Here is a 144,179-nt window from a genome sequence, read left to right as displayed (position 1 = left end):
ATTACAACCCATCATAATTGCAACAGATATGAGGACAGACGGCAATAAATACTTTGTAAATCCCCTGCAAACCATAAAGGATGATTCAGTATTCGACTTTTACCCTTCAGTAAAAACTGGGAAACAAACTGGAACTACTCAAGGCAATTAAAGTGTATTAACCAACATGGGCAGGATATTTCCAATAAAAGTTATTCGTTCATTTTTACGTGCCTATAGCCCATCCTAGTATTTGAGTAGATATTCTGGAGCTCAAAGAAGCATATACATTAAGCCGAGCATCACTGCACGATGATTACATGCAGTCACTACTTCACTGCATCCGCATTGCTTATAAATGCATAAAAGTGAACATAAACATGAATACTAAACCAGATTTTAGATAAATATGTCTGAGTTCTTTACCAACATATATTAAACAGTAAACAAAAGATTTTCTTTGAAAATTACCTAATCACGACATAGGTGGCCAACACCAGAAACGCTGTTGAGAACGAAGGATCTTCCCAGGAAGCAAGGTATTGAAGAAAATTAAATGATAGAATGAGCGGAAAAAGCAGGTCCTGTACAAAAAAAAATGTTCAATGGGAAAGCCTCTTTGTTGAGACTTGAATTAAGATGGAGATATACATTGCTTCACTACTCAAAAATTAATTAAATCACAGACTGACTATAAACCCTGTCCAACAAGAAAACAGAAACACAAGTACATGGACCGCCTAAAGAAACATGTTGATTGGAGAGGCTAATAACCAAATCAAATAAGATATGCTTTGATGAAATAATTACCTTCATGATTGCTACATTTGTACCAAGCCCCTCCACTTTCACTTGGTTGACTGTTGCTTGTGCAGCTTCAGCCCTTCCTATGTCCTCTTTTGATTGCTTCACTGCCATTTCTAGAGGATTAATCTCACCAACGCAAACATCACCAGCTTGGTGCATTTCTTCTATATCCATGCCAACATCATTTTTTGAAACAATTCCATGTCTGCAAAGTGTCAAATGGTATAGCGGGTGTCTCAGTTGCCTATTAGCAGGTTGAGGGGTACTATCATCCAACAATGACAAACGACTTGAAAGAGTTTCCAATATCATGTATCCTCCCGGAAGATTTTCAGCCAGGTTAAAAGAAAGTAAGGTCTTGTAGTTGGATGGGAAGTTCTGAAAAGCGTCTTTCACTGCATGATATCGAAGAATGCCTAGGGCTGCTCTTGCAAGTGTTTCCGACTGCTGAATCTTATTAAGATTATACATCCTGATGAACTTATGAGCATTCAGGATCTCTAAATTAATATCCAACCAATAGTCCCGCCGTGAACTGCCTCTGAGTTCAGCAAATTCAATATAAACAGGCTCTGTGCTGTCAAAGATTGAAAAACATGGACATAAAATGTTTACACAATTTGTTTTTTATTAAAAAAGAAGAATAGAATGAAAATAGAAAAGCATACATTGATGTAGACTTGTACATCACAGCCTTATCATACAGACGGGCACCCATCGGTCCTGTTAGATCAGGCTTTATAACCTGCTTCATGTCCGCAGCTAGTTCAAATTTCACAGCTTTATCATTTGTTCCGGCCTTCATAGACTTAATGTACATAGCATTACTGGTCAACATCACGCGAACTGCCAAAGAGAAGCAAAATAGTAATGGAGTCAGTATCCAGGTATAAATTGCAGAAACTAGCAACCAGATTCGGGAAATGAGAAACTGGCAGATTTATCAAATCTAACAACTGGCTTTAGATTTTAAGGAAGACAGTTCCAACCAGCCCATGCAGAGGTTCCAATATGCTCAAAAATTGGTTGAGTAGGAATGGTGCCATCTATTTCTATAATGATCTCGCCGTCAGGAAGCTGAAGGTTGGATTCTGGGGAAGATGTATTCGCAATAGCAGCAACTTTGATCACCCTGCAGTAAACGTCCATGAACTATGATTATAGAACTATACAAGATAACATCGACTAACATTGTTTGCTCTTGGTTTATTCTCCATTTAGGGCTTCGACTTGGGAAAAGCTAAAGTCTAAACTATGAGGATTATTATTAATTTTAGTTGGGAAGTAGAGATTGATCAGATTTATTCTATACATACGTGTCATCTCATAAAAACAGAACTTTTTAGACAACTATAGTCCAAATTTAGACTGACTGCAATGGATGGCACCAATTATCTCAAACAGCAGTGTGCAAGCTGCAAGAACACCTACACTGTTAGGTGTAACCAATAAGTCAATGAGCCATATATGTTAAGGGAGTGTTAACATGACTGAAAAATTAAATATATGCTTCTGGTCAACTGGTCAAGTCACTATATCTTGAACCCGCATAGCTAGTCATCTAAAAATTAAAAAACCAATCCAATCTTTTCGTTGGTTAAATGGATCAAGCGTGCAAAAATACATTAGCACTTATGATTGCATGTCTTCGAAAAGATAAAGAGCAATGTTCAACAGCAATATTTCCTTGAATGGACAAGATTTAATACTACCAGTGAAGTTAAATAAACCAATCCAAGTAAATAATATATACATTTATTTTTTTTATGACAACCAGAAGCCATTACTTATTGGTCTATTTGTGACCCTATTTCTTGGTTCTCAAGTGCACTTGCGGAAAGACTATATAGTTTGGTATTGATTAAATCTTCTCAGTAGCACATGCATAGTTAAGGTAACTAGCTAGTGGAATGATTCCATAATGTACTGTAAGTGGAAGTTGGCCATAAAAATAAAAAAAGAAGAAAGGATTAACATAATTATTACACATCCTTACTTTTCCAGGCTGCGTAGGTACTTGTCATACATAGGAAAATGAAGTTTGTTGCCTGAAGACGATGTCAGTACATCAAAGAGATTGTAAACGGTGATTACATCTGCAATAACTGTACAGGCAGGAGCAACTCGTGCAAAAGCCTCTAGCCCTACAGTTTTATTGTCATCAACCTGAGAGAGAACGAAGACAATGATAAAAAGGAAGGTCCTTGAAACTACAACAACCGTAGTACATATCTACATTTCCTATTGAACTCAAAATTCTCCGTTACCCCGACTCTTCATTTAGTCTTGAGTACCTGTCTTAGACCAGACCCTCAAGACTTGGACATGAGTTTGGACACTTGGACATGAGTATGGACACTTTGACACTTATTTTAGTCGAAATACATGTTAAATTTGACTTGGTTCAACCATTGAAATATTTGTAAAAATATACAAGTGCACCCACAAAGATAAAAAATATATATTAGATCCAAAATTTGCTCAGATAATTGCATTTTTTCTTATCCACCCCCTGGACACATATGAAGATAATAATATAACATTGCTCAATTCACATTCTCTTATACTCTTGTTTGAACTGAAAAATGAATTTCTAATGATGATGCAGGTATCGATGAATAACTAACATAAACTAGCCTAACACAAGATGCACTTGCCATGTATCATAATTCAAGACAACTTATTACACTCAGAAGTTAGATAATAAGATGAGGGGTGTGGTTTCTCTTACAGTGTTCTGTTCATTCTCAGTAGTTGGCCTTTCCCATGCAAGCATCATATCAAATGTGAAGCGACGAAATTTTATATCAGCCAAATAATCTGGACGCGAAGTCATCGTGTTCAGTGCTTGATATGAACAAAATTCTAATAAACTTCTAGCATAAACCAATGAATCCTTAGTGATATTAAGGTGCTCAGTGTCAAAAGAATGCTGCAACTCTTCAGTTGGTTTATCAAGTGTCCTGCAAATCAGCAGATTCCAAATGTGTACACTCAGTAAAACTTAGAAACTGTTGCTCTGACTTATAGTTTATTTCTAGTTGTAGCTATTATTTGGGTTCTCCTGCAGCATAAGAAGAGAGAGTAAAGTATGCATCTGCAAATAAATCATGTAATTCTTTTGCTTAAGTTTACAACTTACGAGTTTACTTGTGCTATAATTTGTGCTCACTGCTAGTTAAGTCAACAACATCTTCTATTGAATTATAATTCAATAAGGTGCAAATTTAAACTCACGGAATAACAGGAATTTAAAGAATGACAGGAGAGAGAGAGAGAGAGAGAGAGGCTATTATACATTTATAAGCTTTCAATTGGCACCTTATTTTTGCGTCACCTTTAAATTTTGATTTAAATCTATTGGTATCGGACCCTCAAATAACCTCAACGGCTAACTGATGCAATAGACCCTTTTAATGACCCAAAAATAATTTTTCAGTAATGCTAGGACCTTATTCTTAAAGCCTATTCTCAAAGGCACATCCCCCACCCCCTTCCCCATAAACATTTCCCTTATTTTGTCTCTGTAAAGTAAAAGTGTCACAAAAATGACAATATTTAACTACTGTATATGTATCCTTTTACTTATAAAGGCCATTTTACCTATAAAGGGGAGTGTTATCCAAGCATGAAATTGGATTAGATTCTGATTGGCCTTCTTAATTAAAAACTGATTACTCTGGTCAATTTTGTAGGAAAGGGTCATTGGGACCCCTTTAAATAACTTTGTTTTTTAAAAGATTGAAACCGGAACTTGCAAGTTCCAGGATCATAAGGCGTCAGCATGACCATTTAAAAGGTATGTTAGGAAAAACAATTATGTATATGAACTTATGTGAGAAATAAGAGTGCTAGGTAGGAGTTTTTCGCCAAAGTACTGATTTAGAAGAAAAAGTCTCTCCTTCACCAAATAGTATTTTGTAATTGCCTCAGCATACCATATCCGTTAGTTGGTACAGTTTGCCACACATTTTACTTAACAACTTTGGTAATATAACATCATCAAGTTTATAGTCATTATTAAAATGTTATTGCTGCAATCCATCAAGGATCCATAAGCATGTCAATTTCTACCTTGTGAACGCCAAACTCTTTTCTAAGTTAAAACTAGCGTGAACTATATATGTAATTTGAACCGACTCTAAAGAGTCAATTTAGGCTAAATTCGTGCACTGCCCAGTAGTAACAACTTTTTCATTTTGAGAAAGGCTTTCCCAGAGTTTTAAATAAGGTCAGTGTTTATTCTGATGCTTTAGAACCACTTCTAAGCCAATGCTTTTATTTATGTAGGGACAACCTTTTCAAAATATTTAGTCCAGGCCACTTTTGAGCTAACGACTCAGTTTATGTGTGTTATACGATCAATTTAAGGATATTGCATTATATCTACCACATGTCCACATCTATCCTTGGATTCTAAGTACTGATTCTATGTTTATAGGAAATTATTGAAGACTCAAGAGTAAGGTGTATATAAGAAGGCATGCTGAAGTAAGGCACAAATAAGAAGAAGGCATGCTGAAGTAAGGCAAATATAGGAGAGCCCAGGACCTGAGCAGACCAGGGATGGCGGTTTGGATTCAGGGCCTGAGTTTCTCCTTCAGAAGTCCTAAGTGCAGATTTCAGCATGAAGTCAAGTCCTGAGTGAGGCGCAGAGCCTGAAGAGAAATTCCAACCAAATTGCCCAATGCAGGTTTAACTACTTATCCAAAACATATAGTTCAGGTCTTCAGAATTCACTTTAACTAAACTTAACGGTCAGGTTTCCTAGTAACATCACAAGTTCAGGGTCCATCCATGCATTATCACCCAAATATATATTACAATATATGATTTCGCACAGCCACTGAGAAATAGTCTTATCTCTGATAAGTACTGGATCCAAGGGTCTAGGGATCACTCTAGTCCATGCTCATTAATAGATAAGGGTTCGGCTAGTGTGTGCCCATAGGCACATGCTAAGCGCTAAATTTGATGTATTTAGCTTATTTTGATTGGTGGAGCTTTTGTATATGCAGAAAGGTCCACCATTATTAATAAGTAGTAGCCAATCAAAATGAGTTAAATACATGAAATTTGGTGCTTAGCATGTGCCCATGGGCACACCATAGAAAAACCGAATAAATAATAGTACCAATTATAAATAGTTGTGCTATTAAAAATAGAAAGTGAACATCAAAGGATGATATTTATGGTAGTTAGCTTAATCCTTCGAAGTAATGACATGACTGTAATTTAACCGCCAACCTAACTACCTTATAAGTACTCACTCCATTCCTTTGTAGTAACTAATTGCGGTGAGCCGATGATTCTAAGTCTTTTTAAACATATGGGTTGCAATGACTGAACGAGCAAATTAACGACCATGCATGAGACTAATATATGAAAATTTTAAGCTGACGTATACAAAAAAGTAAACTGCACAATACAATATAAGCTGACAAGAAAGTAGATACATAGAGAGAGAGGGAGGAAAGAGAGACAGAGAGACAGAGAGAGAGAGGGGGGGAGAGAGAGAGAAAGGGAGAGAGAGACAGAGAGAGGGGGAGAGAGAGAGAGAGGGAGAGAGAGAGAGAGAGAGAGAGAGAGAGAGAGAGAGACCTGGAGCAGGAAGAGATAACAGAATTGGCAACACGGGAGAGAAATGGGAAGGGCAAGGGCAATGAGGCATCTTGAGAATCAACATCATCTTCTGATTTCTTGAAAAATGATTGGAAGAAACCAAATTTCTTGCTACTGGGGGCAGATAATGCAGGTGCATTTGTACCCATACTAATACCTTACAAATCCGATCTAGATTGAATCAGATGGCACTCAGAAAGTGGTGCTTAGGTTCTTGAGATGAGAAGGGATTGTCAAGATGATCGTTTTATCACAAAAAGGAGCTAACTTTGGAAATATAATACTCGTACTAGTATAACTGTAACAAGAATGTATGTTTGCCGCGCGAGGCGGGCCAGAATTTTTTTTTTAATTAAATGAGACGAATTTCGTTGTTTTTAATCATTGATTTTTATAATAATATTCTAATTAGTCATGTGGATTTAGGGAGAAAATGCCAGAAATAACTGTTTTTCAGGGGTCATGTGTCCAAAATAACCATATACAGAAAATGTGTTCATTTTACCCACTCAAACACGCATCTTACATATGCGTATGTATTTTATTTTTTTAAATGTAAAGAAGACGCACATAGCAAATGCGTATTCACTCTGCTCAGTTGCCTCCAAGCTGTGTTATACTCCCTCCGTCCCCCTGAGTTGTATACATTGGGGGACGGGGACGCGGCACGGACTTTAATGCTCCTGTAAATGTAGTTGTGTAATTTATTTTTAAAATTTTCTTTTTCTGAATTAAAGTTTGGATGTTATATTTTTATTCAGAAAAAGAAAATCTCAAAAATAAGTTACGGAACTATATTTTATAAGAGCATTGAAATGCGTGTCGAGCAGTTGAAAAGAAACGTATACAATTAAATGGGACAGAGGGAGTAATATTTTAAGCAAAGACATGTACCAGTTGACCACGTGAGATGGCATGCAAATATTGCAGAATGATAGGTGGCCCACATAAATGATGGCCCACATAAATGGTGGCATACGCATGTAGAAAATGCGTGGATGTGATTATTCAACACCAGATACGCATATCACGAATGCGTATTCTTTGTTTCTTTTTGTTTTCTATACACGCATGTGGTGAATGCGTGTTTGAGTGGTCATTTAGGGCACTGTTCCCGCACATGGTCATTTTGGACAATATTCTGTGTAAAGTGGTTATAAAAGGCACTCACCCGGATTTAGGAGGCTTCTTCGAAAAATTCTGTTTAAAATAACTGTTTTGTTAGAAATATATAAGTAAAAAGGTAATTCAGTATAAGAGGTTGTTTGGCAACGGTTTAAAAGCCGGCTTCTGAGTTTATAAATTAAAACAATTATTTCGTATTGTTTGTGTAAATGTCAAGAAATACTAAGCCGACTTCTGAATTTATAAGTTAAAAACAATTATTCCGCAGTTCAAAAAAAAAAACAATTATTTCGTATTGTTTGTGTAAATGTCAAGAAATACTTATAAAAAGGTAGGAATGCTAGCATTTATTTATCAAAAGTTAATCACTTATAAGTCTTAACTTACTTATAACTTCTACTCCATTTATTTATTTTAAGCAAGAAATACTTATTTTAAAATTACACAAACGGTTTCTAAATTAGATGAGTGTTATTTATGTTTTGTGTGTGATATCGATAGAAAGACTTTGTTTTGCTCGATTCGATTTGGTCCATTCACTAGTTTAAACATATGTATCACTTTAGTAACAAATTTTTGATTTGATTCCTTCACGGTTTCAAGTTCAAAAATATGTATCACCCTACCCAACCATGAACCATCCAATCTTATTAGTTATTCTTTGTCTCGATGAATAGCATATATTTGGAACAAAAGGCTCGATTTGTATTATAATTTTTTTTTATAAAATTCAGTTCGATAAAATATTTTATTATTCTTTTCTTTATAAAATTTTATTTTAAAAATTGAACATAAGCTATAATATTGTACTTTATAAAAAATTTAAAATACATGCCAAATAACAAAGAAATTGTATAAAAATAGTGAAACGTTGACATTAAATTTTAAAGGGTCTTTCCGGTGTGTGCCCATGAGCACACATTTAACACTAAATGTGATGAGTTTGGTGGATTTTAATTGTTGGACCTGGTGTAAATGAGGGGGTCATCCTTATTTATAATTAAATGATTAATAAAAATGCACCAAACTCATAGGATTTAGTGCTTATTGTGTAGCACATGAGTACACCATAGAAAAACCGTAAAGATAATTACTCCGTCTGTTTTCAAATACTTTGACGTTTGATTTTTGTGCACACATTTTTAAGTGCGTAGATAGAGTTAATATTTTTTAAATTTTCTTTTTGTGAATTAAAGTGTAAATTTAATATTTTTATTTAAAAAGCGAAAATTTTGAGTATGCGATCAAAACTCTTAGAATTGTATGCCAAAAAATAAGCGTCAAGTATTTGAAAATAGAAGGAGTACAAAATAAGTGCAGAACAGCCGTTCTCATTATTCACAAAAACAAACTGTTTCTCACTTGAATCGCTGCCTATAAAACGATATAAAATTCAAATTCCTCCGCAATGAATAAATAAAAATTCTCATCACAAAAATTTAAAATATATTATTACTAGCGGACCCCATAGGGGCCCTACTTTGTCTGTCTACCATGAGTCCATGACAGCATACTCTATGCACACACACATTAATCTAGTACGATATATCCCTTATAATAATTAGAAACTGGGAGTTACAAGGTTGTGTTAATGTATCTGGAACACAGCCAGGTAATAATAAGCAAAAGCAAGAAAAAATGGGAGTGTAAAGAATGTAACACCCGAAACTGACCAAATAAAGTGAAAAAAGACAAGAAAAAAGCCTAAGCTGGAAGTGCAAATGACACCCTTCTCGTGAATAGCGCCACCTGGTTACTACAACCCTTTCTACTCTTTTTTTTCAGTATTTATGTTCTGCCCCTTAGGCCTTTTTGCCTTGAGAAAACACATTTTTATAAGTATTGCTAGATTTTTGGTGAATAAACAAGGTTTCAGAATGTTGGGTTTTGCTTCTGTTCTGGTTCAGGAGAGTGGCATTGGGCCCCCCACTGGTTCTCTGGCCAAGATGGTGACTGACCCTTTATGGTAAATTCTTGATTTTCTTGATTTGATTTGCTTACCTTTTTTGTTTATTTGTTTGTTGTCTTTTTGGTGATTGGTATGCTTTGTTTTGGTTAGAGAATTATGTTGAATCTTGCTTTCATGTTTGGCCTCAGTTATTGCTGCATGTTTGTGTATCAGTATATGAGTATGTATGGACTTTTGTATATGCTTTTGTTCATAAAATGTTGGTTTTGAGATTGTAGCAACTAGAAAGTCATTTGGGAATTTGAGATGGATTTGGAGATCTTAATTGTAATGACTTTGATTGGCTTATGTTTGGATGAGGGTACTGATGAATTTTTTACAATGATAATTTGATGGATTCAGATACAAATCAGAGATGTTATTGGTTGATAGTTTGTTCTGATTATGGAGAAGTTTTCGTTTAGTGATTAAGCATGAATTATGTGTATTTGTTATGAAGCTCATGAGTTTTTTAGCAAAGGGTGGGTTAGAAGGCTAGTAGTACTAATAAAAGTACATGATTAAAGAACCTGCTGCAAGGAGCCTGTTCAAGCGTTTTTGCTTACAGGAACGGCCGTTGGCTGGTTATCTTTCCGGAGACTCTACTTTTAGGTTTGCTACTTGATAAGACAGGAGAAGAAAGTTTGAAGGAAATAATATGGATAACAAGTAATGCTGGAATTAACCAATGGAAGAAGTTCACCTGATTCGCGCTAAGAATCTGACATTTATCGCAAGGGATAAGGGTCCACACATCCGGTATTGGCCAATTTTTAACAAAATTTATGACCAAATTGGAAGCCAACACGTGTTGCTTATAGTAGATGCTAACTGAAGGCTACTGATTCACGCAGCTTTCAGAAGATTTGATTTTGTCGGTTCTCGTTTTTTAGTAAACTAGCCACACAAATCGATAAGAAAAGTGTGACGCTGTAATAATTAGGTTAGAACTCGTTAAAGCTAACATTATGACTTATGTAATACAGTAACACGCAGGGGGGTGGGGTGGATTTTGCGTGTGTTGGCGCATATGAGATACATAAATTATACGTTAAAGATACAAACATAACAGTTTAGACATATCTGTATATGGTATCCGTTACTTTCTTCTAGTATGTAATTTTGTATTAGCTAGTTTCTTTATACTGAAATAAAAGCGGACCTGGTATTATGTCTTAATCTCCGCTATAACTGGTTTGGTTCGCCTTGTCTAATTTCCTTGTTCATCCCGTTTTCTAAAACCTTTGCTAGAGCTTTAATTCAAACCTGTTAGTGATAATCTACTGACCATCCATCTTTAGTTAATTAGGTCTTCTGGAAATTGCAGCTTAAATCTATACTCTATATGGCTTATGCTTGTTCGGAGTCAAATATTGATTTTATGAAATCAGCTTAAGGTCTTTGAGATATAAGCTTGTTGATCTGTGGATTGCTTTCTCCATCGATATTAATCTCTCAGAATGTTCAGGCTTCCTCTTTCAAGCTTATAAATGGGCACAGCTAGTGCTATATGCTATTGAGGAAATTGATGTGAATGAGGGTTTTTCTTCAATTTACTTGATTCAGTACATTATGTGGAAACCTGAAAAGTATCTGAATTCATATTTTAATTGCTGTTTGTGTTACTTAAATAATAAAAGGCAACATCTAATAAAAAAAAATTATGCATACTACTTCCACCTGACGCTCTCTTCTAATATTTCAGGTTCAGTAACCATGCGAAGCTGGGGACTTCGCACTGCTCGAAGCTTGTGAACTACTAGTCATCTTATGTCTCCTGCAGTTTTACTGAAACACGTAACTCTGCTAAGACAATAAGGGAATGAAGCCATCGGTCCGCAGATCCTGTGTCTGGTCATTACTATCAGAAGAAATTTACTTGTTCTGTCCTTAAAAGTTATTTTGTTGTCGGTGTAGCTCAGTGGTTTTCGTTGTGATAATAACATTGTATTTTGTCTGTTCTTTATAAACCAGTCCTCTTCTAGTATTTGAATTTTCGTACATGTTCTTTATAAGATTAATTTGTTTCCTGAAGACAGGACAGAGTTCTGTTTTAATTACCCCTTCTTTACCATCTGTTATATTTTCTCTGATTATATGTTTTGCAACAATTGTTATAATGCCATATGCTGGATATCATACTCACTGATGGTTTCTACGTACCTGATGAAGATGCTGAAAAGCTTGAAATTTCAGTATATGGGACGTAAGACTTGAGTCTTCAGATTTGGAACAATCTAGTGAGTGTTCATCTTTCTGTTTTCCTGTTACTGAATTGATAAAACATGGAGAACATTGGGATTTTCTGCTGCAGAGACAAGTACGGGGAGCATTTGCTAAACAATAGCAGATTGAAACCGCTTTTAGTTCATTTTGTTTCAGCACAGTTCTAGCAGCTACCCAGGAAGGCAGCTCTTAGTTCCAGGCTTCAAGCAAAGGTCAAAATGCACTCCACGCTTAGGATAATAGGAACTCTGTGCTATGTCAGATTAGGAGAGGTCTCCTTGAAGGTCTGCAAAAGGTTTGCAATGGGGTTTAGGCGGCAACGTTGGTAGAAATGAAGAGACCGGGAAAAAATAGTACAGTGTGTAGCATAAATAAGAGGGACAGAGGTATTTTTCCAAAATTTCATCTCAACGAGTTGATCACAATTGCTGATGGTCATAAAGAATGGCTGAAGTAAACATCGCCAGTGTCTAAAGTATGAGCTGCAAATCTTGAACCCAACTCAAGCTCCATAATCATAATCACCAAAAAAAATAATCAAAACAACTTTGTTAAAGTATAAGATCCATAAAGTGGCCTCCTCTAATACCTTAAGGTTTTAGAGGGAATGGTTCTCTACATGGTATCAGAGCTCGGTTTGGCAGGAGGTCTCGAGTTCGAGCCCCAGCCACCCCCAATATTCTCACAATTTAAGATGGACACGAAGGCAAGTTATGCCCCAAAGATGGGCGCCCGTGATCCACTCTTCAACCCAAATAATGGGATTTCGAGTGAGGGGGAGTGTTAAAGTATAAGATCCATAAAGTGGCCTCCTCTAATACCTTAAGGTTTTAGAGGGAATGTGTAATTCAAGTCGAGCGGCTCGCGAGCTTGCCCGGTTCGAACCCATTGAACTGGGCTCGGCTCGGCTCGTTATACGAGCCGAATTCGGGCAAAGGTTCCGACTCGTTTAATTAAACGAGTCAAAGCAAGGATATGGGCTCGTGTGAGTAGGAAACAAAAAATATCTATTCTAGTTCTATCATCGGCTATGGGGCTCGACTCGACTTTTGAAATTAAACAAGCCGAGTTCAGGTAGAGATTTAAGCTTGATTAAATGTAAAATTATACGAGCCGGCTCACTCAACACGTTAAAACCACCCGTTTTGGCTCACTCAACAAGTTAAAACCAGCTCGACTCGACTCGTGAAATTAAACGAGTCGAGTTCGGATAGAGGTTTAAACTCGATTAGTTAAACGAGCAGACTCGGCTCGGCTCGATTAAACTTGGCTTGAAATAAGCTCACCTCGAAACTCGACTTGCTCTACTCAAATTACAGCCGACCCTGCTAGTTCATCCCTCGTAAAACAAAACTATCATCACAAATTCACAATTAACTCATGACAAAAGCAATACACTTTGTCCTCAAACCTAGACCAAAACCTCATTTCACTATAAAACTTCAAATTGTGAAAATACACATTATAGATACCGTCGGTAAAGCTTTCAAATGTCAAAATTCACGTTATAGATACTGTCAGTTAAGCTTTCAACTTCTTTGGCTTCAGGGTGCTCAAATCTCAAATCCAGATTATCATATTCTTTGGCTAATAATTCTCCTTCAGCTTGTAAATATACCGAGTAGCATCAACAATCTTTATTTCCGGTATCTTCCCATCATCTGACACCACTTGGCAAGTTTCGGTGATGCTTGTCCTAGTGCGCTGCTGCAAGAAACTCTGGTCATCCAACACAAATCATCCAGGACGTCCGACACCACTCAGGTCAGTTCCGACTATGTTTGTCAATTGTCATAGTGCACCACCACAGAATACTGTTGATGAGGTTTGGGGAGAACTGGTCTTAGGGGTAGTGAGAAGTTGGTGCACTGTGGAGTAAGGTGAATGTGAATGAAATGAAGTCTTTGGAGAATTTGTTTTTCTATCATGATTCATGATACACCCAATTGATGAAGTAAGGAAAATTATATACTTTGCAGATAAAAAATGTTGTTCATTTATAAGTTACTTTCCAGTAAAACAAGCATAGCCTTGGAATGACTTCAGTATCATTACTTAAAACTGAAACTTTTACAAGGGCTTCCATGGATCATGGCCCCTCGACTAAATGAATAGATGTAAACTTAAGTTCGCATAACATTAAAGTAAAATCTAAACTTTCCTAAAGCTTAGGAACTGGTTTCTGTTTCTGTTTCTTTTCAACTGACCAAACAGGAGGTATTACTTTGTATTGTTGGGTAGGTTTTTCTTCTTTCACTTCTTCTTCATCCTCTAAAATGTCCTTTGAAAATGCACCAGGGTTAGCTTTTATACAACTCTGCAATGCCACAAATGGATGAACACAATCTGAACCCTGCAAAACAAGACAACCGATGTCCCGTCTTATTTATTTCAGCGATATATATATGTCATAACCTAAACAACCAATCAATGTATGACACTAACTTGGAAGATTAAAGCCACTGAATGTATTCGTAACTATCGGAGCAATCTGACCAACATTAACAAAGTTCATCATAGTTAAAAAAAAACTACAAATGGAAGCAGATGCATATCTCATATAGAAATTTTTGAAAGCATATTTTCACACAGAGTATAAGATCTGAGACTCACAAGGTCTAGGAATTATATCGATTTGTTTATTTTTTTTGCCAAAGTAGACGTCGTTAAGAAAATTCCAACTACTAGTGCACAAAAGAGAAAAAGCTTACAACTTTAAAAAATACAAAAATCTTTAAATGCATAACCGGTCAGCAAAAATTAGATTAAACATTTAAAAATGCAACAATGTTAGAAATATTATCTTATCTTGGGATGCTGTATATACTTTAAAAGGCAGACCTAACAAGACTTGGAAGTCTAAAATCTAGAAAAACAAATCTTCACGTGAAGATGGTTCTACATGTCTTGCTTCTTTAAATTATAATCAGTAGATTATAGTTACCTTTTCTTCAGCAGTACTTTTAAGAAAACAGAGGAAAGCTCCTGAAAACTGGCTACCACAAGGGCCCTTCCGCAAGTCAGCTAAACAAGGGCAGTCCAAAGCTTTCTGGGCCTTTTCATCAAGAGACTAAAATGCAGATCATCAATTTAATAGGAGATTAGATATGGATACATGATATTCTTTACTATAAAATTCTAGCAAGTTGGAATCTTGTCAGGACAAACCGCATTCTCATCTTCATTGCCAAATGCTGCCGCTTCTGCAAATGCGAAAGGCACGCAAATAATTAGATGGGTCCATATATCCAGAGACAGATCCAAGATGGTGGCAAGCTAGCAGCAGTCAACTCAAAAATTTACATATAAAAAAAAGCCCTAAAGAAATACTCAGATCTTCACTAAAAGTTTTGTCCCATAAGGATGCTACAAAGTTTCATAGTTCAACTGAAGGGCTACTGTTCTGACATTTGAAATAGTATAAAATATGACAAGGAAAAGTAGTATCTAATTGTTGGCTGATAGCCTGATACATATAAAGAGAAAATTTTGTGACCAGCCACCAGGTGTTGGGAAAAATACATTGCAGACGCTCAGTACAGTTACATAAAGTCAATCGACATTGGAGCTGTGGCTGGCCTAGCTTACCCTATTAACTAAGATTGCGACAGAGAAGCTAACCACAAGCTAGAAATCTTGCTCAAACTTCAAAATTCTCCCCTGAAATTTCCTGGTTAATCTAAGCATTTTGAGACAGGTCACAACGTTAAAAGATGCCGTGCTGAACAGGTTTCACCACGAAAATGACCATTTTTACCACTTAAAATGAGTTCTTCAAGGATGCATAGTATCAAAAAACAGAAAACAACAACCTGCACATTCTGCTACTATTTCCCAATTTGTTCTAATAAACAATCCTAAAATGCGGGCCTCTCCCAATATGTTATATTTCCAACAAACATCCCCAAAATGTAGTAAAAACAGCCATCACCCAAGAATTTCACAAGCAAAACTCTTTATTCACCATAAATTCATAAAAAAATTCTCTCTCTCTATCTGCAAAAAAAAGAAATTGACTATAAAAACTAGTCAAGACTGTAATTTCTTGACCATTAACTCACAACTATGTGCTAGCAGACTACTACAAATCATAAATTAAACAATTTTTTTTATTTCCATCACAAATTACTAATAACATTAAAAATGAATGAATTTCAAGAATGAGAAATGCAAACATAAATATACCAGCCATCAAAGATTCCATGGAAGCAGGTGATGATGATTCCTGGGTGGGTTTAGCTGCTGATGATGATTCCTCCATATTTGCATCACTACTGTCACTCTGCACTTGTCCCATTTTTATATATGTATGTTCTTAGTTGTCAATGTTTTTGAGGTTTCTTGATGTTTTGCAAGTGTAAATTTGGCTCAATTTTGGGGTTTTAGGTTAAAACGGGTCGGGTTGAAGCTCACCCAATTTTCTTTTTCCTCTTATACATTTGACTATTTGAGATGGATTATGGCAAGTTAACTCATATTATTGGGCAAAATAAATATCTATAGCAGTGTATTTTCTTCTTCACATTAAAGGCTATGTGAATGAATAAATTCCGCATGAACAATAATTAAATACTAGCATTTAACCCGTGCTTGGTATATAGTTCGTAATTTATTATTTATAATTTAAATTTTAACATCATTTTATTAGTATTTTAATATTAATAGATTGAATTTAATTGAATTATATTATTCGGCTGACTATATTTTCTCCCGATTACTTGAAAATGGACAAACCTTAACAAATATATATTTAGGCATAGGATCAAATAAAAACTTTCTTAAGTTGCAAACTGACAAACTTTTTTTTATTCTCCATCGTGTTAATCCTTAGTTACAGAAAATATTCATGTTGAAAATTCTTTAAAAAACATCACAATTTTTAAAAATAACGCATAAATAAATCGCGTATTCAACACATTTGTAACTGGGCTTCAACATCGGATGTTGAACACTAATTATCATTATGTTGAATATATCTATAAAGATATTTAAACTATATCTCTGGGGTTTGGGTGGGGTATTAACTGAGTTCTTACATTCAAAAATTAGTTTATGTACTTCTCCAACACAATTTTAATCGATGTTCAACAAAATATGTTAAAAAAATGTTGAACTCAAATTATATATCTGTTGAACGCAGAAAATTTGTAAGTTTGTACCAGAACCCACCCCTATATATATATATATATAATACATTTAATCCGAATTTAGTACATGTAGATTTAAAAATTAAAAAAATTAGAAAATTCAAATCTTTTCCAAACATAGACGATCTTGTAATACATTTGAAAGATTCAGTAATCTAATTAATCGAATTTCAAATAATTCTGTAATCTTCATTTTTTTGACAACTAAAACTTTTAAGATTAGAATTAGAAAGGGTTATGTAATGTGTGGTGTTTATATTGATATAGAACATGTTAAAATTAAAAAGAGTTATATAAAACTTCTTGTTAAAAAAAGATATTCAAAATTATTATTTACAACATCATTATAATTTTTTAATGAAATATTATATGATAAAGTATTGTTAGGAGTGTTTTTAGTATTTGAATCTGTTTAACAATGTAAGACTAATAAACTCCACATTTGTAGACTTGTAGTACCAAAAGGAGAGTACCAAACCAAAAAATATAACTAAAATCTAGGACTACAAATTATACCCATGTTGGCTTATTATAGTATAGTATAGATGATAATTAAATGCATAAACACAATCATTTTTGTAAATTATTATCATGCATGACTTTTTTAGTTCAGTATTATTTATAAAATTTAGTATTAACCTTTTTCTTGATATATTAGATATGAATTACGCAAAGAATGGTTAATGTTTGCTTATATATTTTTCTCAAATTTAACGTAATTTGAACCCGACAAAAAATACTGATAAATTAAAAATCAAAATACTATATCCAAACTCGACCCGCACTCCGCACCTATAATCTACACCTGATCAGAAAAAATTATAATTCATTAATATATATTATTAAATAATATTATTTTTATCTTGTGAATTAATTTATATTATATCAATATTGAATATTTATTAAATTTAAATAATGAATATTTAACAGTATACTCCTATTTATACGAAACTATAGTGAATTAGTTTAGGAGACTCGATCTCATGGTTTAAAGAGGTTTTGAGTGTTCTAGCGTTATGCTGGTCAGATGAATTCACGATAAAGAAGTTTTTGGCGTCATGTTTTAAAGAAAGGTTCAGATCATTGATGGACAGATAAATTCGTGATAAAGAGGCTTTTGAGTGTTACGACAGTATGCTTCTTTCGCTGATAAATGAATTTGCGATAAAGGTGAGTCTCATGTATTAGCGATCAGGGCCAAGTTACTATTTACATATATCTCATACAATATTTTGTCCTGCACTAAGTCTAGGGACCGCACGCAAAACAATCTCCCTGCTCTTTAGAGCAGGGCATGACCTACGTATATCTTATATACCGGGTCTGTTTGTTTTGATTTGGTTTATAATGAATTAGTTTGAATGAGTCTAAATTTTTTATAATAAGAATTGTTAGTAAAATAGTGAAAATATAGAATGAAATATTCCTTTCACAATATATGGAATAAATTTCTAATTCAGATACAGAAGGGAATGATGAGGAGAATAAAATTTACAGAGCCGTGTCTGAGGGTGTTCTAAGTGTTCAATGGAACAGGGCCCAAAATTTTGAGAGGCCCATTTTTTAGTGCCTTATACACATAATATATAGTCTTGAGAAAAAAGTAATTATAATTTCATTTCAAAAAAGAAAAGTGCAGGTAGAATAAAGTTTAAAAAATAATACACGCTAACTAATTATCAATTATAATTATAAGTAAACTTAAAACATGTTATATTGATCTTAAAGATTAAAATTAATCATAATAATTTAATATAGACTACTAGTACTAGACTAGTCTTACTTATTTCATTAAAATATAATACAACCGTGAACACTAGGGTTTTTTTTTGATAAATGAGTTAATTCAATAATAAAAAGCCATACGGCATCTACATAAACAGTCGAGTCGAACAAACAAAATATAGAAACAATCACTGATTAATCCATTCTTCTTGAAGATAAAATCACGTGATTTGTTGAAGATGATATATACACATGCTTCGTTTTGTAGACAACTTCTACATTTTATCATTTTGTTAGTAATTCAATTCTTAGGTGATTAATTTATTTTATTTTATAACTACATGCAATGTTTACATATTAAATGAAAAATATTAACTTATAAAATTACATTGATTGAATTATATATTTATATAAAATTTAAATAGATTTACATATAAATTAGGTTTATGTCATTGTTTTTTGTTTATAATAATTACATCTTATTAATTATGTACTTGTAATTTATCTCTTGATTTTCGATATATTTAAATTATATTATAAAAGAAGATATTTAGTTAATTTTTGTATTTTATTTTATTTATTATTTAATTTTATTTTAATTATAAGGCAACCGTCTCAAATTTTGTACAGGGCACATAAAATCTCAGGCACTGCTCTGAAAATTTATAAATACTTAATTAATTTGTCCAGAACATTCACCATACACATTCCATTTTATTTTCTCGTTATTTCAATTCATTCACGTGAATCCACACTATGTGAAAAAAAATAAGGGAAAATAGATTTTTTTGCCACTCAACTTATAGTGTTTTTAGAAACTTACCACCCAACTAATTTTTTTATTCTTTTAGTCACTAATGTTAGGTTTGGTTTTGTTTTTAACCACCAGCTTAGGTTTGGATTTGATTACTAGCATTATGATAATTTTTTGTAGCATCATTTATACATAGTGATAGTATCTAATATTTTGATGATGTGTCGTATGTTTATATCCTTATATATAGTAATAGTAATATAAAATGAGCCGATGAAAAATTAAAATCAGAAAAAATAGTAATTAGATTCTAAAAATTTAATAAATCATGAATATGAAATCAATGACTTCAAACAATTCACCCTCTCTCATAAAATAAAGTGTAATTGAGTGATATGACACATCATGTTTCGCTATTAAACTTTCAATGGACTAGCTCAGTCTAAGATCTCTCTTAAATTTATCTTCAAAAATTTTAATAACTTTATCTTATTACAATTTTGGAGATAAATAAATAGAGAGGAAAACTTAATTTTCGATGATTGTCCTCTATATATAATGCATCATTTTATATTATTATTACTCCCTCCGTCCCTCTCATTAGTTTACAAATTTTCTCTAGTGCTTAGCATGTATTTAAGATTCTTATAAAACATAGTTGCATAACTTTTTTTTGTGTGTAAAAATTCAAGCGCTGAATTTTCATTCGGAAGAAAAAAATAAAGTCATATATGTGTAACACCCCAGTCCCACATCGAGGAGTGTGTGGACTTTAGTTCAGTTTATAAGCATAAGTACTACTACCAATTGCACCAACAAATCATGATCTTTTGGGGGTCTGTGGTGGGCTTGTGGATTACCCAAGTTGTTGCAGTTGGGCCAGTTAATTTCGGCTTATTTTCGGATTCGGAATTCGGGACTTGACCCGATTTTCGGAAAAGACTCGGGATTTGACCCGGGTTGTTTCATATGGTATTCAGAGCAGGCTCTCGAAAGCTTGATTCGTCAAGTTGCCGGAGGTGGGGACACGAAGGCTGGTGGTATTATCCCGCAATGGACAGAGATCCGGAGGCGGGGACACGAAGCCATCTGGTATTATCCCACAATGGCTAGAGAGGTTCGATCTGGGCCTATGGGCTATCTGTTTCGGCCTGACGAGGACGTCAGGAATTTAAGTGGGGGAGTTTGTAACACCCCAGTCCCACATCGAGGAGTGTGTGGACTTTAGTTCAGTTTATAAGCATAAGTACTACTACCAATTGCACCAACAAATCATGATCTTTTGGGGGCCTGTGGTGGGCTTGTGGATTACCCAAGTTGTTGCAGTTGGGCCAGTTTATTTCGGCTTATTTTCGGATTCGGAATTCGGGACTTGACCCGATTTTCGGAAAAGACTCGGGATTTGACCCGGGTTGTTTCAATATGAAACTACATCTTTTAAAGGTCTATAATGCGTGTAAAATTCTTATCATCCAAGATAAGCGACCTTGAAGACATAAAAAGTACTACATATAAAAATACAAACATATATCAAATCATCAAAATATTACCGACTACCACTATATTTTAATAATGATACACATAAAATGTAATGCTAATAATCAAATCTGAACCTAACTTCAGTGACAAAAAAAAGAGCTAAATCTAACACTAGTGAGTAAAATAAAAAAATTATAATTCAGTGGTTAGTTTCTAAAAACGCAATAAGTTTAGTGACAAAAAAATTATCATAATGCTGGTAATCAAATCCAAACCTAAGTTGGTGGCTAAAAATAAAACCAAACTTAACATTAGTGACTAAAAGAATAAAAAAATTAGTTGGGTGGTAAGTTTCTAAAAACACTATAAGTTGAGTGGCAAAAAAATCTATTTTCCCAAAAAATAATTGAATCCACACTAAACGTCCCTCATACATTTTTTAATAAGCTCGTTGGTTTACTAATAAAACGGGCAGATTCAAAACCGTGGACTAGGAGGAGCCCGTTTGCTCGTTTTCGTCAAAACAAAGAAACCACCAGACCAAATCACCTGAAAGCCGAAACACAGGCTGGAAACTACACAACTTTCACGTTTAATTTCGCAATTGTCTCACTTTTCTGCTACATTTTTTTCCCACGTTTCATAGATGTAAAAACACAATAATTAAATACTTAAAAGCTTTTTGCCCGAAGCTGGTGTTGTACTAATATCTTGCAAAAAAAATTATAAAAATAAAAAAAAATATTAATTTTAGATGTAAAAATGTTTGTGAAACATCTAGAACATAAAAAATTATACTCTAGAAATAAAAGTAAACTAAAGTGTTGGCCCAGTCTGTCGGAAACGAAGATTCTTTAGAAATAAAAATGTACGAGAAAAGTACTCCATAAAATTACGCCGCCACCAGTAAACGTGGTATTAGGACATGGAATTGACTAGACTAGACAAAACACTAGTCACTTCCCGTTTTCAGACAAACCACCAAGCGCTAATCAAGAAATTAGAACAAAGCCCAGCTGCCCCCTGTTTTCTTATCTTCCAGATTTTTATATAGTAATAGACTACAACCACCCCATCAATTATTATTAACAGGGAGAGATAGGGAGAGATTGAAAGAGAGAAAGAGAGAGATTGAGAGAGAGAGAGAGAGATTGAGTGGGGCTTGCTGCATCTTCAAGAAAAAAAGAGGGTCGGTGTTGTTTAGCTCTTGTTTGGTATGTTTCTTATTTCTTCTGCTGTTTCTGAGCTTGCTTCATCATGTGTTTATGTGTTTGGATGCACTTGGTTATTAAATTTGTCAAGGTTTTCGCAAGAACCCTTGTTTTGGAACTTTTTTGGACTAAGATCTGCTTTTTTAATTCGTGTTTTTGGACTTGTAATAGGTTGATTCCAAGATCTCTAGCTCATCTTCTTAATCTTTGTTTCATGGTATAAAATATAGCCTCATGTAATAATTTTCAGCTCTTGAAAAGTTTTTGTTGTTTCTTATTGATTTTTTTACTGGGTGTTTGTTGTTTCTTATTGAATTTTTTTGGGTAAAAATAGAAATGATTGAGTTTTTAATCATACCCTTTTGTAGAGTGTAAGATATATGAAGAAGTTATTATAGAGGTTGTTTCGGTAAAAATGGTAAAAATCCCAAGGGAGTTTGGTTCATGGTTAATGAGTCTGGTTAACGGGAATCGGAACCTCAATCCCCTGTTTGGATTGATTATTTGGTTGTATGAGAATCCCAATTCTTTTATGTGGTCAAACCATACTCTCCGCACCACCTGGTTTTCCATACCATTCCCAATTCCCATTCCCAACCTTAATCCAAACGCCCCTGAGTTTTTCCCCAAGTCCCAACCAATATAAGGATTTATAAGGGTTTTGATGGCTATATTAACTATTATGCATACTGTTGACACAAACATACTCGATTTTTCTTGCTTGCCTGCAGGTGTTGCTGTAAATTGTAATAAGTATTCTGCTGTTTTCGTTTGTATTAGCTAAGATAGTAAGATGTCGAACATTGATATCGAGGGAATTCTGAAGGAGCTTCCAAATGATGGCCGTGTTCCAAAGACCAAAATTGTCTGTACTCTTGGCCCGGCTTCTCGTTCTGTACTAATGATTGAGAAGCTTTTGAAGGCGGGAATGAATGTTGCTAGATTTAATTTCTCTCATGGGACTCATGAGTACCATCAGGAAACATTGGACAATCTCCGGATTGGAATGCAGAATACTCAGATCATGTGTGCCGTGATGCTCGATACAAAGGTCAAGTATTTTGTACTCTTCAATTTGTTATGTTTAAAGGGGATAAGTTACTCGCTTGGTTGTTTAAGCTTTTGAGCTCAATTTGTTGTATTATATCTAGCATATATATCAGTCTTTTAACATGATGAGTATGCTCTGTCTACTTATTGGCTACTTTTGGGCTTTTTGATACATTTTCAAGTATCTCTTAATCTCTATGAAGTCGATTGCAATTTATGCATGATATCAGTTAGGTCTTTGGTTGATCAATGGTGAATATATTATAAGAGATACATCAAGTAAACTTTATCAATATAGTATATTGCTACCATATGGGACATGGGAGTATAAGTTGCAGAGAACTACTGAAGTATTGATGATTCTGGGTTGTTATATAGTTAGCCATTCCTCTCAGATTATCTGCTAATTTACAATTATGAGATCAATGAATTGCACTTCTCTCTAATAACTACGTAGGATGGGGTAATATAGCACTGTCATAATTGTACTTCAATCAGCAATATAGCCTATATGTTATGTTGAATTCATAATTTTCTATTATTATGGGCGAGGGAGGTATAGTTACTGTAACAATGATAGGCACTGTCATTAGAACAGGGCCCGTCCTGCGATAAGCACAAGTTTGCATTGAATTTACTGTAAATTAGGAGTTATATTTGGTTAGCCTCTTAAGAATACTCTTTTTTGTATGTCGTGATTACGATTTCAGACTTCTTTTCGTTTGGTGTATTCAAAAGTATGAATCGCATCCGGAACCTCATACATAGCAAGTCAGCATCATGTGGATATATATGTGAGAGATCTGGCTGAGAACCTATTATTTCTTGAAGACCAACTGTAAATGATTTTCATGGATGCTTGCCATTTGCAACACAAATTATCTGTCAAGAAAACTTTAAGATCAAGTCTGCACCATGAAGTTCTTATTCTGCGCGCAATAAATCTTAATCTAAACTTCTTTCTGCAGGGACCTGAGATTCGTACTGGTTTTCTAAAAGATGGAAAGCCTATCCAGCTGAAGGAAGGTCGTGAAATCACTATAAGCACAGATTACGACATAAAGGGTGATGAAGAGACTATTTCCATGAGCTACAAAAAATTACCTGTGGATATCAAGCCTGGAAATACGATACTATGTGCAGATGGTACCATTACTCTCACTGTCTTGTCATGTGACCCAGCTGGTGGAACTGTCAGATGCCGTTGTGAAAACACTGCTATGCTAGGTGAGAGGAAGAATGTGAATCTTCCTGGTGTTGTTGTGGATCTCCCAACACTGACAGAAAAGGACAAGGAAGACATTTTGCTTTGGGGTGTTCCAAACAAGATTGATATGATTGCACTCTCATTTGTTCGCAAGGGTTCAGACCTTGTTAATGTCCGTAAAGTCCTTGGGCACCATGCAAAAACTATTCAGTTGATGTCAAAGGTATGCAGGTCAATTTCAATATAAAATAACATGTGGTGTATAGAGTGTGCCAACAAAATTTGTCATTCTGATTGTGCTGAATTCTTCCTGGGGCGTCATTGACGTGTTGTTCTATATATTCACTGGTTTTCTTGAATTTTTATACTTGTCATAATGACATCTTATAATTGAAATTTGTAGGTTGAGAATCAGGAGGGAGTTATCAACTTCGATGAAATCTTGCGTGAGACAGACTCATTTATGGTTGCTCGTGGTGATCTTGGAATGGAAATCCCAGTTGAGAAGATATTCTTGGCACAGAAAATGATGATTTACAAGTGTAATCTTGCTGGCAAGCCTGTGGTAACTGCGACTCAGATGCTTGAATCTATGATCAAGTCTCCACGTCCCACACGTGCCGAGGCCACTGATGTTGCTAATGCTGTCTTGGACGGGACTGACTGTGTCATGCTCAGTGGGGAGAGTGCAGCTGGGGCATATCCTGAAATTGCTGTGAGAACTATGGCTCGAATTTGTATTGAGGCAGAGTCCTCGCTTGATTATGGATCTGTATTCAAGGAAATGATAAAGGCAACACCTTTACCAATGAGCCCACTGGAGAGTCTTGCATCTTCTGCTGTCCGAGCAGCCAACAAGGCGAGAGCAAAACTCATTGTTGTCCTGACTCGCGGTGGAACTACCGCAAAGCTAGTTGCCAAATACAGGCCAGCAGTCCCAATTCTCTCAGTTGTCGTCCCAGTTCTGACAACAGACTCCTTTGATTGGACCTGCAGTGATGAAAGCCCAGCAAGGCACAGCCTGATATACAGAGGCCTGATCCCAATTCTCGCAGAAGGATCTGCAAAGGCTACAGATGCAGAATCAACTGAGGTGATCCTTCAAGCTGCTCTGAAATCAGCAACAAAGAAAGGATTGTGTGTGCCTGGCGATGCTGCTGTGGTGCTTCATCGAATCGGATCTGCTTCCGTCATCAAGATATGCGTAGTGCCGTAATTAAGCGCTTAAGGCGAGTAAACCCTGTTGGTTCTGCGATTTTGTTTATGATTTTTTTTATGTCTTGACAATCTTTATCTAGTCTCAGTAATCAGTATGTTATGTGCAACTATGTCCAACACTAATACACTTGTTTGTGTAGCTAGAAAATCTTGTGGATGTTTCTCGATCATGGCTCTAATTTTGTCTCCCTATCTAGAAAGAATTGTTGAGCTACTCAATTTTGTGTTCTGCTTATCTACAGAATTGCAATGGGTGCCAGTTAATTTGTTTGTGGTTTCCAACCCAGTTCATAGCAACTGTGGCTTGAGTTCAGTGTTTCAATAGTTTCATAGAACTCAAGGAGATCGAATAAAAATGATTATGGGGTTTATCTTATTTCTAGGAAATAAGTAACACATTAATAGAAATATATGTATTTCCGAAATAAATATTTATTTTTGTAAATACAAAATATTAATCATCTTGTAAATATTTAATTCAGAATAATAATATATAAATACAAATTTTTTTTTTCAAAAAAAGTTCGAATAAACAAACAAGGTGTGTCAAAAAAAAAAGATTTAATTACCAAAAAAACTATATAACTATCGTGTTTTTTTCAATTTAACCATAATAGTATATTTGTTGCAGAATAATGCAAGTAACTTTATTTTAAAAACCCAATCTCACTAGTTCATAACCATGATTAAGTTAAAATTAAGATGGATGCCACATATATTATCAAGTTATTAATTAAATTATTTGATACATGGGTTTTATTAATACTTTTACTATCTCATTAAGGGTCAAAATTCTAATTCACAATCTACACAAACGCAGAGTGTACTAAAACTTTTGTTCGAAGGCAACGATGTTAGTGTGATTTTTTGAAACCACCGTCTATCAGGTATTGTATATCGATTATTTTTCATGCGAATATATTAATTTATATCGAATTGATAATTTTATTTAAAAAAATAGATTTTTTTGCCACCAAACTTATTTTGTATTTAGAAACTTAGGACTAAACTATGATTTTTTTGTCACTGATGTTAAGTTCGGATTTTTTTTGTCACTAATGTTAGATTCGAATTTGATTATTAACATTTTATTATTCTTTTTAGCATTATTAAAATATTATGGTAGTTTGCAATATTTTGGTGATCTAAAAACAAGAGTTTGACACGCATTTTAATACTTCTAAGAAATTTAGTTTCATAAATTATTTTATTATTTTTTCTAAATTAAAATTTATTATTTGAATTTTTATACACACAAAGAAAATGTAAATATAGCTGCCTTTTTATGTATGTATAATAAATTATGTAAAATTTTAAAATTAAATTAGAAAAATTAATGTCTTGTGCTGCATGTGACATTCATCATGTCAGCTATGAATTAATCATGTCAGCTATGAATTAATCATGGTTAGAGATTCATTAAAATTGGGTTATGTCAAATTGATTTTGTATTACTTAGTTGCATTATTCTGCAACAAAAACAATTATATGATTAAAATGAAAAAATCACATAAGTTTAATAATTCTTTTGGTAATTAAGTAAAAAAAAAAAAAAGGTGTGTTGATGTCATTTTTGGATCATTCATGTGCGCGGTGTTGGGATATCATTATATATTTATGAGAGCGAGTCCAATGCCAGATGCTATATATTTATTGCTATCGCTATAATATAGTATTAAAAAGTGTTTTTTGGTTCTAAAATAAAACTTACACTCCAATGCTAAGTTCTATGACTAGTTTCAAATTTAACCAACTCATTATTTTTAACTAACTTTCATAAATTTTATTAAATACCTCAACAAATTTCTAGTTATTGATGATGTGGCAACATGGATGGATCCATCCTTAGTTTTAAATATAGAACCAAGGATGCATTTATGCATGGATGCATTCAAATATAACATTTCTTTGTAGTTGAGTTTTTTTTTTATTTTTGATGCTATAATATAGTAATAGAACCAAATATAGCATTGCATTGGAGCTGCTTTGAGCGGTAATAATCAGGATTTCAAATTTGAAAGTGCATTCAAAGAAACGAGGTTTGAAAATTAGTGGAATCGAAAACAAGGGTTGGACAAGGATGAGTCACATCGACTACAATGCGGCATATGGACCCAATGCTACTTGTATATGGTGGTGTAGAATGTAGATGGACCATGATCTACTTTATATCTTCTCAGATCTGTCCACACACAACGTGAAGAAGCCGTGCATGACTGACTAGTTATTTTTAAGTCCAGTTCTGAGGTTACAAGTTAAAAACATTTATTCCCATCATTTATTCTCAAATCATTTGTGTAATGAGTCCAGAAGTACTCTAAAAATATTAGCTTTTGTTTTATAATTTTTACGATTTTGGCAAGCACTTTAATCACTTATAAGTCTTAATTTATTTCTAATTTCTTCTTCATTTTTTTGCTTTAATCAACAACCACTTATTTTAAAATCACTCAAACGGCCGCTTAATATTTCCTCACTTTCCTAAAATTGTACTCTTGCCGTCCAACAGGCATTGACTGTCTGCACGCATTTTACTGTTATAAAATATAATCTTAATATGTAATTTTCGTTTTTTAAATTAATATAAGAGTGACTTATAATTTTTGGTCAAAAATTAAAATGTGACAACTAAAAAGGGACAAAGTAAGTAGTTTATAACATTCTTTTAATTATTTTTTAATAAAAACTCAAGCATCTCATTTTTATTCAGGATAAAATATTAAAACAATATTACGGAACCATACCTTACAAAAACCTTAAAATGCGTGCCAAAATGTAGCGTAATGAATCTACTAGGAGCGATGGAGTATATATTAGAGACGGAATACACACTTTTGTAATAAAAAGTAAATACCTTCTTTTTTGAAATTGTATTCAGTAAAAAATCAAATAAATTATAAAACTATACTTTATAGAAACATTAAAATACGTGCATTATAAAAATGAGGAGAACGAAGAGAGTAATTATTTATCAATAAATATATATTATACAATAATAAATATGTATAATTTGGTTATATTTTTTTGTTTGGTCATGTTTTCGGGTCATTGCTAGGTTACCCCAACTTAAAAAATAAAAAAGAATTAATATTAAAAAAAATCTCTCTACAAACACTTGAGGTCTGTTACTCTTTTTACCATTAAACATTTTCAAGATGAGAAATACTTGTGATGTATAGTAAGACAAAAACTCCATCATTATCTTCGGAATATAATTTATAATTAATTAAAAAATAAAAAAAAACTACCATCAATAACATATATTAATATTAAAAAAATATTATAAATAAAATATTTAATATATTATTTCTACTATCCATTACAATATATAAATAAATATTGTAACAATTAAAACTCTAAAAGAAAATATATCAATTTGTCAATAATATTTTATCGAATTTCAATACCTTACCATTTAATTTCCTATATAAGAAAAGAATATAATAACATTAAATATAAAATTTAAATTTTATTTTAAAAAATAAATATAAATAATTATATAAATAATGAGAAACATACCGAGAGGTCTCTTCTTAATTACTTAACTGTGACGTAATTATAACATATTCTACTCGAAAACAAACACAAATCGATCATATAGCTTTTCTTACTCTAATATGTATTCAATATAAACATGAACCATCATATAATCCTTTATACTCCAAGACAAATGCTATAATTGAGGATATGTGAAATATCAAAACATGATTCAAAATTATAACAAAACACATCGTATTAATATCAAAAAAATATTTACGTATTGATAATAAAAATATTTATTATCTATACTACCGATTTATGTTATAAAAAATTATTATAAAAACTAAATTTTAAGAGAAAACATAATCAATCTATTAATATAATTTAATCAAATTATAATTTATTATAGTAATACATTAATAAAATAATATTAAAATTTAAATTTTAAATAAGTTCTAAATTATACTCAAACGTGGATTAAGGCTGTATCATATAACATATTACATTGTTAATATTGATAACATTTGCATATACTATCGAAGTGTATTATTGAACTTTTTTTGTTTTCCAAAAAGAATGTGCTAATTACTTCATTATATTTCATACCGTGCAAAACATAACAGTTATAGTATAATTCAAAGTTTATTAAATAAAATATAAAATCCGTAAATTACTTGTTAAACATTTTATTTCATATTTTAAATACAAATCATTAACAGCCAAAATTTAATTGTAAATATATATATTTTGGGAGCTAAGGATGATCTTTTTGTTGAACATTTTATTTCATATCTTAAATACAAATTAAGTAAAATATATATTCCGGAGTTACACGACTAACACTGATCTTTTTGTTCAAGAATTTACTTCATATTTTAAATACAAATCATGGTATATCCTTACTGAATAATTTAGTTCACTCTGCTATCTTACATTACACATAGATGAATACTTTTATAATTAAAAATGAATATGTAGCCGCAAACTATGAAGCTTTATAACTAGAATTCATACAAAACTCATCATCTACTTCAACAAAGAATTCACTTCTACTAAACATCCCAAAATAATGATTCAACAAATTAAACAAATTAACATTTTGCATAAGTCACCTCACTGGACCATTAGTTCTCATATACAAAGAGAATTCCAAAGCGAACTCAAAAAAGAGGCGGTGAGTAATATTTTATATTAAATCTGCCTAGTAAAGGGTGAATAAAATTGGATAATGAGTGCAAAAAGCAGTAGAATCTTCAACACTCTATCTTAAACCAACTTCACCACTGTTTTTCCTATCTTTCAACACTGTCTCTAATAGACCTGGCAATTCGTGCAGATCGTGTACATTTATACAAAACTCTCTAGGAAGCAAGTTTGCAAGAAAAAGAGTGAAGTTACAAATTTACAATGGTTACTAGAAGTAACATGTTGTGTATCTTGGTTTTGATGGTTATAGTGGGTTTGGAGAGTGTTTCTGCATCAGTTTATAATGAGAACATGGAGAGTTTAGTGAAAGCTCGACGTTCTTTGCTTAACAATGGCCTTGGCAATGTTGAAATTTGATAAAAATAATAATAAGGATATAGAGACAATAGCTTTATATGAATAAACGGAGAAGATATATAAAGATTACATTGTATTCTCTTCTTCTAATGAACTAAACAAGATACATGCAGTTTAATTAGAACTACAGGCACAAGGTGGTAACACAAAAATAGCAACTAACCTAGCAACTAACGTACTGGACTCTTAAAATACTTCAACTACCCATGACTCTCCTATAATATCTCTCATGCTAATACACCCACTTATACTACTACTAATACACACGTAACAACTTATACAAACTAAACCACCTGCTAACAATAATTTATTTTAACACAAGTTTAGATTAAACAAATATTCCAACAATCTCTCCCTTAATCTAAACTTAGCTTGTATGCCCATCTGGCAAATTCTTCGGTGCCCATCTGGCATGATCTTTGTTGAGCCCATATGACTTTCTGTATTGGCCCGTGTGGCCTTTCAATCTGAGCCCCTATGGCTATTAAAATGAGCCCGTATGGCTATCCTTCACAAGCCTGTATGGCTTTTAAACTGAGCCCGTATGACTATCCTTCACAAGCCCGTATGGCTTTTAAACTGAGCCCATATGGCTATTCTTCTGAGTTCGTATGACTATTCTTCACAAGCCCGTATGGCTTTCAACTTAACTCGTCTGGCCTTTTGTTTGGCTGGCTGGTCTGGCCTTTTGTTTTGCCCGTATGGCATCCTGTTCATCATCCTGTTACCACCTACATGCATGCACACAGTCCACACAAAGTCGACAGTTTCGACCATCCAAACCCCCTCCTGTTTCCCGACCTTCACACACTGCATATTGACACTCCCTGCACTTCTTTTAATACAGCCCAAAAATAAACAAGTAAATATCGCTATTTCTGCCTCCAAGATTCTGCCACATTCCAGTGCTACAACGTGTGTGTTAAATATGGTGAATGGGCCTCTGCACCTCTAAACCCCTGTAAATGACAAACGATACTTCTTGTCTGCTCCTCTGTTGATGCTTTTCTTGGTACTTCTTCCTGGCCTTCAGCTTCATCCCAGCATGGAGCTTCTTCTCGAAATGAATCGTTATCCCTCCAAGGAACCGTAGGGTAGGCTGTTAAGCCTTGATACTCTCCCAGGTTTGGCAGGAGGTCTCGAGTTCGAGCCCCTGCCACCCCCAATATTCTCACAATTTAAAATGGACACGACTCCAAAGATGGGCGCCCATGATCCACTCTTCAAACCCAAATAATGGGATTTCGAGTGAGGGGGAGTGTTGAAATATAAGTATGATCCATAAAGGGGCCTCCTCTAACACCTTAAGGTGTTAGATGGAATGGTTCTCTACATGGTGAAGGCCAGGAAGAAGTACCAAGAAAAGCATCAACAGAGGAGCAGACAAGAAGAATCGTTATCCCTCCAAGGAACCGTAGGAAGGCTGTTAAGCCTTGATTGTAACAACCGTAAAATTTCAAGTACGTAAACAAATTAATTATTTAATTTTATGCGGTTAAAGCTATCATTTAAATAATTGTGAAATTATTATTTAATAAAAATATTGGTACGTAAAACATTTCAGGCTAGTACGAGGTTTGTTTATATCGGCTAGCAAATTAAATCCATTTTCGTACCATTAGGATCTAAATGTTGGCCACGTAAATAAATTGGTAGATGTATAATTTTGTTATGGCCCGGGAATATTATAAATTTTACGGGTTTAGCTAAAATAAATATTTCGTTATAACTATTAAATTTTGAAATATTTAGAGAAATACTAGAATAATTATTTAATTAATTATTTAGTATAATCCCGAATGATATTTTTTATTAAAATATTTAAATAGGAAGTTGTTAAATGACCCGGGGCTAAAATATTTCCAGTTGCGAAACATTTAATATACGGGCAAATAAAAAGAATATATAAATAAAAAAAAAAAAAATTTTAACAAAACTAGCTAACCGACTAATGGGGTGGTTTGTGGCACATTGGTTTATCAAAACCAGGTACTTAAAAACCAAAGAGTAGTGCCCAAGTAATTGTTAACCAAGGTAAATTAAATCTTAACCATGATTTATGATTAGTATAAATACCAAACACGTTGTTTAGTTTTAGTTTGGCAAATTCAGGAGGTACCAAAGCAAGTAAAACTCAAGACAGTAAAGAAGAATCAGAATCCATCATCAAGGTATATTCTCTTTCTATCTTTGATTAATGGTAATATTGAATATTTATAGCCCATCTTTTATTCAATAAAAGCTATTTAAATAGGAGCCATGAAAATAATGAATACACGAGTTTTATGTCTTCTATTTAAGAATTTTGAGTTTGGTTAAATAACTTAACTGTTTTGGTTGTGCTGATTGATTAAGCAGAATAGGTTGTTAAAGGAGGAGGTGTGAGGCAATGGAAAGGAAGAAGGGAGAGGGGTGGTATATATTAAAATTTTGTGAGAGAGAATAATGATAATAATAATAATTTTGAGTTAAGAATATAAAATGAATTTATTAAAAATAATTGTGAGGTAATAAATTGGGGATGCGGAGATGATTTTTATATTTAATTTATCGATTTATTTAATGGGTTGGTGAATAAGTGTTGGTAAAGGAATACGTAGAATTAATTAGAGAGTGTAGGATTTTGATGTTAAATAGACAGATAGATGTTTATTTAGTAAATATGAATAAGTGATGATGAACCACAAATTTCTTGGATTAGTAGAAATGGAATGTGGGGAACGAAATATAAGTGGAATAATTGTTTAAAAATTAAATAGAGATAGCATTAATAAATAATCAAATATGGACTATATAAACGATTTATTTAGTAGTTGATAAAAGAAAGTTAGGCTCTGGACTTAAATAAGTGTATCTACTACATGTACACATACAATATGTTAGTTTACAGTGTAAAAGAAAATGAGATAGATATCCTATCAAATTCTTAATATTATTTGTCGGATTCATAATATAGATTATTTTGGCATTTTTGTTTTCTTTGATGAGATATTAAAGTATTATTTTACGTGAATTAGAAATTGAATATTCGGAAGGATGAAACCGATTATACGTGATAATTACAAGAATATTATCAAGCTAAGGACGACAGGCAAGTTCACTATCCCTGTCTTGATGTGAAGTTTTTCGTGCCTATTTCATATTTTGTGAAAAGTGTTGATTGTGAAAATATTACATTTCGTATCATTGTGAATCGAGAAAATATCTCTGCTTCATTTTGAAGGCTTTAAAGATATTGCTCACATATTATTTTATATAATTCGAGCTCTCCCATTGTTCGGGAATGAGTTGATCCTATAACGATAATATTTTGAATCTTCGAAGCTTGATGTGAATACTTGGCAGCGATGATCTCAATTTACTCTTTTTGGAGATCATCTTATCTTTTGGAATCTAATTATTTTAATTATCTTTCACTTCTACCTTCGGGTAATCTTTGTAATGACGAAAGGGTGCATTGTTCGCACTTTTTTGATAAAAATTAGCAGTGATGATTGAGAAGTGTTTGTTTGGGAAAATTTCCTTGTATTCGGAGGAATCGGTTCAAGCTGGTCAACACGAATTTATTAAATTCGTGGTAGAGTTGAAATTTACTATCTGGTAAGGCAGATAGTGGGGTTCCAGTGTTAAACCCTGATGCTAGCAAAGAGAGTGTTGGTGTGTCTTCAGTGGTTACGATCAGACCACTAGGACTACACAGGAGAACGGTATTCACGAAATGGTGTTGATCGAGCCATGTAGTGTTACCGAGAGGTGGAAGACCAGCAGTTCCTTTACTTGACATTGTTTTGTCGTTTGATGATAACTGTTTTGTTGCTTTGATTTGATATGCTTTCGATGGCTTATTTGCATATCTTGTTATTTGTTATTCTGTGATATGTTGACTTGCTGAGCAATTTGATTGCTCATTCTTGTATCTACTTTATATTCTTTTGAGCAGTGAGATTGGCACAACCCAAGAGATTTGCCCGGAAACGGGTTTTGGCATAGGCAAGGAAAAGGCTCATCACACAAGCTGAGGCTGCTAGACTACGTTGTTTGGTAGTACAACTATAGTTATTATAATGGTCTGTAATCGGACTTGCAAATATGTAATCAAGATAGACCTGATAGTAATGTTGTAAGACGATCGACCCTGGACTTGTGGGGCAAGAGTTGGATTGTGTAATCTTAAATATGTAATGAAAGTTTTGTTTTGGGCCAGATGTATAGTGATGGACCAAATCTGCGGAATGCGGATCTGGGGGCGTCACAGAGTTGGTATCAGAGCTATAGTTATATCCTTAGGATTTGAGAAACCCTAGGAATATAACGAGCGAGAATGATATGAAGTTTAAGATAGGTGCCCTAGTTGAACATATCTTCTTATGTTATATTGCATACGTGTTAAGTAAACTTTTAGCAAAGGGTAGTAGACCCTATATATATAAATATTTATAGTTATGAGCAATCGTAGATGTGACTATTAGTAATGATGTTTTTGTATAGATGTCAGGTTACGAGGCTGATTTTAATCCACCGATGGATATTGAGATGATAGATAGCGAGTATGAGAATACTTCTATACAGATATTAGAGTCATCATCACCTGAGATCATTAACCTGGTATCTAAGGAGATCAAGGATAGAGAATCTTTTGAGTTTACTAAGAGCAATGGGATGAAAATCTTTCCATCCTTACGTGAGTTGACTTGTGTTCCTACTTTGACCACTTCCTTTTCGACTTCCATCGGTACTGTTTCCCCACCTGTTTATGAGAGTTGAGACCCTTCCATTTTGGACTTGTTTCGGCATTTCGAGCCTACACCTCTTTCTTATAGACCTATTATCACACATACTTTTGATAGTTATCATTTTGGGACCGTTGTGTCATCTTTGATTGGAAATGCTTCTATAACACCTTTGAGGGGTCACCCCCATGTTTACACCATATCTGAACCTCGAGTTCGAATTACACTTTTTTTTTTTACTACCATGTCAAAGACTTGTGTACCATTTACTTTCATATCCACCATTTCAGTTTCTGCACCTCAGACCACTCTTTGTCAAATTAGTGGATCTTTCGACGCACCAGTTTCTGTACCATCAGGTGGCGACTATGTGCCACTTTCTTTGTTCCATCAATACCAGTTGTTGAGAGAGTCTACTTATGACTCTAGAGTTGGGATTCCAGGATCTCACGACCCTATGTTTGTTCTGCGGGTTCAGGATTTTTGACCCGAGTATTTAGCATGGGGATTATGTATAAAATTTCTATTTCTATATTTGAGGGACTTCATGCTAATATCTGTGGAATACCCTCCATCAGCTCAGGATATGTAAATGTTAAACTTTTTACAACACTGATAAATAGAACCTTTTCAGAGTTCCACCGTAGGATCTCAGGGATATCTGGTTGATATATTTGTTGTTTTAAGTATAATTTGACTTTTGGGAAAGAACACATGTAGTCCGTGTGTATCTCAATTATGGTATATTATAGAGGATATGTAGATACTTTTGTATAGTATCGGGATGGAGAATTGTTCACTTCCTTTTATTGAGAAACAGATGCTACAGTTTCGATCAGTAGATCATTTTGGTAGTAGAGATTTATATAAAGTGATCTTTTGTATAGTGGTGTCCAGATTAAATTTGATATAGTAGGGTGATGACCAGATCAGATATACTTCTATATCATGACTTGTGCTCTAAAAAGCTTCAGATATTATGACCACTTTGGGAAGAATGATCAATCTTGTTGTCATATTGGTGTCTCTTTCTTTGTCTATACTTTCCCTATGCTTCTTGCACTTGTCAACTACTTTTAACCTGTTTCACTCCTGTCAACCTATCTTGCATCTGCTACCTCAATGATCCAATGTGAAATTTTTATGAGTATATTTACTCAACCTTTTAAAGTTTTTTTTTTTCTTTTTTCGAGGTTTTCAAAAAAAAAAAAAAAAAAAAAAGAGAAACGTTCAAGTTTCTAAAGTTTTAGAGTTTTCAAAAGAAAAGGTACAACCTTTAAAGTTTCTAAAAGTTTTCAAAAATATGCAACTTTGGTACAACTTGTATTTTCAACCAAAATGTGGAACCTGTTTTCAAAAATTATATACTATGAATTTTTCAAAATTGCACATTGTTGTACCTTTAAATAAATCTTGTAATTTTGTATAATGATGAAACCTATTTTGTTCACTTTTATATATTTGAATTCGAACCTGAATGACAACTCTTTTTATGAATCAATACTAGATGCTTCACCTGGATTTCAACCCAGACCCAATCCTGTTCAATTACTTGTTGATTTTCTTCAACAACATACCTAAAATTTTCAAAACAATCCCGAAAGAAATTCTTCGAGTCAAAACCTACCTTTTCATTCAAATCTTTCAAATTTTTGCCACCACAAGAGTTTAAAAGGGGATGTTGATCCTGTTGAAGCCAAGATATGGCTAAGATTTTGAAATAGTTGGTATAGAAGATGATAAGAAAATTAATTTTGATGTTTATGAAGAGTCTAATTATTGGTGGGAAGTTAAGCAAGTCCTAGAAGATTCTAGCGTGATGTCATGGACCAGGTTTACAAAGTTATTCCTAGAAAAGTATTTACCTAAACACCTAGAGAATCAAATGGAGCTCAAATTGCTAAAGCTCAAGCAAGAGAATATGTCAATAGCTGAGTACGAAGCTAAGTTTATCGAACTTTCGAAATTTATTCCGCATCAAGTATATACCGACGAAAAAAAAAAAAAAAAAAACTGAAAAACTAGACGTTTTTCAGCCGGGCTTAAACCCCTGGATTTAGAATAGAGTTGTTGTTCTCGAGATTTCTAGTTATGCGACATTAGTGCACAAAGCTTGTATTAGTGAGTTGTTTAACCAAAAAAGTAAGTTAGTCGAAGGCGGAAACCCACGCAAAATAATCAAAATGATGGAAAGAAACCTTGGACTTATGTTGTGAAGAAACCTTTTGTAAGAGATGTCGCGAGTGAAGGATATAGGTAAAGTAGAAGCAAATCAAAGATGTAGAATTTCGCAAACCGCAAATGTGTTATAAGGAAGACTCTCGTTGCTTGAGTACGGATCTGTGGAATACGCTATTTATGAATAATATTACATTTCACACTGTTTCTGCTCAAGTTGACATCATTTCTCATTTTGAAAACTGAGAAGTTTATGATGTATCTTGAGTCCTTTCTTTGTTCGGAAGCGACTACTCCTAATAATCAATATTTCTTTGATGTTACAAAATCTTTTGTGATTCATGATTTAATAGTCGAGAATTGGAATAAATATACACCACAATGATGATCTTAATATAATAATTCTAAGAGATCGTCTTATATTTGATCCTATTTCTTATTTTATCCACTGAAAATCCTTGAATTGTGATTAAAGGATGCATTGCTCGCATTCCTTGGAAGAAGTGTGTTGAGAAATAATTATGGTAGATCAAGGTTGCCCAAATTGTGAAATAACGATTCAAAAGCAAATCTTTGAAATAAATATTCCTTGATATTTCTTCAATCTGATTGGGATGAACAACCCTAATTATAGGGGACACAAGGTATACCTATCTGTGTGATAGGAGTTGGATGGGACGCCATCACTTGTGTGTGTGTTGTAATTACAAGAAGGTTAACAACCTTTAGTAGTGTCTTAATTTGGACACGCAACACTTAGTTCATTTGATCGTATTGGGCTCCCAATCATCCTTTTATTTCAAATGAGAGCTACTTTGAAAACTCAGTGATCAGTGATACCATTGTGAAAGACTTCTATATGTCCAAGAGAGTTTTAAAAAAATTCCGATTTCCTTTAAATTCTTCTCGAAATGCTCAGATATCAAATTGTTTGATTTTGTTCTTTTCAAAAACGCAATTTTTCCTAAGTTGTTTTGTAAAGGTGTTGTATGGAGGTGTCAAATCCAGACCCCCGGATTTGAGGGTTGTTACATCGATTATTGAGATTTAACAAGATGACCCTTGCCTAGGGTTGATGATTGTTTTAGTTGTTGAGGAAAGCATCTTATTTTTTTAAGATAGACACGAGATCTGGATATCATCAGTTACAGAATCGGGTCTGAGAATGTACCTAAGACGGTCTTTAGGCCCCGACATGAACATTGTGAGTTCTTAAGAGATGCCTTTCGGATTGACTAATGCACCTATAACAATTATGGATCTTATGAATAGAGTATTGAAGAAATATTTGGATAAGTTCGTTATTGTTTTATTGATGATATATAATATATTCTCAGACGAAAGAAAAACATGTTGAGCATCTTAGAGTAACTTAGAAAATTTTGAGGAAAGAAAAGTTATCTGCAAAATTTTCAAAATGAGAATTTTGATAAAGCAAGTATAGTTTTTAAGGGCATATAGTTTTTAAGAAAGGAATATTGGTATACCCGCGAAGATTGAGGCATTATCAAATTGGAAAAGACTAAGAACCCCAACCAAAGTGAGAAGTTTTCTTGATTTAGCAGGATATTATAAAATATTTTTGAAAGATTTCTTTAAGATTGAGACTTCTTTGACTAAGTTGACTAGAAACGAAGAGAATTTTGAGTGGATACCTGAGTACGAGGAAAGTTTTCAAGAATTAAAGAAGCGGCTTACAATGGCCCTTGTATTAACCTTACATAATGAGACATGATATTTTGTGGGTTTATAGCGATGCATCTCATCAAGGACTTAGATGTGTTCTTATACATACATGGAGAGATGATAGCATATGCTTCTAGGGAACTTAAGGCTCACGAGCTGAGATACCCCACATGACCTAGAGTTAGCTGCTATAATGTTTTCTTTAAAGATTTGGCGACATTCCTTGTATGGTGAGAAGTGTGAGATATTTACGGATCGTAAGAGCTTAAAAATACGGTTTGCTCTGAAAGAATTGAATATGAGACAAAGGAGATGGTTATAATTGATAAAAGACTATGATTGTACAATTAACTATCACCCAGGGAAGGCTAAGGTAGTTGATGACGCGTCAAGTAGAAAGGAGAGAATTAATGTGATGTCTTGATTCAAGAAATTGATTAAGAATATGGAAAATCTAGGATTGAAGATTAAGGATTCAGAGCATAAGGATGGAAGGATTTTTGAGATATAAGTGTAGCCAGAGATACTTGAAAATAATAAAACAAATTCAAGAGTTGATAATTAAAGAAAGACATTTTGAATTTACTAACGATGAGAATTTAAGTGAAATATGAGAAAGGAATTATGAGATTTGCTAAAAGAATTTGGATTCCTAACCTGTTTGATCTTAAAAGAGATATTTTTTAGTAAAGCTCATGAATCGAGATATTCAATACACCAGGAAAGTACTAAGACGTACCAAGAATTTAAGAGAAACTATTAGTCCCCTAACATGAAAAGAGAAATAGCTGAGGGGGTGAGTAAATGTCTGACTTGTCAAAAAGTGAAAGCAGAGCACCAAAGACCTAACGGATTATTGCGGCCATTAGAGATTCCAGAATGGAAATGGGAACACATCACCATGGATTTTATAGTTAGATTGCCAAAGACTCGAGCTAATCATGATGCTATTTGGGTAATTGTAGATAGGTTGACGAAATTAGCATATTTTCTTCCTATTAGTGAAAAGTACACCATGAAGAGATTAGTAAAGCTATATATGAATGAGGTCGTGACCAGACATGGAGTGTCAGTGTCAATTGTTTCAAGCAGAGATGCAAGATTTTCTTCAAGATTCTGGCAAGCTTTTCAAGAGTGTTTTGGGACTAAGCTTAATTTGAGAACTGCATATCACCCACAAACAGCTGGGCAAAGTAAAAGAACAATACAAACTATAGAGGATATGTTAAGAGCTTGTTCATTAGATTTTAAAGGAAGTTGGGATGATCACTTGCCTTTGGTGGAGTTTGCATACAATAACAGCTACCATGCTAATATTGGAATGGCGCCTTATGGACATTATATGGTAGAAAATGTAGATCGCCTCTTGTTTGGGAGGAAGTGGGAGAGAAAAAGTTATTAGGACCGGAACTTGTTCAGCAAACTACACAATTGATCGAGAAGATACACAAAAGGTTAGTTGAAGCTCAAGACAGGCAAAAGAAATATGCAGACTTAGGAAGAAAAGAAATGACATTTGAAGTTGGGGAAAAATACTTTTGAAAGTATCACCTTGGAAAGGAATAATCAGGTTTGGAAAGAAAAGAAAATTGAATCCAAGATAAATCGAAACCTTCGAGATTCTAAGAAAAGTTGGAGTCGTGTCTTATCAATTAGCTTTACCTCCAGATCTACAACATATTCATGATGTATTTCATGTATCTCTTTTGAAAGCTTACAAGACTGATATTCAGCATGTTCTAAATTAGGAGCCGATTAACCTTCAGTCTGATTTAACATATGAAAAAAAAAAAGCCTTTGGAAATTGTGGAGTCAAAGTTTCAGGAATTAAGAAATAAGAAAGTGAAAATGTTTAAAGTAATTTGGGGAAATCAAACTGTAGAAGAAGCCACGTGGGAACTGGAAGAAGTAATGAAAGAGAAGTATCCAGAGTTGTTTCAGCATCAAATCTGATTCCGAGGTCGGAATCCTTTAAACGAGGGAAGAATGTAACAACCGTAAAATTTCAAGTACGTAAACAAATTAATTATTTAATTTTATGCGGTTAAAGCTATCATTTAAATAATTGTGAAATTATTATTTAATAAAAATATTGGTACGTAAAACATTTCAGGCTAGTACGAGGTTTGTTTATATCGGCTAGCAAATTAAATCCATTTTCGTACCATTAGGATCTAAATGTTGGCCACGTAAATAAATTGGTAGATGTATAATTTTGTTATGGCCCGGGAATATTATAAATTTTACGGGTTTAGCTAAAATAAATATTTCGTTATAACTATTAAATTTTGAAATATTTAGAGAAATACTAGAATAATTATTTAATTAATTATTTAGTATAATCCCGAATGATATTTTTTATTAAAATATTTAAATAGGAAGTTGTTAAATGACCCGGGGCTAAAATATTTCCAGTTGCGAAACATTTAATATACGGGCAAATAAAAAGAATATATAAATAAAAAAAAAAAATATTTTAACAAAACTAGCTAACCGACTAATGGGGTGGTTTGTGGCACATTGGTTTATCAAAACCAGGTACTTAAAAACCAAAGAGTAGTGCCCAAGTAATTGTTAACCAAGGTAAATTAAATCTTAACCATGATTTATGATTAGTATAAATACCAAACACGTTGTTTAGTTTTAGTTTGGCAAATTCAGGAGGTACCAAAGCAAGTAAAACTCAAGACAGTAAAGAAGAATCAGAATCCATCATCAAGGTATATTCTCTTTCTATCTTTGATTAATGGTAATATTGAATATTTATAGCCCATCTTTTATTCAATAAAAGCTATTTAAATAGGAGCCATGAAAATAATGAATACACGAGTTTTATGTCTTCTATTTAAGAATTTTGAGTTTGGTTAAATAACTTAACTGTTTTGGTTGTGCTGATTGATTAAGCAGAATAGGTTGTTAAAGGAGGAGGTGTGAGGCAATGGAAAGGAAGAAGGGAGAGGGGTGGTATATATTAAAATTTTGTGAGAGAGAATAATGATAATAATAATAATTTTGAGTTAAGAATATAAAATGAATTTATTAAAAATAATTGTGAGGTAATAAATTGGGGATGCGGAGATGATTTTTATATTTAATTTATCGATTTATTTAATGGGTTGGTGAATAAGTGTTGGTAAAGGAATACGTAGAATTAATTAGAGAGTGTAGGATTTTGATGTTAAATAGACAGATAGATGTTTATTTAGTAAATATGAATAAGTGATGATGAACCACAAATTTCTTGGATTAGTAGAAATGGAATGTGGGGAACGAAATATAAGTGGAATAATTGTTTAAAAATTAAATAGAGATAGCATTAATAAATAATCAAATATGGACTATATAAACGATTTATTTAGTAGTTGATAAAAGAAAGTTAGGCTCTGGACTTAAATAAGTGTATCTACTACATGTACACATACAATATGTTAGTTTACAGTGTAAAAGAAAATGAGATAGATATCCTATCAAATTCTTAATATTATTTGTCGGATTCATAATATAGATTATTTTGGCATTTTTGTTTTCTTTGATGAGATATTAAAGTATTATTTTACGTGAATTAGAAATTGAATATTCGGAAGGATGAAACCGATTATACGTGATAATTACAAGAATATTATCAAGCTAAGGACGACAGGCAAGTTCACTATCCCTGTCTTGATGTGAAGTTTTTCGTGCCTATTTCATATTTTGTGAAAAGTGTTGATTGTGAAAATATTACATTTCGTATCATTGTGAATCGAGAAAATATCTCTGCTTCATTTTGAAGGCTTTAAAGATATTGCTCACATATTATTTTATATAATTCGAGCTCTCCCATTGTTCGGGAATGAGTTGATCCTATAACGATAATATTTTGAATCTTCGAAGCTTGATGTGAATACTTGGCAGCGATGATCTCAATTTACTCTTTTTGGAGATCATCTTATCTTTTGGAATCTAATTATTTTAATTATCTTTCACTTCTACCTTCGGGTAATCTTTGTAATGACGAAAGGGTGCATTGTTCGCACTTTTTTGATAAAAATTAGCAGTGATGATTGAGAAGTGTTTGTTTGGGAAAATTTCCTTGTATTCGGAGGAATCGGTTCAAGCTGGTCAACACGAATTTATTAAATTCGTGGTAGAGTTGAAATTTACTATCTGGTAAGGCAGATAGTGGGGTTCCAGTGTTAAACCCTGATGCTAGCAAAGAGAGTGTTGGTGTGTCTTCAGTGGTTACGATCAGACCACTAGGACTACACAGGAGAACGGTATTCACGAAATGGTGTTGATCGAGCCATGTAGTGTTACCGAGAGGTGGAAGACCAGCAGTTCCTTTACTTGACATTGTTTTGTCGTTTGATGATAACTGTTTTGTTGCTTTGATTTGATATGCTTTCGATGGCTTATTTGCATATCTTGTTATTTGTTATTCTGTGATATGTTGACTTGCTGAGCAATTTGATTGCTCATTCTTGTATCTACTTTATATTCTTTTGAGCAGTGAGATTGGCACAACCCAAGAGATTTGCCCGGAAACGGGTTTTGGCATAGGCAAGGAAAAGGCTCATCACACAAGCTGAGGCTGCTAGACTACGTTGTTTGGTAGTACAACTATAGTTATTATAATGGTCTGTAATCGGACTTGCAAATATGTAATCAAGATAGACCTGATAGTAATGTTGTAAGACGATCGACCCTGGACTTGTGGGGCAAGAGTTGGATTGTGTAATCTTAAATATGTAATGAAAGTTTTGTTTTGGGCCAGATGTATAGTGATGGACCAAATCTGCGGAATGCGGATCTGGGGGCGTCACATTGATACTCCCCCAAGCTCTGGTACCATGTTGAAATTTGATAAAAATAATAATAAGGATATAGAGATTGTAGTTTTATATGAATAAACGGAGAAGATACATAAAGACTACATTGTATTCTCTTCTTCTAATAATGAACTAAACAAGATACATGCAATTTAAATAGAACTACAGGCACAAGGTGGTAACACAAAAATAGCAACTAACGTAGTGGACTCCTAAAATACTTCAACTACCCATGACTCTCCTATCATATCTCTCCTGCTAATACATACAAACTAAACCACCTGCTAACAATAATTTATTTTAACACAAGTTTAGATTAAACAAATATTCCAACAGGCAATACTCCTCCCATGGGGTACTAGCATTGCTCTGTCTTTACACACACTAACAAGCTTAGTTAAGTAGTTATCTTGATCCTGGAGTTTTGACTTATAAGTCAGAATAAGCTTAGTGAAATGGTTATGTTGATCTTGGATTGAGAGTGTGTACTCTGTGCATAGTCGATTTCGTGGTCTAATTCTTTGTTATTGATTGTAGGTGGAATAGTTGGATTTACTTCTACTGCGATGTCATGGAGAAAATCATTAGGGAATCTGGTAGCTTGTTATATAGGAGTCTTAAAATGCATGCAGTGAAAAAGAAACGCCTCCAATTGACTGAGACAGATGGAGTATGTTCTCAGTTGTGTGACTTGTGTGTGGGGACACAACGTGAAGAAGCCGTGCAGGACTGACTACTTATTTGCTCTTCACAGGAACATTCAGCAGAACCATTTTTATTTTTTTTACCTCCATGGGATTTTTCTTTCTGGTGTGAACTTTCGCCAAAACTAAATTATGAGACTGTTTAAATTATAAGTGATAAATGAATTTAATTTATAAGATATCCAATATGTTTTGATGATTTTACTTATAAATTAATCGAGTGTTTAGCAATTCAAATTTACAAATTAAGAAAAATAAAATATTCATGATAAAATATAAATCACAAAAAAGTTCAAAATTACTAGCATTTCTCACTTCTAGTTTTTGATTCAAAAAACTCAAGAAAAACATTTATGCTGCTTTTATTAAATAATACGGATAAACTATTTCTGAATTATAAGTCCAAAGGTGCTTAAAAAAACACGGTTAAACAAGTCTTATATTCAAATCTAATTTCCGGAATAAATGAGATGAAAGGAAAAACTATTGTAAAGGATTAGAAAATAAATTAGATATTTATATTGACCGGTAGTATAATCACTTATATATTGTTCATTTGCTTTTCAAATATAAGTTGACAACACCTGAAAATAGATAATTTTTTTAAAAAATTAATAAAGAAAAATAAGATTAAATTTAAACAAAAGATATTATATAACATATTAAAGTGTTAATGCTAATTTATTGATTATATTACATAAATTGAATGCAAACGAAACAATTAATTGTATAATTCAAAATTTATAAAATAGAATATAAAATCTGAAAATTGCACTCCTACACAAAAGTATTATGATTGATCTTAGAGCATTCTCATTGGGTTCCCCGTACGACTCATATCCTTATATTTTAAGAAAATTCTTAATTTTTTAGCAAAATTGTTGCTCCATTCAAGACCCTAAAATAGAGTTTAGTTCTACGGACAAAAACTAAAACCCCATGTTTGGGGACTCATTATAAATCCCCATTCTTTTATCTTTCATTTTTTAATTTCATTGTTAAGTGTAATTGATGAGATAATAAATGAGAGAAAGAGAAAGAAATAATAAAAAAAAATTATAGGGATGGGGTAAGGAGATAAGGTAGGATAGGAAATGAGATGTAGAAGACATTTAAATTCATGAAAATAACTTTGAGGAATTACAAAATTTAGTTAGAATGTAATTACTAAGAATGTAGAGATAGAATGGGGCATTCAATGTGAATTCTCTTATTGTCCGATATTTTGTATGAACTAATGCTATAATATAACGTGCGGAGATATTTTAAAGACAAATCATTAAACACAACTATAACTTTACCAAATAATTTAGATTTTTTTTAAACGACAAACTACATTCATTAAATCTGAGAAATTCTTACGATACTCACTGAAATAGTAGACCAAGCTGCTGACAAAAGGAGTTGCACTTTATACAACCTTGAAAGAGAATATGAGAGCTTAAAAACAACATAAACAAACTAAACAACTAAACCATAAAAAATTGGGGGATATAGCTGCAGGGTATTATTTTCTAGCTTATATATAACGAGAGAGAACTATGTTGGGTTTGTGAAGTCAGATTCAGAATAGGATTTGGTTAGAAATATTTGGACTCTAATTAGAGTTTGATATTTCAAAGTTAGACTCCTATTTTGGTTAGGTCAGTTTTTTTTCTTACAAATACTCTCATGTAATTTTAAAATCACAACACAACAAAATTGAGAGATCAATAAAATTAGCGTTTTTGCTTTCGTTGTTGTATACTCAACAAACGAGAGAGACGATGTCGTACTTGCTACCACACCTGCACAAAGGATGGGCTGTAGATCAAGCTATTCTCGCCGAAGAAGAACGCCTCGTTGTCATCCGCTTCGGTCACGATTGGGATGAGACTTGTATGCAGATGGATGAAGTACTAGCTTCTGTTGCTGAGAAGATAAACAATTTTGCTGTGATTTATCTCGTGGATATTACTGAGGTGCCTGACTTCAACACTATGTATGAACTGTACGATCCTTCTACCGTTATGTTCTTTTTCAGAAACAAACATATCATGATTGATCTTGGCACTGGGAACAACAATAAGATTAATTGGGCAATGAAGGACAAGCAGGAGTTCATTGACATTATCGAAACAGTGTATCGTGGAGCAAGGAAGGGTCGTGGATTGGTCATTGCACCCAGAGATTACTCCACCAGGTATCGCTATTAACCGAAGTTGCTTTGCCTTGTTATTAAACACTTGCGTTTAACCTGTGCGAAGCATAGACAGTTATATAATTCGTAATTCATTTTTTGTAATTAAAATTTTAACATCATTTTATTAGTATTTTAATGTTAATGAATTAACTTTTAATTAAATTGTATTAACCAATAGATTATATTTTCTCACGGAAATTCAGTTTTTATAATTTATTATCTATTTAAAAAATTGTTATTAATACGGGATAATTTATTATTCAATTAATTTTAAATCAGATTTTTCATATTTCGTATTCTTCATATGTATGAAAAAAAGATATTTGTCGTCTAACAGATTAGACTTGGAAAAAATTATGTAATTATTCGTGTTTGTATTGAAATAGAACATGTTAAAATTCGAGAGAGTTATATGAAGATTTTTGTTTAAAAAAGATATTCAAAATTATATATTTATTTCGCATGTTTTTTGTTGCGCAATTTCCTATAAAGTTTTTATCTTTTTGTTTTTAACAAAATAATAATAATATAAGAATGACTAAAAAAATATGACCAAACTAAATGTGTTAAGAAATAAAAAACAACTAAACGATAAACTACAGAACCCTTTAGTTCACTCTAATATCTTACATTACATATACATGAATACGCTTACATTATGAAGCTTTTTATAATTAGAATTCATACCAAACTCATCTTCTACTTCAACAATGAATTCACTTTTGCTACTGACATACCAAAATAATGACTTATTTTTATCAATCATTCAGTATTTCAAAATTTTGCACAAGTCACATCACTGGACCATCACTCTCTCGTTCCATTCAATTGTATATGTTAATTTTTACACGTTTTTAAGACTTTTTTAAAGTATAACTCAATAATATATTTTTAATTAATTTTTTTCTGAATAAAAATTTAATGTTTAAATATTTATTTAGAAAAAATAAATTAAAAAACGTTATAAAACTATAATTCATAGAAATATCAAAATGCGTACAAACAATAATATACAATTTACCGGGACGGAAGGAGTAGTTGTCATTGTATAGAAGAGAATTCGAAAACGAATTCACAAAAGAGGCGGTGAAATATAATATTTTATATCAAGTCTGCCTAGTAAAGGGTGAAGAAAATTGGATAATGAGTGAAAAAAGCTAAGTAGAATCTTCAACATTCTATCCTAAACCAACTTCACCACTGTTTTTCCCATCTTTCAACACTGTCTTTATATGTACTTATTACATTTTGTACAGAACTCTCTAGGAAGCAAGTTTGCAAGAAAATTAGTGAAGTTACAATGGTTACTAGAAGCAACTTGTTGTGTATCTTGGTTTTGATAGTTATAGTTGGTTTGGAGAGTGTTTCTGCATTAGTTTATAACCAGTGAATAAAGTCGCGCTTCGCGGCGTCGTTATGATTTTTTTTATAAATTTTAATACGAATTAATATTATAATGTGTAAAAATTATTTTGAGTTATGTTCCTGTTAAACATATCATTAGTAAAGAAAATATTATAATTAATATAAAAATTTGTTTAAGTGGCCTTCTTGTCATACACAATACTAATAAAAAAAATTGTTTGAACCGCCCTCCCATCAAAGATAATATCAATCAATAATTATTATAATTATGATAAAATTAAATATAATAATATAGATAAAAATTAGTTTGAGCCGCTCCCTCATCAAACATAATAATAATAACAAAAATTTATAATATACATATTAATCTGAGTCGCCCTACCGTCAAACACAATACTAATAAAAAATTATTATAATTATGATAAAGTTAAAGATTATAACTTGATAAAATTTATTTGAAGTCGTGGTCCCGTTTTAATAAAAAAAAAAACATTATAACTTAGATAAAAAAAATTGTTTTAACCGCTATTTCCCGTTAAACATAATATTAATAGAAAATTTATTATTATTTAGATAAAATTTAATTTGGGCCGCCCTCCCCTCAAACACAATACTATTCAAAAATCTTTTTTTATAAATTTTGATAAAATTAATATTATAATTGCAAAAAAGTTATTTTAAGTCATGTTCCCGTTGAACATGCCATTAATAAAAAATATTATAATTAATATAAAAATTTGTTTAAGTGTCCCTTTTGTCAAACACAATACTAATAAAGTAAATTGTTTAACCCGCCCTCCCATCAAAGACAATATTAATCAATAATTATTATAATTATGATAAAATTAAATATAGTAATATAGATAAAAATTAGTTTGATCCGCTCTCTTATCAAACACAATACTAATAACAAAACATTATAACATAGATATTAGTCTGAGTCGCCCTACCGTCAAACACAATACTATTAAAAATAATTTTTATCCAATTATTATAATTGGATAAAAATTATTTTAAGCTATGGTCCCATTTTAATAAAAAAAATATACTTTAACTTAGATAAAAAATTATTTTAGCCGCTTCACCGTCAAACATAATACTAATAGAAAATTTATTATTATTTAGATAAAAATTAATTTGGGCCGCCCTCCCCTCAAACACGATACCAATCAAAAATCGTTTATATTATAATAAAATTATAATTATAATCGGATAAATATATCCAATTTCATGGATTTTAGCTATTATATTTTTCTTTAAGATTCCTATTTCTTAATTGTTTAGAATTATCTTTTTTTTAAGATGACTATTTCTTAACTAATTAGAATTTCACAGATTTTAGCTATTATATTTTTGTTAAAATTTCTATTTCTTAACTACTTAGAATTATATCACTTTTACGATTACTATTTTTTAGCTACTTTACCTATTTTCTCTCAAAAAATTAGAAAAATTAAACGGAGAGTTTCTAGAAAAAACTAAAATACATGCAAATGAACCACAAAGCCACTATTCGAGTTTGCTCCGCGATATCATCTGGGCAGCCTAGGAGCTCTCAAGCAGTAGGATAGTAAATATATCGATTCAAAAATACCGGGATAAAAGAATTATATTACCTTTAAATTCCAATAAGAAAAAAGAATTCTATTATCTTTAGAATCTTTTAAACTAATTTTTTCAATTCTAGAATATATTACCTTTCGAATCCAATAAGAAAAAGAATTATATTAGCATTAGAATCCCTAAACCTGTTTTTTTAAGTATAATTATATTTTTTTCATCTGAAATTTAAGAAAAATTAGTATACTGAATCGAACAATTTTTGAGACGCCCGCATCCTCCTTTATATATATTGATGATTGATGAGAACATGGAGAGTTTAGTGAAAGCTCGGGTTCTTTGCTTAATAATGGCCTTGGCAATACTCCTCCCATGGGGTACTAGCACTACTCTATCTTTACACACACTAACACATATATGAATTGGAAGTCCATTACTTGACAGTAACCCCTCTGTGCTCCGTTAGCCTTAGTTTCACTGAAGCTTAACAAAAATAAAAGAGCATTTCATATATATGCAGCTGTAGAGGGAAGCATCAGGAGGGAAGAGCAAGCACCGGTAGTCTAGCTGTTCTTATGATTTATTTTGTGTTTGCAAAATTGTTATACTGTAGCATAGTTCAATGTATGTTGGATACGCGAACATGTATTCGTGATTTAATTTCCACTTTTATCATATTATATTTTTCCTGAAAAATAATTGATTATGGACAAATTTTATAATTTCATTTTAATAAATTATTTCAATATATATAAACCGCATAAACCGCACCGTCTTTTCAGTTTATGTGGTTTTAATTCTTCGTGGTGTGGTTGCGGTTTAAGAAACTGGCAAAACCGCATATGCAGTTTGGTTTACAATTTTAGCCAAAAACCGCACCGAGCAAAGATGAGTCACATCAACAACAATGCGGCAGATGGACCAAATCTTACTTGTATATGGTGGTGTAGATGGACCATACTTTACTTTATATCTTCTCAGTTGTGTCCACACACAACGTGAAGAAGCCGTGCAGGACTGACCACCTATTTGCTTTTCACGGGAACATTCAGCAGAACCAATTTTTTTTACCTCCATGGGGTTTTTCTCTCTGGCGTGAACTTTTGCCAAAAATAAATCATGAGACCGTTTAAATTATAAGTGATAAATGAATTTGATTTATAAGATATTAAATGTATTTGGATAATTTTATTTATAAATTAATTGAGTGTTTAAATTTATAAATTAAGAAAAATAAATAAATAATAAATACAAGAAACTTTATTATTTATATAAAATTGATTACAAATTAAAAAATTAAAAACTTCATAATAAAATATAAATCACTAAAAAATCTCAAAAACTAGCATTTCTGACCTTTAACTTTTGATTTAAAAAACTCTAAAAAAATATTTTATGCTTCTTTTACCAAATAGTACGGATTTCTGAATTATAAATCTATTATAAATCTAGACGTGCTTAAAAAAGCACGGTCAAACAAGCATGTATTTAAATCTAATTTCCGGAATAAATGAGATGAAAGGAAACACATATTGTAAAGGATTAGAAAATAAATTAGATGTTGATATTGAGCGGTAGTATAATCACTCTTATTTCTTGTTTAGGTTACTGAAATTACTACGTAGGCCTGTAAATGAGTTGATACGCTCGATAACCGCTCGGTGTTCGGTTCGAAAAAAGCTCGGTTCGACCTCGGTTCGATTTATAAACGAGTCGATCCTGAGCACAATTTTAAGGTTCGTTTTATAAACAAGCTGAACTTGAGCACAGTAGAGTTCGACTCGATAGTTCGCGAACAAGTTCGAATTATAAGTTCGTGAACATGGTTCGTGAACTTGGCTCGTGAACCTGTCTCGTGAACATGGCTCGTGGATGTGGGAGTTTTATTAATGAATGATTTATTATGAATTTATGATTCTTTAGAGCATAAATTAAAATATTGTTATAATTTAATTTTTTTTATTAAATTAAATAACAAACAAGCTCGTAAATAAATTTATGAGCGTAAGCTAGCTCGTTAGCAAAGTTTATTAAACAAGCTCGTGAACAAAATTAATGAGCGGTTGGTAAGCAAAAATTTGTGAGACGCATTCGTAACCGTAAGTTAATGAGCGGTTCGTGAGCAAAAGCTCGTGAGACATGTTCGTGAGTGGTTCGCGAGCCGTTCGCGAACAGAGTTATTCCTTAATGAGTCGATACTCAAACAGTATTTTTGGCTCGATCCAAGCTCGAGCTCGAGTTCGAGTTCGCTAATTTTTTAACAAACGATACACGAGCACTCTAGAATTCGGCTCGGCTCGGCTCATTTACACCCCTATTACTAAGGATTTTGACTTGTGAGTGGCAATAAGCTTAGTTAAGTAGTTATCTTGATCCCTTTGTATAATCGGGGATGCAATACTGTACTTATTTTAATATTTTTATAAAATATAATAGTGTAATTTATATTAATATTTGAGTTTTTATTTAAGAATAAAATGTAAAGATAAATGATGAAATTGTATTTTATATAAATATTAAAGTACTTGCTGACTAGTTAAAAAAATTGTAAAATGAGAAGGACAAAGACACTAATTACTTATCGGTAAACTTATGCAATACAATAATAAACATGTATAATTTGGTTATAATTTTTGTTTGGTGGTGTGATTTTCAAATATAATTATTTAAAAATAAAAAATACGTTTTGTCAAAAAAAATAAAAAATAAAAAATACGTCTTGCAATCTCTGCAACCTTGTTTGCAACCCCATTTGCAACAGTTGCAAATGAAAATTTTCATTTGCAACTTACGCAACTTCATTTGCAACAGTTGCAAACTGATGTTGCAAATGAGGTTGTAGAAGTTGCAAATCGTATTTTTGTAAATAATTTGCGAACATATTGTATTTTTGAAAAAAAAAATCAACCTGACATTATTTTTGTAAATAATTTGTAAAAAGTTGATATATTTATGAATATTCTTACTTCATATAGTATTTTAATTTTAAGAAACTATTATATATTTTACTTTAAGAACATTTTGTAAAAATTAATCGAATTTCAGAAATGAAGATCGAATTTCAGAAATGTATATAATTGTGTAATTTATATTAATATTTGAGTTTTTATTTAAGAAAAAAAATGTAAAGATAAATGATGAAATTGTATTTTATATAAATATTAAAGTTCTTGCTGACTAGTTAAAAAAATTGTAAAATGAGAAGGACAAAGACACTAATTATTTATCGGTAAACTTATGCAATACAATAATAAACATGTATAATTTGGTTATAATTTTTGTTTGGTGGTGTGATTTTCAAATATAATTATTTAAAAATAAAAAATACGTTTTGTCAAAAAAAAATAAAAAATAAAAAATACGTCTTGCAGTCTCTGCAACCTTGTTTGCAACCCCATTTGCAACAGTTGCAAATGAAAATTTCATTTGCAACTTACGCAACTTTATTTGCAACAGTTGCAAACTGATGTTGCAAATGAGGTTGCAGAAGTTGCAAATCGTATTTTTGTAAATAATTTGCGAACATATTGTATTTTTGAAAAAAAAATCAACCTGACATTAATTTTGTAAATAATTTGTAAAAAGTTGATATATTTATGAATATTCCTACTTCATATAGTATTTTAATTTTAAGAAACTATTATATATTTTACTTTAATCGAATTTCAGAAATGAAGATCATAGTCAGTGTTTTTTTTTTGTCAGGAAGACCATAGTCGGCGTTAATTAAATAATAACTTTACTAACACAGACATAGATGAGTAAACACAACTATAAACTACATAATTTAGTTCACTCTCTATCTTACTTCACATGTAGATGAGAATACACTTATAATTAAAAATTTATAAATATGCTTTATTATTACAACTAGTGGAAAAAGCCGCGCTTCGCGGCGGCGTTATAATTTTAATACGAATTAATATTATAATAGTATAAAAATTATTTTGAATCATCTTCTCATTAAATATATCACTAATAAAAAAACATTATAGTTGGTATAAAAATTTGTTTAAGTGGTCATCCTATCAAACACAATACTAATAATAAAATTAGTCCGAACCGCACTCCCGTCAAAGACAATATTAATCCATAATTATAATTTTTATAATAAAATTAAATATTATAATATAGATCAAAATTAGTTTGAGCCGCTCTTTTGTCAAACACAATACTAATAACAAAAACATCATAATTTAGATATTAGTTTGAGTCGCCTTATTGTCAAACACAATACTAATAAAAAATATTTTAATTATGATAAAATTAAAGATTATATATGGATAATAATTATTTTAAACCGTGGTCCCGTTTTAACAAAAAATTATATTATGACATAGATAAAATTATTTTAGCCACTTTCCCGTCAAACATAATATTAATAGAAAGTTTATTATTATTTAGATGAAAATTAATTTGGGCCGCCTCCCGTGCCCGCCAAACACAATATTAATCAAGAATCATTTACATTATCATAAAATCAATACGTGATTCCTATTTTTAAATTATATTTGTTCTATAATTGTCATTTTGAATAAATAGATTCCTACTCTTTTATGAATTTTAAATAAGTAAAAGAACTGTGCAATCTTTGCAATCCTTTTATCTATACAATACTTGAACCTGGTTTTTAGATTATAAATTTATTTTCTATATTCTTAATTTTATTTTCTACTCTAAATTTAAGAAAATTATTATTTTTATATATAATTTGAAAAGAATTAATAAAATAAGACTATAATTTTATAACTTTCAAAAATAAAAATTATGTTTTTTATTGTATTTTTTCAATGATTTTTATATTAAATAAATAAAATCATACTCTTCTTACGATTCTTGAATAAGAAAGAGAATTGTATTAGCTTTGCAACCCTTGAACCTCATTTTTAGATTTTAATTTTATTTTCTATTCAAAATTTAAGAAAATTATTTGTTAGATATATGATTTGAAAATTTTTAATAAAATAAGACTATAAGTTTTATAACTTTTGAAAATAAGAATTGTATTTTTTAACCTGATTTTTAGGTTATAATTTTATTTTCAATTTGAAATTTAATTAAAAAAATTATAAGACTAAATTCAATAATTCTAGACACACTGAGTTAATAAATTTTATGATTCGAACATATCGAGTTATCTGATTTATTATTTGTGTCTACTATTTAGACTCTTAAAGCACAGTTATAATTACGGACCTAATATTAGATTATTCTTCTATATATCTTATCGAAAATAAAATTTATAATATAAAAGTCAACTACATATTCTATATGTCTTACCGAAAATAAGAATTGTACATATTATCTTACAAATCTTATATATAAATTGTATTTTATTTATTATTGTTCGTTTGAATTAATATAATCATATTCCTATTAGAATTACTAAATAAGAAAAGAATTGTAATATCTTTAGAATTCAATAAGAAATATTAAATAAGAAAAGAATTGTATCATCTTTAGAATTCAATACGAAATACTAAATAAGAAAAGAATTGTATCATTTTTAGAATTCAATAAGAAAAGAATTGTATTACCTTTAGAATTCTTGAACATGATTTTTTTGAATTATAATTATAGTGTCTATCCGAAATTTAAGAAAAATTAGAAGACTGAATCGAGCAATTCTAGAGACGCCCGCATCCTCCTTTATACCGCGCTTCGCGGCGGCGTTATAAATTTTTTATAAATTTAGACAAAAAATTATTTTAACCGTTTTCCCGTCAAACATAATAATAATAATAATAAAATTATTATTATTTAAATAAAAATTAATTTGGGCCGCCCTCCCCTCAAGCATAATACTAATCAAGAATCATTTACATTATGATAAAATTATAATTATAATTGGATAAAATTATGTCTCTTTTCTTTTAAGATTTCTACTTCTTAACTACTTAGAATTTCATAGATTTTAGTTATTATATTTTTTTTAAGATTCTAATTTCTTAACAGTTTAGAATTATCAGTATATAAATATATACAGAATTGTATGATCTTTAGAATCCGATAAGAAAAGAATTGTATCACTTTTAGAATTCTTACCTGATTTTTTGAATTATAACTATATTTTCTCTCCGAAATTCAAGAAAAATCAGAAGACTGAATCAAGCAATTCTAGAGACGCCCGCATCCTCCTTTATATATATATATTGATGATTCATACAAAACTCATCTTCTACTTCAACAAAGAATTCACTTCTACTACTAACATCCCAAAACAATGACTTGGTTTATCCAATCATTCAATATTTTAAAATTTTGCACAAAGTCACATCACTGGACCATTAGTTTGTTGTATACAAAGAGAATTCGAAAACGAACTCAAAAAAGAGGCGGTCAAAAATAATATTTTATATTAAGTCTGCCTAGTAAAGGGTGAAGAAAATTGGATAATGAATGAAAAAGCTAAGTAGAACACACACCACTTCACTTCACTGTTTTTCCTATCTTTCAACCTGTCTCTATATGTACTTGGTACATTTGTGCAGAACTCTCTAGGAGCAAGTTTGCAAGAATAACAGTGAAGTTACAATGGTTACTAGAAGCAACTTGTTGTGTATCTTGGTTTTGATGGTTATAGTTGGTTTGGAGAGTGTTTCTGCATCAGTTTATAATGAGAACATGGAGAGTTTAGTGAAAGCTCGACGTTCTTTGCTTAACAATGGCCTTGGCAATACTCCTCCCATGGGGTACTAGCACTGCTCTATCTTTACACACACTAACACACACAGTTGTAAGCATGTCATAATGTGAACTCATAAAGTTATGTTTTTAGAAGGTTTGTGCAATGTGAGTTGAAGTTTAATTGGATCTTGTCTGATAAGATTTGTTTAGGTTACTGAAATTACTACGGATTTTGACTTATGAGTGGGAATAAGCTTAGTTAAGTAGTTATCTTGATTCTGGAGTTTTGACTTATAAGTTAGAATAAGCTTAGTTAAACAGTTATGTTGGTCTTGGAGTAAGAGTGTGTACTATGGTCATAGTCGATTCGTGGTTTAATTCTTTGTTATTGGTTGTAGGTGGAATAGTTGGAATTACTTCTACTGCGATGTCACGGAGAAAGTCATTAGGGAATCTGGTAATTTGTTATCCCCCTCATTGCCTAATCTTATTTTGGTGTTTGATTACAATTGTTTTGTTGTTCAATTTGTACCTCTTTTATGTCAGCTGATGCTCTGGTCACGACGGGTCTGGATAAGCTTGGCTATAAATATGTTAATATAGGTACATAAATTTTGTTACTGTCTATTTCATATTTGTGTAATAGCTATATGAATAATTGAATATAATGATAACTAGCTAACATGTTATTGATGATTGATATTCGTTTCCTAGATGATTGCTGGGCAGAACAAACTCGTGACAAAAAGGTTATTACTTTGAATTTTATTAATTTCAATTCAGAATTAGCTCCGTATAAGTTATGGTTGGGGATTATCTCCATGACACACACGGTTTTTAATTTCAGGGTTATCTAGTGGCTAACAGGACCACGTTTCCTTCTGGAATTCGAGCTCTTGCAGACTATGTTCACAGCAAGGGTCTTAAGTTAGGAATCTACTCAGATGCAGGGTAATGTTTTTTGTTCTTGTTCTGTCTTATTCTTCGTTATTAATAAATTTTCCTGTTGGTTACAAATGTGGTGATTGAATGTTATACACCTCTATTTGTAGAGAATACACTTGTAGTCATAGAATGCCTGGTTCACTTGGCAATGAGGAAAAAGATGCCAAAACCTTCGCTGAATGGGTACGTTCCCCCCTTTTACAAATGATAAGACTTTACTATCTATTCCGCCATAGTTATAGTACCATGTTGCTGACTAACTGTGAGTGGATTTTTTTTTTATACAGCATATTGATTATTTGAAGTATGATAACTGTTACAACACCGGGCTTAAACCAATGGAACGGTAATGAAGTAGTGTAGACTCTGGGAATGAGAATCATGAACTCATTAATACTTTAGATATCTACTTTATGTTGTAATCCATAAAGATTTTACTCTTATGATTGCAGGTACCCGATAATGACCAGAGCTCTAATGAAAGCAGGACGTCCCATCTTCTTCTCCTTATGTGAATGGTGAATATGCTCTATTGCATTTTACTCGGGCATTATATGTATTAACACTTCAATTAACATATCTTTTGTTCCTCGTCCTTGTAGGGGAGACATGCATCCAGCTTTATGGGGTAGCAGGGTCGGAAACAGTTGGAGAACGACTGATGACATTACACGCAACTGGGATAGGTATAATAGTTTATTACTCAGTTCAATTTGCATACTGAAGGTCTTGTTTGAATTTCTTATGTCATCATGGTTTTGCTTTCCAAAAGTATGGTGTCCAGAGCAGACCAGAATGAAGTTTATGCAGAATATGCGAGGCCTGGTGGTTGGAATGGTTGGTTTTATTAATTTTTGTGTAATCGCATGCCACAAGTTATGCAGAAACTATATATGAGATTGGTAGCAGCTGAACGGTCTTTCATTTTTTTCCTTATAATTAAAACAGATCCGGATATGCTTGAGATTGGAAATGGAGGGATGACATATGATGAAAACGTTGTCCATTTTAGCATATGGGCTATTTCCAAAGTATGTCCGACCCTCTCCTTTTTTTTATGACTTAATGTTTGCAAAATTGTATCGGGAGTGACTAACTCTGTCGATTCATTTGTATGTTGTTGCAGGCTCCTCTTCTCATTGGCTGTGATGTGAGAAACATGACGAAGGAGACGTTTGAAATAATCAGCAATAAGGAGGTTATAGCTGTTAACCAAGGTGATTATGATATCTTTGTGTGGTCTCTTTCATTACAGTTATAATTTCTTGGGATTTAGTTTTGACAAAGTTTCTGCTTCATGGAACAGATCGACTAGGTATTCAAGCTAAAAAAGTTCGGATGGAAGGTAGTGCTGAGGTAATTCTAGTTTTATACCATTATTTGCATATCGTTCAAACATTGGCACAGTGGATAACAATTTTTTCCTATGTCTTTTCGGCATCACAAGGTTTGGGCAGGGCCGCTTTCAGGTTACAGAGTAGCGATAGTCCTTGTCAACCGTAGCATCCTTCCTGCGAACATCACTGCTCACTGGGATGACATTGGTCTTCCACCAAACACTGAAGTAATAGCGAGAGATCTTTGGAAGGTATACACATTTCTTCCTCTTTTTACATAAAGGAACAAAAGGTAAGTGCCTAATCTTGCTGTCTGACGATGCAGCATCGGACATTGAAGAAGCGGCTGGTCGGATCCTTGACAGAAGTAGTGTATCCTCATGCATGCAGAATGTATGTCTTGAAGCCTGTTTTTTGAGAGACTGTGCACTTACTCTGGCTCATCCCGAGAAGTATCAGAACAAATACTCGTTTGTAAGGTGTATAAGCCTAAATTGTCCAAAAAAAAAAAAAGTGCAAGAGTTGTGCTGAGTACTATAATGATATCAGGATGCAAGGGTTTTCAGCCCATGGTAATGTGGCATATGTTGTTACCAAAGTGTTGATGAACTGCAGGTGACTTGTAGTTTGTTAAGTTAAATAAATGGGATTTCAGTTGTGTTTCTCGAGTAGAACAGGCCCAGCACAGAGGGAGTCCAAGAAGGGCTACAGTGCTTGCCGGCCTATGCATCTTTCACGGGCCCAAATTTAACCACATTGCAAATTAATTTCCGGGCCATTCATTTATTAACACTTCACAAAAATAGTGAAATTTATAATATAAAAACTATCCTCAATGTTTTTTAAATCCATCTTTCTCAATCTATTGGCAGTATCTCAAGGTGTAAGCAATGATTTATCCTCCAAATGAGATTGGGGTTCCATTCTACGTCACAAATTCAAAACCTGGTTAACTAGGTTCTGTAATCATGTCTCATAGATCTTTAATAATATTTTGGACAATAAAATATAAAAAAATTAATTTAATTAATATAATTAATTCAATTAAAATGATCAAATGATTATAATATGTCAATAAATATTTTTTTTTCCGTATATTTGATTTTATAATAAGTACTCCAAACATCTGGGCAAAAGTAAAACAAAAGTAAAACAGGTAAACAATGAGTTGGTTTTCCTGTTTGGTTCATTAATTTAAAGCTCTAAGTTCTGACTGCACAAACTCCGGTCAAGTTGACATTTTTTTATAAAAGAAAGAGGGTTTCCATTTTCCAATGACCAGTCTAATCTGCAATAAATAAAACGGTTTGTCTTGTGTGCCCATACGCACATGCTAAGCACAGAAATTTATAGTTTTAGAGGGTTTTGATTGGTGTGGTTGTTGTAAATGCAGGGGGACCATCATTATTGAAGATTGTAAACCAATCAAAACCCTCCAAATACATAGATTTTGGTGCTTAGCATGTGCCCATGGGCACACCATAGAAAAACCGTAAATAAAAACATATAGTGGTGGTGGCGGCCCATTGGTCAACCCATAATATAAAACGCAAGGCTAGATTCCAACTAGAAAAAAACATATATTCCATATCTACTGTGGTTGATAAGCCATTTAACAATATACAGTAATTAGTTTATTTCAAAAAATAATACAATTGATACATTTAATATTCTCATTTATTTAAATATTTAACATACAATTATAAATATACTTGTCCTTTCTCGTGCAGAAGTATTACTAAGAAAGTAACGGTAGGTAGTAGGCTACTAGTTTTGACAAACTAATGAACTAGAAATAATGGCAGGCTGGATTGCAAATGTATAAATATAAATTTAATTTTTCTGGACCGTTTGATTGTGTTTAAAATAAGTTCTTGTTTCTTAAAATAAAAATGTGAAGTAGTAACTATTGTGTTTAAAATAAGTTCTTGTTTTTTAAAATAAAAAAGTGAAGTAGAAGTTACTAGTTAGAATTAAATTAATGATACGTTTGGATAAATTTAAAAAAAGCGCTTCTTGCTTAAAGTAAATAGATGGGTTATAAGTTAGAAGTACACTAAAACTTATAAGTGATTAAGTGTTTGGAAAAAAAGCAGAAGTGCTGAAATAAATACTAGCATTCCCAATTTTTTATAAATGCTTCTGTCTTTTTACACAAACGGATAAAAAAAATAGAAGCCGACTGTCGAGCAAAAATAATTTGAAACATGCGAAGAAAAACACCTATTTTTAAAAAGCAAAAGGAGTAAAAGTCCAAAGTACATGAAAAGGGAGCAAATAATTGGCATCAAACAAGTTATGCAAAAACATATAAATACAGCAAAAGTTGGCGCACAATATGGAGCAGAGAGTAGAGGTTAAAGTGGAAGTGGATGGAAATTGAAGATTTGCAATAAAAAATGACATCAATTGCTTATTGCTATTCCCAATGTTTCTAGTCAATCCAGGGGTTCATGCATATACGTCCTCAATTCATCATTGTGTATTACTACCTCCATCCCAAATTAGATAAGCTAGTTGAATTCGGGCACGTACCTTTAGGTACATTGACGGTCTAGTTTCGAAATTTGTTTTTTCGAATTTTCTTTTGTAAATAAAAATTTCATATTTTAATTTTCATTTGTAAAAATAAAATTTTAAAAATGAGTCATGTAGCTATGCGGTCAATGAACTTTAAATTGTGTGCTCAAAATCAACGAGATCATCTAATTTGGGACGGAGGGATTATTTTATCGGCATAGCATCCTCGTAGCATACCCCCAACTTCATTTTTCCAATCTTAATTTCTATGAATAAAATAATAAAATTTATATATAAAAAATAAATATTATTATTTTGATGATAAAGTTAAAACCCCGATTTGGATCTATATCTTATTTTCAGACCCGAAAGAGTTTGGATCTGGATCTGGATCTCAGGTATCCCGAACCAAGACCCGATCAGAAACCCGAAACCCGATCCGAACCCAAAACCCGATACAATATATTACACACACACATTATATGTTTAATGTAGAGTATATATATTGAAATATTATTAATTATTAGGTATGAATATTAACATTTTACTTAATTTTATATGCCCAATACAGAACTTATATTCATTTCATCAATATTTTCTCATTATTGTGCATTAAAAAATCTAAATATAATAAAAATATAAAATATAAATGATAAGTTAAATGATTGATACAATTAAGTTAACATGTTTCACGTGTTTATTGTACTAAATGAAACTTGTAAAACCCTTTTTATAAATTTTAAAAAATCAATCATCACATTTTTTTTATAGATATATAATTTTTAATTTTTATTTTATTTTTTAAGTATCTGAATTAGACCCGAACCCGAACCGAAACCCGAAAAAACCCGACGGATCGGATCTGGATCTTCATTTTCCAGACCCGGACCCGGACCGAACCGAAATATAATGGATCGGGTCTGGATCTCAAGAAACCCGATCCGACCCGACCCGTTGCCATCCCTACTAGCAACCCCTCTTCTTTTTTCTTTTTTTAGCAGCCGTCAAGAATTCCTCAAAATCTTTTAATTTTTTTTCGTGTTTTCTTCCTTATTTCAATAAATCTTGTTTGAAAATTTGATTTTCCTAAAAATCTATCTTGATAGGTAAGATTGGTTTTTCTTTTCCTTAAGTTTTGAAATTAATTTGTTTTTTCGCATTTAGGAATTCAAAACCTTTTCTGATTTAACCTTCTATTTCTTAGATCTGAATTCCACAGAGTTACGGATCTCTCGTTCTTCCCGGTGATTTTGTTCTCGAAAGTGGTCCGATTATCTTGTTTTTTTTGGATTTGTTCCCCAATTCTAAAGATTGTACTCCCTCTGTCCCTCTCATTTCTTTACAGTTACTATTTTGGGATGTCCCTCTCATTTCTTTACATTACCATAAATAATAAGTTTTTTCATCATTACACCCACTATCTTCCCCCACTATCTCATATTTAACAATAAAAACTACTATTACACCCACTACTTTCCTCCACTATCTCAAATCTATTATTAAATATTGATGGGTCCCACCACTTTACCCACTTTTCATCTAACTTTACTCATTTTTCATACATTGTCTTGGTCTCCGTGTCCCCCTCCAATGTAAACAATTGAGGGGGACGGAGGGAGTATGATTTAGCTAATATTTCATTTACGTATTTGCAAATCTAAGATTGCTAGTTTTTCATGTTTAGTTCATGTTTGGTTTTGGCTTTTTTATTGTCTCACCGTTTGTTTGAGTTTTGTTATTTTTTCACTGTTTGTGTGAGTATGGTGATTGATTTAGTAATAAAAGCTGTTAGAGGAATGCATTCTCAGTCGATAACTCAGACTGGTTATTACAGAAGTGAAAGTGACGAAGTATGTGTAGATATCATCTTTAGCAAATCGTGTGATTTTATCTCTAACAAGAATGGATTAATCAGTGATTGTTTCTGTGTTTTGTTAATTCAATACGACTATTTATGTAGATGTCATATAACTTTTTATTATTATATTAACTCATTTGTCAAAAAAAAAGTCCAAAAATTAAAGTATATATGCTCTTTCCATCCCATTTAGATAAGGTTTTTTTTTCGTTTGCAAATTACATACAAACGAAAAATTTTAAAGACTTGTATTTGGTTATATATATTATAGTAATCTATAGTTTATCGGATAATCATGCCATGTCATATTTTTTTCGTGTTTTCCATATTTGAATGTAAAATATTCCGACACATTATAATTCTGTTTACCAAATTCAATACTCTCGATCCGAACTATTTGATGTATTTTTTCGTGCCGTTTCATAAATATCAAATATAAATATTTTTTTTATAATCTAATAATTATATATTATATATTTATATTTATATGTGATTCTATATATTTAGTCGGTTTGAATAATCAAATATTGGTAACATACATCTAATATTAAAAATATTAGATAAATGAAATCAAGTGATGATATACATATCAAAAATAGTATGTTGTCCGGTAGAACAACAGGGTTATTAATGTTCTCGCACTAAATATTATTCTCCACTGAGCATGAGCACATATGTATGTATGTACAAGTTATACAAAATATAATCATTTATTTATAAATATTTATATTTGTGCTTTTTTTATGTATCTAAAACAAAATTATTATAAACACGTCATTTATCGTGTAATTTCTTATCCGGTTTTTTTTGTATATAATGCAGAAAAATTAAAACCCAAAACAACATTTTCATTTTGTAAACCAAATTACACATTCTAAATCACTGAGAAATAGATTAGAAATAATATATAATAATCGAAATTCCAGAAAATAATTTATAACTATACATTAATTTAAAATAAATTATTTTTATGGAAGATTGGGATTTGAGGAGTATTAAATGGAGGTTGTCCTGAAAATCTGCAGTATGTGGACACTGCACACACTATTTGGTCAATGTTTTCTAATGGCCAAGTTCTTGTGTCCTCTTGTGCAGAATTAAGAACAAGATATACATAATAAATACACGTATATAAGCACAAAAACATATATATCCACAGAGTTAAGGGGGAGAAAGGGAAAGGTTGACAGCAACAAAAGCAAAAGTAGTGTTGGTGATGAGACAAAAAGCCAAATAACTAAACAACCATTTACTCTTTCATACCCATTTTCAATCTTTCATCTTCTAAAGGTACTGTGTCTTTCTTTTCCCATCTCTTTAACTTAACTATTACACATTCTAGGCCTTTCTGGGATTTCTTTTTTGTTGCTTGATCACTGTTTATATTGTGTTAATTGTGTAAAGTTTTGATTTTTATGAGGTGGGAAAGCTCTAAACTCAGTAAATTTTGGGATAGTTGTGTAAAGTTTTGATTTTTATGAGGGTAAGAAATGCACTTAGGTAATTTTTGGGATAATCGTGTGAAGTTTTGATTTTTACGAGTTTAGAAAGCTCTAAACTCAGTAATTTTTGGGTTGATTAGGTAAATTTTGATTTTTTTGAGGTTAGGAAGTTCTACACTTGGTTAATTGGTAATTTTGGGGATAATTGTGTAAAATTTTGATTTTCGTGAGGCGACGAAGCTCTATACTTGGTAATTCTTGGGATGATTGTGTAAAGGTTTGATATTTATGAGGCTAGGAAGCTCTCCATTTAGTAGTTTTTTGGGACAAATGTGTGAAGTTTAAATTTTTATGAGGTTAGAAAGCTCTGCACTTGGGTTTTTTTGGTTAATTGTGTAAAATTTTGATTTTTTCGAGTTTAGGAAGCTCTACACTTGGTAATTTTTGGGATGATCGTGTAAAGTTTGATCTTTATGAGGTTAGGAAGTTCAACACTTGGTAATTTTTGGGATAATTGTGTAAAGTTTTGATTTTTTTGAGGTTAGGAAGCTCGGCACTTGGTAATTTCTAGGACAGTTGTGTATAGTTTTGATTTTTATGAGGTTCAGAAGCTCTACACTTGGTAATTTTTGGGATAATTGTGTAAAATTTAATTTTTATGAGGCTAGAAAGCTCCAGTCAGTAAATTTTGGGATGTTTGTGTATTTTTTTGATTATTGTGAGGTTAGAAAGCTTTAGCCTGGAAAATTGTATAATGTTTTGATTTATACGAGGTTAGGAAGCTCTACACTTAGTAATTATTGGGATGGTTGTGTAATTTTTATGTAGTTAGGAAGCTCTACACCGAGTGATCTTAGGAATGATTGTGTAAATATTCGACTTTTATGGGGTCAGGAAGCTCTGTAGTGGATCATATTTTGTTGTAGGAGTTCTTATGTTGGGGTTCTACAATGTACTTTTGGCTGTTGTGTTCTTGTCTTCTTGATTTATATGTCTATACATGTGCGTGCTGTAAATATGTGCTCAGTTGGAATTTAGGGCTTAAGTGATATTGTTAATTATGTTATAATTTTTAGACTTACTGTAGACAGTTTTATTTCTGCATTTTCAGCTTGCATTTCTGTCTGGTATAGAACTAGAAGGGAACATAAAAAGTATTTGGACTTTGCAAGCTAAACAGTGTGTACCATAACTCGTTTGGTTGTAATCAAGGCTGCAGTGTCAAATGCCTATCTGGTTATTATGTTCTTTTAGTAAGACTATCTGAAGACTACTTACATGGCATCACAATCGAACACTAGCTTTCACCATGAGCAGACTTTTGGCTCAGCTGTAAATCAACATGCTATCTCATTTCAATCAAGTGCCATGGACAGCACATCTCAGATGATTATGATGGGGAATTTCTATGGCACAAACAGTAGTGGAGGCATGATGTTTTCAGGGGATCCCATAAGAAACCCAAGTGTAACTCAAGCGACAAACTCTTCTGGTTCCCTTTTGATTGATTCGGTCCCAGGCCTCCAGCATGATACTGGTTTGGCTGTTGAGTGGTCAGCTGAGGAGCAGTACAGGTTGGAGGAAGGACTTGTCAAGTAGGTAGTTTGTTCCATATATCTAATTATGTATAGGGATGTTTATAATTTTTCTATCTTCACCCCCAAACAAGTTTGAAGTTTCTCATAAATAGATTTTTCGCTTTGGTAAAAATATTTGCTTAATTTTTTTTAGGGCAAAGATGTTGTGGAATTGGGAAAGTTATAAATTATGCCATGTTCTGAGTGTTTCTTATGTGTTGTTGGGCTTTTATATGGTTGCTGATTCTAGGTTTTCATTCAGTATCTGGTTAAGTCTTTTGTATTTTTGTGTTAAAATTTTCTTTGAAATCTGTAGATATGCTGATGAGCCAAGCATCACGAGGTATATTAAAATTGCAGCTACGATGCGCGAAAAAACTGTACGTGATGTTGCTCTGAGGTGTAGATGGATGTTGGTGAGCTCCTCACATACTGAAATGGTATCTTTTGGTTATTTATTGCTGTGTTATAACTTATAAGTCAAGGAACATATGTTCAGAACATGAAAAAATAATCATAATATATTTGTTACATTTTCATTTTGGTGTTCTGTACCTATCTTCATTCCTTAACTACTTTAGTTGCTGATGCTCAATCCCATGTACAGGGGAAGAAAACCCAACTTCTGTCAGTTAAGATACCTAATGCAAGCTGCAATCTATCCCTAATTTTAACAACTCATAGGATCTGAAAAGAAAAATTATGTCCAGTTCCTTCTGTATTTTCTGGTTTGAAAGGATATGTGAAAATTATTTTTTGTTTTAAATACTATTTTCAGAATTTTTAGACAGGAGTGCATATATTGATGATTTATTCGGCTTCCTGTAACTACTAGAGTACTAGTTTTACTTATTAAAGTTGAGGGTGAAAATCTCTGTGCGCAACCCTCACTTATTGCACGGAATGATTAAGTTGCAATCGTGCCAAAGTTATTACCATGTTAAGTTTTTGAAAAGAATCAGAGTAGACTTGCATCTAATGTGATTTATCGCAATTTGCTTAATTCTAAAATGGTTGTCTGTATAAAGTCCAGTTGTCTTTAACCGTTACATGCCCCTTCCTCAACACTGATTCTGTTATGTTATTCATGAATTTCTTATGCCTGTATTTTAATGATCAAGTAGATCACAGAGGTAGAGTGCTTTTCTCATGACAAGCGTCTCACAGTGATGAGTATTGAGAGGTGTAATACACATACACACACACATAACCAGAAATAATGACCTTCATTTTTGGTTTGGCTTAGGCAAGTTGTCACAGTATATAATATTGTGTCTAAGCTGGTGAAGTATATAGTCCAACTCTATACCATTTACAAAGAATCACTGCAAGGGAAAAAACAAGCGAGACGTGTTTTCAGTTAGTATAAAACTTATAGTGTCCTCTGCTGAATAGATCTCCCATCGTAAAAGTCTGTTGATTATTCCCTTGACAATATTACTTGTATAACTGTCTAATTGCTTACTGGAGTTAAAATTTGACAGAGAAAGCGAAGGAAACAGGATGACTATAATGTTGTGAAGAAAGTGAACGATAGGAAGGTATGCCTGCACACAGGTTCTTTTTTACTGTTTCTTTTGATAATGTTTAAAATTATTTAAGCTCCAGTAGTCCAGTTAATTAGTAAAAGCATCCTCCTTGAGGACCATGAGTTGGTGAAGATCTATGGATTTAGGCTTGTTGAACTTGCATCTTTAATTTGACCCCTTAGAGGTTCTGTTATCCGGACGTTTTCCCGTGGTTGATTTTGAAGCAGCAAAAGCTTTAGACAGAAAATGTTATTAGTAAAAAAAGTTGTAAATTAGGGTAAACTAAATGTTAATATTAACCACTACAATCTTCCACTACAGAAGATATATATATAGCTCGGAAATGATTGCAATAATTGAGAATGTAACTACTGAACCCTATATATTACACAGACGAACTTTTTTGAGGGATTTGTTATATCTCTCTGCAAGGGAAATTGAATTTTTTTTTTTTTTCACCCTACAACAAAGTCATAAAGTATAGTTTGTCATAAAGTCAGTTCATTAGAGGACCTATACAAGTTCGACATTTTGGTTTGGCAGGATAAATTTACAGAATCATCATCGAAGGCAAGCACATCTTCAGTTCCACCACTAAATTTGGCTGGATATTCCGGTACGAGAAAACATCAAAGTGGAACTGGTCTCATGTCTCATGAAGGTCAGTGTTTTCGTTGTTTATAATTTATTACATTTTTACTGAGTAAAGTTTCCCGAAACTTAGATAATTGGAGAATATGTTTTTGTAATGCTGTCTTTTGATTTTGTTGTTTGAATATATTCATATATGTTTGTGTGTGTGTGTGTGTGTCGGGTTAGGATCAAATTAGAACTTAAAACCGATATCAGTATCAAATATTTGTTTCAACAGCCTTCCCTTCTGCTGCAGAATGCAATGATTTTCTTGTAAATTATAACATGTGGTGTCCTTGTGTAGAACACATTGTTTTTATCTGTTAATTATGTCATATAATTTTTTTTATTAACTTGTTTTTCTGCATAACACATTCTTTTTGTTTTCCTGCCGTATCACATTTTTTTTCTCATTCTTGTATCAACGTTACAAAAAGTTAAATATATAAAAAGTCTATCTATTAATAAAATACTATGTTATGTTCTGCAAAAGTATATAAAGTAGTTCCAAGATTAATTTTGTTTTAAGTGGGGTCTGACCCTATATACGTTGGGATAAAATCTGATTATATAAAAAATTAAAATATATAGCTCTTAAGTGGTTAGAGTGGTTATTGATCTCACCTCAAATTAAACATAATCTCAATCTTGAGCAATCTTCTCAGTATAGTTGTTATCTTTTCTATTTAGGAATTTGTATTATGTAAACTGTTATTTTGTTTTATAAACAATCATCACTTGGTAATCTGAAGTAAAAATTGTTTACATGAGGATCAACATTTTTCGAGCATAACCACAACAACGTAGAATTATATTAATCAGTATCGAGTATTTGAATTGTGCCTGTTGAGTAGCCATTAGTTGTGGGCATGTCACCTGTTACAATATCCTATAAGTAACATTATCATTTACTTCTTTCAGCCTCAAACGGTGCAAGAATTCTTTTGGAACAGAACAATGAAGCTCTTGGGCGTATATCAGCCAATCTCTCTACACTCCAGGTGAAACCCGTGAACTAATAAATCTCATGTATTATCTTGTCCTGAAGCCATGACTTCTAAATGTTGGCACTTCTGAAGTTATTCAAACAGCAGAAATTAAAATCTAGTGAGTGGGTCATTTTTAAATAAATATAAGACAGTTTTAACAACACTAATTTTTGAGAAATCGTTCTTTTGTTTGAACTTTATTGTGTAAAGTGAATGTTGGGACCTCATGTTAGCTAATTCGATACATCTCTATATGATGTACCGGAGGAACATGTGTTGATAAATTAACAAGAGATTAACCATGATTTTTGTTTCTTCCAGTTTCGCCTTCATTATTTATGTCTTGTTTTCTAATCTATTTGAATGGATGTGTTTTAGTGTATTTCGTCTTTATTATTTACGTCTTTTGGCTATATCTAAATGGATGTGTTTTAGTGTCTACACATTTAAGTAGCCTGTTCTCTTATGATATCATGTTCTAACACATATTCATACAGTTGCAGGATAACATTGATCTCTTCTGTCGCACGAGGAACAATATTACTGCTATCTTAAACAAGTATGTTGATGTCCTGGGCATAATAGCATATTAGTAGTTAATCTCTGATTTTGTTATACCAGCCTTAGGATAAATTCTAAACAAGTAGGATACTCAATGAGGATTAAATTTTAAACAAGTAGGGTACTCAATGAGGATAGTTTTCCAGAATTCTATAATTTTTTAAACTAATACCCTGACCTGTTACCCTCATGCGGGCAAGTAGGAACATCGAAAAAATGTGCCATTCTTTTTATATCTAAGCATGTTGGTGTGATCCATAGGTATATGGTACTGTTATTGATGATATGCATCAAAAACACACAACACGCCTTCTTTTTCCTCCATTTACTCGTTTTATCCCCACTCATTCAACATGTTATAATAAATATGTAATTTGTTTTTTCTAATAATCATTTCTCATAATTAACATCCATGATCATACAAATGTCTAACGATATAGATATATACATATTTTGACATAAAATGAAATTATTGAGAAGCTTTAATTGTAAATTATGGACCATCAACAAAACTTTTGCTTTATTGAGCAAAGGTTTAATGTCAATTTCCAAACTCACACATCAAAAAAACTGGTCATGTGACATTATCTATGTTTATTAGTTCCAAGTACGTGTATTCTCAATATTTGACTTCATTTTTCTACAGCATGAGCAACATGCCGGGCATAATGAGCCGGATGCCTGCCCTGCCTCTATCCATAAATAACGAACTTGCAAATAGTATCTTGCCCGGTTCAAGTAAGGTAATTTTTCTTGTGCTCATCTCATTTTAATCATATATTGTTGGCATCATATCCTTCATATATCAGAAATCAAAGATTTCGTAGAACTAGCACCAATCCTTGTTTAAACTGTTAGTGCAAGTCATCCATCTTTTTCTTTGATCTCTAACACCAAATAAGATCTTATTGATTATTTCCTTGCCGTCAATTTGTGATTTTACCTTAAGAGTCATCGTCAAAATTCATTAACAAATTGATTGTGATTTCAGCCACTTTATTCTAAAAAATGTTTTATAGGTCAAGTCTTCTAAATGTGGCAAGAAAATCCAATGCCATTTAAGTTTTGCAAATGAAGGCAGGCTAACTATATACTTGTTTTTCCAGACACCTATGCTTGGACTGCCAAACGAGATCTGCCTAAAGCAGGAGTCAAGATGATACGTAAGTCAAGATGATACTGACGTGATTTTTGATGTTGAGCTTAAGCTATCGGATCCGTGTAATTAGATATATGCCGCTGTAAATCTCTAAGAAGCTATTAGGAGGCCTTAATTAATGTAAAGCTGTAATTTTTTAACTCATGTTGGTTCCGGTGATGAGAGTATTTGTAGACACCATTTTTGGGAGCTTAATCGTGGATAAGGAAGCAGGGCTTACATAACAATAATCACAATAATGTTGCATAGACCCAACACCTTTTGGACAATAGGGACAGTCTTTTGAACCAGTAAATTTCGCTTTGAACCAAGTCGTCCTACCATACGAACTGTGTGCTAAGATGATATTTCTCGGAAGCAATTGCATCCTTGCCTTGTTGAGATGTAAATTATGACATGTTTTTGCTTGTAGTCTAACTGTTGTAATGCTTTTGGGGTGTTATTTTCTGCAATTTATCCTGACAGAAGTATGTTTAAACATTCTAGCAACAAGCGTATGCTCTTGCCGAGTTTATTGTTTTTTGGAAGTTTCGAGTTCTCGACGTACTGGCCAGGATTTGGTATTGTAGTAGCTACATTGCAATTTTTTTTGCAAGTTTGTATAAATCGCAAGTTCTTGTATAAACTTTGGCATGCACAAATCGAACGAATATCTGGGCGATAATTTTCTCCGAAAACATTGAACAGGCTCGAAAGAAGAAAGAGCTAGAAAAGGAAATTCTCAAATCTTGGCTTGAACTGTGAACATGGGATATCGAAGTGTATGCAAATTATCCAGGAGATTTTAAACTAATGACACATTGAGACTAGACTTTTGCCTATGATTTTATGGGAAAATATTTATTTATAAAAATTCTTAAAGTGATAACCCAATACAATATTTATCTATTTCAAGTGTTGATGCAATTTCCTGTACCTTTCTTTTGTATGTTTATTTTCAATAATAAACTAGCTTATAACCCGTGCCATGCACGGACGGTTATAATATTTGCTATCTTATCGTATATATTTTAACTTAAATTAATATTATTGTGATAATAAAATTATAATAGAATGCTATTATTATATAAATTTTTTATTTAACAGTTGATAAATTCTTAATAGTTAATTCGGTCAAACGGCTAATAAAAAATTAGGTTGAACATGTATATTTTACTGAGAATGTTAAAATATTTTTTTTTCATCTTATAATTTAAAAAGATCTATAAAATCATATAAAAATCAACCAATCAATCTTCTAATATTTTGTTATTGATAATTTATAATATAATATGGAACATATTATAAGTTAAAAAGACCCGTAAAACCAAATACCGACACATCATACTAACGTAATTTTTAATATTTTGGTTTAATAGATAATAAAAAAATATATTATAATATGTTATAAATTAATGAGGTTCATGAGACGAATACCAACTGGCTCACCGAACTCGACCGACCGACTAATTGAAATTGTCATGATTTAACAATATAATAGTATATTATATATTTATAATATTACTTTTAAAGTGAGTCCATTAGAGTATTTAAAAATAATGTTAATGTGTTTGGTTTAAAAATATCACAAGTTATTTATTAATAATTATATATAATAATATTATATTTATATATATATGTAGTCCGAATCCGTTTTTTAGTTAGTATATATAAAAAAGATAATGTGTTTTAGTTAAAAAGGTAATTACTATGTTTTTCGATGTTATTTTAAATGATGGAGTTTTTTTAGTTAGAAAATATAAAAAAAGATGACATATTTTACTTAAAAAGAATAATTGGTATATATATAGGCCCGTATTTTGGCCCAAGTACCGACTGACCAAACTTTCAATGTTTCGGCTTTAATAATATAGTAAATATAGATGCGTATGTATTTTTTTAAGGTTTGACTTTAGTTTTTGGTAAGTCAAATATGTCTTATATTTGTTTTATATTTTGCTCTTATATTTTTTTTATGTTTTGATTTGTTTACATTTTGTTTGAAATCCACTAATTTTGTTTGAAACCCGCTAATTATAAAAGTCCGTATAAAAGTCCGTGTTCTGATCAACTAAATTTTTAATGTTTCAGTTTTAATAGGATAATATTTTTTAAGGTTTGACTTTAGTTTTGATATAGTCAAATAGGTCTTATATTTGTTTTATGTTTTGATTTGTTTATATTTTGTTTGAAACCCACTAATTACAAAAGTCCGTATAAAAGCCCGCGTACCGATCGACCAAACTTAGCCCATTAATTTTGTTTGAAGCCCGCTAATTATAAAAGTCCGTATAAAAGCCCGCGTACCGACCGACCAAACTTTTAATGTTTGGGTTTTAATAGTACTAGCCTTCAACCCGTGCAAAGCACGGGAGGCTATATTATTTTGAATTTATTATATATAATTTTAATTTTAATATCATTTTATTAGTGATTAGTATTAACTAATTATAAATTATATTTAAAAGAATAAAATTGGAGTTTTTATCTTGTAGTATATCAAACTGTTTAGAGATGTAAGACTATGAGAACTCTACGTGCAACAGACTTTTAGGTAGAAAGTGAATCACCAAATCAATGTGACCAAACCAAAAATTTGTACGACTACAAATTATACCCATGTTGGCTTATTATAGTATAGTATTTAAAAGAATAAAATTGGAGTTTTTATCTTGTAGTATATCAAACTGTTTAGAGATGTAAGACTATCAGAACTCTACGTGCAACAGACTTTTAGGTAGAAAGTGAATCACCAAATCAATGTGACCAAACCAAAAATTTGTACGACTACAAATTATACCCATGTTGGCTTATTATAGTATAGTATAGATAGTATAGATTTGTTTGAAGCCCGCTAATTATAAAAGTCCGTATAAAAGCCCGCGTACCGACCGACCAAACTTTTAATGTTTCGGCTTTAATAGTATAGTATAGATATGGACTCTTTTAATGTATTGAATACTTATTAGTCGGTTTTTATATTGGAATTAGTTATTTAAGCTTTAAATCAAAATAACTAACAAGAATAATGATGAAAATTAGATTAAAATTTGTTAACACGAGTTTTTTCTGGAAAAAAGTTGCATTGATAGCAGTAGTATAAAAAATTGAAATTTATTCTTAACTTAAAGAAACTTAATCATGTAGGCATATTTTAATCTTTTTTTCTAAATATATTTTCGTACAGAGATCATTTGTTTATATTTTCAGAAAATTTTCCAAAAAACATATTTTTTTTCTAAATTCAATACGTATAAAAAAAATATCAGACCTTTTAGAATAAATTATTACATATAATATTAGTGAAGTGTCGGTAAAGACATATAAATCTAATTATTCAAAAAAGAAAAAAAAACATATAAAGCTGAATTTACTTCACTAAAATAAAATATAAAAAAAATAGAAAAAACAACGACTCGGAGGAAAAGAAGGAATTGCGAAGCCCCTACATTGCTCATACATATTTATAATCTTTGATTATGTTAATACTCTTGACCCTTTAATTTAGGTGTCTGGACAACCTCTGTTTTCAGGTGAGTCTTCTCTGCTGTTTCATGTATATCTCTCTCTGTCTGAATGAATGATCGTGTTTGTATCTGTCATATGTTTGTGTTTTAGCGTTCTATGTCCGCATTTATTGATGTTAATCATATGTGGCAATGATTTCACGATTTTGTGATTGATCGAGTGATTGCATGTGGGTTTTGTGTTTATTAGGATCTTCTTGTAGCTTGGAAGCTTGAAACTTAGTTCACTTTGTTTCATTGGAAATAAATTTGATGGGATTTTAGGCTATCTGGGGTGTGGGAATGATTTCCCCTTTTCGGAGTTTCGGGTTTATTAAACAGATTTTATATGTTAATGTCGATTGTACAGGTACATATTTTTGCAAATGGTATAAAAAGATCGCTTGAATTTACTGTACTGCTTGATTGGTAGTTACTTATAGTTTTGTCCTTGTCATTTCTTCGCGGGAAAGGGGGGTTCAGTGGGAGTGAAGTTCCTGCGGAGTTTATTTCTATATTTGTTAGACTATTTTATCTTGTCGATGAAATTGACTACTTGAGTGCCTCTAAAAAAGTCGGGACTTCTTAGCAATGAAGATCTTTCTTTATATTTTTTGAGATGTGAATAAAGTTCAGGATCAGCTGTAGTCTCCTCTTTTAGTTCTTTAGTTCTAGCTGTGCAATTAGTTTATTGTGGTAAAGAGAAACGGAAGTGGGTTTCACAGAATTTATAGGGTTCGAAGTCTCGTACACCCCCTTGACTATCCCGTTATAGGACGTCAGAAAATTAGATTATTCCACTAAGGAGTAAATGTTATATAAGATACCACACCTTGTAATTCGTAAACCAATTACCATATTTGAAATTTTAATATTGGAGCATGCTGGCCAGGAGGACGACCGGGTTATAGGAATTATAGTTATAAAACATAGTGGTAAATCTGTAGTTTAGTGCTATGTTATCATATGTATTTAATGTTTTTAAACTTTATTTCATGGTTCGTTTTTAGGTCAATACAAGAAAGCAACAAAGATGGAGTTCAAGGGCAGTGCTATTAGAATTCGAAGTTGTGCACGTGAATTGTTGTCCATACGTGATGACTTGATGGATGATGATGAATCATGGGATTTCTTCAGGAGAAATCTTGAGCTTAAATCAACATTCTTGTACTGTGACTTAAGCAAAGTGATATCGGGCGCTCCGCATGATCAGAAGAAATCTCTAACCAAACTGGGAAATAGATTATTTTGCTTGATCGAAGAGGTAACTTGACATCATTTTGTTTCTCTCATGTTTTAGTTACTTAAAGTAAGAGGTTAATTATTGAAATTGATGTTTTATCACATATGCAGCTTAAGTTATAATGTATGTTTTAATTTTGGCGGGCTTTTATGGTCTTGTTAGGTTCAATTGCTCTTCAGTTATAAACAACACAACAACTTATATATCAGGAAAAGCAAAAATGTGAATTATGCCTTGAAATTATTGGTAACTACGGACGGAAACATACGTAACTAATTTATAGACTGCACACTCTTGTAAAGTTGTTAGCAACTGCTGATAAAATTCAGTTGAAATTTAGTTGCCTTAGAGTGATCAACAACAACAAGAATTCTTGTTGCTAGATTGTCGCAACGGAATTTTCCGTTGGCTTCTCGATTGCCTATGAAATTTGTTTGTTGCCGGTTGCAAAATTTTGGATTTCTTGTGTTGACAATTTTGATTGATTTATGACGTACGCAAACAATATACTTTTATGTTTATCTTGTTTATAACTTATTCGCGGGTTTTGTTAATTGTGTGATATAAATTGATTTTCACTTTGATAAAATACAAACAAACTCCCTTAACCCGCCCCCCCCCCCCCCCCCCCCCCCCCCCCCCCCCCCCCCCCCCCCCCCCCCCGCTCGTATCATGTACAAGTACAACACTGCATCATTTCAGATTCAGTGCGATTGTCGAATTATTTGTTAAGCCGACAAATAAAACTGGTTTCTGATGACTTTCTGAATTATGTGATGGTAGATTGGTAGTGGTAGTAGTAGTTAAGTACTAATTCGTAGTGTTATGCTGGCATTTTTCATTTATATGATCTTCTCTTATTAACATGAACACCATATTTAATGATGAGATTATTTTTAAAATCTTAGTTACAATGTTCTAACGCTGCAATTAATGTTTTTCACTGTTATAGTTAGATGATGCGGTGAAAATACAGAGCATCTCGCAAGCACAAAACCGATTCAGTGACCTTGCTCTTGTGTTGGAAGAAGTGGTTGCTATGGATCTCATGCCTCCACCCATGGACTCGGATGATTGAATGTTCAGGGTTATAAACCCGTGAGCTATGTGTATACTGTAAACGTACTTAAGCTATCTAGTTAGCAAAGGACATGCAACTGTGTAACGTTTTTTATCCTAATTTCCGAAGCACTCTAAAAGATTAATACTAGTAAGATTTATAGACTTTCTTCTTATTATTATTTTGGAGCGGATCCAGAAATATATACGACGGGGGCTAAAATATATAATTTAATATTTTTTTTCTAACTTGTAGAAAAATGCAAAAAAACAAATCATAAAGAACACAGATATTGCTCTTTTGCTCAGTGCTCTCTTGCTCTCTTGCTTTTCTAAATGAAATTTCAGGAACTGACTTTATTTTTACAAGATTTCAGCGTGTGCGTGGCACAACAGATATTTGGAAAATTGGACTAGACTTGAGCCCGAAAAAAGAAAAATATTCCAGGCCCAATTTTCATGGAGGACTCAAATCTACACTAGCCCATAGGTGTCTCCGCCGGTGTAGCGTGTACAGATTTGTATAGCAAAAGTTTGCTTGAAAGTGTGATAAAAAATTTTGTGGTGTAAAAAAAGTGTCATTGGCGGTGCCTCCGCTAGTGGCAGCGTGTACAGACTTAAATTTCAAAAATCTGCTTGGAAGTGTGATCAAAAATTTTGTGGTGTAAAAAAAATGTTAGATAAAAAATATAGTTTTTGATAATTTTTTCCCAAAAATAAGGGAGGATCAACTTTTCTAATATCAGCTTTTAAATTTAAAACCGTTTGAAAAAACTGTTTTTAAATTTATCAAACCGTTTTTCATGATATTGCGGTCAGCAACAACAATACGAAACGATGCCCAGGTCTCATTTCATCACTCCAATACAAAATGACAGCATGTGACTCTGTTTCATGCCGATCCAAGTTTGTCCCAGATTGCGAGTGTCAAACCAGTGTCTCCACCTCAAACCTATGCCTGTGTTTTGTTTATAGTGTTTGTCCTTGAAGCCACAGCAAGTTCATATTCTTCTGAGCGTGTTAGTGTTTTTAAACTATCATAACAAACAAAATTGACTTGAAAGAATTATTCTTCCCGTGTCACATATTTTATACATGCACGCCTGCCATACAAATGTCAAAACTAATATATTCAGCAGGACGATTATCTGCCGCTGTTTGCCCCCAATCGAAAAATTAAAAAAAAATTCGATGATTGTCGTCTTCCCGTTCAAAGATTTGATCACATGCACACAAATTTTAATTTAGTCCACTTTTACGTAAGTATCTGGGTTAAATGGGTCGGTTTTACGTGATCGTTCATAAAAATTGATATATTGTCCCTTCTTATCCCATTATAAGTCGGTGATAAAATGGGTCACAACAGAAACACTTATGTTACAACAGTTGATATACCGCGTCCTTATCTCATTAAAAATTGGTGATAAAATGGGTCGCAACAGAACACTTCCGTATCTGAAAAACCAAGTAAGTTGCAAAAGGCATTATGCAGGCCACCAATCAGCATGCACCAATAAAATAAACAGGAGAACAAAATTTTACAATGGAAATGTTTGGTGGTTATAACTTATAAACCATATAATAAGATCAGATTTGGACATAAAATCAGTTTGGCTGGAGAATGTATAAGAAGACAAAAAGAGGAATAGTCCAAAGCTGAAATCACATCAACATCAAGCTTTCAGGATCCCACTAGGCTTGGCTTTGTTAATTGTAGCTTCATGTATCTGCTCTGCTGCCTCTTGCAGAGACTTAGTCTCTAGTGGACCAGTCCATAGCCGTTTAATGATGTTGCGACGAGTGTCACAACTACAGAGCGTCCTCATCTTGGCCTCTTCTTCTTGTAATCACTCTGCTACTCACCTCATGACTACATTTAGCTGCATTGATCACATATATATACCCCTCTTGGTATCATGTCAATCTGTGCTATCGTTATAACTTTTCTCCGTACACATTCGTGCCATTTCTTTGTTTTATCCTTGTTGGTAAGACCATATATTTTAAATAAGTGTAGAGAGTGTTTTATATTCATGAATATGGTTGATTCGAGCCCAAACCCTCCTCTCCTTGCAAGCTATGCACAGCTTGCACGTCGCTCTGGTGAGGCCTTGGGTGAATTCTGCCAGAAAAATGAGATAGTGATGGAGGAATGTGAGTTGCCTTTGATTGATCTTGGTGGTCTAAGAAATGGGAATGAAGCGGAGAAGCTTGCATGCGTTTCTGCAATATGTAAAGCTTCATCAGAATGGGGGTTTTTCCAAGTAGTGAACCATGGTATAAGCCTTGAGTTGCTTCGGAAAATGAGGACAGAACAAATGAAGCTGTTTGAGTCATCTTTTGAACAGAAGTATAGTTGCGGCCTGCTCAACAAATCATATAGATGGGGCAATCAGACTGCTACTACTACGAAACAACTATCGTGGTCTGAGGCTTTCCATGTTCCCCTTAGCAAGATTTCGGAAGAAGCTTGTTGTGGAGAATTTAAGTCCTTAAGGTAAGTCCAGCCCCTTTGCATATTTTACACACATGCATTTACATTTGAAAAGTGTTTTTCACTAAATATCTGGTAATTATGTTTTGTTGTTTGTAGGCAAGTGATGGGAACATATGCAGGCGAGATGCAAAAGTTGGCCAGAATGCTAGCAAGAGTACTTGTGACAAACATGGGAGAAGAAAGAGAAGAGGTGTATAACATTTGTGATGAAAGTACATGTTTTTTACGTCTGAATCGCTATCCAGTCTGTCCTGTAGCTTCTGATGTATTTGGTTTAGTCCCACACACCGATAGTGATTTTCTCACCATTCTTCATCAAGATGAAGTTGGAGGGCTTCAACTGATGAAAGACTCTAAATGGGTAGCTGTTAAGCCTAATCAAGATGCACTCATTGTCAACATTGGCGATCTTTTTCAGGTATAGCAGTCATAGGAACAGAGCCATCTGTCTTTCGTCGTTCATTGCAATTTCAAATATTGAAAATTGAATAAGTATATAAATATTAAGAAGAATTTCTATTTGTTAATAATTATTTCTGCGCTGCAGGCATGGAGCAACGATGTCTATAAAAGTGTAGAACATAAGGTGATGGTGAATACAAAGGTGGAAAGATACTCAATAGCCTACTTTCTGTGTCCATCCACTGACTCTGTAATTGGGAGCTGCAAAGAGCCTTCTGTTTACAAAAAATTTACTTTTGGAGAATACAGAAGTCAGATTCAGCAGGATGTTAAAAAGACTGGACATAAGATCGGTCTGCCAAGGTTTCTTAATTGTGATCAGTCACTTAATTATTGCACATTATGAACTGTTCTCCCCAAATCAAACCAATGTACTTGTGAACGACATGTCTCACTCGGAAGGAGGATCCAAGAGGGTGAATTAATCTCCCGTTATCTGTAAATCTTCATCAAGCACCCCTGTGGATTCTACATCCTCATTCAAGCTGCTTCTGTCTCAATATTTCGTTTTTTTTTTTTGGGGGGGGGGGGGGGGGGGGGGGGGTACAACTAACAGGTATGCTATGTGTTAATATCAAAAATTCTTTTATCTATGTGGCTAGTGTGTAGTTGTGTGCTTTTATGTATAATGGTTGATGATTTTTTTCATTTTTATGTAAACAATATACTATACTTCTACTGTTATGTTCTTTGGGTCCGGGTCTGTTAGCCAATATTCAGCTTCAACAAAAGTTTAATTAACACGTCCAGCGCTTTTTAACCGCTGGACGGGGCGGTTAAAAAGCGCCGGACAGACCTCGTCCAACGCTTTTTTAAGCGCTAGACGTAGGTTATAATCCTGACCACTAGATATTCATCCAACAGCCAGAAAACCGGCTGTTGGTTAAAGGGTGCCGGGGCCTGGACCCATGTTCTTTTCAATAAATTCACTGTTGCTGCACTAATGAATTTCACCTCCACATGAACTCTATAGAATGAAAGATGAGGGGTGTTCGCTAAGGAACACTGCTGCAACATCACCGTACTCGACATGTTTAATCATAATACTTTATAACATGTTATTAGCATATGTTCAATGAGGCACACGATCCAGAATCAATCACAAAAAGAAGCAAAGGAAACTTTGGTGTCTGCATTAAAATTTCACGCCATTGGTACGTGCAAAGTTCAAATCACATGACATAATCCAACACAATGACGAGGGGAAGCAGAGAGAATGGCAGCATCTGTAACTTATATGTACCTACTTCATCTACTTACTACATCCCATACCAATTAAGTTCAGCTCAGCTCACTAGCACATGTCCAAGCGACATCACAAAAGATGAACCGGTTAGAAGATGATGTAAATAAACTAATAAAGTTTAGACTAGCTAGTAGTAAATGTTTTGTATCCACAACCTATATCATGGTCTTCTTTATATTAAAGAGTAAAGTAATGAGCCAACTTTAAGGTAGTTGGGCCATGAAACTTACCTTAAAAAACCTCCTCTGTTTTTCCTACTAAGAAAACAGCCATGCTCTTCAGATTATATCTCAGTAAATAATAATCATGCTGTATGTTATCCGATGCACCATTCTCTACAGAAATGAATCCTTGCTGCAGAAAGTGAAGGAACACGTTCTCTTTAATGATCATTCATTATGCGTATCTTCTTTTGAACTGATTTTCTTAATGATACACACTCTTGTGATCAGTGGTGGAACCAGGATTGAGAGTTAGGGGGGGCTGAACAATTTCGTTATCCACACTTTCGTAAATAGCTTTCTCGACATATATCATCATACTATTATTCCGTCATGTATCTCCCATCCTATTACACTGATAAGTCTTAATTGTTTTTATAGCGGAAAAAACTCTCTCAACAGTAGCAATGACAACAGGTAAAACCAGAGATAACTCAACTAGAAGATAAACTAAGGGATAAGCAGTGTGTCTGTGTATATTAACCATCATGACAGAAAGATTTCCTATACTTTAAAGTCAATATTAATCTTTATCCGCTTCTTATCACTTGAAATGGAGTGCCAGATCATTTTGATTCTTTGTTGTAAAGCTTATGACAAATCATTAGTAATTGTCAAGATAACTTTCATCAAAAGAACTCCATTGAGTTAGGGTAGTGTCAAGCGTGTGCGTATGACTTATGGGAGTATGTCCAAAAGCTTCTTCATATGGGCTCTTTAGCCAAAATTTGAAGAATGCGGAGATGAAATGAACTCCAACAAGCTCCTAGCACCTCTTCAAAAACCTAGGAGCTCTATTTGCTTCCTCAACAATGAGGAGCACACTCTCCCTCTTAACTGTATTTTATATTATTTTTCGTATGTTCAAAGTAATCATGCATGATACAGTTTGTGGGTTTTGCATATTTTAATAACAAATACAGATAGAGAGCGTGTGTAGGGAATATTGTTGGATATATCGTGTAATTTTACCTCTTAAATAGTTAAGAGTTGATTGTTTATATTATTTTTAGAGAAAAGTTAAGGAGTTTGTTGGAGTTGCTCTGAGTATATATATCTCTTTGAATGTATTTGTTAATTAGATTCTCTTTAGACTAAGAGCCTTCTCTTTACTTTTTCTACAATAAGTCCCTCTCTATGATATTTATAATTCAGCAGGGGCTAAAAAAAATTATATTGACATCACTAATTGAGCGGGGGCCGGAAAAAAAAATTATACTATTTTTTCGAGGTTAGGGGGGCTCTAGCATCCCCTAGCCCCCCTCTGGTTCCGCCACTGCTTGTGATCGACAGACATGTCTCACTCTGAAGCAGGATGCAAGAGGGTGAATATGGGAAGCTGGTAACAATCTGTTTCTTAGGCCAAGAAGGAAGGAAAGACGAAGACCTTGATTTGCTAATTAAAATAGAGAACACTGCTTATAATATAATTATCTCTACCTATATGGTTACAATCACTGTAGTTCACAACCCGAGCTCTCATATCTTGTTAAGTGATCAGTTTCCTAAAACCTCAAGATGTCAGGGAAAGACTTTTTACCTATTGCAATCTAAAACCTCAAGGTATCCGGGAAATACTTTTTACCAGGATCATTATATTGCAACACAGTAAGAAAAACATCCGGGGACTCTTCTTTCTACTTTTCTGCTAGATGCTCCTTTAGATCTTCATTTGAATTATCTGTTTGTATTACACGTAGAGAGTCTGATCATATAAAAAGGGAATGCAGATACATGGTCAATAATATTTTTTCATCGTCATTTTAATTCTTGAGTTTATTGGTCTTTTGTTAAGAAAATTTTGAACTAATAACTTAAGCAACCTCTATGTTTTAAATTGATTATCGATGCATAAATCGTATAGGATATGACATGAAGAGTTACATATGTATCTGCATCTCATGTACAATTTCCAGTTTGGAGTAGAGCAGGCCAAACAGGTTCGACCCCTCTATCCGGAACCAGTACAGGAAAATAACAGCAGTGAACAGCCTCGTCTTAAACTAGCCCCTAACCCGTCCGATTTATTAGAACATATGAGTTGAATACTCGTTAGAGTTTTAGGAATTGTGATCGGCCCGATCTCGTGAATTGCTAGGCACGTAATTTCAGTCCGGCTCGCGCGTTATATAATATATATATAGGACGGCGCTCAAATGATGAGAGCCACTGTTATTGTGAGATATAAAATCCAATCATAACCATTCATTTTAATACTTTATATCAATTCCGACCACCAACATCATAATGAAAATCACACATGAACTCTTGAAGGAGAATTAATATAATTTATAATTTGAAATTAAAAAATTATTCAAATGTCTTTATATTATTGATTAGGTGAGATTTAATTAATACTTAATTATTAATTTGAATTTAATATTTATTAGAATTCAAATTACATTAGAATATTGATTAAGTATGATTTAACTAATTTTTAATTAAACTCATATTTCAATTAAAATCCAATACGATTGTGCTTCAGATTACATATTTGTCTCTGTGTATAAACATCTTAAAATGTCAAAATAGTATGAACAAGTTTTTCCGAAATATCCTAGCCATTTGAGAGATAAAGAAAATTCTGTAACGAGTGCTCGTAAACATCTCTCATTTGAGTAACAAGCGTTCGTGTGGATACCATAAAAACGTAGATCGTAATGCAGCTACCATGGTGCTTTAATTGGTAATAATCTATCTCCAAATTAAATATTATATTTTTTTCATTAATCCTGCAGATGATTTAGATTTTATAGATATTTTTCACATTTTTTTATTGCGTTTGATGCTCGAAACCCTTCACATACATCATCATTGAACTCATAAAGAAGTTCAATAAACTGGCCAAAGAAATCAGTAGTGACTCACATGAGTGACAATTGCACTGAGTTTACAAATGTCGTGCTTGATAATTTTTGCAAAGATCGAGGCATATTTGATGATTTTCAGCACCAAAATCTCCAGAACAAAACAGAATTGTAGAAAGAATGAATATAATTATAGTTGAAGCTGCAAGAAAAATGCCGTGGGATGCCAAATTGCCAACTAGCATTTGCGGAGTTAACGGGTGTTGCGCGGCCTCGTTCGGGTTGATCTTGTGGTTGCGGATGGGCTGCAGTTGTGTGATGTGGGGGGAGGCTCTCCAGAATTGCGATTGGATTTCTTCGAACTCCAATCACTATAGTTCACAATCCGAGCTCTTTCTACTCTTCTGCTAGATGCTCCTTTAGATCTTCACTTGAATTATCTGTTTGTATTACACGTAGAGAGTCTGATCATATAAAGAGGGAATGCAGATACATGGTCAATAATGTTTTTTCATCGTCATTTTAATTCTTGAGATTATTTGTAATCTGTTGGTTTTTTTTCATTCTGTACCATTTTGTGAGTTTGATCTGATAGTACCTCTTGTGTGTTACCCTGTAGTAGATATGATAGCACTTTTCATGCATATGTAGAAGTCTTCATCTTCTTTGTGTGTTTTGATTGAGTTTTCACAGTAACTATATATCTAGAATTAATTACGCGAAGGAAGTTGCGAAAATTTTGATTAATAACTTATGCAACCTCTATGTTTTTAAATTGATTCGATGCATAAATCGTATAGGATATGACATGAATAGGTACATATGTATCTGTATCTCAGGTACAATTTCCAGTTTGGAGTAGAGCAGGCCAAACAGATTCGACCCCTCTGTCCGGAACCAGTACCGGTGGTGAACAGCCCCGTCTTGAACTAGCCCGTAAGGCCGTAACCAGTCTGATTTATTAGAAAATATGAGTCGAATACTCGATAGAGTTCGACTCACGCTCATTTCCACTATTGTGAGATATAAATCAATCTTAATATCTTGTATCTATCAATCTTTCACCACATATTAAATTTTAATATATTAAAATATTTTATAACATCTTCTTTCTGATTCCACCACCTGCCACCTTTAACCACGGCCGAACTCCATTTCCGGCCACCAGCACCTCCGACAATCACTAAAAAATCACCACCGACAAACATAAAATCAGTATCGTCAAACCAAAAATCACCACTGGAAAATCTAAAATCACAACAAGAAAACGAAAAATCACCGCCGGCAACTGAAAATCACCACACCCAGTCACTATTCATGCCCACCATATCCGGCCACCAGCCCCATTCATCAACTCCGACCACCAACATCATAAGGAAAATCACACGAACTCTTGAATGAGAATTAACATAAATTATAATCTTAAATTAATAAATAATTCAAAGGTCTTTATATTGTTGATTAGGTGAGATTTAATTAATACCTAATACTTAATTTGAATTTAATTATTATCATAATTCAAATTACATTAGAATATTGATTAAGTATGATTAACTAATTATTTAATTAAATTCATATTTCAATTAAAATCCAATGTGATTGTGCTTTAAATTACATATTTGTCTCTTTGTATAAACATCTTAAAATGTCAAAATAGTGTGAAGAAATTTTTCCGAAATATCCTGGGCGTTTGAGAGTTAGAGAAAATTCATTGATGTGTGCTAGTAAACATCTCTTATTTGAGTAACAAGCATTCGTGCGGATACAATAGAAACGTAGATCGTAATGCAGCTTCCATGATGCTTTAATTGGTAATAATCTATCTTCGAATTAAATATTATATGTTTTCATTGATCCCGCGGATGATTTCGATTTATAAATTTCATATTTTTTCGTTGCTTTTGATGCTCAAAACCCTACACATATATCACCATTGAACTCATAAAGAAGTTCAAAAAACTGGCCAAAAAATCAGTAGTGACTCACATAAGTTACAATTGCACTAAGTTTACAAATATTGTGCTTACTAATTTATGCAAAAATCAAGACATATTTGAAGATTTTCAGCACCAAAATCTACTGAACAAAATAGAGTTGTAGAAAGACTGAATAAAATTATAGTTGAAGCTGCAAGAAAAATGCCGTGGGATGCCAATTGCCAACTAGCATTCGGGAAGAAGTCGCTGATACACCATGCTACATTCAAAATAGAAATCTTATCTACAATAGTCATGGCAAGTCACCTTACTCAATCATGTGAGGAAAAAAAATCCTATAATTAAGAATTTTGATATGTTTGGAAGCAAATGTGTTATTTTAAAGACAAATTTGGATATATGTTTGAAAACTTGATTCCAAAATTAATATATGAGGATCTTTATTGAATATTCTTCGACGAGAATCTTAGAAGGTCTATGTTATTCAACATAAGAAAATGATGGAGAGTCTTGATGTGAGTTTTGATGATGGCAAGTGCCCTGGATTGGATACAATTGAAGAAGCTGCAAAAAATGCTTTAAAATTTGAAAACCTAAGCTTTGACTGTGATTATAAGGAAGATAAAGAAATGCCTAAGGTACAAGATCAAGAAGCTAGTGAAAATGAGCCCTTAAACTTGTTGAGAAATTAACTAGAATTTAGTAGCACAAACTCAAGGAGATAAAATGAAATGGACTTGACAAATTGTTCGACAACTTATGCAAGTTCCACTGATGAAGAAGACTCATGTAGTCAAGAAAAACGTGCATACTAAAAAATTGGGATAGATATCACATTGTAGAAACAATTATAGGTGATTCTGCTCGTGTGAGGACTCGAATGTCAAAAAACATTTTAAATATTTGAAGGAGACTCTAAACTTGGGATTATGATATCGTAAAGGAGTTGGGTTTGATGTTGTTGGGATTATCATATTAGTTATTTTTTAAGTGGAATAATTTTATGATAAAAAACTAAATATAGTAAGAATATTCTCCCTCAGTTCCATTTTAACAGCCTTTTGAAAATTTGATTGGTGTCCTATTATAAGTGACTTTTTCTTGTTTTCATACATCTTTATTTAGCAGGAAAATTTCAATTTTGCCCCTCATAAATGTAGCTTATATTTTCCATGCAATACAAATAATAGTTTAGTTTGACTTTATTAGGGGTAGCTATGTAAAAGTATTCAAATAAACATCCCAATGAATGTAAAAATTGATTTGTGTGCATCTCTTAAAAAGCAATTAAAATGGTACATAGAAAGCAAACATAACATACTTTTAAATAGAAATTTAGTTGATTTATGTTTGGGTCTTTGTATCGTAGCAATCAAAAAGTACATAGAAATGAAAAAGAACTTCGTTGGTGCTTGTTGAACTTACATAATTACTTATGAGCACAATAGCTATCTTTGAACAAGATTCAACCAAAATACCAAACATGAATAAATATCTATAAATTAGAATTTAACTCAAGAAACAACAACTTACATAAAACTAATCACGTTAAAATAAGTTACTTTGTCACAACAATTACTAAACCACCGCTAAAACCATTTAGTTGTCCCACACTTGACCATAATCAAGTAATTATCAACCATACAATAGATAACCTCTTATCATGGTGCAGTATAATATTGTAAACCGAAGAAAAAAAGTCATAATAAATCTCAAAGGACTTTGTTATAACACTCTAAATATGAGAAATAGAGCGGAAATACAACATAAGTTTCTTCACTATAAGAAAAATCATAATAAGTCTTTGTCATGTAAGCCGAGAAGCATGGCTAGCGCAGCAGAACCCTCTGCATCCTTGCGCCTCGACTTAACCTCTCCCTCTTGGCAAAATAAGTAATCACCAACTTTTAAACTAACCGAGCAAACATATGTCTTAGCATGATTGGGACCTTCCTCTCTCACCAGTCTACAAGGGTTCACCAAAACAATATATAATGAGTACTGTGCTATATAGCAATGCAATAAATGTAGATACATATAAAGTGTCCACAATGTTAACATTTGCCGGTATCTACAAAGTAGGGATACTCCATCTGGGTGAAGAACTGCGTATAGGATACGACGCATAGTGCGGGAGTGCGACGGGGTACGTACGAGATACGCCACGTGGCGTATCAGTGACATGGGAATACGCGGGAATACATAAATGGGGGTGCGGCGATACGTCAGAATGTCAATGTTCGTAATTTCTAGCAACTTTTTTTAATAAAAAACTTTAAATTCACACAATTTTAAAAGGTTAATTAGTCAAAATAAACAAAATAATATATTTGTGCGTGTTTATATTAAGTTGTAGATCTCTGCACTCAGGTATACTTGTATAATTGATTGGAGAGTGTGTGTTACAAACACACACACAAACACACACACATATTAAATATTTTTAATATTTGCCGTATTCCCCCACCCGTATCCCCATATTTTTGGTTTTGCCTATTCCTGTACCTCGGTATCACGCACGCACACTCATGCTTCATAGGTCAGTATGTACCATACAAATAAAAAAAATCAGCTAGATCATTATTATTATTATTTGTATGAGATAGAAATTTATACCTGTAAGTTGGTTTTGCCCATTTTTTCTTGAGACTAAATTGCTCCAGCTTTCGTTTGGCAGTTCCGATCTTACCATTTTCAGAAAAACTACTTCTTATATCCATTTTGCTAGTGGGTTGTATTGTTCTCTCTAGAGCAGCAGTAGCAGCATGAAGTTTAGCGTTATCTTTTTGATCAGAAGATGCAGAAACAATTAACTTGTTATCTATATATATACTAGCAGTAGTCTTATCATTTTCTCTGGACTGCTTGATATCAACTTGTTGTCCGTTTTTCTGGCACAACTCAAACAACTGTGTCACCGGTTGAGGTTTTTTTTGTAGCATTTGAGGAGTGATGATAGGTTCAAGTAGTCCTCCAACAACCTTTAAAGAACATATAAATACTTTATAATTAAACTATGTCCATCACCAAAATATAACTTGTACATATCTTTACCTCTCTTTTTATACTTCTTACTTAACTTTTACTTTCAAATTTGAAAACATGTTGAAGAAAAATGTTTAAGTTACCAAGAATAATTATCATATACATACCAGCCAAGTAGCCTTTAAATCAAAACAAAGGTCTTCATATACTGCTCCAACCACAGATTCCACGATGTCGGCAAGAACTTTAGGTGCCTTCATTTCACCTCCATAAATTTTAATACCCTCTTCTTGTTGTACAAGTTCAGTAAACTTTTTAACCTAGACCAATGTTTCATATCCCATTTATATATATAAGTACATTGGAAATAAAAGTTTAATACTAGAGTATCCCTGTTAACACCTCTCCACAATTACCACTATATAAAGCGTTGTGGTGCGTGATTGCCAGGGACATTTTAAATAGCATGAGATTATAACAATTTTCTAGCATGTCTGGTGCTTTTCAACTGCTAGACAAGACTCGTCTAGGGCTTTTTAATAGCGGGATGGAGTCATTTTACCCGTCCACCGGTTAAAAAGGTTAAAAAGGGCTAAACGTATTAAAATTTTGTTATAATCATGTCCGGTGAATATTGAATATCCACCCGCCACAAAATAGCATGCCATTTAAAACGTGTCGGGCAATCAATTGCCAGGACCTCTGAATAAAATGATGTTTGTGCACCATCTAGATTTTTTTTGATGACTAAACTACAGATCCTCACATTCCCATCAAGGTATTTATTGAGAAACTCATGTGGTTGATTTTATAAGACACATGTATATACTTAGATCTTCCATCTCTAGCAAAAAATTAACATCTATATCCAACAGCCGAAAAATAGCATGCCAATTAAAACGCGTCTAGCAATCAATTGCCAGGACCCCGTAAGAAAATGATGTTTGTGCATGATCTATTTTTTCTTTTTGATGACTAAACTACAGATCCTCATATTCCAATCCAGAGAAACTGATCATGTGGTTGATTTTATAAGACACATATACTTAGATCTCTTCTATCTCTCGCAACAAATCAACATCTATAGAAGAAAAAATTTAACATGGATAGAAGAAAGAGTATAAAAACCTACCCAGAATAAATTAATTGCACAATAGTATGATAATGTCCTAAGACAATACAAGTATCACATGAAATTTTGAGTCCTCCAGAGAGAGATCACATATGACCCATGCCTATGGTCCAGATTTTCTTAGTAATTTTTTCTTCTTTTTAACGGATCAACTCTTATTCTAGTCACTTAATTCCTTGAAAGTCTATATATACAGAAAAAAGTCAAGACTATAATTTTAAAAATTGTTATTAACGGGCAAGTTGTATGTGTTCCCTAAATTTCTAATTTGAATAAACATCAACTAAGTCTTTACCATTCAGGACATTTTCATAGGATAAAATAATTCAAGATCCAATTAAACATGTATGGTTGTTAAATAAAATGGTTAGATTAAAGTCGCTAAGATACTTATGCATAAATGAACTTCGAAACCCCATATCAAATATATATATCTAAAAAATTGAAGGTTTAATATAACATTCTTCCTCATAAACTCTTAATTAAATAACAGAAGAATACCTTATAATCCAAAGATGGAGAATTGTGGCGAACATACTTATAGAAACCACTGCTAATGGCAACACGAGCTAGCTTTTCGGTGCTAATGTTAGCTGCTCTAATAATCGAAAGAACACCCGGATCATGGTGAGGATAAGCAAGGTAAGCAAAATTAATGATTGCTAATCCCAGAGCAGCATCCCCCACTATCTCTAGGCGTTCATAGGATTCTGATTTGGTGTAAGAAGGGTGTGTCAAAGCCTTTTCTAGTAACTTTTGGTCTTTAAATTTGTAATTCAAGATTTGCTCAACTGACTTGATCGCCTCAAGCATTTCTGGGCAATCATCTTCGTCGTCATTTTTGAGCATTTCCATTGTGTAAGAATGAGGAAAAGAATGAAGAGCGGCTTTTAGCTAGGTTGAAGAGAAATTTTTATGAAATGAATTTGGAAGAGGATCGAGAACCTTTTTAGACTTGTTAGTGAGTTTTTGGGGTAGTTTTATTATTTTTAAAATTCTAGATTTCATTTTCATATAACTTTTGCGAATATTAAATTATAATATTAGACACTACCAATTTAGCAAGATGTTAGTATTTCTAAAAAAATGTCGAATTTATGAAACTTTAAATTCCAGATATTTCATATGTCATTGATTATTGTTTTTACAATTTAGCAACCAACACTTTTCAATTTCGTATAATATTATTTTCAAACCCGCAATATGACAATACTCGTGGATTGTTCTACTATTTTCAAGACAGTTACATTTCATTTTAAATGTCATTTATAAAAAATTAAATTCTACAAGACACTTTCTTTGGTGGTATCATTTTTTATTTTCCAAAACAATTATAGTTTGGGATATTTCTATTCTAAATATCGACGTCCTCATTAAATATTGTCTTCGGACCCATAATAGAAAGATTTATTAAAATTTTGCATAACTCATTTATAGCATCTATTTTGTAAAGGGTATTAATTATGAATTTTAAAAGATTTTTTTGATACATTTATGTATCTTTGAGAAATAAATTTTATCATTTAAAAATTTATTAAAGTTTCAAATTATTATTCAATTAATATTTTAATTTTTTATATAAAATACGAGAATATCCAATTCAAAATTCAAATAATCTATTTAATTAAAAGATCTCACAAAAGATAGCATATTACTAAAATAGTAGAATATTATATTGATATATCTATTATACTTAGGGGTTTTTTTTATAATAACCAAGTTCAAAAGAGTTTTTGCAAAAATACTGTTAAATAAATCGTAAAAATAATTTGTTCCAAAAAATATTTGCAAAAATACGGTGGTTGCATATGAAACCATATTTGCAACTGTATACAACCACAAATTCAACTTTGAAAAAAATAATTTGAAAATTAAATTTATTTGCATAATAAGTTGAAACTAATTGTAAATGCAGAAAAAAGGAATACCTTGCGGGGCAAAAGATTACAACCTAAAAGGCAACCTGATTGATTTATTGTGTGAATAAACTGTTGGGAGGTTGGAGGCTGCGTTTGGTCTCGAGGCCGGAGACCGGATCGTCGGTGGAATAAGGAAGTGTTGTAGACAGGAGAGCTGTTTGGGCGGGGCGATCGAGCTTGTGGCAACGCTTGACAAGACGATAGCTGTCCTTGGAGAAGTTTTTCAGTGGATCGAAGACTGAATCTATGGCGTCCATGTCTTCTGTGGAGTTTAAATTATTTATGGCCCAAGAAGATGCTCATATATTATGTATGTATCGCCTTTCCTTTTTCCTTTTTGTTTTAGAATTTCTGCCTTAGTTAGCGGGCCAGCTCAGCCGGTTGATTGCACGAGCTTAGTCCATGTAAGAATAAACCACGTCATATCAGTAGGGAGCATCCAGGGATGTATCAGCGCGGTATCCCGTCCCTGTTATCAGGTACCCTGTCCAGGTTGTGAGAGAGAGTGAGGTGAGAGAGCAGGACAGATAAGTAATAAAAAAATGAAAAGATGAATTTGAGAAGATAGTATACTTGTAACGGTTTTTCTGTGGTGTGCCCATGGGCACACACTAAGCACTAACTTTCATGAGTATAATGCATTTTTATTGGTCCTCCAATCATAAATATGGATGGCCCCCCTGCATTTGCACCAAGTCCACCAATAAAAACCCACCAAACTCATCAAAGTTAGTGTTTATTGTGTGCCCTTGAGCACACATTAAAAAGACCGTACTTGTAAATACAATCCAAAATTAGTATATTTGCAAAAATTTTAAGTTCAAAACTTGAGTCTACAAAAATTTGATATGTTGGAGCTCGACTCGAAACCTCGAATCAATTTTACTTGATACCGAGAAAAGATCGAATAAAATAAGTCTACTCGAGTTCGATTTATACACACACATATACTCCCTCCGTCCCAATGAATTATATACATTGGGATTGGACACGGAGACCAAGAAAAAGTGTAAGAAATGAGTAAAGTTAGATGGAAAGTGGGTAAAGTGGTGGGACCTACATATTTTTTAATAATAGATTTGAGGTAGTGGAGGAAAGTAGTGGGTGTAATAGTGTTTTTATTATTATAGAATGGAGATAGTGGGAGAATGTAGTGGATGGAGTAGTGTTTTATATTATAAAAAGTTGCTATTTTGAAAATGTATAGAAATGACGGGACGTCCCAAAAAGGAAACGGTATAATATTGATTGGGACGGAGGGAGTATATAATACTTATATATATAATATATGAATTACATACATATTATAAGTTATAATAATGAAAATACAAACACAATTATCTTGCTAAGTCTCATGAACGGAGCAATTTTAAGCTCAAGCTCAGCCCAATAAATCATTAACATAGCTCGAGTTCGAGCTGAGCTCAACTTGATTATTGCCATGACAATTTCATATATTTTAGGGTCGAGTTTGAATAGGTCAGGAATCATTTGATTCATTTACACCCCAACCATGTTTTATTTTGTTAAAAATTTATATACTTGCCCTATATCCTGCATAATACTTTTATATTTTTGTTACATGATAAAATCATTGTCATATATACCATCTTTAGTTCTATATTATATATCATTTTATTCCACTGTCATCCTCGAGTTCTATTTACTATATGCCTTGCACAATATCTATATGTTGCCACACACCATTTACAAAATATATATGTTGCCGTTTTATTTTTTGTGATGTTTTCTTATAGTCTTATTCTACCTTATGTAATAGTTACAAAGTATATCTCCTACTTTGGATTCTACTAATAATCTATATACTGTTGCCGTTACACAATATATGTGTTGACATAATTTAAAAAACACACATATATTTCTTGAATCGTAATCTTATAACAGTTTTATACAATATCAGGCAAGTGTTACACTGTACATCTCCGCCCTTTTTTCTACTAAAATCTGGACTCGTAGTTTTATTTATCGGTTACAGATGATGGGATGATTATATAAAGAATTTGGCACATATTTCTTCATCAATTGTAGACAATAAGGAGTTCTTAAAACTTGTAAGCTTAAACATGGAGCATGTATCAGAAAGGCCGAAGCTCAGTATTCGGGTTTGGATTAACACAGAAGAGAATGGAAGAGGAGTAATTCAAAGAAAAGATATTGCTGCACCAGTTTATAAAACAGGTATCTTTGATTATTTCGAAAACGAGTTCAAGGCACAACTTCCTATGGCCACAAACACTAGGCAAGTTCATGCAGTAGGATTATTCGATGAGGCAAGTGCTGGTGGTCAAGAACCTCCATTTGCAGTAATATGGAATAGATTTACTGGCCTCGGGTTAAATGGCGTTTTGGTCACTCAACTGACCGGAAACTTGCAATTGGATCATCCAACTCAAAAAGCTGTCAGTCACATCATTATACTCTTAAAAATTTTCATTCAGGTCACTGGCCGTTACACTCCGTTAAAAATTTGACGGAAAGCTGACTAAGCGTCGTGACTTGGCTTTAAATAAATCCACCGTGGCATGTACAGTCAGCTGAAGTGGCATCTTGGTCACTCAACTGACTACAAACTTGCAATCGGGTCATCAAACTCAAAAAACTTTCATTTAGGTCACTTATCATAATATCCATTAAAAATTGAAAAAAGAAAGAATTAAAAGCTACATGGAGCACTTTTTTTCTCTCTTGAAATTTTCGTAACTTATTAACAAATGAAACAAATACACACACATAAAATCAATAACTTCACCAACAAAAACTTAATCTTTGTTTATCTTTTATCGTTGTATATATCTTGAGGCCATTTTGGAAAAACTCATTAATTTTTTGATGGAGTTTTCCACAATGACCAAAAGATATTATAAAATGACAATAGATTTATAATTATGTAGTTTTTTCAAAATGGCCTTAAGATATATAAAACGATACATAAACAAAGATTAAGTTTTTGTGGGTGAAACTATTGATTTTATGTGTGTGTATTTGTTTCATTTGTTAATAAGTTTCGAAATTTTTAAGAGAGAAAAAAGGTGATGTATGATAGCTTTTAATTCTTTCTTTTTTCAATTTTTAACGGATATTATGATAAGTGACCTAAATGAAAGTTTTTTGAGTTTGATGACCCGATTGCAAGTTTGTAGTCAGTTGAGTGACCAAAATGCCACTTCAGCTGACTGTACATGTCACGGTGGATTTATTTAAGCCAAGTCACGATGATTAGTCAGCTTTCCGTCAAATTTTTAACGGAGTGTAACGGCCGGTGACCTGAATGAAAATTTTTGAGAGTATAATGATGTGACTGACAACTTTTTGAGTTGGATGACCCAACTGCAAGTTTCTGGTCAGTTGAGTGACCAAAAAGAAAGTAGAGAGTGTGATGAAATCTGTGTTGGTTGTATGGTTTAAGTTGGTTAAATTTGTTTGGCACTAACATTAAACTTATTTATTATGGAGAGTCTACAAGAAAAAAGCAAGGACATATAGCCTGCAGGTCTGTATCGGGACGTGTGTACTCAAATAAAATATAGCTCCAATCTGTCTGATCTCTTTTCTTTTTCTTTTTTGCTCAATAGTGTCCGCCATTTTAGTATCACCAATGTAAACTTACTGAATGTTTTGATGTATCCATTCAGGAATTTTATTTAGACTTTCATAAAGATGAGAATTAAAAAATGCATAAGATCAAGCCACAGAAAAAAGGCGGATTAGTACATCTCAAATCACATAGTCCAATTTTCACCCCATCCTTCCCCACCATTTCTTAATTATGAGTTGGGTACGGAATTTAATACAGCCAAAGATAAGCTAAACAAAAAAAAAATAAAAAGTAGGTAAAGTGATACAAATGATCAATATATATTTAATTAATAAGTGACAATGATTTAAAAGGGACATATGATGAGCCAGCAAAGGTTTCTTAATTGTGATCAATCACTTAATTACTAAAGCAATGAATTTGTGATCTGCATAACTCACTCCGAAGCAGGATCCAAGAGGGCGAACCTGTACATCTTGATCAAGCACCAAGGTGGGTCTACATACCTCATCCAAAACTATATATACTACGATTTGTTGCCCGCTTGGCATGGTTGCCTCTCATAATTTTTGTTTATATTAATTACATGAAAAAGAGATGTATATTACAACAAAGGGTTTTTTTTTATGTTAATTAATTTGATGTTATATTTTGGGCCTACATCAAATGTTGTTTGGCTGGTCCAAAGTATCCTATGGGTCTTAAAAATCAAAATGTAGGAAGGTAAGTAAGGGCGATGCAGTTTTGACTTTAATATTTGTCGTAACAAATGTATTCACTCTCATGTTTAATCTATTGTGTAGTTCGATACTGTTTGTTACGATAATGATCCAAATATAATGTTAAATTAAATTTGAATAAAATATGATCGGTGTATGAGTACTCATATACTCGAACATGATCAATGGTACAAAATACTTAATTATATATATTGAATTATTATTATTATTTATATAAATTTGTTACAATAATATTTTGTGAAAATATTGTCTTACAATTACGAATATGATATAATTTACAAAATTAAAAATTCAATATAAATTTCTTCGTGTAACATAATACAATCTTCATAATATACATAATTTGACATGTACTAAACTTATATAAAATATAATAGTGAATTATATGTAAAATATATTACAATGATATTTTTATATAATGTTTTAAAGATATGTTTTGTAAAAATTTTAAGATCCGATTCTAGCAAAATAAATAAATTATGAGATTTCAGCATAATTAATTGTATAAATTTGCTACATATTAGTATTTAGTTAAAAAATTGAATATTATCTTAATTATGAATAAATACTCTTTTGAAAAAAAAATTACAAACATCATCGACTATAAATAGTCGATGATATTTGTCATTTTTATGTAAACAATGTACTATACTTCTGCCTGCTATCTTCTTTCTAATAAATTCACCTCCACACAGAACTCTACAGAAAGAATTAAACACTACAACAAAACCAGCTTCTTATGATGGAATACTTACAACAGATCATGTACACAGACCTTACAATGTACTCGGGCTAGAACTTATGACCGAATACTGTTCCATCATGTTTATATTTTAGTGTTAAAATTCTTACATTAACAAATAAAATAAATTGGATTTCCCCCGCTAAGCACACCGTCATAAGTATTCAGTAGCAAGGTTAGGTATCAAAACTAACTACTGTCCAACAAAATGAATTAAAATAAAATACACAAATAATTCGTCGTAAGATTTCATATATCAGGTTGCCGTCATAAGATAGCATGGTAAATAGTTTTAATATTAGTGGGTTTTGGGGGAGGGCGAGGTTGTCAAAAATTGGTTTCACACTTTAAAGGAGTTGAATATTTCATGTAAATGCAACATTTTGCTTTTGCAGGAAACACCGGTGTAAGATCCATACCGTACTTGACAAACAATTCAGAACAATCTGTAGTAATTTCATACTTTGTTACCCTTAATTTTGGCCCTATCTAAAAAATGTTATTAGCATACTTTCTGGAGGGGAAGCAAAGAGAATGGCAGCATCTGCATAATAAATCCCATACCAATTTAGCTCAGCTCAAGTACATGTTCATGTCTGGTCAATTCTGCCTCCTACCTATATTAAACAATTGCTCAAGAATATTTCAACGGAGTAATAGGTTCAGTCACTTTAAGTATTATCGAATTTTTTTGGCTGTAGTCATACTTTAAGTATTATCGAAATTTTTTGGTTTTAGTCGCTATTATTACTAACTTATGACCGGTGCCAAGTAGGGATAAGATAATTTATAAATATTTTTTTTTTTGCCAAAGGAAAGATAATTTCATTTATGAATCAAATCGTTCATCAATACATCAGTGAACCCGGGATGGTTTTCACCCACCGCCAAATACGATCAGCTATTGTATAGGTAGACTTAGCTAAGAAATGAGCTACCATATTCGCAGACCATCAAACAAACTTAACAACTACACTCCTATCCTTTACCTCAGATAGAAGAGATTTACACTCTTCTATAATCCTGCCAAAATACGATAAAAAAACACCCTTACTTCTTATTGCCTGAACCAAAAGGCAATCTGTCTCCACTAAAACATTGTTCAGTTGATTGTCTTTAATCCAGCTAAGCGCCTCCCTTACACCCATGGCCTCAGCACTATCTGGGGAGATATTACCTAGGCTACACTTGGATCTAGCCTCTTTCACCTCGCCTCTAATCTCTTGCTACAAAAGCAAAACTATAGCAATTCGTTGCTATAGTTTATAAATCTTTTAAATGTAGATATTGCAAGAGTTGTTAGAGTTAATGTAGGTCAAAAGCTATTACTGATAAAATCTGAATATATGGGAAAAAGAATTTAGCACCAATAAATATAAGTTATCATAATTTGGAGTACTGATCAATGTTGCAAGAGTTGCTAAGAGTTAATCTAGGGCGGAAGCTATCATTGATGATTTCCAAAGAGATTGAAAAAAATAATGAACATCAACATATATAAGTTGGCTTGCACGATCATTAATCTCTGTAAAATTTGAAATTTGTGATTGTCTTGTACCTAAATGTTAGGTCTTAATGAAAATAATGCTTTGAATTTGGTCATGATCCCACTTTGTATATATTTATCACATCATATTTTAACTTTATTATCTTTAGATATTTTTTAACACTGTGAGCTTTTATATATGTTTTGCCTTTACAAGCAAAATATATTAAATTTTAATTTGTAAAGTTTTTAGAAGTCTAATAGGTAAAATGTTATGTATAATGGTGCTTAGAGTTCTTATAGATCTTAGCAAGGATAGTTAATTGTCTAGACTTTATTTTTTGAGAAATTAATATAAAAATTTAAAAGAGATTTAAAGTCAAGTAACTTATACTTTTTAGAATTTAAGGATTTGATTTGTATTAATATGGATTTTGGCTAATCAAATTATTGTATTAATATCAATATGAACTCCTTATTTATTTGAATTCTAAAATGGGATAGGAATTTCACAAGTTATTTTTTCTAAGTTTGAATTATTTGAGTTTTAAAAATCAAAATTGTTAGGTCCAATCAGACGTAGAAGGGGGGTTGAATACGTCTATACCAATTTCTTCGATTTAATTTAATTGCGGAATAATTCTGTTTCAGTCCAGTTTAAATCAATCGTAAATAAACAACTCCAGCAAGTCGGGGAATATTCTTATATTAAAAATAATCCTCGGGTGCTACAAATTCCAACACGAGTGTCGGCTGCAGAGACTACAATCACTCTAGTACAACCTCTCGATTTAAATCAATATTCTAACTTTGCTCTCGAGAATGTGTATAGTGTGTGCACTTACAAAGTGTGTAGTTAGTTTCAAATGAAACTACAAAGCTCTATTTATAGGCTTTTAATATCTAACCATGGTTAACGAGTTCGTTCTGGACGACTTAAGTTCGTCCTGGACGAATTCAATTTAACTGTAGTTAAATTGAATTGTCCAGAAATAAAACTAACTCAAAGATGCTCGAACTTGCGCCATTGGAGGTTAAAGTGTACCCCCACAGTCAACACTTGCGCCAAAGTCAAACATGGCGCCATCAGAGTGCATCCCTGTGAGTTTGTGACTTAGAAATTGTTCTAAGTCATAATGAATTTGCGCCAGTACAGTGTGTATAAGAAAAGTCAACAGCCTTGGTCAATTGTTGCGCAGGAATTGGAGGATTGACCTTTGGTGTTGCGCCACTTAAACTTGCGCTTCCTCACTGTGATACTGTAAATTCAAGTTAGAATATATTCTAAGTTGAATTTGCGCTTTTCTTCTTGAGGAGGTCAAAGGCGTGAACTTTGACTAAGTCAAAAGTTGCGCTTTGACCTCCACAGCTCACTGTAGACTGAATTCAGTACTTAGAAGAAAAACTAAGTAACATTTGGAGTTTTGACCTTGGTCAAAACATGCGCTCCATATTTGTTGAGAATTATACACACACACACACACACACACACACACACACATATATATATAATTAATTGTGTTTAATTAATTACTTGAATTTATTTGTATTCAAGTAATTCACAATTAATGATATACATATATATCTATATCAATTGATTTCTCCACTGATGACTTTTCCTGAACCGTTTAATTGACTTGATCAATTAATTCATTGAATGAATCCACTGAATACTTTCGTATGTTCTGACGTCCTGTGCACTGGTCTGGTTCACGAACGACTCGAACTGAAATAATTCCTTGAATCCTTTTGCTTGATAATATACTTGATCAGTCATTCTGGGTTAGATGTTTCTTCGATAAATCTGATTATAAATAATCAAAAAAAATATACTGGAATCTTCTGGTCTTTGATACTTGATCTTCAGGCAATCTTGATAGCAGAAACTGATTGTGCTTTATTCTTCACTGAGGCTTGAACATAAAAATGAACTTCTTCCAGTGGACTGATGTTCGTCTCATTGATTGTCTTTGGCTGTTCGTATCGGAACTCCAACCTGTAGATTCCTGTATTATACTTACGTATTGTTTCCTGTCTTTTGTTGTGTTGAGTTATCGTCATTACATTTACGTTACATTATGCTTTACAAAAATTTATAGTTTTATTAGGCATATCATTCTGTTGATGGCATAATTATTATATTCATCCGTCCAATATAGAATGTAGTGGGTGTAATAGTATTTTTATTATTATTATAAAATGGAGATAACGGAAGAAAGTAGTGGGTGTAATGGTGTTTTATATTATATGAAGTTGCTATTTTAGGAATGTATAGAAATGATGGGACATCCCAAAAAACGAAACTGTATGGAAATGAGTGGGACAGAGGGAGTATGAAGGTCTTTCATAAAAGTATAATAATTATTATTAAATAAAAATAAAACGTATAATGATCAAATTTTGATACTTGGATTTAATACTTCTAATTTACATTGAAAACGATTTTGCTTATTTATAAAGAGTATGGATAATATGAACACGGCTAATAATATCAATGTGAACACCTTATTTATTTGTATTCTAAGACATGATAGAAAGTTTATAGAGTTGTTTCATAAATTACATTATTTGAGTTTAAAAAATCAAAATAAATAGTTTGTTGTGGATTGATTTCAATTGGCGGGGTAACTGTAATATTACAAAATCCTAACAAATATTAAAGTTTTTCACTAGAGTATAATAATAATATTATCTAATTAAAAAAATTATATGATGATAACCATATAAAATTATACGATGATAACTAATTTTTGATGTTTTGGTATTTGGCACTTCTGATGTTCCACTAGAAGAGTTTCAAGCATTAATAGAATTTTATTGTAGAGTTTCATAAATCAAGTTGTTTGAGTTTTAAAAATTAAAACAAATAATTATAGGGATGAGAATATGCGTGATATGCAGTTAAAGAGATATTTGTGGATCCAAATAAATATTTTTGAACATGGAGAAAGAACCAAACATTAGAGACAAATTTCATAAGGTGGTGCATAGTGTGATTACTAAACCAATTTATCCGAATAATGTCACTTTTATGACAATAAAGTTTTAAATGAACTACTTCATTTAAAAACCAACATTTTCAAGTAAAAATGGGTTTAATAAGTTGCTTCACCTCAGTCTTTCTTGATAATCATAATTTATCATATGAAAAGATTGATTCTTTTGAGAATGGTTGAATGTTATTTACAAGAAATTAGTCAATAAATGCATTGTGATAGATTCCTTTTGACACATTCCTCACTTTATTTTTTACAAGACTCAAAGAAAATAATCGCACGCCTTCCTAAGTTTCTTTGCTCTCGATTCGGAAATATTAGAAAAAAATATATTATGCCACAACAAAAAGATATTGAACAATTACAAAATCAGGAATTTTCATATTTTAGCATTCTACGTAAATATGTTTTTTTGGCAAGACATCAAAGTCACATACATGATTTTTATTCAAATTGTGTTTCAACATCCACTTCATTGGAATTATGCATGTTATGCGGTCAAAAATATTATTTTTGAATGAAACATTTGTTTAGATACTTGACGCATTTAAGGGGTTATTTGGTTTGTAGATTGTTATTGGTTTGAAACTGAGAATTTGGTTTGAAAGACAGCAATTGAAATTAAATTATTAATTTAATATTTATTATTCCTAGTTTAATTTTATGAAATTATCATTTTCGATTGCTTGTATGCAAAATTTACACATGAATTCATAAATGATGATATGAAAAATATTAATCGTAAGTCATAACCATTCTCAAACCCACAAAGTATAGTTTTTGTTCATTTAAAAGAATAACTTACTCTTTATCTTGATAAACCAAATGACACGTTGATTCCGAATAAATTCAAATTAAATGTAACATATATCAATTTTTTTCCGAAGGAGATATGAGAGATTCATGTAAAATAATATAAGGGCTCTACCCTAGGTAGTCTTCATGGCCTTGAATCTAGAACAATTTATTTAAACCATTAGTTTTAACCGTCGTCTCTCAAACACACCACATTATTATCTTGCATACATTGAATAAGGCACACCATCTGCAATCGATCCAAAAGGAAGCAAAGAGTTCGGCATTGTCTGCATTAAAATTTATAATGGCATTTGTACGTTTAAAATGCAAACATACAACTAGATATATTCATTAAAAACAGATAATCCAAAATGATCACGCTGGACAGTAAAGAAAATGGCAGCATCCGCATGAGAAATTAGAAATATACAAATTTAGCGTTATATGTTTGTAACTGTTTCATCTATATATATCCTATACTGATTCATCATCAGATCAACTCATGAAACTAAAGTACATGGTCATAGTTTTCTAACTCATAGACATAACAAAAATGGCAAATTCAATTACACCATTCGGATTACTCCTTTTCGTGCTAGTCATCACGGCCTCTTGTTACCAAATTATCACCACAATCACCAAATGCCTAGAAAATGCCTTTCAAGAGTTGCGGAAATTTCATCAACATGGTGTACACAAACAGAACTTTAAGCAAGAATGGAAAATCCCATATCTCTTGCCCAATAGGAGTCGGATTCAGCCCCGAGATCTCAGCCAGGATCAAGGACGTGGCATCTTATTTTAGTATTGGATTCTAGCCTAGCTAGTACATGCTCAAGATACATTAGCGAAGATGAAATCGCATTCAAATGATGTAAATAAATAAAGTGTAAAACAATTTTACATGTTTTATATCCATAATCGATAGTATGGCCTTTGTTGAATGTGTGGTTGTTATAATTCAATGGAAATAAAATGTCAGATTTTGTCAAATTTGTTTAAATTTTAGTCTTCGTTTAGTCAAATCTATCAATTGAAGATCTTAGTTTTGGTGAATGAATGTGAAACATCTTTTAGATATGCCTATTTGTATAAAGAAACCTAATATATCCTACACTTTCCAATATCAACCTAATTGTTATTTTTTTAAATTGAAAAAATAAATCAAAAATTCCAGTTCTGAATACGGCGTTGTTTTTACATTCATAACTTACGACGGAAAGTTATCTTCCGTCATAAGTTCGTTATTTTAATATTTTTAAGATTGAAAAATTGAAATAAGTGCGGGTCTAAAGACGGCGCAAATTTTTTCATATAAACTTACGACGAATTCCGTCGTAAATTCACCAATCATATTTAACGCCACTAGCCTTTTATAAAATACATACTCGAAACATGAAACTATTTTTTAAAAAATTATTTTAGACGATCCAACTGTACAGATGTGATTGTAACGTATTAATATTAATTACAATAAATTTTAAAAAATTAGCCTTTTATTTGGTGTGTGTATTTTAACGAAAATATATGTCGTAAGTTTAATTTTTCTCTGGAACTTACGACGGATGTTCATAATAGACTTTGTCGGTAGTTACTTTACGACGAAAAGTTCCGTCATAAATTGGAACTTACGACGGATTTTATGTGTCATAAGTTTAGCTATTATTTCAGTGAAATTGTGGGTCCCACCAGATATAACTTACGACGCTTGACTATACTTGCGACGGATTTCAATAATTCAGTTACATCTTCACGCTCATCTTCTTCTTGAGAGGGGGAAAGCTCGACTTCTTAAATCAGCTCCCCGTAAGAAAACGGGTTCATTTTTATAGTGGAAAGATGCGTGCCTCTAGAAGGGGGGCTCTTGGTATCCCCGTTCAGCATGCTTTTTAAAACTCCTATAAAGTATTGCTCGATAATATTTTTTTAATTTATTTTTTTGAATAAAAACTTTTATTCATAAAAAAATTAAAAAATATTATAGAACTATACTTTACAGAAGTCTCAAAATGTGTTAAAAAAAGTGTGAAGAAATGATGTAAAGAATCTTTCCCGACAGAGGGAGTAGAACATACATGCCCTCACTTTAGTGAACCAACACATGAGCTTTTCTAATTTAATTCTGCCAAATTACATATATGGTTCCATTAACTATTAACCCTTTTGATAATTTGTGATTAAATTTGAGTAGCAACATATTTTATGATGAATTTGCTTCGTAAGATATAAGACAAATAATTAATTTGTTACGGCTGAGTTTTTTTTTTGACAAACAAGAGAAAATTTATTAATTTGCCTCGGACGAAATAACAATCTTCACACCAATAGGAATAGACATCCTATGGAAAGTTCGATCTAGAAAAGAATATGACACTCGAGCTCCATATTAGCGGATGGAGTTTGATAATTATGTATAACATATAAAGGCTGTTTCTTCTTTAGAAAATAGCTATGTGGCTAGGTTATGATTTGCTATCGGGTTCCCACTGGTTGGGCAAGCATTATCATTTGCTCTTACGGAAGGTAATGAACTAGCTAGTCCGATAAGCTATGCCATAAATTAAGAAGCAAGCAGTTCTTTCTCAGGACCCTGCAAACCACTCTTTTTAGTATTCAGATGCGAAATGCATTGAATCAATTACTAAAATTTATCATACAATCTGAAATAAAATATACATAGTATTTCATATAGTAATCAGATACATGGGAAAAAGACTAGTTGAATATAACACGGGAAACTTATTAATTGGTGATCTCTATATATATATATGATTTCTCATCCTGACTTGCTACATCTGTATTAAACAACAAGAACTATGGGTGGCTCACCAAAATTATCCTGGACTATTGTGCTTGTGCTCATGCTTCGCCCAGTAATCGATGGTAATTAATTCTTGAGCCTTTGATCAAGAGTGCGTGTATGTGTTGCTAGCAGTGGAATTGTAAAGCACTGTCTAATATACTTACTGATTCACATTTATGTAGGGATGGAAATGGTGCATGCAGCTGAGCGCAAGTGCGAGAACAGAAAGGTGAAGGAGTCGGCTCCAGCACGCCCTCAAAAAGAACAGAAAGGTGAAGGAGTCGAATCACCATATATACTACTTTCTCTATCCCATTTTAACTGTTTTGAATTTTTCTCACGCAAATTGAGGCGTTAAAAAAAATTATAGCATATTTATTAATTATTATTAATATTTATATCAAATTATAATTTAAAATCTAAGCTTAATGTGATATAAAAATTAAATTTGTTTATCAAGTATAAGATATACTTTTTGTAATCTTAAAATTTGTGCTAAAAAGTTAAACATCAGTTAAAATGGAATAAAGAACGCACTTATTTTCGATAAAAATGAGTTGCTAATTTATGTTATATGTTGTAGAGACGAAGAAGGGAGGAACTGAAGAAGCTGAGAAGACAGAGTTGAAGAAATATCACCAGGAGTGCACTTCAGACCCGCCGTGTATAGCGGCATGCAAGAAAGATGGATTTTGTAGCGGGCAGTGTATGGAGTACATCTCATCACAGTCACTACCCTCCTCAAGTCAATTAGACTTATAAATCTCCCATCCATATATTATTATGCTTCTAAAAAATCATGTGTGGATTGATCTATCTATACAATGGTGTCTGTGTTAACCTAATATTGCGTACTTGTCTCTTTACTCTGGTGCAAGGATAAATCATGCACCTTACGATAGATAAAAGAAATGAGGATTTACATACAAGAATGATTAATTTTATCAAGATAACAAGTTATACTTAAACTTCTTTAAAGTAACAACATTGGGACCAAGAGTTTATTGTTTTATAAAGAGTAAAAATATGATATCATTATGTCAGTACACGAGAAAAATATTATTATTTTATTGATTATTACATAATCGAGGTTCACGTTTGCTATAACATAAGAATCAAAGCAGTTGAAAATCAACTTAAATATAAAAATGACTTTCTGAGTCGGAAAAAAACCCTAAGACATCGGTCAACAATATAATATATGTAGGAGATGCCGTAAGTGTAAGCCTACAGCTTTGGTTAATTCAGTGACACTTATTAAATACGTCGGTTAAAAAAAAAAGTAACTTAACCGTCGCTATAAATTCCCTAATAACGTCAGTCTTTTGAAATGTCGATGCTAAAAGTCATGACTATAATTGTTTCGGTCTTCCGGAATGCCGACACTAAAAATCATGATGTATTGTGTCGGTATGCCGGAATACCGACTTTAAAAGTCATGCTCAATTGTGTTGGCCTTCAGCGTCGGTTCTTGAATGACCGACGTAATAGACACTTTAAAATGTCAGCATATTTTTAAGAGTTAAAAGCATCGGTTAAATAGACAACCGATGCAACTAGTTCAGCCAAAATGACATAAAGGGTTGATTAAAGTAAAAACCAACATTGTTGAATAGTATAAGTGACGGTTCTTTCTAAACTGACATTGAAAGTGCGACACCAAAAATTCATTTTGTACTAGTGATCTAAAAGATTATGTTGTTTTATCAAAATTATGGAGACGATTATATACGGATTCTGATCTTCTGGCCTTCTGTTCCCTATGCGGATTTCTCCATCTAATTGCAGTTTTCAACGATCCTGACTCTTCAAATACAAAAAAGAACTTCCAAGTATCCCATTTTCAGATTTCAGAAATATGGAAATTTCTTCTCTCCACTACAAGAAACATATGATCAAAACACACACAAATGGCTTTGGACAGTCAGAAATGAGTGTCAAACCAACTGATCAATCAACAATGATGGTAGTTTTTAAATTGTTCATTTTCGAGTTCCAACGGACTTTTGACACCCGTTCGTTAAATGTTAATGGCCCGTATTTTCTTTAGGTTTCCGATACCCAGGGGATGCCCTGTTACCCTGACTTCTACACTGCTGGTAGCCCATCAATCATCATATCAATTACATTTCACGTATTATCATTTGCTATTTCTTTCAACCTTCAACATCAATAAAACTCGATCGAGTTGCAGCACACGGACTAACTATTTCTATTTTCATGATGTTGCTACCTGAACGTAAACAACTAATACTGGATTGAGCAAACATCAAGTACTTGGTACCTCTATGTGCATTTGTCTCCATTTCTATCTTACTTAGGCTGATCACCACAAACGATAACTTCATTCAAGTTTTCGTGCTACCAAGCTCAATTAAGATTGATGGGTCAGTACTCACCAGCAAAATGTTCGCGGATTCTTGTGCTTGCACTGATGCTTCTCGTCATTAACGGTTGTTAGTTTATCTCCGTAATGCTCCATTTGTGTATGTTACTCTTTAACTCTTAATTTTTTCGTATAAAAATTAAATGTAGTTCATAATTTTATTCAGAAAACAAGATGGTGGAGGAAGCGGCAGCAGCTAACTTATGCAAGTACAAATTGAGGGGAGAGTTGAAGGAGTTGGAGGAATCATGCGATGACGATAAGTGCAGGGATTACTGCAAGGGCCGCGGATTCTATTCCGGCATTTGTGCAGGCAACGGCTGTTTCTGCCTCTCCGAATGCCCTCGTGACTAATTACAACTTCGACTAAAAATAATGTATTTTATACATTACATTATAAACGCGTAGCCTTCATCTTATGATCGATTATCTTATCACTTCTTGTTTGCTATGTGTCTTTAAATTTGCTGTGATGATGGAAATTCAAGTCTTAAGCATGCTACATACTCTCCTCTGTTTCGGAAATATACAAGAACATGCAATTTTTCTTTACATTTGCCGTAAATTGTTCAAATTGATACATGGATAGTAAGTAAATTTTCTGATCTGAGAAACAGAGCTACCTTTTTTCTTAAACACCCAGCAATAAACATCAGCTACTTATCTATATCTAACAGAAGTCATACAGTGTTAACACCTAAACCAGATGACATTATTCAATTTTTTTGCATCAATTGAGTATTTGAGTGTGAAAAAGCGGGGGGAAAGAGATCAAAACTAACCGAGTCTCTGTGCTTTTGTTGGTTTTGTACACAAATTCTTAGTCCCTTCTTCAGGCATCGGAACTGAATGGTCTCTGTGTCTCAGCCTTGTATTAAGTTGAGGACTGATTTCAGCTGTTAAGAGACCAATCATAGTCCTGGTAAACAATATTAACAGGCCCGCCGTCTTCTAACAGATGTGACAGAAGACCTGCCTTTGTTGCGTCCAAATATTTCATCAGCCAGTGTAATATTTCCTTCTCTTGTCCAAAATCAGCATTGAACCTGAATAAAAAATTGAAATACTAAGTGTCTGTGTGCCAACTCAAATTATCATTCGCAGACTTAAGCCATATAATGTGCTAATAGGTGTGGGCATTATTGATCAAACCAAACGGTGATAAATTTGTAAAAGAATGATATACCAGGTGATGATTCTGGTGAGATTGACAGTCCTCTTTTCCAGATCCACCTCGATTCCGTCTCTTTGAAAGAACTCTCTAGTAGCATATCTTAATTGAGAATCTACTCCTTGAGGTGTAAAAAATCTCACTACTGGGCTTGACCTTGTGCCATCACAGAGTCCAAAATGTATCGATGGATTAACCTTTGGAAGAGTCAGCTGTAAATTGTTGACATGATATTAGTTGCGAAGGGAAGAAATTGTTGAGTACTTAGATCTGATATAGAAAACTCCAGAAAAGATTAAACAGAAATTTAGGCTTACTGCTAAACGTTTGTCTCCAGCACCAAAGGATTTTACCAATGATTAAGGCGCTCTTCGGTTACTTCTAAGGATTCCATGTTTGATTTCGCCTAGAGAATAGGGCTGACCTCCAATTACGTAAAGGAAATCGTTATTGAAGGATCTCCTGTCCACCATTCCCACTGGATGCCCGACCTTAATCACAGCGTGGATGACCATTGCATTGTACAAGTTCAGGAAGAAGGCTATCCTTTCTTTGGCTGACAGAGAGAAGAGGTCTATCCTGTGAAGATCTTTTACTAAAATTACGTATCTGCAGTCGTGAACAACAAGAAACCATGAAAATATTATCCTCGCTGTCCATATAAAGTATAAAATCTGCTCTAGTAAATATACATGAACCGGAAAATGTCAAGTTTATGAAGTAATAAAATGTGTTGTGTGTAAATTACCTCCGGAACTCCTCACTAGTGCTGATTGCCGTATAATTTAGATGTTGTCGGTCGTCAGAAGAGTAAGATTCAAGTATAGCAAACATTAACTTGGTAAGCCTTTGGCTAATCAGAAGAGCGGTTTTGGGTTCACAGTCATTGACAGAACCATGATAATTGAAGCATCTAAAAATAAATGGCTCATGCTCTAGAAATCGATAGTAGTGATTCCCATCCTCAAATTCGTTTTCTCTGCAAAGAGGCAAAAGGATGCATAAATGAGAAATTAACATTAAGGCGTAAAATAAACTATTTGAAGAACAAGAGTTTCTGCAATGGACACCATCTGGTTCTTACCCAAAGACGTGGTGTATGAAGTGCTTCTGAGCCAGCTGCTTTCCGATCTCAACTGCCTAATTAAAATTAAAAATAAGAAGTGGCAATGGACTAATGTAGTAAAACTTAATACAAGCACTTGTGCATGTGTATCCAACTCCAGATCAACTGAGATGAACTTATAATTGCAAAAATGTATTGAACTCGCTCACATTTCCTTATTAAAGTGAGAAATTTGTTTACAAAGCAAATAAACTGTATCAGGACAACGACATACTAGACACATGCTACTTCCCTGAACAACCTGCTGATACTCTAGTAAAAAATAACAAGCTCACAGGTACTGAAGATTCACCATGACAGCATTTAGGACCCTTTTAAGGACCGTTTTGTAAATAGTGTACTATACAATAATACAACAGAGTCTCAATCCACCTAATTAGCCCTCATCTTTATTTGTAGAACTACTTCATTTTACCCCGTTGTGATGAACTGGCAAGGAATGAGAGAAGTGGATCCTAGCTATTTCACATTCTGAAATTTACTTTAGCAGGTCTCAATCCTTTCTGCAGTTCTGAAGACATGATTGTTTGATCGTTCACTATACTTAACGCAGAATAAAGTTGAGAAATTCTCCCTTGTTTGTGAGTAGATTCCTATTAGAATTCTCCGCGTCTACTGATACAGCTTACTTAGTCTGCTTCTGTACGTACCAAGAATATTACGAAAGCTATACTATTATTACTACTGTGTATGGGAATCAGTGATTCACTTTTTTAGTCAATAATGAAAATAACTAGGTAACAAACACATAGGGCCAGGTGCTTGATACTGAGATATGATGAAACCCACTGAGTTTCCAGCTGCTGAAAATGAATGGATCAAGTACCATGTGCTATCAGTACTGGTAAAAGCAATTTCGGGATAGTTGGTTAGGAAGAAAAGATCATTAATGCGAAAAAGACATCTTCTGGGATTATTTCTAGAGCAGTTATAGATTGATGTTAGCATTATCCAAACTGTTTTAAGCTGATCTGAAAAGAGCAAAGCATCCTATATATTGACCAAACTTTTCTCTCGGCAACGCGACATAATCAAGCATGGAAAGAGATAGAAAGGGATGATTTTGTTAATACTAACCAATAGGAATAACAAACTTATTATCATACAAACTGAATCAAACGGAAACTGTTGGATCTTTATTAATCATGTTTCTTTCTGCACATGTTAAGTATTTAGAAGCCATTGCAACGATGAAAGCAGTAACAAAAGGAGACCTACTGAGAGGCAGGGGAATCCGAATGTTTACAGATAATACAACACTCTTCCTGAAATTTAACAGTTATCACTTTTTCGAATAGTTGCAGATACAACAGCTAGCAATCTGTAATTATACAATTAACTCTTTCGGATTCAGCACCTACAGGGAATTCTGAAAACTGCTGCAAGTAAAAGTACTTTCTAAGCTTTTTAAAAACCACGAACTTTCCAAGATAGTTAAACTACTCATCTCAGCCCCTATCCCAAAAAACAGTTTGAGACAAAGCATATTTTCTATTCGAAAGCTCAAAGCCATCATGGAGCATGAATGCTTCTCATTATTTATTCTCAGTACACTAGTACAGAAAATGCTTTTTGCTACGCCCCTTTTGCGTCGGTTTTATATATAACCGTTGCTCAGAACTACTTTAAGCGTCGGTTCTGTCCAAAACCGACGCCTAAAATGAATTATTCTGATCTATAGCGTCGGCTATTTTCACAGCCGACACCTAAAACCCAATCTTTTACGTCGGTTAAACATTACTCGACGCTTAAAACTAGTTATTGGCGTCGGTTTCCCGAACACCGACGCTAAAGGGTATATTTTAGCGGCGGTTCAGGATACCCGTGGCTGTAGCTGCAACTCTCTAGCGTCGCCTTTCTTTTAACCCGACGTAATAGACATTTTTTGAGATATTAAAAAATTAAAAAACTGAATAAGGTCGCGCGCATACTTGGCCCATCTGGTTTAGTTTCTCAATTGGCTCTATACGAAATTACTCTCAAATCTCAATTGCTGGAGCGAATCTCTCAGCACTCAATCTCTCAGCGCTCAATCCCTCAACGCCCTATCAATCTCAATCTCCCAGGTAGGTGCTGCTCCCTCTCCGGGCTGTAGAACTAGGCTCTCTCTCCGGGCTGTGTTCAATCTCCCACCGAATCTCTCGGCTCTCTCTCAATCTAAATCTCTCTGGGGCTCAATTTCAATCGCTGGGTCTGCTACAAACTAGGGTTCTTTCCTCGATTGATTGTATCTCTTTGCTGGGTTTTTTGGTCGGCTGCAAAACAAGGGTTACTGGTATGTAGTTTAATTTGCTGGGTACTGTGATTTTGTTAAGTATGTTTGAAATTTTGCTAGTTGGGTTGTATTTCTTGGTTGGGTTTTTTGGTGTTTGATTCATATTGGGTGCTTGGTACTGGGTTGGGATTTTGCTGGGTTGGTTTGCTGGATTTTGTTTTCCAAATATGAAATTATGCACTCTGATTTTTTCAAGTATGAGAAGGCATATCCCAATCCTTGTTAGATGGTTCTTGTTTAACTTGTTTTTTCATCTTTGTAAGTTTCAAATAGTGTCAAAAAACCCAGTCTGGGTTTAACAATGTACCTGCATCAGAATTGGGGATTAATATGATGGATTAGTGGTGGACTTTGTTTAAATTGAGCATGACTAGTAAATCCTATTCTGAAACTTTCACTCTAACCAGCTCTGTCTGCAATAACAGACAAAGATGAGAGCTGACAAGCTAGCTATCTGGTTAAACTTCGTTCCTATTTCTTAAGGAGTCTGCAATACACATAACATATACATAAAAATCGAAGCATATATAGATAATATAATACTGTACATTAAAGAAATTGTCAAGGAAATTGTCTACATTATACAACTTTTGGTTTCAGATATTACTTGCTATATATTCATAAATATACTGAAAAAGGTTTCAGATATTACTTGCTTTTGGTTGCAAGAGAGGTTGATCTTATTCTAATATAGATAATTTGTTTGATTGACATCATGTAGTTATTATTTGTGACTATAGGCATTACATTTATGGATGAAATTAAAAGTGTAGGACAAAGTTTTCGAGTTTATGAGCTTTTTATTAGATGTACTGAACTTGAAAATTTCAGAGATTTAAACTTTTACTATAGGCTATAGGCTGAACATTGGTTGTTCTTTGTAATACCACTGGTATATAACAATCTTGGCAGCCTGAGGAACAAAATAAAAATTTGCAACCACTTAGAGTGTAACAAACTATTTACCAGTGAAGGAAAAGAACAGGAGAAATTCCAGGTGGCATATTATTTATATTATAGAAATTCTCTACAGAGCATCATATCTCTGCAATTTTAGATATACCACTGATCATTCTTAGCTAGGCCTGTCTAATAGTAAATGAAGGATTTGTACATAACCTAAATTGTTAGAAATTAGCTTTTAATTTAATGTACAACACAGAATTTATATGTGTGTATTAGCAAAGACTATATTGTGGCCACCTCTGTCCAGGAGAGTGCTTTTCATTCTGTTGTGCTAGAAATATATTAAATCTGATTAACTTGCTTCCTGGAGTTATTTGATCTTGTGTCAGCTTGTACACATACAATAATTTTTTCTGATTATCTAATCTTTGTACAAAAAATGTATTGAAGTTCAGTAGGTACTTCAATAGATGTGAATGAAATATATTATATATATGTTAGTTTAATAGAATGAAAATCTGAATATTATATAAATATATTATAGATATTATATATTATATAGATGTGAACTAAGTCCTGTATCTAAGAGTGCTTTTCATTCTTTAATAAATTAAACCTTATGAACTCAAATCTGAATAAATTAAATTGTCAGAAATAGCTATTAATTTAATGTACAACACATAAATTAGCTCTTGCAGGCACAAGTTTAGTACACACACATACACTGCTATAGAGGGTCTTAAAACCTGTTATCTCTTGTGGAATGTTCTCTAGTTACCATATTTCAGCCAACCTGCTGTACTAATTTAAATGCTTGTTATTAGGTCCAAGGACAAATCAAACTTGTAACTCGTGGAGCATTGAGCTTTGGGCTAGCATATTATTCTTTATCAAGGTATTCATCATATCTCATTCGTAACTGCTCTGATAAATGTTATTCTACTCAGTTTTTTTGGCCTGCTGTGTAAAGTTGATAGTAACTAGGATATGGTTTTTGATTTGGAGAAATTTGTATAAGTCCTATATGTTTTTTAATATTTAGAGTAGTTATGCTATTAGAAGACCTTAGATTATTCAGAATAATTAAGAAGACATAACAGAAATCAATAAGTAATTGAATTCAAAGATAAAATTTAATAATTTGTTTGTAATCTATTTGAGTATTAATATCCGACATGACACATATTTGCTACCAATTTATTTCAATACCTACTAACTTCTCCGCATATTATATAGAAATATAACATGGATCGTGCCACGTGGATGTACAAATTACCGCGGATTGCACATGAGTATGTTAGTGGTGTTAATGAGTTCATTTCATGTGCGGTTGAGAACCTAAAGAAGATGTATAATGTTGCAGGTACATTGAGAATTTGTGCAAGGAGATGAATGATGATAGATTTGCATTTATGTCACCATCTAGACTGGTGATAAATCACAAGCGTGAATATAACCGTATTGAGGAAGTCACTCAGTATATGACAGAGTTTTTAGTTACAAACAAAGATAAGCGTTTTATCTTTGCACCATACATCCAAGAGTAAGAACAAAATAAATTTATTTGAGTATTTTCATTGACATTATAATTTCTATATATGTTTAAAATTTATGTGTGCATTGTTGTAGTGATCATTGGATATTGCTTCTATTCTGTTTGGATGAAAGTGTCATTTACGTGTTTGATTCATTGAGAAGGGAGCGGGATATTCGGTTGACAACACCTACACGAACGTAAGTCATATTTGATGTTAATTTGAAGAAGTAAATGATATAAACGATGCAGATTATGTAACCTATTCTTATTGTATAGGGCATATAAACTGTATGTAGCACAAGGTGGCAGGAAGAATAACCGAAAGGAATTTCTTTGGTGTCATGCAGATGTTCAGGTGGTACTTGTTGATTAATATGATTTTGTTCTCTGACATTATTCATTCTGATAATATTCTTGGTTTCTTTGTATAGTGTCCTCAACAACAAGGAGGTACAGAGTGCGGTTTATTTGTTATGAGGTACATGCATGAAGTATTCCTGCTTTCTCAAAAAAATCCTAATACCAATTGGAAAGAGGTAAGAGCAAAATATATAGTTAATGATTCTTATAGGAATATTGAACTCATTATTTTGTCTAAATATGTTAATATCATCATTTGCATTTTCAAGGGCCTTGGTTCAAGAAGGTATTTAAAGAAGGAACTCAATGAGGTTCGGGAACTGTGGGCTGAGTTTTTTACAGTTGAATGTCTATAATGAGGTTTGAAAACAACTTCCATTAATTAAATTATATGTATTCATTTGTAATCATATGACTACTAACTTGCTTTACTTGTTCATATGTACAGATAGTTGACGGACTTTAATGGCCACTACAAGCTTTTTAGTGGTAAGGACGAGAGCGAAGACTGAGGCAGCTGACTTATTACTACGTATTGATTTCATAATTTCTAGTGTGGACATGTAATTTGACAAGAAGAATTATGGGTTGTAATACATTTAATTTTAATGTACATTGATTAATTCCAAGTTAAGTTTGTGTAATTTTAGTTTATTAGTGCTATTGACTTTGGGCATTTGGTGTTGGATTCATTTACATTACTGAATGATGCACAGGGTTAATATATATATAAAAAAGGGTCAGAAGCAGAAAAATATCTATAAATTAAAAAAAAAAAAAACACTTTAAGCCACGGCAGTTTGAAAGCCGACGCTATAGGTGTAATCTTTAGCGTCGCCTGTTTGACTACCGACGCATAAGATACAGGCCAAAAAATGAATTTAAGCAACGCCGGTATGACCACCGACGCTTAAGGTACGACTTCTTGCGTCGGGTCTTTGACCTGCGACGCATAAAACTAAACTTTAGGCTACGGCATTGTACACACCCGACGCACAAAACTAACTTTAGGCGTCGGTTGACAGGTCTACTGCGTCGACAGTTAACCGTGGCAATATACACTTAAGCGTCGGTGTTTTTAACCGACGCAATTGATACTACCCTATAGCGTCGGGTTCATATACTACGCTGGACTGCCGACGCTAAAGGCCTAATTTAACCGTAGCTAAAAGTCGTTTTTGTACTAGTGGTACTTTGAAGTCCCCACAGATTAAGTACAGAAATTCATTAACATAGTCTTGGAAGAATAGATGAACATAGACATGTATGTCAATAACAACCTAAATGCTCCCTGAGACCTTCTTCTGAGGACTACCACGTAGTTTATATCTTATTTAATTATATATCAAGTTCATAATCAAGCAAACAGACTGAAACTGAATTGAGTGTGAGGATAATGTACCTCAAGTCTATTAAGACCTGCATATAGTTTCAAGATCTCATTCACCATTTCAGCGGATGAGATATTACTTAAAAAGTAAAAACATATTAGCAAATATTACTCGGCAAACAAAGCACGAAACCAAAAGAATACAAATAACAAATGACGAGGGAGTGGAAATCCCAATTAAGCCTCGGGATATCTCAACTTATTTGCACCAAGTGCTCTTCTCAACTTATTTGCACCAAGTGCTCTTCTCAACTTATTTGCACCATGTGCTCTTCTTATACAGAAGATGCAGGCAAGATATCCACATCCTTCACACTCGAAAAAGAACTGATGTTCGTAGCCACGTCCACAAATGGCACATGAGAACGGTGGGGAATAATGTCTTGTAGTTTTCTTTAAAACCAGTGCAAGTGTGTGTGGTTGATCGTCAATACTATGCTTGATTGTTCCTCCTGTCTTGACATTATCGTATAAACAGAGGCAATTGCTGTGAAAAGATTGATCACATCCATCACAACGATAAAGCCACCTCTAATTATTAACTTGTTCTTCACAAATTTGACAATAGAATACTCCCTCGTAGAAGAATGGAGGGAGTCTCAAGATCAGAGAGTGATCGTCATATTTGTGTTTCATCCTACTTGGATAAAATGCACATGTTGTACTAATCTCGAAGCTACTGCAAGTTTCGCATGCATATACCAATCTATCAGTAATAGAAAAACCACTTACACAACACCTTCTACTGGTGGATGGGCGCTGAATGAGGGAGTGGTGTTTGTGAGATTGATGCCTAATTCTGGTGGGCAAGAATACACAGCGGATATCGACATTGATATCACAAGTCTTGCATTCATAGTAGAACCCGTTGGTGAGGCTTTTGCAAACTCCGCATTTCACAAAACTATAGAATTTAAGCATCTTGTTGAGAAAGAGTGAATGGCGGGGGTGAAAAGGAGATGCTCCTGCCGGCAACTCACGTGGCAACTCACTGGCACAGAAGGAGTGGAGGAAGAAACCACATTCAACACACGCATAGTAAATTGGATGAGAAATCGTTATAGGTTGAACGCACCCATCACATATCAACAGCCTTTTATCAGCATCATTGTCATTGTAATAATCGTCGCCGTTATCATCCGCACTAATAATGAACTGGAGCGGTTCTAGTGGATGCTCCCGGTGACTCCAATGTCCTAGAATAATATGTGGATCGTCATTCACGGTCGATATAGTGGCTCTGTTTTCATCATCACCTTGAATATCAAGTTGAAACTTGCTACACTGCGTGATAATGAGATCAAATAGCGATTCCACGCCCGGTAGAGGAAATCGTACCAAATCAGAATCATCATCAACTATTACATTTTCTTCGATCTCATTTCTGCAAAAAGCAAACATGAATTTGTTTAGGCCTCAGGATAATAATCGTAAAGACATGATGATCAGCAAATGAAAAAACCATGGATCTAGGTAGGGCTGTTGTTCGGGCCGGGAGAGCCGAGTTTTGAGCCGGGCATAATTCGAGCCGAGTTTTATTTAGTCGAGCCGAGCCGGCTCGTTTAAGAAAACGAGCTTAAATCTTTGCCCGAACTCGACTCGTTTATTTTCACGAGTCGAGTTGGCTCGTTTAGCTAAACGAGCCGATTTTAACGAGTCGGGATAGCCGGCTCGTTTAATTTAACACGAAATCGAGCATAAAACGCTAACCGGATCCGACTAGTTAATTTTCACGAGTCGAGTCGAGCCAGCTCGTTTAACGAAATGAGCCAAAACCTTTGTCCGGACTCGAGCTCGTTTAACTAAACGAGCCAAAACCTCTGTCCGGACTCGAGCTCGTTTAACTAAACGAGCCGAGCCCATGAAAACGAGTTCGAGCCGGACGAGCTCGCGAGCTGCCCGAATCGAATTACAGCACTAGATCTAGGTAACAAGAAAATAAACAATAAAGGTACTGACTGGAAAGAGATTGTGGATGTAGAACATTTCAAATGCACAAAGAATGTGCATTTGTGACAGTAATATTATGTCCAACTGAGGTTTGCAATCCGTTCTTTGCAGTTGGCGCAGTAACGAGTGAAGTAGCGATGCTCGAGTGGAATAGAGAAGATAAGAGCATCTCCAAGAGACTCTTCATTTAGGCTCCTAACTTGAGATTTGAGGAGGGAGAGGAAAAATGTTGGTCCAAGAGACTCTTAAGTGGCTCTTAAATCACTAAGAGCCTCTTGTTTCTCTCTCCTCTCTCCTCAAAGTTAAGAGCCACCACATTGCTACTAACTTATTTTTTCACAATAAAAAAATCCTTCCCTCCAATTCACCTCCATCTTTTCATCTCTTTTGTTATAGTGGAGTCCAATATATGAATAAAATATGAAACAGAGAAGAGATGTAGAGAGTATTGTTGGAGTTTACACTCTAAACTTTGTCCTAAATTGCTAAGAGCCACATTTTTTATATTATATTTAGGAGCCAACAAGGAGGCTCTTGGAGATGCTCTAAGCGTGAGAGAGTGGTGGTGCTAAGTAGGATCTGGAATTATTGGAGGAGAAGCAGCACACTTTTTGCGGATCCAAAAATCACAGAGGAGGCATACATAGGAATAATCTTCGGTTTTCTCATAACAAGCATCACAGCTAAACAAAGCTTGCCTCTGCAATATGAGTGTGTGCTCTGGATGACCTTGATGACTAATCACTCTGTCTTGAGAAACAAAAGCACAAATGACACATATGTCAACATTACAATCCAGACATGCATAAGTAACCCTCACAGGACTACGACGACAAACATTACCAGAATCATTATATTGCAACACACATTAAGAAAAATATCCCGGGACTCTTCTTTCTACTCTTCTGCTAGATGCTCCTTTAGATCTTCATTTAAATTATCTGTTTGTATTACACATAGAGAGTCTGATCATATAAAAAGGGAATGCAGATACATGGTCATTAATGTTTTTTCATCGTCATTTTAATTCATGAGTTTATTGGTCTTTCGTTAAGAAAATTTTGAACTAATAACTTAAGCAACCTCTATGTTTTAAATTGATTATCGATGCATAAATCGTATAGGATATGACATGAAGAGTTACATATGTATCTGTATCTCATGTACAATTTCCAGTTTGGAGTAGAGCAGGCCAAACAGGTTCGACCCCTCTATCCGGAACCAGTACAGGAAAATAACAGCAGTGAACAGCCTCGTCTTAAACTAGCTCCTAACCCGTCCGATTTATTAGACAATATGAGTTGAATACTCGTTAGAGTTTTAGAAATTGTGATCGGCCCGATCTCGTGAATTTCTAGGCACGTAATTTCAGTCCAGCTCGCGTTATAATTATATATATACACACATATATATAGGACGGCGCTCAAATGATGAGAGCCACTGTTATTGTGAGATATAAAATCCAATCATAACCATTCATTTTAATACTTTATATCAATTCCGGCCACCAACATCATAATGATAATCACACATGAACTCTTCAAGGAGAATTAACATAATTTATAATTTGAAATTAAAAAATTATTCAAATGTCTTTATATTATTGATTAGGTGAGATTTAATTAATACTTAATTATTAATTTGAATTTAATATTTATTAGAATTCAAATTACCTTAGAATAATGATTAAGTATGATTTAACTAATTTTTAATTAAACTCATATTTCAATTAAAATCCAGTGCGATTGTGCTTCAGATTACATATTTGTCTCTGTGTATAAACATCTTAAAATGTCAATATAGTATGAAGAAGTTTTTCCGAAAAATGAGAAGTTTTCTCTCCATTTCTGGCCGCCACCACCTCTGGCAACCACAAGAAAATCACCACCGACAAACATAAAATCAGCATCGTCAAACCAAAAAACACCACGGGGAAATCTAAAATCACCACGAGAAAACGAAAAATCACCGCCGACAACTGAAAATCACCACACCCAGTCACTATTCATGCCCACCAGATCCGGCCACCAGCCCCGTTCATCAACTCCGACCACCAACATCATAAAGAAAATCACACGAACTCTTGAAGGAGAATTAACATAAATTATAATCTTAAATTAAAAAATAATTCAAATGTCTTTATATTGTTGATTAAGTGAGATTTAATTAATACTTAATACTTAATTTGAATTTAATTATTATCATAATTAAAATTACATTACAATATTGATTAAGTATGATTTAACTAATTATTTAATTAAATTCATATTTCAATTAAAATCCAATATGATTGTGCTTTAGATTACATATTATAAACATCTTAAAATGTCAAAATAATGTGAAGAAGTTTTTTCGAAAAATCCTAGGCGTTTGAGAGTTAGAGAAAATTCAGTAATGAGTGCTGGTAAACACCTCTTATTTGAGTAACAAGCATTAGTGTGGATACAATAGAAACGTAGATCGTAATGCAGCTTCCATGGTGCTTTAATTGGTAATAATCTATCTCCGAATTAAATATTATATGTTTTCATTGATCCTGCGGATGATTTTGATTTTATAAATATTTTTCACATTTTTTCATTGCTTTTGATGCTCGAAACCCTTCACATACATCACCATTGAACTCATAAAGAAGTTAAAAAAACTGGCCAAAAAATCAGTAGTGACTCACATAAGTTATTGTGCTTACTAATTTATGCAAAAATCAAGACATATTTGAAGATTTTCAGCACCAAAATCTCCTCAACAAAATAGAGTTGTAGAAAGACTGAATAAAATTATAGTTGAAGCTGCAAGAAAAATGCCGTGGGATGCCAATTGCCAACTAGCATTCGGCAAGAAGTCGCTGATACACCATGCTACATTCAAAATAGAAATCTTATCTACAATAGTCATGGCAAGTCACCTTACTCAATCATGTGAGGAAAAAATCCTATAATTAAGAATTTTGATATGTTTGGAAGCAAATGTGTTATTTTAAAGACAAATTGGATATATGTTTGAAAATTTGATTCCAAAATTAATATATGAGGATCTTTATTGAATATTCTTTGACGAGAATCTTAGAAGGTCTATGTTATTCAACATAAGAAAATGATGGAGAGTCTTGATGTGCGTTTTGATGATGGCAAGTGCCCTGGATTGGATACAAATGACGAAGTTGCAAAAAATGCTTTAAAATTTGAAAACTGTGATTATAAGGAAGATAAAGAAGTGCCTAAGGTACAAGATCAAGAAGCTAGTGAAAATGAGCCCTTAAACTTGTTGAGAAATTCGCTAGAATTTAGTAGCACTAACTCAGGGAGATAAAATGAAATGGACTTGAAAAATTGTTTAACAACTTATGCAAGTTCCACTGATGAAGAAGGCTCATGTAGTCAAGAAAAATGTGCATACTAAAAAAGTGAGATAAATATCATATTGTAGATAAAATTATAGGTGATTCTACTGGTGCGAGGACTCGAATGTCAAAAAACATTTTAAATATTTGAAAGAGACTCTAAACTTGGGATTATGATATCGTAAGGGAATTGAGTTTGATGTTGTTGGGATTATCATATTAGTTATTTTTTAAGTGGAATAATTTTATGATTAAAAACTAAATATAGTAAGAATATACTCCCTTTGTTCCATTTTAACAGCCTTTTTAAAATTTGATTAGTGTCCCATTATAAGTGACTTTTTCTTGTTTTCATACATCATTATTTAGCAGGAAAATTTCAGTTTTACCCCTCTTAAATGCAGCTAATATTTTCCATACAATACAAATAGTAGTTTAGTTTGACTTTATTAGGAGTAGCTATGTAAAAGTATTCAAATAAACATTCCAATAAATGTAAAAATTGGTTTGTGTGCATCTTTTAAAAAGCAACTAAAATGGTACATAGAAAGCAAACATAACATACTTTTACATAGAAATTTAGTTGATTTATGTTTGGGTCTTTGTATCGTAGCAATCAAAAAGTACATAGAAATGAAAAAGAACTTCGTCGTTGGTGCTTGTTGAACTTACATAATTACTTATGAGCACAATAGCTATCTTTGAACAAGATTCAACCAAAATACCAAACATGAATAAATATCTATAAATTAGAATTTAACTCAAGAAACAACAACTTAATTACATAAAACTAATCACGTTAAAATAAGTTACTTTGTCACAACAATTACTAAACCACGGCTAAAACCATTTAGTTGTCCCACACTTGACCATAATCAAGTAATTATCAACCATACAATAGATAGCCTCTTATCATGGTGCAGTATAATATTGTAAACCGAAGGAAAAAAGTCATAATAAATCTCAAACGACTTTGTTATAACACTTATGAGAAATAGAGCGGAAATACAACATAAGTTTCTTCACTATAAGAAAAATCATAATAAGTCTTTGTCATGTAAGCCGAGAAGCATGGCTAGCGCAGCAGAACCCTCTGCATCCTTGCGCCTCGACTTAACCTCTCCCTCTTGGCAAAATAAGTAATCACCAACTTTTAAACTAACCGAGCAAACATATGTCTTAGCATGATTGGGACCTTCCTCTCTCACCAGTCTACAAGGGTTCACCAAAACAATATCTAATGAGTACTGTGCTATATAGCAATGCAATAAATGTAGATACATATAAAGTGTCTACAATGTTAACATTTGCCGGTATCTAGAAAGTAGAGATACTCCATCTGGGTGAAAAACTGCGTATAGGATACGACGCATAGTGCGGGAGTGCGACGGGGTACGTACGAGATACGCCACGTGGCGTATCAGTGACATGGGGATACGCGGGAATACATAAATGGGGGTGCGGCGATACGTCAGAATGTCAATGTTCGTAATTTCTAGCAACTTTTTTTAATAAAAAACTTTAAATTTACACAATTTTAAAAGGTTAATTAGTCATTATAAACAAAATAATATATTTGTCCGTGTTTATATTAAGTTGTAGATAAGGTATACTTGTATAATTGATTGGAGAGTGTGTGTTACAGACACACACACAAACACACACACATATAAAATATTTTTAATATTTGCCGTATTCCCCCACCGGTATCCCCATATTTTTGGTTTTGCCTATTCCCGTACCTCCCGTATCACGCACGCACACTCATGCTTCATAGGTGAGTATGTACAATACAAATAAAAAAAATCAGCTAGATCATTATTATTATTATTTGTATGAGATAAAAATTTATACCTGTAAGTTGGTTTTGCCCATTTTTTCTTGAGACTAAATTGCTTTTCGTTTGGCAGTTCCGATCTTACCATTTTCAGAAAAACTACTTCTTATATCCATTTTTTCTAGAGCAGCAGTAGCAGCATGAAGTTTAGCGTTATCTTTTTGATCAGAAGATGCAGAAACAATTAACTTGTTATCTATATATATACTAGCAGTAGTCTTATCATTTTCTCTGGTCTGCTTGATATCAACTTGTTGTCCGTTTTTCTGACACAACTCAAACAACTGTGATACCGGTTGAGGTTTTTTTTGTAGCATTTGAGGAGTGATGATAGGCTCAAGTAGTCCTCCAACAACCTTTAAAGAACATATAAATACTTTAAAATTAAAATATGTCCATCACCAAAATATAACTTGTAGACATCTTTTTACCTCTATATATATACTTCTTACTTAATTTTTATTTTCAAATTTGAAAACATGTTGAAGAAAAATGTTTAAGTTACCAAAAATAATAATGTAGAAAGGGCGATAGATAATCATATACATACCAGCCAAGTAGCCTTTAAATCAAAGCAAAGGTCTTCATATACTGCTCCAATCACAGATTCCACAATGTCGGCAAGAACTTTAGGTGCCTTCATTTCACCTCCATAAATTGTAATATCCTCTTCTTGTTGTACAAGTTCAGTAAACTTTTTAACCTAGACCAATGTTTCATATCCCATTTATATATATAAGTACACATTGGAAATAAAAGTTTAATACTAGAGTACTATACCTGTTAACACCTCTCCACAATTACCACTATATAAAGCGTTGTGGTGCGTGATTGCCAGGGACGTTTTAAATAGCATGAGATTATAACAATTTTTTAGCATGTCTGGTGCTTTTTAACGGCTAGACAAAACTCGTCTAGGGCTTTTTAATAGCGGGATGGAGTCATTTTACCGGTCCACCGGTTAAAAAGGGCTGAACGTATTAAAATTTTGTTATAATCATGTCCGGTGAATATTGAATATCCACCCGCCAAAAAATAGCATGCCATTTAAAACGTGTCAGGCAATCAATTGCCAGGACCTCTGTATAAAATGATGTTTGTGCACCATCTAGATTTTTTTTGATGACTAAACTACAGATCCTCACATTCCCATCAAGGTATTTATTGAGAAACTCATGTGGTTGATTTTATAAGACACATGCATATACTTAGATCTTCCATCTCTAGCAAAAAATTAACATCTATATCCAACAGCCGAAAAATAACATGCCAATTAAAACGTGTCTAGCAATCAATTGCCAAGACCCCGTAAAAAATGATGTTTGTGCATGATCTATTTTTTCTTTTTGATGACTAAACTACTGATCCTCATATCCCATCAAGAGAAACGCATGTGGTTGATTTTATAAGACACATATACTTAGATCTCTTCCATCTCTCGCAACAAATCAACATCTATAGAAGAAAAAATTTAACCTCGATAGAAGAAAGAGTATAAAAACCTACCGAGAATAAATTAATCGCACAATAGTATGATAATGTCCTAAGACAATACAAGTATCACATGAAATTTTGAGTCCTCCAGAGAGAGATACCCATGCCTATGGTCCAGATTTTCTTAGTATTTTTTTCTTCTTTTAACAGATCAACTCTTATTGTAGTCACTTAATTCTTACAAGTCTATTTTTACAAAAAAAAATCAAGACAATAATATTATTATTAACGGGCAATTTGTATGTGTTCCCTAAATTTCTAATTTAAATAAACATCAACTAAGTCTTTATCATTTAAGACATTTTCAAAGGATAAAATAATTCAAGATCCAATTAAACATGTATGGTTGTTAAATAAAATGGTTAGATCAAAGTCAGTACCATACTTACGCATAAATGAATTTCGAAACCCCATATCAAATATATATATCTAAAAAATTGAAGGTTTAATTTAACATTCTTTCTCGTAAACTCTTAATTAAGAAACAGAAGAATACCTTATGATCCAAAGATGGAGAATTGTGGCGAACATACTTATATAAACCACTGCTAATGGCAACACGAGCTAGCTTTTCTGTGCTAATGTTAGCTGATCTAATAATCGAAAGAACACCCGGATCATGGTGAGGATAAGCAAGGTAAGCAAAATTAATTATTGCTAATCCCAGAGCAGCATCCCCCACTATCTCTAGGCGTTCATAGGACTCTGATTTGGTGTAAGAAGGGTGTGTCAAAGCCTTTTCTAGTAACTTTTGGTCTTTAAATTTGTAATTCAAGATTTGCTCAACTGACTTGATCGCCTCAAGCATTTCTAGGCAATCATCTTCGTCGTCATTTTTGAGCATTTCCATTGTGTAAGAATGAGGAAAAGAATGAAGAGCGGCTTGTAGGTTGAAGAGAAATTTTTATGAAATGAATTAGGAAGAGAACCCTTTTACACATGTTAGCGAGTTTTTGGGGTAGTTTTATTATTTTTAAGATTTAACTTTTGCCAATATTATATTATATTGGACGTTACCTTTGAGCTTAGTATTTCTAAAAAAACAACGAAATTCATATTTATTAGGAACTTTACATTCTAAATATTCCCCTTTGTCATTGATTATTTTTTTTACAATTTGACAACCAACTTTTCAATTTTGTATAACATTATCTTCAAACTCATAATAGGATAGTTTTCTTCGATTGTTCTACTATTTTCCAAAAAGTTAGATTTCATTTGAATGTTATTTTTAGAATTTTAAATTCTACTAGACACTTTCTTTAGGTGGTGCCATTTTTATTTTCCAAAATAATTATATTTAAGTTGATTTTGGAATATTTAAATTTTAAATATTAATGTCCTCATAAATATTATCTTGAGACTCATAATAGAAAGATAACTACTTTATTAAAACTTTGCACAATTCTTTTATAGAATCTATTTTGCAGGGGCTATTAAATTGTAAAAGATTTTTTGGATACATTTATATATCTTTTACAAAATATAAATTTTACCAACCGATTCATCGATCCCACATCATGATTTAAATATTAAATATGACTTATGTTTGATCCACCAACCGATCGAACAATACCCACATCATGATTTTATATAAACAAATCTACGTCAAATTATGATGATCGGTATATTTTTGGCCCATATCAAGTTGTGGTCACATAAAATTATGGACATAAAATTTGACCCCTATAACGAAAAAATTGAGGTCTATTGTTACTATATATATCTATTTTATTTACAAAATAAAGAGATTGGATTTAATTTGGATAATTTCCGTCCTCGCGTTATTTTTCTTGTGACTCATGTATATATATGATATAAAAATGAAATAATTTGAATGATTGTTTAATAAAATCTGAATTATCTATTGTTTAAATATTGTTGAACAATATTTTGGATTTTTAAGCTTTTATTCTCATTTAAACAAGACTCAGATATGACAAATATTTTTGCCCGTAAATAAACTGATCTGAGTTAATTCGAGCATTTTCGTGATCGAGTTCGACCAAACAATAATTTTAAATTTAGAACTTGACTCGACAAAAATTTGATATGTTCGAGCTCGACTCGAAACCTCGAATCAATTTTACATGATACCCAGAAAAGATTGAATAAAATAAGTCTGGCTCGTGTTCGATATATACACATATTATATATATATAAATATATAATACTTATACTAATAATATATGAATTACATATATATTATACTTAAGTAATAATAATAAAGATACAAACAGAATTATCTTGTTAAGTCTCATGAACGGAGCAATTTCAAACTTGAGTTAGAACCCAATACATCATTAACATAGCTAGAGCTCGAGTGAGCTCAACTTAATTATGGTCATGTCAATTTCATATATTTTAAGGTCGAGTTTGTGTAGGTCAGGAACCATTTGGCTCAATTTACACTCCAACCAGGTTTTATTTTGTTAAAAATTTATATACTTGCACTATATCCAACATTATATTTTTATATTTTGTTACAAGATAAAAAAAAAAAATTTAGTTCTATAGTATCATTTCATTTCACACTGTCATCCTCAAGTTTTATCTACTATATGTCTTGCACAATATCTATATGTTGCCCGACCCAGTAACAAAATATATACACACAGTATATATGTTGCCGTTTTATTTTTTATAATGTTTTCTGATAGTTTTATACTACCTTATGTAATAGTTACAAAGTATATCTCCTACTTTGGATTCGGCTAATAATCTATATGCTGTTGCCGTTACACACATATTTCTTGACGTTTCAGATGATCTTAATTTTATAACAGTTTTATACAATATCACGCAAGTGTTACACTGTACATCTCCGCCGTTTTTTCTACTAAAATCTGGACTCGTAGTTTTATTTATCGGTTACAGATGATGGGGTGATTATATAAGGAATTTGGTACATATCTCTTCATCACGTGTAGACAATAAGGAGTTCTTAAAACTTGTAAGCTTAAACATGGAGCATGTATCAGATAGTCCGAAGCTCATCAGTATTCGGGTTTGGATTAACACAGAAGAGAATGGAAGACGAGTAATTCAAAGAAAAGATATTGCTGCACCAGTTTATAAAACAGGTATCTTTGATTTTTTCGAAAACGAGTTTAAGGCACAACTTCCTATTGCCACAAACACTAGGCAAGTTGATGCAGTAGGATTATCCGATGAGACGAGTGCTGGTGGTCAACAACCTCCATCTGCAGTAATATGGAATGGATTTACTGGCCTCGGAAAGAAAGTAGAGAGTGTGATGAAAACTGTGTTGGTTGTATGGTTTAAGTTGTTTAAATTTGTTTGGAATTAACATCAATCTTATTTATTATGGAGAGTCCTACTAGAAAAAAGCAAGGGCATATAGCCTGCAGATCTGTATCCATACCGTGTGTGCTCAAATTAAATAAAGCTCCATTAATCTGTCCGTCTTTTCTTTTTCTTTTTGCTAAATATTGTCGGGTTTTAGTATCCAATTAAGAATTTATTTAGACTTTTGTGAAGATGAGAAATAAAAAATGCATAAGATCAAGCCATACAAAAAGGCTGGATTAGTACATCTCAAATCACTTAGTCCAACTTTAACAAGATGTTTTCACCCTATCCTTGCCACCATTTCTTTACATATGGGTTGGATACGGAATGTAATACAGCGAAGGAGAAGCTAAGGAAAGAAATGGGAAGTTAGAAACGATCAGTATATATCTAATTAATAACAATGATTTAAAAGGGACATCTGATGAGCCTGCAAAGGTTTCTTAACAGTGATCAATCACTTAATTATAGCAATGTACTTGTGATCTGCATAACTCACTCCGAAGCAGGATCCAAGAGGGTTAACCTGTAAATCTTGATCAAGCACCCCGGTGGATTCTACATTCCTCATTCAACACTATATATATAAAAAGTCGATGATATTTGTCATTTTTGTGTAAACGATGTACGATACTTCTACTGTTATGTTCTTTTTAATAACTTCACTGTTGCCGCACTAATGACTTTCACCTCCACACGAATTCTACAGAAAGAAACACTACAACAAAACTGGCTTTTTACAACGAAATACTTTTGACAGATCAAGCTGACGCGCAGAACATACTATCCGGGCTGGAACTTACGACTGAATACGGTTCCATCGTATTTATATATTAGTGTTAAAATTATGTCGCTAACAAATAAAATAAAATGGAATTCTCCTGCCAAGCACACCGTCGTAAGAATTCCGTCACAAGAAACTTGTATCCAAAATTAACTGTTGTACGTCTACAAAAAATGAAAATTAAAATAAAATACACACACAATTCCGTTGTAAGAAGTACTTCATAAGATTTCATATATTATGTTGCCATCGTAAGATAGTCATCATAAGTAATTTTAAGGGTAGTAGATTTTGGGGGAGCGCGAGGTTGTCAAAAATTGGTTTCACACAAAAGACTTAAACAGGCCCAGCTTTGACCCTGTGCAGCCCATGCAATGGCATGAAGCCTGCTTGGGCAAGGAGGCCATTTTCAAATTAAAAATTGTGTATATGATAGTGTAATATACAACCTAAACTTGTTAAATTGAAATAAACATTGTCGGGGAAAGTGAAAAAGCAAATACCGACCACCCCTCCTCACCCTCCTTTTTTCTTGAATTTTGGTTATTTATTGTTGTTATTCTTCAACAAAGAGGAGTTTTTAATTCCGAACACGAGAATTAAATGGTGTCAAAGTTATGGCCTCCAACCCACAAACAAAATTTAGATATTCGACCGCATTTCCCGCCTTCATTAGGCTGCAAGATTTTCACTTTATTTATTAAGCGGGAAACTATTTTCAACAGAGTAATAATTTTGGTCACTTAAAGTGTCATCGAATTTTTTTGGTTTTAGTCGCTATTATTGTTTTCGAGCTGTTCTTTCAAAACTAATAAAAGTGAGCTGTTCTTTCAAAACTAATAAAAGTGACTTTCACTCCCTTGCTTCCACTTTCTCCCCTTTAGTGTCATTATTGTGCTTCATCACATTTACTTGCCACCCTTTCACCATTTTATCCCTTTTATCATATTTTTCCACCAGATCATCCTTCTTTTTACTAGATCATCCTAAAATTTCAAGTGAGCATAACTTGTTAGTTCTCAATAATTTCATTATATTGTTTGTGGCCATTTTCATGAAAAAGATGGCGGGCTTATTAGATGGCCATATAAAAGTTAGATATAAATATTTGTAAACTCGTAATGCTCTTAGAGTTGGTTTGTGTCGACATGATATTGCATTAGTATATAATTTGGAATGAATATCGGGAATATGCTACAAGACGAAACTAAAAAAAGTAATAATAACTATAGGGATGAGCATATAACCGATTTAATACGATCCAAATTATTTGCAATAACTACTTGATGAGCACCTTATTTGTTTAAAACTCGATTAAATTAATACATAATTTAATAAGTCATTAAGGAACCCTTTTAGTCCATAACCTTTGTTTTAAGTTTATAAGCATTGGCCTCCAATAATTTTATGATATATTTGTTACTCATTATTTATTGTTGAAGCATAAGACATAAAATAACTACAAAAGAAATAAGGTAGATGACTTTGTCATATGCCTTCCTAACTTTCTTTAGTCTCAGTTGTACAATTAGAAAAATATATATAATATGCTAGAGCAAAACGATACTAAACAATTACAAAGTCGAGAATTTTCAGATTTTAGCATTCTATGTTAATATGTTGTTTGGCAAGACAACGAAATCACAAACAGGGTTTTTCTTCAAAGTTTGAAGCATTTCAACAATCCACTTCATTGGAATCATGCATGTCATGTGGCAAAATTCCTTTTGAATGTAACATTTGTTTAGGTACTTGACATAATTAAGGGGTTATATGGTCCGTAGATTGGTGAATTGAGAATAGGGTTTGAAAGAGATCAACTCAAAATTAAATTATTTATATAATATTTTTTATTTCTGGTTTAATTTTATGAAATTATTATTTTTAATTGCTTGAATGACATATTCACATATGAATTCATAAATGATAAAATTAAAAAATAATATTGATAAGTCATACCCATTTCTTAGACCCACGAAGTATAGTTTTTGTTCATTGAAAAAACACCTTACTCTTTATCATGATAAACAAAATGACACATTGATTTTGAACAAATTTAAATTAATTATGTAACATATATTATTTGTCTTCGAAAGAGATATGAGATTTTCATGTAAAATAACTTAAGGGCTTTTATAAATTGCGGGCCTTTAATCTAGACCAATATATTTGAACCATTGATTTTAACCCTCTTTAAAAGATAATTAGAACCACGTTATTAGCTTGCATACTTTCAATGAGGCGCACATAAAATCGATCGAAAAGGAAGCAAAGAGTTCGACGTTGTATGCATTAAAATTTAATAGCATTTGTACGTTTAAAATGCAAACATACAACTAGATATATTCATTAAAGAAGATAATCCAAAATGATCATGTTGGACAGTAAAGAAAATGGCAGTATCCGCATGAGAAATTAGAAATATACAAAATTAGCGTTACATGTTTGAAACTGTTTCATCTATTTATATCCCATACTGATGATCAATCCAACTCATGAAACTAAAGTACATGTCCATAGTTTTCTAACTTATAGACATAACAAAAATGGCAAATTCAATTACAACACTCGGATTACTCCTTTTCGTGCTGGTCATCACGGCCTCTTGTTACCAAATTATGACAACAATCACCAAACGCCTAGAAAATGCCTTTCAAGAGTTGCGCAAATTTCGTAAACATAGTGTGCGCAGACAAAATTTTAAGCAAGAACGAAAAATCGCATATCTCTTGCCCAATAGGAGTCGGATTCAGCCTCGATATCTCATTCAGGATCAAGGACGCGGCATCTTCTTTTAGTCTTGTATCCTAGCCTAGTACATGATCAAGATACATTAGCAAAGATGAAATCTAAATAAAATGATGTAAATAAATAAAGTGTAGAATAGTTTTAGATGTTTTGGATTCACAATCGATGGTATGTTCTTTGTTGAAGGCGTGGTGGTTATAATTCAATGGAAGTAAAATGTCAAATTTTTTCGAACTTGTTTAATATTTTAGTCTTCATCTAGTCGAATTTATCAGTTGAAGATCATAGTTTTGGTAAAGGAGTGTGACACATCTTCAAGATATGCATGTTTGTATAAAGGAACCTAATATATGCTACACTTTTCAATATCAATCCATTTGTTAGATACTAAATAAGGTACAAGAGGTGTTGAATATGTCTTTAGTGCATTTTTCAAATTATTTTTTGGATATGTAATTTAGAATATGAAAATTGAGAAAATAATATAATTCGGCGAATATTGATTAATTGTAAAACCCGAGCAGCTATAATATCTAATTTGATGGATTAGCTACAATTGATCTCCTCTATAACTTTGTAATATAAATTGAAATCAAAATAGAAATGTATATACGGTTTGGCTAGTGTGTGCCCATGGGCACATGCTAAGCACTAACATTAATAAAAATGGAGGGTTTTGATTGGTGTGGTTGTTGTAACTGCAGGGGGGTCCACCATTATTAAAGAAGGTAAGCCAATAGAAACCCTCTAAATCGATGTATATAATAGTAACAAAATAAACTTATAAACACACACTCTCTCTCTCGACTAACTCTTTATAATAGCTATGTTGCGGTAGGAAAGATGAAGAAATGAATGCATATCATCAATATATATTGCAGGCTTCAAGTTGGTGATGTGACATGTTTCCATCCTAGATTACCGGTTGTTTGCAACCACTTCTGCTGTTTGTGCCTAGCCAAAAGGCATTTATGACTCACTTTTGTGACTGCGTTTGTGAGCGCATTTGTAACATTCGAAAGTCAGGGTTTGTAATATTATACAGTCAACATTTATCAACTACTCAGTAGACATTTTTAACATCAATAATAATATGTTTGTAACCTCAAATAAATAAGGTTACAAATGTTTGTAACCTTTTGGTGAATGTGAGGTTTAAGTTGTTTGACAATTGAGCTATACCAAACTTTACCTAATTTGATTGTCCGATTTTTACTAATTATATAGAGAAAATAATTCTAGTACCGGATTAATTAATTAGTTTTACAAATAATTAATCTATTACTTAGTTAACTTTCAGAGTATATTAATTGTTAATGATCTTTATACGTCATTGATCGTCAGTAAGCTTTGTCAATTCTTTCTCTGAATAAATATTGTGTTGATTCTTTTGACTTATGCAGAAACTTAGTGTATTGGTCTGATTTACAAGTGACTAGCATTGATCAATGATCTTCACATTTTCTTTGCAAAATAATTGACAAAACGATCGTTGAAGTAGTTGTTTCGAACATTAATCATAAATAATCAATGTGAGTACACAAGAGTCTTTGAGCATTTTACTAGAATCATTTGGCATTTATAACTTCTTTTAGTGATTGAGAGTAGACTTCGGTTGTCTTGTATGTACAGATTGATTCCTTGGTGTTGATTGTTCTTCTTTACCTACGGATTCATCAAATAATTAATAATATAATTTGTTTCTGGTACCTATTTTAAGTTATCTAACCTCTATTGCATTTCCCCCTAACTCAACTGATAGCAAGAATAAAAAAGGTAACTGTGCAAAGACATTAAAGAATATTAAGGGGTTAATTATCTAGTTGGTCGCTGAAGTGGGCTTAATGTATCAAGTTGGTCACCGAACTTAAAACGGTATCAAGATGGTCACTGAAGTGGCCATAAATATTAAACAATTACCTTGAAATAAGAGTTCAAACAATAAAAATATTATTTATAAAGTTGTATACATTAGTTTTTAATGTTACCAAAACCAAGTAAAAGTTTATGAATATTTATGATAATATATTTAGATTTTATCAAGTTTATTTATTATTTATTTTTAATTAAAACAAATAAATAACTATATAATAAAATATAAATAACAAATAAACTTGATAAAATATAAATATATTATTTTAAATACTAGAAGTCATAACCTTTTAGTTGGTTGTGGTAATATTTAAAAATAATATGTAAAATTTTATAAATAATATTTTTACTGCTTGAACTCATATTTCAAGTTACTTGTTTGATATTTATGGTGACTTTAGTGACCATCTTGATACCGTTTTGAGTTCAGTGACCAACTTGATACATTAAGCACACTTTAGTGACCAATTTGATAATTAACCCGAATATTAAGTGATCTAGATTATATGGATACAATTTCCGTATTTCTATACTAAAACAATTACAAAAGAAGGGTTCATCTAGTCTGACTAGAAATTTCATTCTTCTTCTTGAGAGAGGAAAAGCAGCCAACACACTTTTTTTTATTTATACTAGTCTTAAATCCGTTTGAAGCAATAGCGGCTATATAGTTTGAAATTTATCATCTATAATTTAATTTTTAATATTAGTTTATTATTTGTTTAGTATGGTTGGATGTCATATATTGAATGGTCGATTAATTGATGATAATAAATTGAAATTTGATTAAAAAATATGAATCGTTTGATTATATTTTCTCTTACAACTTTAGTTTTTATAATATTTTTATATTATAAATCGATAGTATAAATAAAAAATATTTTTATTGTCTATAAATATTTTTTCGATATCAATATGTATGTGTTTTTTAATTAATTTTAAATTATACATTTTCATATTTTTTATTTTTAAGTAAAAATATAATATTTATTTTACATAGACTTCATATTTTTTTGAAATAGCTAACGTTAGAGTTAAAAGAGCATTCTTGTTTGTATAGGGGTAAATACGTTATAGTTACAGTTAAGAAGAGTTACTTGATTATTTGTGTTTGTTTTCAAGTAGATACCTTTTAACTAAGAAAAAAATATTATTTATATAATTGTTTATCTTTATTTATTTTTTTTAAAGAAAAGTTTCATGTTGACTTATTATAGTATAATACTCCCTCCGTCCCATTTAATTCTATACACTTTCTTTTTTTAGATGTCCCACTCAATTCTATACATTTCAAAATTTTCCCAACACAATAAACTTTTATGATATACAATACCGGAAAATTAAATTATAGGTCCCTCAAATATTGACGTTTTATTGTCTAGATCCTTGAATTAAAGATTCCGTTTTTAGGTCATTTAACTTTTCCGTTTTCTAATCTAAGTCCTTCCGTCAAAAAGATTCTAACGACGTTAACTAGGATTCTAACGACGTTAACTAGGATTCTTGACGTTAATACGGATCAAAGTATTTTCAACTACTTTTTCAAATCTATCAATTATCAATTATATATTGAGGGGTCCCACTAATTTACCTATTTTTCTTTCTCTTTCTCATTACTGCACATTAAACACTTTTCTTGGTCTTCATATCCAATCCATATGTATACTTTCCACGGGACGGAGGGAGTAATATAGACATACAGTAATAATGATTTCGTTAACTAGTAACCCTTTTAATGATTTTTGATTAAATTTTGAGTATTAACATATCTTATGAAGAACTTGCTACGTATACAGATAATTAATTTGTTACAGCTGAGTTTGGTAAATATGTATAATAACATATAAAGGCTGGGGTAGAATTACTTAGACGGGAACCCAGTTATATGATTTATCATGCATGCATTATTACTAAGTACCTACGTGCAACTAATCATCAAAATTCTCCGTTTCTTCTTTAGAAAGCAGCTATGTGGCTATATAATTATGATTTGCTACCGATCGAGTTCCTACTGTTTGGGCAAGCGTTATCATTTGCTCTCACGGAAGGTATGCTAGTCTGATGCCTTAATTAAGTGGTAGCTATGCTATAAATTAGGAAGCAAGCAGTTCTTTCTCAGTACCCTGCAAACCACTCATTCTAGTATTTAGATACGAAATTCATCGAATCGATAACTAAATTTTAGCATACAATCTGAATAAAATATACATGATATTCATGATTGTAGAAATCGGAAATCGATTCAGAATTTATAGGAGATTTTATCGATAAATCAAAAATTTTTAGTCGAATCAGAATAAATCGGTAAAATATTTTTTAAGGATTAATCGAGATTTTCATTTCATAATAATAATCAGATACACGGGAAAAATACTAGTAGAATATAGCACGGAAAATTATTGGTGATATCTATATATATATGATTTCTCATCCTCACTTGCTACATGATCTGTATTAAACAACGAGAACTATGAGTGGCTCACTAAAATTATCCTGGATTATTGTGCTTGTGCTCATGCTTCGCCCAGTAATCTATGGTTAATTCTTGAGCCTTTGATCAAGAGTGTGTGTGTGTGTGTGTTGCTAACAGTGGAATTGCAAAGCACTGTCTAGCTAATATACTTATTGATTTACATTTATGTAGGGATGGAAATGGTGCATGCAGCTGATGAGGAGCGCAAGTCCGAGAACAGAAAGGTGAACGAGTCGGCTCCAGCATTCCATGAAAAAGAACAGAAAGGTAAAGGAGTCGAATCACCATATATACTACTTTCTCTATCTCATTTTAACTGTTTTTGAATTTTTCTCACGTAAATTGAGGTGTTAAAAAATTCATAGCTAAATATATTTATTATCATTAATATGTATTCTAAACTAAAGTTTAGAATCTAAGCTTTAATTTGATATAAAAATTAAATTTGTTTATCAAGTATAAAATATACTTTTTGTCACTTTAAAATACATGCTAAAAAGTCAAACATCAGTTAAAACGGGATAGAGGGAGTACTGATTTTCGATGAAAATGAGCTGCTAATTTATGTTATGTGTTGTAGAGATGAAGAAGGGAGGAACTGAAGAAGCTGAGAAGAGAGAGTTGAAGAAATATCACGAGGAGTGCACTTCAGACCCGCCATGTATAGCGGCGTGCAAGAAAGATGGATTTTGTAGCGGGCAGTGTTTGGAGTACATCTGTTACTGTCTCCCAAATTGCACTTCTCATCACAATCACTACCCTCCTCAAGTCAATTAGATTAATAAATCTCCCATCCATATATTAATTATTATGTTTCTGGAAAATCATGTATGGATTGATCTATCTTAAAATGATGTCTGCCTTAACCTAATATTGAGTACTTGTCTCTTTACTTCAGTGTAAGGATCAATCATGCACCTTAATTACAAGATAGATAAAAGATATTAGGATTTACATATGATAATTATTAATTTTATCAGGATAACAAGTTATAGTTAAACTTCTTTAAAGTAACAAGTTTGGAACCAAGAGTTTATTATTTTATCAAGAATAAAAATACGATATCTACATTATGTTAGTATACGAGAAAATATTATTACTTTATCGATTATTACATAATCGAAGTTCAAGTTTCCTAGAACATTAGAATCAAAGCAATCAAAAATCCACTTAAATATAAAAGTGACTATCACGTCGGTAAAAAAGTCCTAAGACATCAGTCAACAGTAGTATATGGAAGAGGCATAGGTGTATGCCCACATCGTTGGTTAATTTAGCGACACAAAATATTAAATGTGTCGGTTCAGAAAAACACACAAAAATTAACTTAATCGTTAATTCTCTAATAACGTTAATCTTGTGGAATGTCGACGCAAAAAGTTATGACCAATTGTGTCGGTCTTCCCAAAAACCGACGCTAAAAATCACGACGTATTTTGTAGGTCTGTCGGAATGCTAACGTTAAAAATCATGCTCAATTGTGTCGGTATCCGGCGTCGGTTCTTGAATGACCGACGTGATAGACATTTTAAAACCTAGGCATATCTTTGAGAGTTAAAAGCGTCGGTTAAATAAACATTCTACGCAACTAGTTTAATCAAAATGAAGGTTAAAATAAAAACCGACGTTGTTAAGTAGTATAAGTGACGGTTCTTTGTAAACCGACGCTGAAAATGTGACGTCAAAAATTCATTTTGTACTAGTGATCTAAAAGATTATGTTGTTTTATCAAAATTATGGAGACAATTATATACGGATTTCGATCTTCTGGCCTTCTTTTCCCTATGCAGATTTCTCCATGGATTTGACAAATGTGGAAATTTACTTCTCTCCACTACAAGAAACATATGATCAAAACATACACAAATGGCTTTGGACAGTCAGAAATGAGTGTCAAGCCAACCGATCGATCCAACAGACTCTAGACAACTCTTGACACTCGTTCGTTAATGGCCAGGGGATGCCCAGTTACCCTGACTTCTACACTGCTGGTAGCCCATCATATCAATTACAATTACATATTATCATTTGCTATTTCTTTCAACCTTCAACATCAATAAAACTCGAGTTGCAGCACACGTACCAACTATTTCTATTTTCATGATGTTACTACCTGAACGTAAACAACTATACTGAATTGAGCAAACATCAAGTACTTGGCACCTCTATGTGCATTTCTGTCCATTTCTATCTTACTTAGGCTGATCAACCACAAACGAAAACTTCAACCAAGTTTTCGTGCTATCAAGCTCAATAAAGATTGATGGGTCAGTACTCACCAGCCAAATGTTCGCGGATTCTTGTGCTTGCACTGATGCTTCTCGTCATTAACGGTTGTTAGTTTATCTCCGTAATGCTCCATTTGTGTATGTTACTCTTTTACTCTTAATTGTTTCGTATAAAAATTAAATGTTCATAATTTTATTCAGAAAACAACATGGTGGAGGAAGTGGCATCAGCTAACTTATGCAAGTACAAATTGAGGGAAGAGTTGAAGGAGTTGGAGGAATCATGTGATGACGATAAGTGCAGCGATTACTGCAAGGGCCGAGGATTCTATTCCGGCATTTGTGCAGGCAACGGCTGTTTCTGCCTCTCCGAATGCCCTCGTGACTAATTACAACTTCGACTAAAAATAATGTATTTCATACATTATATTATAAACGCGTAGCCTTCATCTTATGATCAATAATCTTATCACTTCTTGCTTGCTATGTGTCTTTAAATTTTCTGTGATGATGGAAATTCAAGTCTTAAGCATGCTACATACCCTCCTCTGTTTCGGAAATATACAAGAACTTCCATTTTTCTTTTACATTTGCAGTAAATTGTTCAAATTGATACATGGATAGTAAGTAAATTTTCTGATCTGAGAAACAGAGCTAAACTTTTTCTTAAATATCCAGTAATGAACATCAGCTACTTATCTATATCTAACAGAAGTCATACAGTGGTAACACCTAAACCAGATGACATTATTCAATTTTTCGGCATCAATTGAGTGTGAAAAAGCAGGGGAGAAGAGATCAAAACTAACCGAGTCTCTGTGCTTTTGTGGTTTTGTACATAAATTCTTAGTCCCTTCTTCAGGAATCCGAACTAAATGGTCTCTGTGTGTCGGCCTTGTATTAAGTTGAGGACTCATTTCAGCTGTTAAGAGACCAATCATAGTCCTGGTAAACAATATTAACAGGCCCGCCGTCTTCTAACAGATGTGACAGAAGACCTGCCTTTGTTGCGTCCAAATATGTCATCAGCCACTGTAATATTTCCTTCTCTTGTCCGAAATCAACATTGAACCTGAATTAAAAAATTGAACTACTAAATGTCTGTGTTCTAGCTCAAATTATCATAAGGTATCCGCAGACTTGAGCCATATAATTTGCTAATACGTGTGGGCGTTATTGATTAAACCAAATGGTGATAAATTTGTAAAAGAATGATATACCAGGTGATGATTCTGGTGAGATTGACAGTCCTCTTTTCCAGATCCACCTCGATTCCGTTTCTCTGAAAGAACTCTCTAGTAGCATATCTTAGTTGAGAATCTACTCCTTGAGGTGTAAAAAATCTCACTACTGGGCTTGACCTTGTGCCATCACAGAGTCCGAAATGTATTGATGGATTAACCTTTGGAAGAGTCAGCTGTAAATTTTTGACATGAAATTAGTTGCGAAGGGAAGAGATTGTTGACTATTTAGATCTGATATAGAAAAACTCCAGAAAAGATTAAACAGAAATTTGGGCTTACTGCTAAACGTTTGTCTCCAGCACCAAAGGATTTTACCAATGAGTAAGGCGCTCTTCGGTTACTTCTAAGGATTCCATGTTTGATTTCGGCTAGAGAATAGGGCTGGCCTCCAATTACGTAAAGGAAATCGTTATTGAAGGATCTCCTGTCCACCATTCCCAGTGGATGTCCGACCTTAATCACCGCGTGGATGACCATTGCATTGTACAGGTTCAGGAAGAAGGCAATCCTTTCTTCGGCTGACAGAGAGAAGAGATCTATCCTTTGAAGGTCTTTTACTAAAATTACGTATCTGCAGTTGTGAACAACAAGAAACCATGAAAATATTATCCTTGCTGTCCTTATAAAGTATAAAATTTGCTATAGTAAATAGACATGAACCGGAAAAATTTGTTATGTGTAAATTACCTCCGGAACTCCTCACTAGTGCTGATTGCCGCATAATTCAGATGTTGCCGGTCGTCAGAAGAGTAAGATTCAAGTATTGCAAACATTAATTTGGTCAGCCTTTGGCTAATCAGAACAGCGGTTTTGGGTTCACAGTCATTGACAGAACCATGATAATTGAAGCATCTACTAATAAATGGCTCGTGCTCAAGAAATCGATAGTAGTGATTTCCATCCTCAAATTCGTTTTCTCTGCAAAGAGACAAATGGATGCATGACGAAAAATTAACATAAAGGCGTAAAATAAACTATTTGAATCACAAGAGTTTCTGCTATGGCTTATATGGACACCATCCGGTTCTTACCCGAAGACGTGGTGTATGAAGTGCTTCTGAGCCAGCTGCTTTCCAATCTCAACTGCCTAATCAAAATTAAAATTAGACGTGGCAAAGGACTAATGTAGTAAAGCTTAATACAAGCACTTGTGCATGTGTATCCAACTCTAGATCAACTGAGATGAACTTATAATTGCAAAAACGTATTGAACTCGCTCAAATTTCCTTATTAAAGTGAGAAATTTATTTACAGAGCAAATAAACTGTATCAGGACCGACATACTAGACACGTGCTACTTCCCTGAACAACCTGCAGATACTCTAGTAAAAATAACAAGCTCACAGGTACTGAAGATTCACCAAGACAGCGGTTAGGACCCTGTTAAGGACTGTTTTGTAAATAGTGTACTATACAACAGAGTCTCAATCTACCTAATTAGCCCTCATCTTTATTTATAGAACTACTTCATTTTACCCGGTCGTGATGTACTGGTAAAGGAATGAGAGAAGTGCATCCTAGCTATTTCACATTCTGAAATTTACTTTAGCAGGTCTCAATCCTTTCTGCAGTTCTTAAGACATAATTGTTTGATCATTCACTATACTTTTTTTTTTTGTCAGAGATCGTTCACTATACTTAACGCAGAATAAAGTTGAGAAATTCTCCCTTGTTTATGAGTAGATTCCTATTAGAATTCTCCGCGTCTACTGATACAGCTTACTTAGTCTGCTTCAGTACATACCAAGGGTATTACGAAAGCTATACTATCATTACTACTGTATGGGAATCAGTGATTCCCTTTTTTAGTCAATAATGAAAATAACTAGGTAACAAACACATAGGGCCAGGTGCTTGATACTGAAATATGATTAAACCCACTGAGTTTCCAGCTGCTGAAAATGAATGGATCAAGTACCATGTGCTATCAGTTCTGGTAAAAGCAATTTCGGGATGGTTGGTGGGGAAGAAAAGATCAATAATGCGAAAAAGACATCTTCTAAGATTATGTCTAGAGCAGTTATAGATTGATGTTAGCATTATCCAAACTGTTATAAGCTGATCTTAAAAGAGCAAAGCATCATATATATTGACCAAACTTTTCTCTTGACAACGCGACATAATCAAGCATGGAAAAAGATAGAAAGGGATGATTTTGTTAATACTAAGCAACAGGAATAACAAACTTGTTATCATACAAACTGAATCAAAAGAAAACTGTTGGATCTTTATTAATCATGTTTCTTTCTGCACATGTTATGTATTTTAGAAGCCATTCTGACGATGAAAGCAGGATCAAAAGGAGACCTACTGAGAGGCATAATTCGAATCTTTACAGAAATTACCACACTCTTCCTGAAATTTATCACTTTTTCGGATAGTTGCAGAAACAACAGCTAGCAATCTGTAGTTTATACAATTAACTTTTTCGGATTCAGCAGCTACAGAGAATTCTGAAACTGCTGCAAGTAAAAGTACTTTCTAAGCTTTTTAAAAAACACGAACTTTCCAAGATAGTTAAACTACTCATTTCAGCCCCTATCCCAAAAACAGATCGGGACAAAGCATATTTTCTATTCGAAAGCTCAAAGCCATCATGGAGCATGCATGCTTCTCATTATTTATTCTCAGTACTTTAAAGTCCCCACAGATTAAGTACAGAAATTTATTAACATAGCTATCTAAGGATAATAGATGAACATCCCGGAAACCTTCCTCTGAGGACATACCGCGTAATTTATATTTTATTTAATTATCTAACAAGTTCATAATCAAGCAAAGCAATAGGCTGAAACTGAATTAAGTGTGAAGATAATGTACCTCAAGTCTATCAAGACCTGCATAAAGTTTCAAGATCTCATTCACCATTTCAGCTCCACAGAAGCAGTTCCTCACCATTTTCAGCTTCATCACACGGTCTTGAATAAACATCTTTTGTCTTAAGACCCTAACAACCCCCACCATCTCATCCATCCGATCCTCCTCGGGGTCATCAATTCCATACAACGGCACCTCTGGCGCCGTATCTGGACACTTTTCAGATAACAGCTCCTTTAACTTCTCCTCCAACATCCCACTATTTCTTAACGAATTCAAGGCCACTAATCCACCTAACAGTTTCTCATTGAAAAATATCTGCGGCACTGATGAAGACCCTGTCCTCTCTATCAGCTCCTTCACTCTCCGCGGAAACACATCAATATTGATTTCCACATACCTGAAAATCATAACAAGATTTCAAATACTTCTCGCAGCAATTCAAATAACTTTTACTCTATACTTCAAATTAAAAACATCTAAGAATGCAATAATACCTCAAATTCTTCTCTCTGAAGAATGATCTAACCGCAGTACAATCACGACAATTAGATTTAGAGAAGAAGGAAATCCTTCCTCTAAACCCCGTCGCCTTAACACGCTCATCATCTTCATCATTACTCTTCGAATTCACAACCAATTTCACACCTGACAAAAACTCTGTAACCTTAGTTAAACCCAAATTCTTGTCCGAATCACCATCAACATGCTCATCACCATCACTACTACTATTATAAGAATATAATCTCTTCGTGATCGCGGATGACAAGCTGCTACTCTTCTCCAAAAAATACTTCCAAGAAGTCTCACTTTCACCAGAAACATCACCCGGGGACGACTCTGGCTCACTCATAGTCAGTCCAGGCGGTGCCTCGGGCCTTGGAAGCTGCGGATTCGGTGTAATCAAAACCTCAAACTCACCATTGATCTTCTTTCCATCATTTACATTTTTCTCATTCATCGAAAACCCTTCATCTAAATCCTCTGCCGATGACAAACTCACCTTCTCATCAATTTTTTCGCGAAAATCATCACCCGAATCATCCTCATCAGAACTCCCACCAACCTGATCATAAATATTCCCCGAAAAATCTTCCTCCTCGTAAAACCTCCTCTCAATACTCTCCGTCTCATCACCACCACAAATTTTAATACCCGATTCAGGATTTATCGAGCGAGCTAACAAGTCATCCTCGACAGGTACGATTTTCGAATCTCTACAGGTCTGTAGAGCCGTAGCCGAGCTAACAGCTCCCCCATCAGACAATTTTACCAGTGTCATGATAATAAATATTTGTGTGAAATTTAGGGAGGATGTTAAGGTAGCATGAAAGAGTCAGAGAGTGAGGAAAGTAGAGATCAAGAAATGTAACAGATATTATCGGAAGGGAAGTTACAAGTATTTATTTGTACTAGGTAACAAATTTCATCGGAGCCTATCTAGTTTAGTAAATAACGTCTATCCTTAGATACATCACCTGAAACAAAATAAAGATAGAAAAACGATGCACATTCATTTCATATTTTATACTCCCTCCGTCCCCCTGAGTTGTATACATTGGGGGACGGGGACGCGGCACGGACTTTAATGCTCCTGTAAAGTGTAGTTGTGTAATTTATTTTTAAAATTTTCTTTTTCTGAATTAAAGTTTGGATGTTATATTTTTATTCAGAAAAAGAAAATCTCAAAAATAAGTTACGGAACTATATTTTATAAGAGCATTGAAATGCGTGTCGAGCAGTTGAAAAGAAACGTATACAATTAAATGGGACAGAGGGAGTATCATACATGCTCTCGAAGTCGATTATTAATCATGATCTATTAATCTCTGTTGTGTAGTTTACCGAACTGATTAAATATTCAATTAATCTCCGATCAATCTG

General features: G+C 33.0%; 11 protein-coding genes and 1 long non-coding RNA gene across 20 annotated transcripts; 8 read left to right on the top strand and 4 right to left on the bottom strand.

Moving 5' to 3' along the window:
* Nucleotides 1–654: 654 nt before the first annotated feature.
* On the bottom strand, nucleotides 655–6,640 carry LOC108201507 (uncharacterized). The gene is made up of 6 exons (XM_017369791.2): nucleotides 6,388–6,640; nucleotides 3,518–3,749; nucleotides 2,783–2,952; nucleotides 1,776–1,918; nucleotides 1,455–1,632; nucleotides 655–1,363 (listed from the first exon to the last, which is right to left on the bottom strand). The coding sequence occupies exons 1-6, from the start codon at nucleotides 6,555–6,557 to the stop codon at nucleotides 655–657; spliced, it is 1,602 nt and encodes a 533-aa protein (XP_017225280.2). The 5' UTR covers nucleotides 6,558–6,640.
* A 7,045-nt stretch (nucleotides 6,641–13,685) lies between these two features.
* Nucleotides 13,686–16,179, bottom strand: LOC108200865 (mitochondrial intermembrane space import and assembly protein 40 homolog). 2 transcript variants are annotated; one of them, XM_017369131.2, is made up of 5 exons: nucleotides 15,893–16,179; nucleotides 14,876–14,910; nucleotides 14,652–14,777; nucleotides 14,153–14,198; nucleotides 13,920–14,060 (listed from the first exon to the last, which is right to left on the bottom strand). In XM_017369131.2, the coding sequence occupies exons 1-5, from the start codon at nucleotides 16,002–16,004 to the stop codon at nucleotides 14,008–14,010; spliced, it is 372 nt and encodes a 123-aa protein (XP_017224620.1). In that variant the 5' UTR covers nucleotides 16,005–16,179; the 3' UTR covers nucleotides 13,920–14,007. The 2 variants fall into 2 exon arrangements, with proteins under 2 accessions (XP_017224619.1, XP_017224620.1); XM_017369130.2 differs by lacking the exon at nucleotides 14,153–14,198 and having other exon boundaries at nucleotides 13,686–14,060; nucleotides 15,893–16,171.
* A 5,527-nt stretch (nucleotides 16,180–21,706) lies between these two features.
* LOC108202818 (pyruvate kinase, cytosolic isozyme) lies at nucleotides 21,707–25,665 on the top strand. Of its 2 annotated transcripts, none has more exons than XM_017371360.2 (4): nucleotides 21,707–22,026; nucleotides 22,755–23,074; nucleotides 24,042–24,503; nucleotides 24,684–25,665. In XM_017371360.2, exons 2-4 carry the CDS (start codon nucleotides 22,817–22,819, stop codon nucleotides 25,494–25,496), a joined length of 1,533 nt encoding a protein of 510 aa, XP_017226849.1. In that variant the 5' UTR covers nucleotides 21,707–22,026; nucleotides 22,755–22,816; the 3' UTR covers nucleotides 25,497–25,665. The 2 variants fall into 2 exon arrangements, with proteins under 2 accessions (XP_017226849.1, XP_017226850.1); XM_017371361.2 differs by having other exon boundaries at nucleotides 21,887–22,026; nucleotides 22,804–23,074.
* A 6,321-nt stretch (nucleotides 25,666–31,986) lies between these two features.
* On the top strand, nucleotides 31,987–43,887 carry LOC135149714 (uncharacterized). The gene is made up of 5 exons (XR_010287876.1): nucleotides 31,987–32,712; nucleotides 33,559–33,632; nucleotides 34,482–41,855; nucleotides 42,702–42,775; nucleotides 43,625–43,887. It is a non-coding gene; the product is annotated as an uncharacterized LOC135149714 (long non-coding RNA).
* A 2,487-nt stretch (nucleotides 43,888–46,374) lies between these two features.
* Nucleotides 46,375–46,877, top strand: LOC108201896 (thioredoxin-like protein YLS8). The gene has a single exon (XM_017370233.2). The coding sequence runs from the start codon at nucleotides 46,414–46,416 to the stop codon at nucleotides 46,840–46,842; it is 429 nt and encodes a 142-aa protein (XP_017225722.1). The 5' UTR covers nucleotides 46,375–46,413; the 3' UTR covers nucleotides 46,843–46,877.
* A 9,209-nt stretch (nucleotides 46,878–56,086) lies between these two features.
* LOC108200220 (alpha-galactosidase 1) lies at nucleotides 56,087–59,321 on the top strand. The gene is made up of 15 exons (XM_017368285.2): nucleotides 56,087–56,446; nucleotides 56,780–56,838; nucleotides 56,928–56,984; nucleotides 57,096–57,130; nucleotides 57,229–57,332; nucleotides 57,434–57,509; nucleotides 57,614–57,672; nucleotides 57,779–57,844; nucleotides 57,929–58,012; nucleotides 58,099–58,163; nucleotides 58,275–58,357; nucleotides 58,453–58,543; nucleotides 58,633–58,682; nucleotides 58,774–58,914; nucleotides 58,989–59,321. Exons 1-15 carry the CDS (start codon nucleotides 56,289–56,291, stop codon nucleotides 59,079–59,081), a joined length of 1,221 nt encoding a protein of 406 aa, XP_017223774.1. The 5' UTR covers nucleotides 56,087–56,288; the 3' UTR covers nucleotides 59,082–59,321.
* A 4,858-nt stretch (nucleotides 59,322–64,179) lies between these two features.
* On the top strand, nucleotides 64,180–71,434 carry LOC108203123 (uncharacterized). 6 transcript variants are annotated; one of them, XM_017371873.2, is made up of 9 exons: nucleotides 64,180–64,331; nucleotides 65,595–66,078; nucleotides 66,377–66,500; nucleotides 67,545–67,601; nucleotides 68,133–68,250; nucleotides 69,144–69,223; nucleotides 69,709–69,770; nucleotides 70,419–70,515; nucleotides 70,879–71,434. In XM_017371873.2, exons 2-9 carry the CDS (start codon nucleotides 65,762–65,764, stop codon nucleotides 70,930–70,932), a joined length of 909 nt encoding a protein of 302 aa, XP_017227362.1. In that variant the 5' UTR covers nucleotides 64,180–64,331; nucleotides 65,595–65,761; the 3' UTR covers nucleotides 70,933–71,434. The 6 variants fall into 6 exon arrangements, with proteins under 6 accessions (XP_017227362.1, XP_017227363.1, XP_017227361.1 ...); XM_017371874.2 differs by lacking the exon at nucleotides 64,180–64,331 and adding an exon at nucleotides 64,338–64,461; XM_017371872.2 differs by lacking the exon at nucleotides 64,180–64,331 and adding an exon at nucleotides 64,338–64,524.
* A 2,877-nt stretch (nucleotides 71,435–74,311) lies between these two features.
* LOC108202321 (photosynthetic NDH subunit of lumenal location 3, chloroplastic) lies at nucleotides 74,312–76,878 on the top strand. Its single transcript, XM_017370708.2, has 3 exons — nucleotides 74,312–74,443; nucleotides 75,427–75,680; nucleotides 76,612–76,878. The coding sequence occupies exons 2-3, from the start codon at nucleotides 75,450–75,452 to the stop codon at nucleotides 76,735–76,737; spliced, it is 357 nt and encodes a 118-aa protein (XP_017226197.1). The 5' UTR covers nucleotides 74,312–74,443; nucleotides 75,427–75,449; the 3' UTR covers nucleotides 76,738–76,878.
* A 1,604-nt stretch (nucleotides 76,879–78,482) lies between these two features.
* On the top strand, nucleotides 78,483–80,196 carry LOC108202068 (gibberellin 2-beta-dioxygenase 8). Its single transcript, XM_017370444.2, has 3 exons — nucleotides 78,483–79,215; nucleotides 79,312–79,633; nucleotides 79,763–80,196. Exons 1-3 carry the CDS (start codon nucleotides 78,635–78,637, stop codon nucleotides 80,021–80,023), a joined length of 1,164 nt encoding a protein of 387 aa, XP_017225933.1. The 5' UTR covers nucleotides 78,483–78,634; the 3' UTR covers nucleotides 80,024–80,196.
* A 7,282-nt stretch (nucleotides 80,197–87,478) lies between these two features.
* LOC108201506 (ribonuclease 3-like protein 2) lies at nucleotides 87,479–90,980 on the bottom strand. Its single transcript, XM_017369789.2, has 4 exons — nucleotides 90,507–90,980; nucleotides 89,041–89,193; nucleotides 88,505–88,869; nucleotides 87,479–87,854 (listed from the first exon to the last, which is right to left on the bottom strand). The coding sequence occupies exons 1-4, from the start codon at nucleotides 90,858–90,860 to the stop codon at nucleotides 87,680–87,682; spliced, it is 1,047 nt and encodes a 348-aa protein (XP_017225278.1). The 5' UTR covers nucleotides 90,861–90,980; the 3' UTR covers nucleotides 87,479–87,679.
* Nucleotides 90,981–108,632: 17,652 nt separating this feature from the next.
* Nucleotides 108,633–143,798, bottom strand: LOC108200246 (uncharacterized). Of its 2 annotated transcripts, XM_017368333.2 has the most exons (7): nucleotides 142,793–143,790; nucleotides 142,299–142,695; nucleotides 140,510–140,565; nucleotides 140,166–140,396; nucleotides 139,758–140,049; nucleotides 139,455–139,651; nucleotides 138,786–139,306 (listed from the first exon to the last, which is right to left on the bottom strand). In XM_017368333.2, exons 1-7 carry the CDS (start codon nucleotides 143,575–143,577, stop codon nucleotides 139,153–139,155), a joined length of 2,112 nt encoding a protein of 703 aa, XP_017223822.1. In that variant the 5' UTR covers nucleotides 143,578–143,790; the 3' UTR covers nucleotides 138,786–139,152. The 2 variants fall into 2 exon arrangements, with proteins under 2 accessions (XP_063940753.1, XP_017223822.1); XM_064084683.1 differs by lacking the exons at nucleotides 138,786–139,306; nucleotides 139,455–139,651; nucleotides 139,758–140,049; nucleotides 140,166–140,396; nucleotides 140,510–140,565 and adding exons at nucleotides 108,633–108,814; nucleotides 108,920–109,211; nucleotides 109,351–109,581; nucleotides 109,687–109,742 and having other exon boundaries at nucleotides 142,793–143,798.
* LOC108198299 (uncharacterized) lies at nucleotides 114,279–115,668 on the top strand. The gene is made up of 6 exons (XM_064084164.1): nucleotides 114,279–114,452; nucleotides 114,539–114,643; nucleotides 114,723–114,801; nucleotides 114,878–114,982; nucleotides 115,076–115,166; nucleotides 115,255–115,668. Exons 1-5 carry the CDS (start codon nucleotides 114,298–114,300, stop codon nucleotides 115,160–115,162), a joined length of 531 nt encoding a protein of 176 aa, XP_063940234.1. The 5' UTR covers nucleotides 114,279–114,297; the 3' UTR covers nucleotides 115,163–115,166; nucleotides 115,255–115,668.
* Nucleotides 143,799–144,179: the final 381 nt, after the last annotated feature.

The sequence above is a fragment of the Daucus carota genome, chromosome 9 (assembly GCF_001625215.2).
Source record: "Daucus carota subsp. sativus chromosome 9, DH1 v3.0, whole genome shotgun sequence".
Classification (NCBI taxonomy): domain Eukaryota; kingdom Viridiplantae; phylum Streptophyta; class Magnoliopsida; order Apiales; family Apiaceae; genus Daucus; species Daucus carota.
Note: the sequence above shows the minus strand (reverse complement) of the source record. Positions and strands in the feature narration are given on the sequence as shown.

Coding starts and splice junctions, on each gene's coding strand:
- LOC108201507 (XM_017369791.2), bottom strand. CDS start 6,557: ATGGGTACAAATGCACCTGCATTATCTGCCCCCAGTAGCAAGAAATTT. Junction 2,953..3,517: donor CTGAGAATGAACAGAACACT/GTAAGAGAAACC, acceptor GTTCTCTCTCAG/GTTGATGACAATAAAACTGT. Junction 1,919..2,782: donor TACCTACGCAGCCTGGAAAA/GTAAGGATGTGT, acceptor CGTTTACTGCAG/GGTGATCAAAGTTGCTGCTA.
- LOC108200865 (XM_017369130.2), bottom strand. CDS start 16,004: ATGGGACAAGTGCAGAGTGACAGTAGTGATGCAAATATGGAGGAATCA. Junction 14,911..15,892: donor CATGGAATCTTTGATGGCTG/GTATATTTATGT, acceptor TCGCATTTGCAG/AAGCGGCAGCATTTGGCAAT. Junction 14,778..14,875: donor GCAATGAAGATGAGAATGCG/GTTTGTCCTGAC, acceptor TCTGCATTTTAG/TCTCTTGATGAAAAGGCCCA.
- LOC108202818 (XM_017371360.2), top strand. CDS start 22,817: ATGTCGAACATTGATATCGAGGGAATTCTGAAGGAGCTTCCAAATGAT. Junction 23,075..24,041: donor CCGTGATGCTCGATACAAAG/GTCAAGTATTTT, acceptor TTCTTTCTGCAG/GGACCTGAGATTCGTACTGG. Junction 24,504..24,683: donor CTATTCAGTTGATGTCAAAG/GTATGCAGGTCA, acceptor TGAAATTTGTAG/GTTGAGAATCAGGAGGGAGT.
- LOC108201896 (XM_017370233.2), top strand. CDS start 46,414: ATGTCGTACTTGCTACCACACCTGCACAAAGGATGGGCTGTAGATCAA.
- LOC108200220 (XM_017368285.2), top strand. CDS start 56,289: ATGGTTACTAGAAGCAACTTGTTGTGTATCTTGGTTTTGATGGTTATA. Junction 57,333..57,433: donor GGAATCTACTCAGATGCAGG/GTAATGTTTTTT, acceptor CTCTATTTGTAG/AGAATACACTTGTAGTCATA. Junction 58,915..58,988: donor TAGCGAGAGATCTTTGGAAG/GTATACACATTT, acceptor CTGACGATGCAG/CATCGGACATTGAAGAAGCG.
- LOC108203123 (XM_017371873.2), top strand. CDS start 65,762: ATGGCATCACAATCGAACACTAGCTTTCACCATGAGCAGACTTTTGGC. Junction 66,501..67,544: donor GCTCCTCACATACTGAAATG/GTATCTTTTGGT, acceptor AAAATTTGACAG/AGAAAGCGAAGGAAACAGGA. Junction 69,224..69,708: donor CCAATCTCTCTACACTCCAG/GTGAAACCCGTG, acceptor ATATTCATACAG/TTGCAGGATAACATTGATCT.
- LOC108202321 (XM_017370708.2), top strand. CDS start 75,450: ATGGAGTTCAAGGGCAGTGCTATTAGAATTCGAAGTTGTGCACGTGAA. Junction 75,681..76,611: donor TATTTTGCTTGATCGAAGAG/GTAACTTGACAT, acceptor TCACTGTTATAG/TTAGATGATGCGGTGAAAAT.
- LOC108202068 (XM_017370444.2), top strand. CDS start 78,635: ATGTCAATCTGTGCTATCGTTATAACTTTTCTCCGTACACATTCGTGC. Junction 79,216..79,311: donor GGAGAATTTAAGTCCTTAAG/GTAAGTCCAGCC, acceptor TGTTGTTTGTAG/GCAAGTGATGGGAACATATG. Junction 79,634..79,762: donor ACATTGGCGATCTTTTTCAG/GTATAGCAGTCA, acceptor TCTGCGCTGCAG/GCATGGAGCAACGATGTCTA.
- LOC108201506 (XM_017369789.2), bottom strand. CDS start 90,860: ATGGAAATGCTCAAAAATGACGACGAAGATGATTGCCCAGAAATGCTT. Junction 89,194..90,506: donor CTCCATCTTTGGATTATAAG/GTATTCTTCTGT, acceptor ACATTGGTCTAG/GTTAAAAAGTTTACTGAACT. Junction 88,870..89,040: donor ATTTAAAGGCTACTTGGCTG/GTATGTATATGA, acceptor TGTTCTTTAAAG/GTTGTTGGAGGACTACTTGA.
- LOC108198299 (XM_064084164.1), top strand. CDS start 114,298: ATGAATGATGATAGATTTGCATTTATGTCACCATCTAGACTGGTGATA. Junction 114,644..114,722: donor TTGACAACACCTACACGAAC/GTAAGTCATATT, acceptor CTTATTGTATAG/GGCATATAAACTGTATGTAG. Junction 114,983..115,075: donor CTAATACCAATTGGAAAGAG/GTAAGAGCAAAA, acceptor TGCATTTTCAAG/GGCCTTGGTTCAAGAAGGTA.
- LOC108200246 (XM_017368333.2), bottom strand. CDS start 143,577: ATGACACTGGTAAAATTGTCTGATGGGGGAGCTGTTAGCTCGGCTACG. Junction 140,397..140,509: donor TTCATACACCACGTCTTCGG/GTAAGAACCGGA, acceptor GTCTCTTTGCAG/AGAAAACGAATTTGAGGATG. Junction 139,652..139,757: donor CTGGAGACAAACGTTTAGCA/GTAAGCCCAAAT, acceptor AAAAATTTACAG/CTGACTCTTCCAAAGGTTAA.